We start from the raw sequence: 116,622 nt of genomic DNA, 5'->3' as shown, positions 1-116,622 counted from the left end.
AACCTCCGGTTTCACAGGTTAACTACCTTACCACACCACCGAAGAGAAAATGGCAACATGACCAGGATTCTTAATATTCAATCTATATCTATCTATATCTATATCTATACTCTCATATTAAACCTCACCATTTTTAACAAATTTATAATATTAAAATAATATTTACCATTCTTAAAATTTATGCTTCAAAATTTGTTAATTTAATATTCACTTCCTATTTTTTTGTCCAAATATTTGATACTAGCTAGCTTTTGAACCTGTGTATTACACGGGATTTATCAAACGATAAAAATAAAAAAAGGTCTTTTATTTTAATTGTGATTCTCAAAATACTTTTGAATTAATTTAATGTAGACTTAAAGGAAAAACAAATGAGTTAACGAAAATTACTAAAATAACATGGTTTTGGAAACGTCGGGTGTGGATTTGCAAGAAATTTAAAAATTGTGCTAAAGTTGCGTAGTTGGTCAAACTTCAAGTATGAAAATATACTATGTTATAAAATCCACACTATATTATAACCCGATTGACAAAATGATTTTGACCCATGACCCATGGATAGCTAGAATGAATGAGATGAGAGATTAGAAATTATAAGAAATATAGAATTGGCACGGAATGACACCTAAGCTTCAACATTTTCTTTTATTAGTGTTGTAAGATTTATAACAATCTTTTACTTTAAAATTATTTTAAAGACTATTGTACAACTAATGTGTAATTAGTTGTACAATAGTCTTTTACTTTAAAATTATTTTAAAGACTATTGTACAATGAGTCCCGATGTTTTTTAGTGCAAAAGTGAAATTGCACTAATTTTGACGTTATTTTACTAATCTCGTGAAAATAACATTAAAAGTGACGGACGGTTAATCAGGCATCATGTAGTGGCGTTGATAGCCGAAAGACAAGGGTACATGCACCGATCAGCCGGTGTCCCGATGATTGAGTGCTATGTGCCTTATGTCCAAGGCTTGATGCAAAACTACTATCGAGCCGGGGGTCTCACCGAAAGCAACCTCTCTATCCTTATAGGGTAGAGGTAAGGCTGTCTACATCTTACCCTCCTCATACCCTACCATAGCTTTGCTATTGGTGGGATATACTGAGTACGATGATGATGATAATATAGCTAATTTACAATTTAATTTAACCATAGTTATTAAATGAATCCTCCCCCCCCCCTCCCCCGGCGGGGGTCGTACAGCGCTTTGGCTGTACTACACATGATCTTATGGATGTCACTCTATACATAACTTACTAATTTTTTCTTAATTTTATAGATAATTAAATAAATTAAAACATGTGTTGTAAATATGATAAATTGATAATTCCTTGTTCTTAAAACTCTTTTGTATTGTCGGCAAAATAACTAGTTAGTCTATTGGGTCCACAATGATATAACCGCGGACACGTGGAGCACACTAACTGAGCAAACACAAGACATACCAACGTGGCAGGGAGAGATTTGTTGCGGGTCCAACAGCTTCCAACGTTGACGTTAACGTCGTAACAGTTAACACGTCGAAGTTGACAACGTGGACCAAACAAATAATATTTAAATTTTCAAATAAATTTTATTTAGGAAAAACAAAATGATAAATTATTAGTTAAATGACAATATGACATATTTATTGTTTTGAGTTATTTTTACGCGTACCGCATTTTAAAATTATAAATACATTATTTTGTGTTTTCTGCATCATTCTAATCTAATTTTTTTGAAAACAAAACTGCATTCAAAACAAAAAAAATAAAGTACTTTACTGGTATCGTAAACGCGTGTATGAATCAGTAACTTTAACGAAATGCATTAACGTACTTCGATTACACATTAATAATACGTAATTGCCTTTAAATTGCGAATAGGTACAGTGAAAAGTATTGGTTACTGATTAGTATTTCGATAGAGGGAAGTATATTTTTTAACCGAGTACTATACCGGACGGGCACCAACCAATAAACATCACCACTTCTCAATAATTTGTTAGAGTTATAAGACCGTGTGTTGTGGTTTGACTAAATCTTGCTTGTTATCGTGCCACATCACTGTCTTATGGGCAATGAAATAATAACTGGTCCACCCTTCAATTTAAACGTTACGGTTTAACTAGCTCTAATCATTGTTTTATGTTTTTTTTTCTAATATAATTCAACAACTCTCCACTATGATTATTAAAGTATTTAAACTAAAATTATATAAAAAGAAATGTCATTCAAATACAAAAAATCCTACAAACTAAATTAAAATGAATAAATAAATAAAAATACAAATCAAAGTTCAAATAAATAAACCCTACGAATTAAATAAATAAAAAAAGATAAAAGCCAGTGTTTTTGCGGTAGATGTGAGAAGTCTTTCGCGAGGAATTTCAAATATCTCTTCGTTTAACGTTCCTTTTCTCGTGCCAATGGTAGTGCTTGTCTCTCATCATGCATTTTTTTCTTTTCGCTCGTAATTTTTTTTAACCAAGACTCCGAGAGTAGTTATTAAAGTTTATAGTCACTTCAAGATCCATTGCAATTGTACTTTTACTCGAGGATCCTCCTTAGCTTCTCTGCTTTTATGTTTGCTGGTCGGACGAGGTGGTTCTACATTAACTGGGACAGTAATATCCACCGGTACACCAACTCCTGCGTGCATGGTTGAAATTATAAGGGTTATTTGGATCAACCATTTGGGGGGTTGTTCGGTTGCAATGTGAAATTTGTTTAGAAAATAAAAGAATGTTTGGAGAAGTATAAAATATTGACAGTGAAATTGGTGTAGTGTAGAATATAAAGTGTATGGTATACCGTATACATGATGTTTTAAAAACTAATTACCTTTTTTTTTAAATAATAACTGTCGGCAACGGCTAAATGAAAGAGTACCCCCCACAACTTTCACCTTTTAGAGCTATTATTCGGATGGTGCCGGACACTATAGAGCCTCCACGACAGTCTATTGTGTAAAGATGTCGTCTTCATATACACATTTGTTGTATGTGATATATGCTTTTGTATCATATTTCATATGGGACAATCTTATGTAGTATTACAAATTAATGAACTTGAAAGTCCATAAAAGTTTGTTTTCTTGTAATTTCATATATTTTGAAAAGATTTTAAATAAAATTTATAAACTACAAATTGAACTTGTCAAGATTCATACGAAAAGATATTTTACAAACAAAATACCGAAAAGGACACAACATGACACTTAATTACCATCTCAACTTTGGATGTTTTTCTTCAATAAATAAATAAATAAATAAAAATCATGAAATTTCATTTGCATATGTATCTTCAATCTATGAATAAGATTTTTTTAAATTACGAACTAATGATTAATATTCAAATAATTGTTTCAATAATGTGGGGCTAATCCACTTGTTAGAGACACTTGCCTCTCAGATAGAAGGTCCCAGGTTTAGTTTAAATCTAAACAAAGACGTAGTTTAATATTATTTGCGTAGAATGGAATAGGTGTAACATTTATCGTTTAAACAAAAAGTTAAAATGACATTTTATAATCAAAATTTAAAATAAATATTTATTGAATTAATGAAAAAGCTTAGAGAAAGGATTGGAATTTGATGGGAGTGCTTTAATTGTTTATTAAGGTGGAATAATGATGTGTTTCCCCTATTTTAACAGTTCTATTGATTGTGACATTAGTTTATTTTTGCAATTTCATATGCCATTGTCCTTATTTTCACTAATAAAAAAATGGTAATAATTAAAGGATACTAACATGAACTGATATAACATTTTTATAGCACTTTTGCACTATACTATAAATCATTGCTCTTGTTTATATATCTGGACGGTTGTCTGTCATAGTTATGTAACAAACTATTATGGGACGGATGAAAATGCTACTAAAAATTGTAAAGAGCTTGTTAGAGACACATGTTAACTTTCGGTTTCATTGTATCGAAAATTATGATTTATCTACACAAGCACATATAATATCACAAGAGATCATTTTATATAAACTAAGGCCACGTCTTTGATTGTAATATAATAACAAAAAATATATGTGTAAAAGAAGGTAATATTGGTGAAAAGAAATAATAAATAAATAACAGGAAAATATCACAAATGATAAGTTTCATTTACTTGTTGATTCTACACTCCATTTGAAAATAATGTAGGACCCCTAAACACCATAATGTAACACAAATGATAAGGTTCATTTACTTGTTTATTTGTATAAATTAGCTTATCCTTTTGTTTAATATATATACTTAAGCAAAAGTGACCCTTCTTATAAGTTCTTAATAAATTACTTTTGCTTTCTCCAAATAAGTTTCAAGTGTCAAGATACTTGTCCTATATGCTCAAGTTTATTTAGTTGTAGACCCTTTAACATCATATTTAAATTATATAACATCCTAGTGTTGAGGGACATCTTACCAACTTATATGTTTCACTTAGTGGTGTTATGTTGGCCACTATGTTATTTTAAAGTAAATAAAAATGCTTTAAAATTATTCAATATGCTTCTTAGATGAAAACGAGCATGTTAACCGGTTATTCTTAAAACTATATTACATATGATCCAAACATCGATGAAATTTTACTCTTGACAATCTTAAAATGTACTTTTAGACGTGAAGGAACCATATTTATAAATAGTACGCGAGACTTTCATCTCATTTAGGGGATGTAATATATGCTCATAGCTAATAAGATGGGTTCGCTTGAAGTTTGAACTGAGTTGTGTTTAAACGAATTAGAGCCCAAACTCAACAATAGATTAAAGAGCATTTGATAAATGAGATAGGGCATCATATATTGAGTTGGCAGACTCACGAGTGTAGATGAACATATCACTTATTAATATGCTAGGTATCGTATAATGCAATCTGTAAAAATAAGTAACAATATGTTATTTTTTGACAATAAAATTCCTTATTCCAAGTGACAGATATACTAAAACAGAATTCCTTACTCCAAGTGTCAGGTATATAAAGAGAAAAAGGTAATTGCACTAGCCAGGAATCGAACCCGGATCTATATCGTAGCAGGGTACTATTCTACTACTAGACCACTGGTTCTTGTTATACTCTCAGGTAATATCTTTATAAGACACTGATTGGGTTGACTGTGATCTGAATGTAAGTTTACAATAAAAATTTTAATTCGACAAACGTGGTTCATGGATAATTGGATTTTGTTGTTTTTGTTTACATGTCTGCCTTCAACGTCTAAATTGTCGGCCTAATCGTTAAATCCGACGTCTAAATTGTATAAATCTTAAAGCATTTAAACTAATTGATTTGCTTCATTTTAGTTAGTTTGGTATAGGGATGAAAATTTCCTATACGATAAGAAAAACAAGGTTTTGGGTTTTTGTAATTAACCCGCTTGATAATTGGGTCGTGTTTACCTGCTAACACATTTAGTTAAACATGTCGACCTACGACCTATTTATCTTTTTTAAACAACTTAAATTCCACAATTTATTTCATCACTCACATGATGTGAACATTCACCACATGGAAAGACAAAACATAATTCAATACCTTGATACCGCTAGGCAAAAAAACCCTTTGGTACATGTTTAATTAATCATGTCGACCCTCGAATCCGTCTAATCCATTTATTACAGCCATTCTATCAATTTAACACGCCATGCTTATACCTCGATTATCACTTGTCAGCCTGTCTAGATAAACGAGTTAAACGAGTTGTGTTCGGGTGACACTTTTAAGTGTCTCCTGATAATAGTTGGTGCATTTGACAAATAAGACAAGGGTTGTTCGGGTTGAACGAGTCGATCCCCAACAACTCAACCTTACACTTATTACTTATGAGAAAACCTAAAAAAGAAACTAAAGAATTTTCCAGCCCATATCATACAGTGGTTCCTTAGAGCCCAGCCCATGACCCATCTTCAAGCCTTTCATTTTCATTCCAACTTATCTCAACTTTCTTCCTTACCTCTTATATCCATCACTCCATATACATTACTAATTAATATTATTACTCCAATTCCATAACACCATATTAACACTTGATTACTATCCAACAACATGTTTGACACGCTTAGACATTTGAGTTTAGCAGGTTGTTTTCAGACTAGACGTTTTTAAGTATTTTCATGTTACAACTAACTTTACTTGAAACAAATAAAATGCATGTCATGTTTAGGCTAAACATTCCAACCCAACCCGACATGATCCGAAAAGTAACAATAATATAAAGAAAAGGCAAAAAGTTTCCACCCCATATCACATAATGGTAGCCCAATAAATTCCAACCCACCAAACTGTTTAATATACCAGATTTACACTTTGATCAGCACTATCACCCAGGTAAATAAGCTAACGAGCCGCGCTCATGCTACACGCCTTCAGTGTCTCCGAATTACAACCAATGTTTTTAACACAGATAAAAATACAGGTCCGGCTCACGTTAAACAATTTGATCCGACACGATTAATAACCCGAAAAAGTGAAAAACCCATCTTCCCATGTTGATTCAAACCATACATTTCCTTTCCAACTTATCTCTACTATCCTCATTACCTCTTGTATCAGCATCCAATAATATTATTATTATTCCATTCCATACTCCATTTTGCTCCCTCTGTGTTCATAGAGTCTTCTTCTGTGAACTGAGGGATGCAATCAATGGCTACTGGAATCCCCAATTCACTCACTCCAACACTAAACCCTAATAATAATCAAACCACCTTCTCGTTTTCTTCACCTTTTATCAAAACCCAATTCGCTGTTAATCGAACCTTATCTTCTTATTCGTTTCCCATCATCAAGTCTCCATCTTTTTTGAATTCAAGAAGAAACCCAAATGCTATTAAGTGCTCTGTTTCTGCCACTGAAATTGCTACTGGTATGACTTCATTGTTTCAGTATGTTGTAATTTCATTACCTGTCTTTCATGGGCGTTTAAACCCGGTTGCAATTTTGTATATTTTCGGGTTTAGTATTTAGTGCACGCCAAGTGTTCGATCAAATGTCTTTAACACAAATGCCTTAGTTTTGGGGTGTGCTTTGTTAAGCGAGCTCGGGCCTAAATATAAGTTTGTTTAATAAAAGAACCCAAGCCCGAGCTCCACTTGTCGAGCTCAAGTCTGCTCGCAAGCCTATTGTTTACATAACTTGTATCTATTATAAACATATACTTTTATGATAATTATTAATATAATAAATAGATATATGTGGTTTTTTTTCTTAGTTGGTTTTAATTGTTGTAATTATATATCATGGGCGCTTAAATCCGGGTGTAATTTTGTATATTTCAGGGTTGTTTATAAGGTTTAGTATTTAGTGCACTGTAGGTGTTCGATCAAATGTTTGACACAAAAAACACAAGTGTTGAAACTTGAAACTAGTCTTCAGTCGGCCCCTTTTAGTTTCAGTAACAGTCTTTCATCAGTTCATGGGCGCAGGGTGCTTAAAGCCGGTTTTAATTTTTGTATATTTTGGGGGTTATATAACCTTTAGTATTTAGTGAACTCTAGATGTTCGATCAAATGTCTTAACACAATGTCTTAGTTTTTGGTAGGGGTGCCCAAGCTCAGCTTGTTAGTTTTAAGCTCTAGCTCAGCAGGTTTCGAGCTTTATTTCAAAAGCTCAAGCTTGGCTGGTGGGTGGTTTTCCGAGCTTTATTCATTAATTATGTTACTTATATTAATACTTAATTTTTATTTTTTATTTTTTTATATAACATAATATTTATTTTCTTATTTTTATCATATTTTTACATATATTAATAATTATTGTAATTTTTCATACACTAATAGTTATTATGAAAAAATATTTAATATGCTAAATTAAAAATTATATAAATAATAGACTTGTTTAGGCTCATGAGCGAGCTCAAGCTCGACAACTAGAGCTCGGGCTTGAGCTCTTTTATTGAGAAAGCTTATTTTTAGGAAGGGTCTTGCTAGGGACATCCCATTTTTTACTAAAACACCCATCAATACGTCCCATATAGCCCTATATGGGGGCGTATTGGTTGGTTTTTATAGAAAAAATCATCAAATTTGTCTTATTATGTTTTTTGTCTTATTATCAGAAGGGGCGTATAGCCCTATACGCCGCCTCTGATATTTTTTTTTTTAATTTATTATTTGTTATTATTATTTATTATTATTATTGTTATTATTATTACTGTTATAATTCCGATGAGGGTGCTGTAACATATCGAATTTTTTGTATTTGTATTCATTAAACCGATTGGGGATCGTAATTCGGATCTTTCGAACTATTTAAAACTTGTATTTATTGGTATTAAACTTGGTTTAACTTATTTTATAACTTCATAACTTTCAATTATGCCAAATGTCCCTTAGAAATCTTTAAAATCGCTTAAAAAGGCTAAAAATCGCATTTTCAGGAACTAGAGGCTAAAGTCAAACATCTTTGACTAGTCAATTTCTCATACTTCTGGTCGGAACCGACTTTCGGTCTAAAAAACTTTTATTTTTGTAACAAAATTTTAAGGCTACTGACCAAAACCCGACTTCCGACTCGATGTTTAGATTCTGGTCAGTACCAGCTCGCTTAAACATTTAATTTAACATAACCGGAGTTCTAAACATCCGTTTGGATCGATTCCAGTGACATTTTAGAACCTGAAACTTTGAGATATGATTATATAAGTAAAAACGAACTTAATGCCGCTGGATCGATCCAAACGGATGTTTAGAACCCCGGTTATGTTAATAACAACAATAAATAATAATAATAATAATAACAACAACAATAATAATAACAAATAATAAATTAAAAAAATATGTATCAGAGGCGGCGTATAGGGCTATACGCCCCTAATGATAATAAGACAAAAAACATAATAAGACAAAATTGGTGGTTTTTTCTAGAAAAAGCAACCAATAACGTCTCGTATAGAGCTATACTAGACGTATTAGTGGGTGTTTTAGCAAAGAGTGGGGGAAACCCCTTTAGCAAACGACTCGAAATAGCTGTTGATTAGTGGTCTTGTATCATAATAACTCGGGATATTATTATTTGGTCAGTTCACTCGTTGTCGGTGGACATCTCTCCGAGAGTTACTTCTGTCTGTGTTGTATATACATACATAAACATATACTCAATCTATTCATCCTTTATTATTCGTAACCCTAATTACTAATTTTCAAGCAGGTGATGGCCGGAAACACAGGATCGAGTAAAACCCAAGACTTCGTTTACCGAATCAGTACAGCCGACGAGTGGTCGGAACTGCAAACGAATAAATCACATTCGGTCAACAACTTGATAAACATTCCGGCTTTATCCACCTCAGCAACCTCACTCAGGTTCCTTTTCGATTCAATATTTTAATACCCAATTGGATTTAGGCATGATCTGAATTTGTCAACACTAGTTCTCTGTTTTTACAAGTTTAGGCTACACTGGCTGTTTGATTTTGGTTAATTAGTAGTTACATAATCACTTTCAAGGGTTAAGAATGGTTGATTTGTGCATTCTGAAACCGAGATTTGAAATGCTAAGGTATGGTTAATTTGGTCGGCTAGCTCGGCAACGGTTCGGTTTGGGCATTCGGGTAGTAGAAACCGATGTTGGTGGTGAACGTGTCTAACGGTCATGAGACCGTTTTATGTAATAATTCAAAATCAAAATGGATAAATTAATATATATATATATGCTTCTTTTTGTAATAGATAACCTTTTTATTGTAGGTGAAATCGACCTTAGAAAGATTTTACTCGAATACTACAGACGATCTTTTCCTGCTCCAGATCGACTGTGAAAAGGTACTATGTTTGATTATTCTCACTTGAAGATTACAAACGATCAAATCGCGATAATAAGTTTCGAACGATTGCATATTAGATTCTGCTTCTAGTTATTTGATTAGGCCAAAGTGAACATTATTTTACGTGATTTGGATTTGTTTTTGCAGCTTGGAGAAGGATTAATATATGAAAATGTGGATGGTGTAAATGTTTTCCCTCATTTTCTATGGCCCGTCTAAAAGCTTTGTTCCTCTCACCCTTGACATGGTTGTGAAAGAGGAAAAAATAACTTCATCGAATGGCCAATTTGATTGTAGCCTGTTGAATTAGTTAATAATATGTAGCTCATGCTTCGTTCTCTTCCTGCATGAACATATACTACTGGTTTTGTATAAGTTGATGTTTAATTTGGTATGTCTTTGCGTATCGTGTTATCGAGTTTGAAATTGTTTTGGGTGATGAAGTCTACTTGTGGAAACTTGGCATCATGTTAGGTGTTTGATTTTAAATTGAAACCAATGAGTCTTTTGTGCTTCTAGTTGATCAGTTGATCTTTGACTTGTGGTGATGGTGGGTGATGATGGCGACACGAATAATGATGTAGGCAGTGATTGACGACGGTCAAGTGGTGGATGGAGGTGGCGTTGGGTCGCTGGAGCTGGTGGTTGGATGATCAACCAATAATTAGATTGTATTTTAATAATTTCATCTGAAAATATTTTTGACATCGGTTCCTTAGAAAAAAAAAATCCTTTAAATTTTATCCGAATTTTAAACTAATGTTTTAAGACTTTTCGATAGGAGTGACGATACGAATCAAATGATGTAAAACTTACATCGAAAAGGTGCTTCAAACAACGATTAATGTATAAACTTCCAATTAATCAAACCTCTATAAGATTTGAAACCAGTTTAATTATTAATATTTAATAGCAGCTTTAATTTTCATAACAATCTTTCCTCGAGTTGGAAGAAACTTAATAATATTAATTCAATACTTACAATGCTTGTAGAAAACTTCCATCTTTTCTAAAAGAAATGAGTGCATCAAATGAATATTGCAAAGTAGTTTTCACACCTGATAAATAATTGGCGTTAGAAAAAATGTAAGATTCGGAACCGGTTCTATTAGTAGTTAATGGTAGCTTTAATTTTCAAAACATTCTTTCCCCAAGTTGTAAGTAACGTAATGTAGTTTGTGTGATTAGCATCTAATATCTTATTTTCTCTTGCTATAAATAATACTAGGAGTCCTACAAAGTACAGTCTATACAAATTTTGTCTCCCACCCCCATCAATTCTATTTGAAAGAGAAATATATACCTATGGAGAAGGTATTTGAACACGAGCATCCTTTGAAGCTAATTGATTTGCAGGTGAACGATGAAGATGCTGAAGAAGCCGAGGAGGAGGAGATGTGAGTTGCAACTTTGCCCTCATGAGTGGTGTACTCGACTACCAACAAAAGTAGACAACCACCTGGGTCACCCACAACATACCCTCATGCTAATGTTAGATGTCCCAGATATGTTTTGCAACATATTTTGTTGTAGGATTTGTCGCTTACTATGCAATGGATATGCTTATTTTATGGTTGTGCCAAATGTCGCTACTACGTGGATGTCACTTGTGGGTTTATACCTGAAAATTCACACATAAATCTCATCCTGATCATCTTTTTTCACTGGTTAAGGACATTCCCTTTGAATATAAGTGTTTTATGTGTCGTTTACAGGTCAATTCTAGTGTGTCACCTCTATTGGGTTTCAGTTGCTGCAGTTGTGATGTATACATACATCCGCGTTGTGCTTTATTGTTGCCTGAGACAATTACACACTCTTATGACAAGCATCCCGTGAACTTGAGTTACCTCCCAATTGAAAACCACAAGAGTTACTACATTTGTGAAATTTGTGAGTACAGTTTAAATCCCCATTCTAGTTTCTATCGTTGTAATGAATGTGCTCAATTGGTACATTCTTCTTGTGCTCCTTTAATACTTCGCTGTGAAACTGAAACCCATTCCTCAAATGCAAGTTACAACATCTATAAGTTTTTAAATGTGAAGTTTGGGAGCATTCATAACGTTCATGGCCACCCGCATCCTCTCTTGTTTGTTCAAGGGATTAAGAGTGATGGTAAATGTAGCATGTGTTCTAAGAATCTGCAGTGCAAGATGATATTTAAGTGTTGTAATTGTAAGTTTGCGATTGATTACATATGTTGTCGGAACTTGATGAAGAACTCATAAATTTTGTGGTCACATGCTTGAAAAACAAGAGGTCATTGTCTCTATGTTCAATTTCACTTAATTTATTCCTATGTACTTCTTTCTTTCTTTCGTGTGTAACAAATAATTGAATATGACACATCTAAGTATTCTATTTGTTATCCAAAGTGATGCAAAGGTATATTGCTTCTTTCGCTATTATGATTATGAATGCGTGAAGATCACTAAATAGTAATTAGTAATTATAAAAATTTTTTGATCTAAATCAAAGATCTATTCTGTTCAGGTGCAAACAATTTCTTTTTCTTTTTTCTTTCCTCCTTTTTTATTTTGATAAAATGATACTGTTTAGGTGAAAAAACTATGGTACAAGTCAACAAAAAGGTTTTAATACTTTTAAAACTGAATTGCATTTTTCGTTCATCATCTGTTATTTGTATCAATTAGATGTTTATAAATGGATATATGAGATATCAAAGGCTCCCGTAAGGTAAAATAAAATTTATTAAAGAGTCGGGCATATAAAAAGTCACGGCAAAATGTTTTTAGTGTAATTTATTATTTTAATCAGCTTTTGAGGAGGGGTAAAGGTGTTAGGCTGAGGGGTGTGGGGGGCTCTAACGGGGGCGCGAGTGAGGGCTCCAACCAATAATATTGTGACGTGTGGCAGAGAGAGAAACTGGATAAGATGGGTGTTGGAGCCTCCGCTGGAGCCCCTGGCCCTGGTGTGGAGGGGCTCCAGCGGATTTTTTTTTTATTTTTTTATAAATATATTCAAAAAACGTATTATTAAAAAAACTCATAAATTATTAAAAAAAACACACATTAATTGTTTTAGGTGATATTGGGTTTATATATAGGGTTTTTTTGGGTTGATTTTGGTGATGGGTTGATATTGGGTGATATTAAAAAAAACACACATTAATTGTTTTAGGTGATGGGTTGATTTTGGGTTTTTTTTTGAAGTTGTGGTAATTGTTTTATGTGATTTTGGGTGTGGTAATTGTTTTAGGTGATATTGGGTTTATATATATGAAGAATACTTTTTTTTTATTAAATTAAAGAGCCCAACGGCTCATTTCTGTACTCCCAACGGCTATTTCACGTCTCCCAATGTCCCTTTACGCCCTACAGGTCCCGCGAACCACCTTGCGCCTGCTTTGAATTCCGTGCTCGCGCCCCTCTCGCGCCCCTCTCGCGCCCCGGTGGTGTGGTGCTCGCGCCTGGGGGCGCGAGCGGAGGGGCTCTCGCGCCCCCGCTGAAGCCTCACACCCCTCAGCCTTAGGCTGAGGGGTGTGGAGGGCTTTAATGGGGGCTCCAACCAATAATATTATGACGTGTGGCAGCGAGAGAAACTGGATAAGGGGGGTGTTGGAACCCCCGTTGGAGCCCCTGGCCCTGGTGTGGAGGGCTTTAATGGGGTATAATTATATAGGAAATTTTTTTTTTTAATTAGATAAGAGCCCAACGGCTCTTTGTATAAAACCAAGAACACTTTACTCTCTCTTCTCCCGCTAACAGGCTCACGCCTGCATGGATTTTCGCGTTAGCGCCCCCGCTAGCGCCCCGGTGGTGTGGTGTTAGCGCCTGGGGGCGTGAGCGGAGGGGCTCTAGCGCCCCCGTTGAAGCCCCACACCCCTTAGCCTTAAATGTAGCAAAAATAATGTGGATTGCTAGTTATTACTCAATTGTAGAAATTAATTACTTTGTCGTATTAACTTTTGGACGATTGCAAATTTGCAATAAATGGTCAAGTACTCACCCACGACACCTATTATTAACGACGTAAACGTTGTCTCACGTTGTTTGTTGGTTTTTTTTATTTGATTTTTGATTTTAAATTCGTGTTGGCTTGCTGCCGTAAAATACGGGATTTTTTTACCGTTGATACCGTCAAATTGTTCCCGCCAAATTTGCGTCAGGTCGCTATCGCAACCTAAGGTTTTTTTTCCCACGGGTTTTTTTGTCCATCAATTCTAGATGAATTCGCGTCAGGTCACGGCCACAACGCGCATATATTTTTGGTTTTCGCCACGATCTTTTTTATGTAATATTTTAATTTGTTGTATTTTAAGTGTTGACGAATTAACTTATTGCTTTAATTTCGGTGTTGTAACCTGATACCAACCGAACTCGTGTGTTCACCACCACAACACATGGTTCTCTGCGTACGATTTAGTGTTGACAACTTCGATTCCGACTGAATTCACGTTAGTTCGCAAACGCAACGTGCAGGTTTTTTTATCATTTTTTTTTGTCCCTCGATTTCAGAGTCAACGAATTCATATTAGTTCGCAACTACAACGCTCGTGTTTTTTTGTTTGCCACATTTTTAATATATTTTAAATATGTTAATTGTTGTATTTGGATGTGGACGTATTTATGGTTTGTTTTATTTTTGGCTTCGTAACTAGATACCAACCAAAGTGTTATCGGTTCGTAACCGCAACGCATGTTTTGTTTTGTTATGTTAATTTGTTGGATTTTTGCGTTAACAAAGTTAAATTTTTTATTTTTTTCCGGGTGGATGGGGGGTGGGGTTTATTACTAGTTTCGTAACCCGATACCGATCGAATTCACCTCGACTCGCAGACGCACTACACGATTTGATAAGTTGTACGGGTATGACTGTTAATACATCAACCCGGCGTAACGCGCCGGGAATCTTCCTACTTAATTATATATTTCAATTCACTCAAAACAATTTTACCAACGACCTTCTATATCTCCCTTCAAATTCATTTATATTGCATTCTTAAGTTTTTTATTTAAGGGTTTAAAAAAAAATAAGAAAATTTTTCTTGTTTCATTCTTGAGTTTTTTTATTAAAAGAAAAGAAAGAGAATGGAAAGAAAAGTTAAGCCTTTTTTCCTTCAAAACTTTCCTGTCAAATATGGCCGGATTGTGAAGGAAAAATTTATTTATTACTAATTTGCTCATCTTTTCCTTCCTATTTAACTCAAGAATTATGGCATAATTGTAAAGTTATAAATTTTTTTCTTATATTTTTCTTCTTATCCAACTCAATAATGTAAGTAACACTTTTTTTTATTTTATTTTATTTTAACTTGAAAATGTTTTTTAAGTATATAATTTCTTTTCTTTTATTTTCTTATCCAATCTTATCATTTCTTTTAAACCTGAGAATGCAGTGTTAACTTTTTTCCCTTTCTTTTTTTTGGGGGGGGGGGTGTTTAGTGTGTGACTTAGGTGGCGTTGAACCACGTTGTCGAACGCTATATAAACACTTCCATATAATGTTATAAAGATACAATAATAGAGAAATATATAAGGTTATGTACTCGTCACAAATTGATATTAAACGTTGTTACTAGAACGAACCATGGCAATTGATCTAAGCCAAAGTTTTTATGTTTATTAATTTTTTTTTTGTTTGTGCATTCTCAAATATATAAATAATGTAACTTATTTTAATCATATGGTTGCATTGACAAATAAAACAAAATGTTTAAACATTTAAGTTTTGGAATAGGAGGTAGTGAGTTCAAATTTAGAGACGCCAATGATTAAAAAAATGTCATTTGAAATAGAAGGTGTTGTTTAAATCGTATTTAATTTATTACTTAATGAATATATTATGCATTCAATTTTAAGCCTATGAATGACTAATGACAGGTAAGCCTATAATTAGTTTAGGTTATTCATATTTAAGTGATGCAATATTAAAGGTCATTCAATTTTAAGTGATACATTAAAGGGCGAATGATTCTTTTAAGTTCTTCTGTTAATTGTACCTAGTTTATAGGAAAAATAATAAATGTCTAGTATTTCTTGGTTTTTATGGACGTTGTTTCTCAAATATTTGTAATTGTTTCTTTTGTCTAGCTTTTTATTTGTTTTTTTTATATATATATTATTCGTCTTCATTAGAAAAAACTCTACTAACACATCTAAAATTATAATAATATAAGATTAGTATATTGATCTTCAAGTCATAGTGCGAAAGTTATTAATGAATACAGCATTAAAACACAATAGAAACTATTTATGTAAAACAAGTAATGATAAAAATTAAAATCATATATTTTTTCTTCACAGGATAATTTGCAATAAAAAAATTTACAAATAATGTTATTGTTTATAATAAAAATAGTAAATAATTCATTAATAAGTGATTATCAAGATTCAAAGGGACACAAGTTTATTATAAAATTAGTAAACAAATTTAATACGTAATGATACCAATATTTAAAGCATTAATTTCACTTTTCAAAAACCAAAACACAAAATACCAAAATAACAGAACCATATAAACATTCAATTAAAATTAAAATTAAAATATAAAAAGTCGAAAATCGGAAAATGACATGCAAAAGATAATCCAAATCCACGTCACATCGTCAAAATCGGCGAAAACTCATCAAACTATCAAATCACGCCACGTCACAACAATCCCACCACTAGCCAATCTCAACCGTCGATTAAACCAATTCTTTTACTATATAATTTTCCTTTCTTCAACAATATATATACACACACCAACAACAACTTCCAGTCAAAACTGTGTATATTAATTATTAATTAATTTCTGATGGAACCAAACGGCGTCGTTCCGTACAGTCACCGGCGATCACCGTCCGACCGATTTCTCGGCGTTTTCTCTCCGGCGGATGAATCCTCCGCCGCCGGCGAAGACTTCAGTGAAGATGACGTGTTCTGGACCGGCGATTTCGCCGTGAACAAGCTCCGGTCAGACGATTCATCGAAAGGTATAACTCGAAACCCTAGCTATCAGTTTAGTAACATTAAGTCCGGCGTCCTCGCCGCATTGCCGGACCGGAAACCTAACAGTCCGGTGCATAACCGTCGTATCGGTTCTCCGGCAACTGCGCGGTTGATTCTGGCGATTCCTAGACCTAGTAATAAGCTAGAAGTATCGAAGTCTATGCCGGTGAAGTTGCAGCAATCGGCGCCGGTTAATGTGCCGGTGTTGGCGGTGAAGGTACGGAATGAAGGTGAGCTTGCTGACGTGGACATTGAGGAGGAGGATGATGAAGAGATGCTTCCGCCGCATGAGCTTGTGGCGAGAGCATCGTCGCCGCACACGACGTTTTCGGTTCTTGAAGGCGCGGGGAGGACGTTGAAAGGGAGGGATCTTCGGTTGGTTCGCAATGCGGTGTGGCGGAAAACCGGCTTTCTCGATTGAGTTTTGATTGGTTTGGTTATGTAATTATGCTTGTTTTGAATGTGCATAGAGTTTGCAGTTGATGTTTAGTAGAAGAATTTGTTGATTGTGGAAGTAGTTTTTGTTCAATTTGGGGTTCTATTTCATTAGTAGATGATTTGGTTCGGTGATTAGTCTCAACTGAAATTGAAACTGGAGTCATCGGTTAATCTATTTTACCAGGTTTTCGGTCAATTGGTTTGGTTTATTTGGTTATTTTGTTGGTTTTCCGTTTGGTTCGGTTAAAAGATACGAACAAAACTTAAGCTAAAAATTTTTGTTTGGGAGTACATGAAATGAGGTGCTACAGCTTGAACTATATGAAAATATGAATGCTTCAGTTTGATTAAGTTAATTTTGGTTAACTAAGGGTAAAAAAAAAGCGATAACTGGTTTTCGGTTAATTCAACCATGCTGTGTCGGCCTCTGTTAATGGACAAGTGGTTAGTATTATGAAAAAAGTTTGATTTGAGATTGTTGAATTTAACCACGCTAAACTAAATTACATTGAAATTAAGCAGCAAGCAAGAGCTAAAAGGTTATGAAGATGAGAAAAAAGCAATCGCATTTGGTATCAAGTTTGTGTACGTAGTTTTGGTGAGGACAATGTTTTAAGTCTTAGGTAGCTTATGTTAATCTTACTAATGACTTAGGGTATGTTTGGGATTGAGTTAAAAAAAATTTTATTGGCTTTTCAAAAATCCATTTTCAAAAAGTCAGGATTTGAGGATTTTAGAAAAATGCTTTTCAATCATTTCAAAAATCTAAAAGAAGAAAGTTTTTGTAATTGCCAAACACATTTTAATTTATTGGCTTTTTGAAAATACCAATAAACCAATAAGCATTTTTCAAATTCAATTCCAACTGTGATCTCTTAGAGCACTGTCTATGCATTACACACAAACCGATTCTTAACTAAAGCTAATTAGCGAGTACTGTTATATTGGGCATGGTCGGGTGATGTAAATTGTTTGTCGAATCAACAAAGGACTAGAACCAATTGCACCGAAACAAACACCAATCAATGCATGAGTAACATACATACGTTTAAAACGTAATTATCCTTCAACTAAGTAGGATTAAGTTGATGTGATACAAGCATTTTATTATTCATATAAATATAGCCTATATTGATTGATTAACTTAGGTCACGGGAGATGTGAACTCATGACTCGCTTTCCCTCCCCCCCCCCCCCCAATTACGCTAGTTATGTTAAAAAGTAACAATTGTATAATAGACTATGAACTCGAATGCCACAATTCAATTGCCAAATTGCATATTACGCAAAAAATTACATAAACAATAACTAAGTCGTAAAATATCCCTCGTTGCCGAGCCCAACTTTCTTTGTGGGGCTGTCCATAATCAGCTTCAAAGAATTAAGTATTAGCCCACACAAATTAATTCAAACCCAGAATTTACTCCTTCCGTGCCTTCTAGGCTTTAGCCGTTTCTTTTTAATTGTCCAAAGGAGCTAGCGCTGTTTAAAAATCTCGTGGCTCGAAGCTCAGTCTCGTGACTTGTTCGATAAAAGTTTGAATAAAACTAATTAAAAAAACTTGATTTGAAACAAGCTGAACTGAGTTGGGTTTTGTAACCGAGCCAAAATCTATCGTGGCTCGGCTCAGCTCATTGGCTCAATCTTAGCTCGTTTAGTTTCAAAATCGAGCTCAAGCCTAGCTGAGTTATATTTTTTAATTTCGAGCTCGAGCTCAAAACCACCCTGGCTCGACTCGAGCTCGATTCGTGAACAACCCTAATAGGAGTCCATGCAATTTTTTACTTTAGATCATTCTCATCCCTTCCTCTATTTCTAAATCCAAAATTACATGAAAAATCATTGCATTTTCTCTCTCATTTTCAATCAAATAATATTTTTTATATCTTTATAATTATTTTTTCTTTCTCCTACACTTACAATCACTTTTAAAAAATATTAAAAAATTTAAAAAGTGTTACAGGAATACTTCAAATATACAGAAAAATCAAAACATTTTTTTCTCTTTTTCACTCAAAAGTCAAAAACCATATACCATCCACTATATTATAAAAACCTCATTCACATTATTTAATGGATAGGATGTAAATGCTTTACTAATCAAATGTTATGATGGTTCACCCTAGCAATGTGATGGCTCGACTCTTAAATAAAGTAAATTACTTGTTTTATTATAAACGTGAAAACAATCAATACTTTTTTTTTTCACATAAAAGAACATCTCGTTTTTCATAGAGTACAATGTTTCATCCGATTATGGACTTCGTACACCCATGAAATACTTTAACTCGAAAGTGAATATTCAAATATAAACACAAAATTAACTCAAAATTAAAATTAAGCAAACCTGTAAACACGATCTTTAAATCATCAATTCACCATTATCTATATCTATACTATATATAAAGTATAAGTAAGGGACCTTTTAATTTTTAAGAGATAACAAATTTGTTGTTTTAAGTGCAAACAATAATGTATAAGATTAAGACATTTTGAGAGCAATTTTGTCATTTGACAATTTTGTCTTTTAACAAAATCATGGTTGATTTTAATTTATTAAAAAATGATTACAAATTTGGTCCTTCAACTATAATAACATTTTATTAATTTATAGAATAGTTACATATACACCCTTTATTTTAAACCAACTACCTCAATGACGTTTAAACGTATCTAACTTTTTTACACGTTAATGTTTTTTAAAAAAACGTTAAAGAATAAAAACGAGTATTTTATTCTCTTTAATTTGAGTATGGTATTGATATACTTTTTCAATTTTAAAAACTTAACATGTTGCGTGATTACCATTAAGGACCAGCAGGCAGGTTCGACCGTTCAAGTCATGGGTCTAGAAGGTTAAGGATGGAATGGGTTGATACAAAAAAGGTTAATTGGGTTTGATTCAGGATGGGTTCGGGTCGAAAGGGGTTAAGTCATAACGGATTTCAGGTTAGAACAATGTCAGGTGGAATGGGTTGCGGGTCAAGACACGCTCAATGTAGCGTTACGTGCTCACCGACACCTGATTGCGCTCGTACAGTCGTCATGTGACGTACTTATAACACCGGTTAAGCTTCCAACGCCGCAGTACGTGCATACTATCATTTGGGGTTGCGCGCATACGATTGTAAAGTCATGCATATACAGAAATAATAACATCGGTTACGCGTTCAATGTTATGTTTGCGTGCACATCCTACTGCATCACGGGAGTCTAGTTATGATCAGCGGGAGTCTAGTTATGATCAGCAACTCGGTATTCTTCAATCAAAAGTCAATGTATCGGTAATTTTTCTACAATTAATAATAGAATAACTATTAGTAATGGAAGTAATGGAATAAAAGTAACATGCAAGAAATATTACAGTCAAAAGAATAATATCAATAGTTTACTGGAAGACTACTTTTATTCACAACTCAACCCAATTTAACTTTTTAATAAAAAATTAATTTCTCTCTTTTCCACCTATACAACCTAACCCAACTTTTCACTTTTATTCACAACCCAACTTAATCCAAACCAATTAGTTTAATACATATATCTTATTAGCTTTTAATTTATTCTATAAAATTTAGTAAAATTAATAAAAATATTTATTTTTTAAACAATATTATTTGAAGTATAAAAATCATTAGAAAAGATAATATCGTAATTCTATTAAAAAAACCTTGAATTTTTATAACTATTGAAAAAACAAAATTTTAAATATAATAATATTAAAAAATAAGTATTTTTAAAATTCATCCATTTCTAATAAAATTGATATCGAAATATTTATAAAAATAAACTAAACACAACTATGCTTTTAGATTTTTGAAATAAGTCAAATAATATAAATTATTAAATAAAACTCAAATTATATAAACAATAAATTGTTTGAAAGAAAAAAAAAACAAAAGAATATGTAATTAAAAAGTGGGTTGTGACCTAGGTTTGGGTTGCAACCCGGGTTGTAGTGTGAAAAGAATTTAATTTTTTTATTTATTTTTTAAATAGTGTCATGACCTCATAAGAGGTCACCAATAAAGGTAGTCTAATGGAATGGTCGGTGGTCTTTTTTTCTATTTTTTTTGTGGTTTTGTTGTGGTTGACTTCTTGCCTTAAATAACAACCATTAAAAAAACATACAAATACAAAGAACTAGTTTTGCTATTTTGTTATTATTTAAATCCCAAACAATTTGTTTGAACTAAATGTGCTAAGAAGTTTGAACAAATGGCCTGGAAAAATCAGATTTTTAAAAATGGGTTTGATTAAACAAAGTTATAAAATAATCACATATTTTTCCCTATATAAATTAATCAAATATGTTTTAAAATAATATTAGTAACAAATAAATTAATGATTATATAACGAACGTAAATGAACAAGCATTAACAAATGTATTTGAGAGACATGAAAAAAAGGTTACAAATGAACGAACATAAATGAACATCCATATATAAAATAAACAAATGTAAACGAACAAACATAAAAACATTCACAAACATACATGAACGAGTTATGCAACTATAAATTTCATATAATGCTGTTAATTACAAATGGGTAGTAATAAAATTATCATCATAAATTATTTAGTTTAATTTTAATTATATACTTTAGCAGAAAAGATATTTTTCATATAAAATAATAATAAATAAATAAATTTGTGGCCCACATATTCCTTAAGTATCAAGTGGCGACAAAGCTCAAAGCCCCCACCTCAAGCAGGTTAACCCCGTTTGACAAGCAATTAATTATAACTTTTAAAATGTTTCATATGTCTAATAATTAATTTGACATATTATTCCAACGGTTTAAAACCTTTTTAATTTTGTCAACATTATATGCATAAAAAAATGTTCAGTTTTTCATTTGATAGAAGACTAAAGAGCATTAGAGGGTTTAGCATTGGATTCCGCCAAACAACTTTCAAATTTTTGTTGGTTTAATGCATAAAACTTATTTTAACAATTCTGTACTTGTCACGTGTTATTTTAGAGTAATATACTCTCTCTTTTTTTACTTCGTGCATCCTTTGTAGTTTGTATCACTAATAATGCGTTTTGCCAAACAAGTAAAATGCATTATAGCACCAACGTTGGAGGTTATAGATTGGCGTGGCACCTTGTCAATAATAAGACTTTGCGATGCACTCACCGTTCCACGCTCACTGCCTTTGCCGAATCCCTCTCACCACTGCATAGGTCTAGATTCCGCTCGCATAGCCCTCGCCCCTCGCCGCTCTCTTCTTCTTCTTCTTCGCGGCATGATCAGTATGGAGGTCGCCACGCATCCCTCTCGGCCCACACAAATCTGGTATGGCATCATCTTTGGCGGCAAGGTATGTCGGATCGCTAGCACTGAAACATTTAGGTGAGCAAACTGCACAACCTAAATGTTTCACTGCTACTGATCTGATATACATTTATGGAGGTTTTCGGCCTTACCTATGGACATCAGTCGAAAAACTTTGAGGGGACTAACAATTTCCCCATTAAAATGCGTGCTATTGTCCTGGGATTGGTGACCCGGTGGCAAAGACAAGGTCTTTTAAACATCTAAAGTTCCAGGGTTCAAGTCTTGGGAGCTAAAATAAATTTTCCTTTAAAAAAATGGATGATATTTTCTAAATACATTTTGGTATAAAAAGTACTGATAGATCATGAATATCTAAAACATCATGTCTCATACCCTTATTATATGATGATCCTGTAAAACTATGCATGTATTGTGATTTATGGTTAGTTAATCAAAAGAGATGTTACATCACTAACAAGGTACACGGAGGAACATTCACGGACTAAAGCATCAAAAATATGTGATGGTTTAACTAAGTTTTTAATAATTATTTAATAATTTTTAATTAAAAAAATGAGAGTGGGTAGTTTGTTTGGTTGAAATTGAACGAGACTTCACTTCTTACCCCTTTGACGTCGTTACCAATGTAGCTCCTCTAACACACACACATTTGGATGAAATGGTTTTAAACCCAAAATGAAAGTGAGGTGGTAGGGAGTAGCGTCACCACCTCATCGTAACACTTGATCTAAACAAAACACCAGCTAATATATATATATATGTGAAAAAGTTAACGTACAAATAAAATTAACGTGCTAAACATGAGAATCAAGTAGAGTAATTATATACACAAGTAGAGTTATTATGTGATTACATCATAGAGTAATTACGTAATTACTCTATGATGTAATTACATAATAACTCTACTTGATTCTCATGTTTAGCACGTTAATTTCATTTGTATTTGATCCAGACCCTCTCTCTCTTTCCCTCTCTCTCTCTCTCTCTCTCTCTATATATATATATATATATATATATATATATATATATATATATATATCAATTGAATGGATAGAATAAATTTGGAATTATAGAAGAAGTTAACTGTAACATGAATTGTGGCAGACATTTCCATATATTTTCTGGGAAAATGACATGATCGAGTAATGAAGAACACTAAGTCAAGATGTTACATTGAAGCCCATGTCCTACTCCCATTGACAATAAAAAAACAAGAATAAGACTCCCTTAATGAAGAGGTAGGTCCCAGCAGAGCCTAGTTGGACCCGCAAGACTCACCTCAAAAAGGGACGTCTACGCAGTTGAACCCGCAAGACTCACCTTCATGAAGGACGTCTGCGCAAAGACTAAACTCGCAAGACTCACCTTGAAGAGAGACGTCTGCGCAAAAACCAACTGGATCCGCAGGACCCACCATGCTCAGACGTGACGTCCTTACGCGCAGTACGCAAGCTGTTCCCGCAGGAAAAGCCTCCCAATGGTCGACGTACTCCGCCTGTTCCCGCAGCAACGGATACTAGCCATCAGGGAAGGCTACCCGCGCAGCAAGGCTACACGCACAAGGCACTAACTCTTAAATAATTCAGCAATGTCACCTGGAGAAGGAGTGAGCAAGCCGGGAATACTCCCGCCCAAAGCCGGGAAAACTCCCGCCCAAATGAGCCAGTCCGTACGCTACTGGAGGATCTTTTGTACTGTACCTGCCAAGGTATGGACAAAAGATCTGACCAAAGCTGCGACAGCTCACTGACAACAGTACGACGAGCAGCACGCTCTACTACTTAATGTCACTATCAGCCGCTGCCTACTCACCAACCTGTCGTAGCACGTGCATAGCCTGCAGTTGGTGGAAAAGGAATAGTACACAGCCGGCCTGGTCACTATCAGCCGCTGCCTACCCACCAACCACCAGCATGGCACGTGCGTAGCCCACAGTTGGTAGAACAGGAATACTATTCAGCCGGCTGTACCTGCTTGGAAACCTACATTCGGCTATAAATACTCCAACACCTTGGAACGGTATCATATCTTATTATCATATCTTCATATATTATCTGATATCTGCTCTAGCTATTTCTCTTAATATACACTTATATTCAAGAGCAATCTAGTCTGATTCTCACGCCGGAGGGTGGTCACAAGGAGGTACCCCCCCTTCTCAGTGACGAGCTCACGGTGTCTGTTTTGCAGGTCATCAGAAGAATAACCATCTTTGCCGGACCTAACCCTCGTGGGAAACATCTACTTAACCCCCAGATTATCCGTAGTCTGCCGGGGTCGATTAGTGTTTCTTCATTGGCGCCATCCGTGCATAAAAGCTAAAACTTATTCTTTTTCAGTTTTTTCAAAACTTCTGGAAAGATGGTTAAGGTTACTCCGTCGCCAAGGCCAACGAGTGACCAAGAAACCCTGGTAACCACAACCCCAGCTACTGGGGGGAACGCCGGCGAGTACACATATTTTACGAACACTACCCCGGTTACCCAAGTCGTGGCAAGTGCAATAAATTTTACGAACACTACCCCGGTCACCCGATCCGGGGCAAGTGCAGTAAACAATCATCCCTTGGGATTCATTGAAACCCAGGCGGAAAGACGACAGACGAGGTTCCCCCGCCAAACACTTGATCAAGTTAAAGCGTGGGCGGAAGCACGTCAGAAAGAATTCCAAGCTGAGTTGGACGAACGCTTACGTTCCATCCAACAAGCTGACGAATTCGGAAGCACTCACAACAGCTCAACATGAGCAATGAGTGCGAGTCCTCGGACGATGATCGGGAGGAATCCGACAGTGACGCAAACCCTCGCCATAGGGCGAAAGGGAAGCGTAACGAAACGGAATTCCAACCAACAAGGAATTTTGGAAAAACCTTCAAACAAAGGAACGCGGGGGGAAACCCACGTGACTTCTCCAAAACCTTTAGACCAACTCCTGCAAATGCAGGAACATCCAAATTTGCAAGGGACATTGTGGAAGCAATCGCCCCGAAGAGTGCCAAGCAGATGCCCAACATCGGCACTTATGATGGTATATCCGACCCAGACGATCACCTGAACAGATTCATAGCGGGGGCAACCGTCAGCAACTTGACGGAACCCACGTGGTGTTATATGTTCCAGATGACGCTGGTTGGAGCGGCTAGAGCGTGGTTTGACCGTCTACCGGTCCACCACATCTACGATTGGGCGGACTTCCAACACAAGTTCAGCCAACACTTCAGTCAACAGCGGAAATATACTGAAGAGCAGTGGACGATCCTCAACTGTGTTAGAGAGGAGGATGAATCTTTACTAGACTTCATCACTCGCTTCAACTCGAAAAAGCTGAGTCTGGATGCTATAAGCGAAGATCTTGTTCGCGCCGCTTTCATCCAGGGCGCCGAATACCCAGAGCTTATCCGCACGTTGACGGGTAAAGACGGCATGCCATCCACGTGGGATGCCATCATGACGGCGGCCAAGCGCTTTGCCGAAACAGAGAAGCAACTGGGTGGGGATCCGCCCCAGAGTACAAACCTCTACGCGCAGAGGACTAGAGAAAACAACGTCCGGACCGCCCGACAAAACAAAAAGAGGAAGCTAGGCATTTGGCAGTCAAGGGTAAACTTTGACACATCATCCAGCTCTCGCTCTTTAGTAGGCGGAAGGGATAACACGCACCCATCAAGCCGACACCCCCGGTGGACGCCGCTCACCAAAAGCGTCACGGAGATATTTGCTACTGAGAAACTCCCATGGCCAAAAGCTCCAACGGTCCGGCACCGACCTGACGCGGATCAGAGCAAATACTGTGACTTCCACGGGACAAAGGGTCACACCACTGAGAAGTGTACATCCTTGAGGGATATTGTTGAATCATTCGTCAAGGATGGAAAACTTACACACCTTGTGGCATCAATCAAGAATGGAAGGAAGAATGACAACCGATACAAAAGCAACGGACGAAAGCCCGTTGACATCAGCATCCACATGGTTCATAGTAACATCAGAGGAAGAAAAAGACGGACGACAGAACCATGCGCATGGAAGGAAGCTGAGGTGCGCTTCCCGCGAGTGCCAGGAGGACCCAGCAAAGAAGGCCCTATCGTCATCAAAAGCCAGTTGGGGCACTACATCACTTCCCGCACTCTTGTTGACAACGGCGCCTCGTCAACAGTTATGTACATGCAGTTCTTCGACAAGCTAGACGACGAAGACAAAGAACGCCTGGAAACGGTCTACGCCTCGATGGAAGGGTTTGACGGCAGCACAAACACCCCCTGGGTATCCTATCCTTCCCCGTCATTCTCACAGACGGGAAACACTCCCGCACAGAGGACGTGGACTTTGTCGTAATGAGGAAGCCACACCACACATACGACATTCTCTTCGGGAGAGACGGGATGGCAAGATTCAATGCCGTGGTATCTTCAGTCCACGGCATGATGGGATGGCCAACAGCTGAGGGCGTGGCGATGGTCACCGGTATTCCCCAGGTATGCATCGCATCTGTCTCATCAACACCCAAACCAAAGATGGCTAAACCGACCATCACCGAACCAGAAGAATGGGCCTTCAATGGCAAATACCCCGACCAGGCGGTTACCATTGGCCCAACAGTCACTGATCGTACGCGACCTTACTCAAACGCTTACTACAGAAAAACGCTGACATCTTCGCATGGAATCCAGCTGACATGACTGGGGTACCTCGAAGTAAGGCAGAGCATAAGCTCAAGTGTGACCCGGCTTTTACACCGGTCATACAAAAGCGCAGAGTAATGTGGGCGGAACAAGCTAACGCGTGTAGAACCCAAGTCAAGGAACTCCTTGACGCGGGCGTCGTACGCGTCAGCAGATATCAAACATGGGTTGCAAATCCCGTCATGGTACCGAAGTCTAACAAACAATGGCGCATGTGCATAGATTTCAAAGACTTGAACAAAGCATGCCCCAAAGATTGTTACCCGTTACCCGAAATTGATCTTAAGGTAGATTCGCTAGCACCGTTTCGCCTTAAATGCTTCCTTGATGCGTATAAAGGGTACCATCAAATCCACATGGCCGTTGACGATCAGGACAAAACCGCATTTCGGACGCCCGATGGCACATTTTGTTATCAAATGATGCCATTCGGACTTAAGAATGCCGGGTCCACATACCAACGCCTGATGGACAAAGAGTTTCATGCCCAAATTGGGAGGAACTTGGAAGTCTACATGGATGACCTGGTCATCAAAAGCCTTGACCCAGAAACGATGTTGAAAGACATCGAAGAAACATTCAACACACTCAGAAAGATAAACATGAAGCTCAACTCGAGCAAGTGTTCCTTTGGGATGGAAGAAGGGAAGTTCTTAGGAGTCATTGTTACTAAAGATGGCTTCAGAGTGAGCCCTGAAAAGGTCGAAGCCATTATCAAAATGGAATCACCTACCACCATCAAGCAAGCTCGGACACTGAATGGACGCCTAGTCGCACTTAACCGCTTTTTGGCAAACCATGCGGATAGGTCGTTCCCATTCGTGTCAACGCTGAGAAACTGTTTAAAGAAAACGCACTTCCGCTGGACACCAGAAGCGGAAGCAGCTTTTCAGGAAATTCGGTCACGTTTGATCGAACTCCCAACGCTCACAGCACCAGAAGCAGGAGAGGAATTAATCCTATACCTCTCCGCCACAGATAGAGCAACCGGGGCCGTCCTGTGACATCTGCCCCGATCCGACCCGACCCAGGTACCCGTTTCTCTGACCCGATCTCTTTCTTTTATGATTTAATATTTATACTTATATTTTACTTTTAATAATAATATATATTTTCCTTCCCGCCTCTCTCTCTTTTTCTTTCCGCCGTCCCGTCCCTCTTCTCTCTTTCCGCCTTCTTTTCCCTCTTGTCGCCGTCCCGCCCTTAAGCCTTGAACCTCTGTCCTTTGTTCCTTCCCGCCTAAGGTTGTCTGCGCAGCTCCACGTCCAGACTCTTTACAAGGAAGCCTGCGTGAAGACCACCTGTTACTGCGATACGCGAGACGAACTGTCCCCGCAGCGCGCTAAGGATTTTAGTTCTTCCCGCGGCGCGCTATGGATACTGTTCTTCCCGCGGCGCGCTATGGATACTGTTCTTCCCGCGACGCGCTAAGGAATATAGTTCTTCTCGCGACGCGCTTAGAATTGAAGTTCTTCCCGCGGCGCGCTTAGAAATATAATTCTTCCCGCGACGCGTTAAGGTTGGTTCTGTCTGCCTTCGCGCTCGCGCACTTTTGCCTTCGCGCTCGATGCCTTCTCGCGCTAACCCCTTGAGTTTTCTTCTGTTGAATCTAGCCGTTTGCTTTTGTGTTGTCTTATCTTTTGAGCTGTTGACCTAATCTGCTTTATGTCTGAAAAGTTACTTTCGGCGCAGCATGCGCACCAACCCCATTGGTTGGCAGAAAAAGTGACTGACATTATCTTTGGAGATCTGCTTTTTCCATGCTTGACCAGTACCTTTATCTGAACCGCCCATGCCTTTTTACTGTTCCCTGTCAGCTTTATCTTGCCCCCTGCAGCTGCCATATCTTTTGATATCTTTTGCTTTTGGAATCTTTTACTTTTTGAGATCTTTTCCCCTTTTTCTAGGGATTGTGTTCCCTAGGGTTTCTCTATAAATAATAGTATTATTTTTCCTAACACTACACACACAAACACTTAATTTAACCTCCTCCTTGCTCTCTCTGCCACCTTCCTCTCTGCCTCCGTCTTCCTTTCTATTCTGCCCTGCTTTCCGGTAATATATATATTATATATAATAATTTACTTATTAATTATGCTAACTTATAATCAAGACTTAAATCATTTCATTAAAACAATAATCTTATTTATAGGTTAACTTGTGCTTGTTTAAAGTTGGTTCTTGCTTTATCTTACGCCGCGTCGTTTATCAAGTGAGTAATCTCGTACCTAATCCCTTTTTGCTTTTAATGTTTTGGGATGTTCATGTGTTCATACAAACTTAGAGTCTTAAACTTGTTTATGAACTTTAGTCGCGCAGTATCCCATGTGTTGAGGACGTAGACTTGGCTGTTTATTTGTATGTGTGGATCATTAACCGTCTTGTCGGTCTATTCCGCAGTTCTCATGGTACCATTAGATGAACACGGGAGAACTATCGTTTATGATTTTCTCTTTTGTTTACACATGCACAGTTTGTCTTGTTTGTGAGCTCAATTGTGAGCACTGGCAGTCTATGAATCTTAGAGTTGGTCCCGATCAGATTACACCCCTGTTGAAAACCAGACATACACATGTTGCGCGCAGATTTATTGTTATCTATGTATTGTATTAAACTTGATTTCTCACCATCACGCAAGTGTTTGACGTTTATTTTAACACATGTTCAGGTTTGCTGTAGCTGTTCTGAAGCTTGTGGACACGTAGGACGTTTTTACTTTTGGACCTAGATTAAAATGTATCAAGACAAGTTATTGCTGTTCGAATATTATGATTTATAATATATTGATTTATGATGATTTATGTTATCTTGTGTCTACTTTGCGCGTGCGCGAATGAATGTATTTATTAAATATTGACACCCAATAGTGTCACGAGTAATGAAACAATATGTGGCGCCCCGATGTATAATCCGCCTTTGGTCGGGGTGTTACAGATTGGTATCAGAGCTCGTTGACTTTAGGATAGGTGGTTAGACGTAACGGCCTAGAATACCTAAGAGTCCCTTCTCGCGCATGAGAGAAATCTCATGTTTGCACGCTTATTGTTAATTACTCGTTATTTATGAATATGCTCGCGCTTGCGCAGTATATGATTTTATGATTTATTCCGCGATATTCCGATTTTTGTTAAATTTATATTTTTATTGATTTTACTTACATATTCGTTTGTTGGATTTGGAAATCCGAAAAGTCATGGTGATACATGAATAGTTGATTTTCAATTTCCATTTACGATTATGTTCTGAGGTTGGAGACTTGAAAAGTCAGGGTGATACATGAATTGTCAACCTCCAATACTCATTTTCTTGTATGTTTTATATTGAGGATTGAAAAGTCATGGTGATACATGAATCGTCAATCTCCAATACCCGTTTGCTCCTACATTTTAAATTGAGAATTTGGAAGGTCAGGGTGATACATGAATTGTCGATTCTCGATTCGGATTTGTTACCTTTATTAAGTCTGCATTTAAAGTCATTTAATTTACTTTAACTTTTGATAGTATCTAACTCTGCGAAACCAAGCTTTATAAAGTTATACTTTGCGATAAAACCAAGATATTAACTAAAATTAAAACTTTTATAGAATGCCTCCGCTATCTCGCCGATTTCAGAGAAGAGAAGCCTCGCGCATGCGTAGACAGCAACGTTCCCAGGAAATGGCCGCCGCAATAGCCCAAGCTTTGAGCCAAAACAATACCAACACCTCTGGTTACAACATTAAGTCCTTTAACGCGGGTAACCCTCCAAAGTTCACAGGTCTTGAAGGAGCCACCGTGATGCTCCAGTGGCTTGAGAAGATAGAAAACACTTTCCTCCACACCCAATGCCCCTCAGACAGACGAACCCTATATGCTTCCAGTGTCCTGGAATCTAGAGCGCTTACATGGTGGAATGGAGTAGCTCATGCGCGTGGCGCAGAAGCTGCTTCCAGCATACTCTGGGAGGAATTTAAGGATCTCTTGACGCGAGAATTCTGCCCTCCCAACGAAGTTATGCGCCTGGAGGAAGAATTTTGGAATCTTAAGCAGTACAGTGGCGAAGCGCGCGAGTACGCGACGCGCTTCCATGAACTAAGCCTGCTTGTCCCTCACCTTGTTACCCCTTCCCGCCGAGCCATAGAGAAATTCCTTGGGGGTCTCCCCATGGAAATTCAAGATTCTGTATGGGCCAGAAACCCAGTAACCCTCTCTGACGCCATCGAGTTGGCCGCTGTGCTCAGCGACAACCATGTCAGAGCAGGAACCCTGTTCCTGCGGGGAACAGAAAAGACCAAACTCACCAAGACTGCCCCTGAACCAACAGAAACCAAACCTGAACCCTCAAACCGTAACAACCTCAAGCGCAGGCGCAAGGCCTATGCGCTTACCAACCCGCCCATTGTCCAGCAACCCATCTACCAACCCCCAGTTTACGCGCCTAACCCTCTGTCAGCTTACCCAACACCTCCTATAGCCCACAACTATGCCTTAACCAATCCAGCACTCCCTGCCCCGCCAACTAAGAAACCTTACACAGGAAACCACCCCTTTTGCCCAACCTGTAGACTCCACCACCCACCTCAAGTCCCATGTCGACTTTGTACCCGATGTGGCCGCGCTGGTCACCTTGCAGAAAACTGTAGAGTCCTTCCCGCCAATCCAATTGCGCCAACACCACCAGTCTACCCGCAGAACCCACAACCAACCTACCAAAACCCACGACCCAGATCGTGCTTTAACTGCGGTGATCCCAGTCATTTCCGGAACGCGTGCCCGAGACTACAAGTGCAAATCACACAAGCGAATCCGGTGAACCAGATTTCAAACCAAGTGACGCGTGGACGAGCTTTTAACATAACCGCGCACCAAGCGCAAGCGAATAATGACGTAGTTAATGGTACATTTTTGCTTAACGGATTTTATGCTTCTGTACTTTTTGATACTGGCGCCGATCGAAGTTTTATCTCTCGCGCCCTCGAGCAGAAGCTTGCGCGACCGCGCGATAACTTAAAAGAAGATTTTTCAGTTGAATTGGCTAATGGTGAAACTGTTTTAATTAACTCGGTGATTAAAGATTGCACGCTTAACCTTAATGAAAACGATTTTCTAATCGACCTCATCCCCGTGCCTCTTGGAAGTTTCGATGTTATTATTGGCATGGACTGGCTCTCGAATAATCGCGCCGAAGTTATTTGCGCCAAGAAGATGGTTCGCATACCTCGAGAAAATGGTGATCTTCATATCTACGGCGAGAAACCCTCCCGCGGTCTTAAACTTATGTCTTGCGCCGAAGCCCGAAGGCTCATGCGGAAAAGGTGTATTGCATTCTTAGCCCATGTGGTTAAACCTGCTGAAGAAAAGAAGAAGCTTCGCGATATCCCTGTTGTGCGTGATTTCCCTGAAGTTTTTCCTGATGATCTTCCTGGTATCCCTCCCGCTCGTGAAGTCGAGTTTCGTGTTGATCTTGTCCCTGGTGCTTCCCCCGTAGCTAAATCTCCTTATCGTCTTGCACCCGCTGAGATGCAAGAATTGGCCAGCCAACTTCAAGAGTTGACTGCTAAAGGATTCATTCGCCCTAGCTCTTCGCCCTGGGGTGCTCCGGTGTTGTTCGTTAAAAAGAAAGATGGATCGTTTCGCATGTGTATTGATTACCGCGAGTTGAACAAACTCACCATTAAAAACCGGTATCCCTTACCGCGTATTGACGACCTCTTTGATCAACTCCAAGGTGCCTCTTGTTTCTCGAAGATTGATCTCCGCTCTGGCTATCACCAGTTGCGCATCCGCGATGAAGATGTTCCGAAGGCAGCTTTTCGAACTCGTTATGGCCATTTTGAATTCTTGGTCATGTCCTTCGGTCTAACCAACGCACCCGCCGTTTTCATGGATCTAATGAATCGGGTGTGTAGGCCCTTCTTGGATAAATTCGTGATCGTGTTTATCGATGATGTTCTGGTGTATTCTAAGACCAAGGCCGAGCATGAGCAACATCTTCGGTTGGTGTTGCAAAAGCTTAGAGCTGAGCAGCTCTTTGCCAAGCTTTCCAAGTGTGAATTCTGGTCTGATGAAGTACAGTTTCTTGGTCATGTTGTAAACAAGATGGGTATTCATGTCGACCCATCCAAGATTGAAGCAATCAATAACTGGTTGACGCCATCCTCTCCTTCTGAGATCCGTTCCTTTCTGGGCTTAGCTGGTTACTACCGGCGATTTATTTCGAACTTCTCAAAGATCGCTTTGCCTTTAACAGCTCTAACGCACAAAGGTAAACCGTATATTTGGGGCTCGAAGCAAGAAGAAGCCTTTCTGACGCTCAAGCGATTGTTGTGTGAAGCTCCTGTTCTTGCGCTACCTGAGGGTAATGAAGATTTTGTCGTGTATTGCGATGCATCCAACCAAGGTCTCGGTTGTGTTCTTATGCAACGAGGCAAGGTTATCGCTTACGCATCAAGGCAACTCAAGGTTCATGAAAAGAATTATACAACTCACGACCTCGAACTAGGCGCAGTTGTTTTTGCCTTGAAGATCTGGAGACACTACCTTTATGGTACTAAGTGTATCCTCTACACTGACCATAAAAGCCTTCAGCATATCTTTGATCAGAAGGAACTTAACATGAGGCAACGCCGATGGAACGAACTCATCAGCGATTACGATTGTGAGATCCGGTATCATCCTGGTAAGGCTAATGTGGTAGCCGATGCGCTCAGCCGAAAACCCTGCCAACTTAACTGTATCTTGCCGCGCACCCAGCTTCACTTCGCGCCGATTCAAAGCAACCTTGAATCGCGTATTCGTGACGCGCAGCGCGCATCCATCAGTAATGGTAACCTTCGCGCCGAGTTAGCGTGTGGCGCGGAAGCACTCTTTGTCCCTAATCTGAGTGGAATTCTCTGCTATCTTAATCGCATCTGGATTCCCTTTGATGAGAATCTTCGCGCTGATATCCTGAGTGAAGCACACAAATCTCGATATTCCGTTCATCCTGGCGCTGATAAGATGTACAAGGATTTGCGCATTACTTATTGGTGGCCCGGTATGAAAAAGGATATTGCTGTGTTCGTAGCTAGATGCCTGACTTGTTCTAAAGTAAAAGCTGAACACCAACGCCCATCTGGTTTGCTCGAACAACCAGAAATTCCTACATGGAAATGGGAATGTGTAGCGATGGACTTTATTACCAAGTTACCTTTGACAGCAAGCAAACATGATAGCATTTGGGTAATAGTGGATCGTTTGACTAAGTCTGCTCACTTTCTGCCCATTCGTGAAAACTACCGTGTTGAGCAACTCGCGCAGCTTTATGTCAAGGAAACTGTCTGCCGCCATGGTACTCCTTTGAGCATCATATCCGATCGCGATGGCCGTTTAATATCTCGCTTTTGGAAATCTCTCCAATCTGCGCTAAGAACTCGCTTGGATATGAGTACGGCATATCATCCCCAGACTGACGGACAGTCTGAGCGAACTATTCAAACTCTTGAGGATATGCTCCGATCTAGTGTTCTTGATTTTGGAGGTAATTGGGATTCACACCTCCCTTTGATTGAGTTCTCTTATAATAACAGCTATCATTCCAGTATCGGTATGGCCCCATTTGAAGCACTTTACGGTCGTAAGTGCCGCTCCCCGATTTGTTGGAGCGAAGTGGGAGAAGCTCAAATCACAGGACCCGAACTTGTTCAAGAGACAACCGATAAAATCGCCAAGATCCGTGATCATCTGCTGACTGCCAGAAGCCGACAGAAGAGTTACGCAGATCGCAGGCGAAAGCCTCTCGAATTTCAAGTTGATGATCTTGTTCTCCTCAAAGTGTCGCCCTGGAAGGGTGTTGTCCGCTTTGGGAAGAAAGGTAAGCTTGCTCCTCGATATGTTGGACCATTTAAGATTCTCGCGCGTGTAGGAAAAGTTGCCTACAGACTTGACCTGCCGCCCGCGCTCAGTAATGTGCATCCAACGTTCCATGTATCCAATCTCAAGAAGTGTTTAGCTGACGAGAACCTTCACATTCCACTTGATGAAGTTCAAGTTGATGAAACTATGCATTTCGTTGAGAAGCCTGTTGAGATTATGGATCGCGAGGTAAAGCAAACCAAGCGCAGTCGTATCCCTATTGTTAAAGTTCGCTGGGAGTCCAAGCGCGGAGCCGAGTTTACATGGGAAAGGGAAGATCAAATGAAGATCAAGTACCCGCACCTGTTCTCTGCGCAACCTACTTCGAGATAAATTTCGGGACGAAATTTCTTAAAGTAGGGGAGACTGTGACATCTGCCTCGATCCGACCCGACCCAGGTACCCGTTTCTCTGACCCGATCTCTTTCTTTTATGATTTAATATTTATACTTATATTTTACTTTTAATAATAATATATATTTTCCTTCCCGCCTCTCTCTCTTTTTCTTTCCGCCGTCCCGTCCCTCTTCTCTCTTTCCGCCTTCTTTTCCCTCTTGTCGCCGTCCCGCCCTTAAGCCTTGAACCTCTGTCCTTTGTTCCTTCCCGCCTAAGGTTGTCTGCGCAGCTCCACGCGCCAGACTCTTTACAAGGAAGCCTGCGTGAAGACCACCTGTTACTGCGATACGCGAGACGAACTGTCCCCGCAGCGCGCTAAGGATTTTAGTTCTTCCCGCGGCGCGCTATGGATACTGTTCTTCCCGCGGCGCGCTATGGATACTGTTCTTCCCGCGACGCGCTAAGGAATATAGTTCTTCTCGCGACGCGCTTAGAATTGAAGTTCTTCCCGCGGCGCGCTTAGAAATATAATTCTTCCCGCGACGCGTTAAGGTTGGTTCTGTCTGCCTTCGCGCTCGCGCACTTTTGCCTTCGCGCTCGATGCCTTCTCGCGCTAACCCCTTGAGTTTTCTTCTGTTGAATCTAGCCGTTTGCTTTTGTGTTGTCTTATCTTTTGAGCTGTTGACCTAATCTGCTTTATGTCTGAAAAGTTACTTTCGGCGCAGCATGCGCACCAACCCCATTGGTTGGCAGAAAAAGTGACTGACATTATCTTTGGAGATCTGCTTTTTCCATGCTTGACCAGTACCTTTATCTGAACCGCCCATGCCTTTTTACTGTTCCCTGTCAGCTTTATCTTGCCCCCTGCAGCTGCCATATCTTTTGATATCTTTTGCTTTTGGAATCTTTTACTTTTTGAGATCTTTTCCCCTTTTTCTAGGGATTGTGTTCCCTAGGGTTTCTCTATAAATAATAGTATTATTTTTCCTAACACTACACACACAAACACTTAATTTAACCTCCTCCTTGCTCTCTCTGCCGACTTCCTCTCTGCCTCCGTCTTCCTTTCTATTCTGCCCTGCTTTCCGGTAATATATATATTATATATAATAATTTACTTATTAATTATGCTAACTTATAATCAAGACTTAAATCAATTCATTAAAACAATAATCTTATTTATAGGTTAACTTGTGCTTGTTTAAAGTTGGTTCTTGCTTTATCTTACGCCGCGTCGTTTATCAAGTGAGTAATCTCGTACCTAATCCCTTTTTGCTTTTAATGTTTTGGGATGTTCATGTGTTCATACAAACTTAGAGTCTTAAACTTGTTTATGAACTTTAGTCGCGCAGTATCCCATGTGTTGAGGACGTAGACTTGGCTGTTTATTTGTATGTGTGGATCATTAACCGTCTTGTCGGTCTATTCCGCAGTTCTCATGGTACCATTAGATGAACACGGGAGAACTATCGTTTATGATTTTCTCTTTTGTTTACACATGCACAGTTTGTCTTGTTTGTGAGCTCAATTGTGAGCACTGGCAGTCTATGAATCTTAGAGTTGGTCCCGATCAGATTACACCCCTGTTGAAAACCAGACATACACATGTTGCGCGCAGATTTATTGTTATCTATGTATTGTATTAAACTTGATTTCTCACCATCACGCAAGTGTTTGACGTTTATTTTAACACATGTTCAGGTTTGCTGTAGCTGTTCTGAAGCTTGTGGACACGTAGGACGTTTTTACTTTTGGACCTAGATTAAAATGTATCAAGACAAGTTATTGCTGTTCGAATATTATGATTTATAATATATTGATTTATGATGATTTATGTTATCTTGTGTCTACTTTGCGCGTGCGCGAATGAATGTATTTATTAAATATTGACACCCAATAGTGTCACGAGTAATGAAACAATATGTGGCGCCCCGATGTATAATCCGCCTTTGGTCGGGGTGTTACACGTCCTGCTAGTCGAGCGAAAAGGCATCCAGATGCCAATCTACTATGTTAGCCGTCTCCTAACAGACGTCGAAACCCGGTACTCTACCTTGGAAAAATTAGTCTTAGCACTTGTACAGGCTTCACGCAGGCTAAGACGATATTTCCAAGGTCACCCAATCACCATTCTCACCACTTCAAACTTGCAAACGTTTTAGGCAAACCCGAACTGTCGGGACTCCTAGCCAAATGGGCAATAGAATTGGGAGAATACGCGATAAAGTATAAGCCGAGGCCAGCCATAAAAGGCCAGGTCTTGGCCGACTTTATTGCAGAAGTCCCCGCCTCGCGGGAGAAAGAGTGCCAGGACGAGGCTCAACCCTCTCCAGCACAGGACATCGATGATGTCTGGTGACTCTACACTGATGGAGCAGCCAGCAACGAGGGCTCAGGCGTAGGGTTAAAACTAACCAACCCAGCGGGCCAAGAATACACTTACGCTATTCGACTGGATTTTCCAAGTACAAATAACGAAGCGGAGTATGAAACATTCTTGGCCGGGCTGAGGATTGCTCGTAAGATGGGAGTAAAGAACTTGGAAGCCCACGTGGATTCCATGTTAGTAGCCAATCAGATAAACGGGACGTACACGGCCGTGAACGACACAATGGCCCTGTACCTCGCTCAAGCAAAAACCCTCATGCGCGATTTTAACGATTGTAAAGTCATACACGTCAAGCGTAGCGAAAACAAATCTGCGGATGCGTTAAGCAAGCTTGCGTCATTGGCTTTCACCCACTTGGGAAAGGACATCCGCATTGAACTCCTTGGAGCACCATTAGTCCCACACAAGGAAGTCTGTGTCATCCAAACCGGCACGAAAACGTGGATGACACCAATAATAAATTACCTTGCGGCGGGTATACTACCAGAGTCGAAAAAACAGGCAAGAAAACTACGCTGTAAAGCACTGAACTATCAACTCATCGATGACATCTTTTACAGACGTAACTTTCTTGGTCCACTCCTCAGATGCGTCGACGACCAAGATGCCGACTACCTCCTAAGGGAAGTACACGAAGGCATCTGTGGGATACACGCAGGTCCACGCGCAGTTGTAGCTAAGCTAAACAACGCGGGATACTTTTGGCCGGGGATGCATACGGATGCACTGGCATACATCAGAAAGTGTAGGTCTTGCCAACTCTACGCACCCAACACGCATCGCCCGAAGAATGAACTTGTTCCAGTCACCTCTTCATGGCCATTTTAGAAGTGGGCCATCGATGTGACAGGCCCATTTCCCACAGCAGCAGGGAACGTCCAGTTTCTAATGGTTGCCATCGACTACTTCACCAAGTGGATAGAAGCAAAACCCTTAGCCCAAACAACCGCAAAACATATCAAAAAATTTATTTGGGAATTTATTATTTGTCGTTTCGGGCTTCCACAGAGTTTGGTGAGCGATAACGGCACCAACTTTTCCGACAAGAAGCTACAACAGTGGGTGAAAGAACTTCAAATCACCCACACCTTTACCTCAGTGGCGCACCCACAGGGTAATGGTGAGGTGGAAAGAGCAAATAGGAGCATCGTCGACGGCATAAAGAAAAGACTATTGGAACACAGATCCGGCTGGGTGGACGAACTTCCACACGTCCTTTGGGCACACAGAACGATGAAAAAGGCAAGTACGGGAGAAACCCCGTTCAGCCTCACTTATGGCACTGAAGCCATGGTCCCGGTCGAAATTGGTCTACCCTCACCAAGGGTCTTGATTCATCCAGAGGACAATGATGCGGAAAGACGGTTAGACCTTATGCTAACCGAATAACGCAGAGACTTAGCCACAGTGCGTGAAGAGAACTACAAACGACAAATGCAAAAGTACTACAACACGCGGGTAAAACTCTGCAACTTCAATGTCGGAGACTACATACTGCGTAACAACGAGGCTTCGAACCAAGAACGCCCAGGAAAGCTGGCCCCCGTCTGGGAAGGGCCATACATTATCAAAGAAGTTTTGGGAAAGGGCGCATACCGGCTCGAAAGGCTAGATGGCACCCCCATCCCAAGAACATGGAATTGAGCTCAATTACGCAAATGTTACATGTAGATCAATTCCAAACTTATAAAGAAACAGCCTGGGGCCACTTCTAATGGAAATGATTCTCCTTTATCACATTGTGTTGATCGCTTTACATTTATACTTATAAACTTTCCGGACGGTATGCCGGTATTCACCGCATAAATATGGAAAGAAGTCGTTGCGTGTGGACGGCGGCAAAACCCGCATAAACACAAAAAACGACAAACCTCCACAAAGGTCAGTTATAGGTGAAGATTGGTCATCCCACTAAATGAAAGTGACGGTCCTACCCGCACAATCATGATAGAGGAAACTGAACACTAACCAATTGACAACCGCGCGTCGAACGGTTAACTTATTCAAAACACTGGGAAAATTGCTAAAATAAACTAAAATATGCATGCGCAAGTCATGTAACGTTTATAACGCAAGTCACAAAGATTCAAAAGTAAGCGGGACTATACCCCTTACCTTGGCAACCAAGTAACTATAAGACAGGTGCGGGTACAGTGTCAACCCTTCACATACTTAGCACCTGCAGGGAATTGAAGCCAAGAATACCTCGGCAACCAAGTAACTATAAGACGGGTGCGGGTACAGTGTCAAGGCAAAACCCTTCACATACTTAGCACCCGCAGGGAATTGAAGCCAGGAATGCCTTGGAAGTAAAGTAACTATAAGGCGAGTGCGGGTACAGTGTCAAGGCGAAACCCTTCACATACTTAGCACTCCGCAGGGAATTGAAACCAAGAAGGATCTTCTGGGCCATGCTTGCGGAAAGGGATATAACACCCCCGCATAGCGGGAACATTAAGAACTATATTGTTGGAAGCTCAAAGATGGAATTGGTTGTTTAACATAATTGATCACTATGTTTAAAACTACCAAAACCCCGTGGAGAATCTACACAAGTGAAACTCAACACTCCCGACTTGCGAGGAGGTTACACACCTACCCGCATCATACCCAAAGATCAAGCAGAACAGTGGGAAATTCTGCACGTGACATTAGGAAACCCGCGGGAAGAATCCCCGCGGAGAACCTTAAAACTAAACCCTTTTCAAAACCCCTTGCTTAAGTCCAAAATTTCACCTCACTTATTAACAATTCATGAGAAGAACATTGGACTGGGGGGACTTGAAGAGGTAGGTCCCAGCAGAGCCCAGTTGGACCCGCAAGACTCACCTCAAAGAGGGACGTCTACGCAGTTGAACCCGCAAGACCCACCTTCAAGAGGGACGTCTGCGCAAAGACTAAACTCGCAAGACTCACCTTGAAGAGAGACGTCTGCGCAAAAACCAACTGGATCCGCAGGACCCACCATGCTCAGACGTGACGTCCTTACGCGCAGTACGCAAGCTGTTCCCGCAGGAAAAGCCTCCCAATGGTCGACGTACTCCGCCTGTTCCCGCAGCAACGGATACTAGCCATCAGGGAAGGCTACCCGCGCAGCAAGGCTACACGCACAAGGCACTAACTCTTAAATAATTCAGCAATGTCACCTGAAGAAGGAGTGAGCAAGCCGGGAACACTCCCACCCAAAGCCGGGAAAACTCCCGCCCAATTGAGCCAGTCCGTACGCTACTGGAGGATCTTTTGTACTGTACCTGCCAAGGTATGGACAAAAGATCTGACCAAAGCTGCGACAGCTCACTGACAACAGTACGACGAGCAACACGCTCTACTACTTAATGTCACTATCAGCCGCTGCCTACTCACCAACCTGTCGTAGCACGTGCATAGCCTGCAGTTGGTGGAAAAGGAATAGTACACAGCCGCCCTGGTCACTATCAGCCGCTGCCTACCCACCAACCACCAGCATGGCACGTGCGTAGCCCACAGTTGGTAGAATAGGAATACTATTCAGCCGGCTGTACCTGCTTGGAAACCTACCTTCGGCTATAAATACTCCAACACCTTGGAACGGTATCATATCTTATTATCATATCTTCATATATTATCTGATATATGCTCTAGCTATTTCTCTTAATATACACTTATATTCAAGAGCAATCTAGTCTGATTCTCACGCCGGAGGGTGGTCACAAGGAGGTACCCCCCCCCTTCTCAGTGACGAGCTCACGGTGTCTGTTTTGCAGGTCATCAGAAGAATAACCATCTTTGCCGGACCTAACCCTCGTGGGAAACATCTACTTAACCCCCAGATTATCCGTAGTCTGCCGGGGTCGATTAGTGTTTCTTCACTTAATTATAGAACACCCCGTCTCCGTATTATGGCTATCTATACATGAGTTATACTATCTTTTTTCTCATAACGTATCCCTATAATTCTACTATATTATATATAGAATGGTTTAAATAAGAATAAGGAGTTTCCTAGGAATGATAGGAACTAACAATTTTTTGACATGTGACATTACAAATTATGGTGAAAGAACAATTCTAGGAAACTATGTCGGTTATAAAGGTGAAAGAGTAATTGTAGGAAACTATGTCGGTTTTTGATAATTTTAAATCTCAACCATTGATTAACATGATCCAATGGCTATGATTTATCCCTAGTATTCCTAGGAAACTACTACTTTTTACTATAACCCTCACCTATATATATATATATATATATATATATATATATATATATATATATATATATATATATATAGGAGATGAATCAAATACAAATAAAAAAATCATACTAATCTTACGAATCAAAGAATTAAACAGTGACAATTTTGTAATTAAAGGAATCTTTCATCCTTCATTTGCAACTCATCGTTCTGACGTTTCTTCTGCAAAATTTGTACTAACAGACATTTCCTTCTCTAATTTCTCCATCGCTTCCACATGTCTTCTTTGTATGATCCACTGGAAACCCGTTGATTGATGAAATCAATTGAAATATATGATTCAATTAAAATATAATTTGATATTAAAAAACAGAGCATGAATCTTTTAAAGGATTTATGTGAAATCAACTAAATCAATCAATTGAAATAACATATGTTGATCAATTTTTAAATAACAGAGCTCGATTTCAACAGAAATAACCCGTTTGTTTTTGTTTGATTCATATTCATCGGTTCTTCCATTGTAGAGTATAATTGATTTGCCTGAATAGACAAAAAGCTACAGGAAGTAGAGTAATTATATTCATAACTAGAGTAATTATGTATCTGGATATTATGATTAAACATATAACTAGAGTAATTATTTTCATAAGTAGAGTAATTGTGTACTAAATATTGAGATTAAATATATAACTAGAGTAATTGTTTTTATAATATATAAACACGTACTCAAAACTTCATCAGATTCAAAATATGTGATTTAATAATTACTCTAGTTATGATTAAAAAATTACTCTATAGTAGTTACGTTGTTATGACTAAACAGATAACTAGAGTAATTATTTTTATAAGCAGAGTAATTATATACTAAATATTGAGACTAAATATATAACTAGAGTAATTGCTTTTATAAGTAGAGTGATTACGTAAATACGTACTCAAAACTTCATCAGATTCAAAATATGTGATTTCATAATTACTCTAGTTAAATAAATAATTACTCTAGTTATGATTAAACAATTATTACTCTAGAGTAGTTACGTAACTACTATAGAGTAATTATCCGATCTTCTAATTCTGTGTGATTATTTTAGTAGCTTCAATTGATTGATTAGTGTGATTCGCAGGTTCAATTAAGCAATCAATGATTCACAAAAACTTTGATTTCATTAGCAAGTTATCTTTGATTGATCACAACATGACGCAACACCCATGAACGATCACCGAGTCACTTTTTTGTTTCTTTAGATTTGATATAAATTACAAAATTGCCACAACCACTTTTTTCGTATTTTCTTCCGTTCGCATGTTTAGTACAATAATTCTATTTGTATGATAACTTTCCCTTATATATATATATATATATATATATATATATATAAAGGGTTTGAATCAAATACATATTAAATAAACTTGCTAACTACGCGAATCAAGTAGTGTAATTATACATACAACATAATGTAATTATAGTGTAGTGTAATTGCATTACGATGTAATTACATAATTACACTACTTGATTCGCACAGTTAACACGTTTTTTTAGTTTGTACGTTAACTTTCCATTATATATATATATAGAGAGAGAGAGAGAGAGAGAGAGTGTGGTGAGTTAATGTATGAATGATTCTTATTTGCAAAGCGTATGAAGCTATTCTGACGCGACAGGCAACCTTGGACGAGGGGTAATTCCGTCCATAGTTACGCATAAATATCACAAAAACATTCATATTATGCACACTACGGATAATTATGCAGTTATGTGTAACTAAATTCCCACAAATATACCAAACATGTTACATAGCGTACAGTTACAAAAATAAACCTATGTAAGTAATAAAACAAAGACATAATTACGCATCTTATAAGCACAATAGTGCAATACATCAACCTTTTTTAAGTAAGTTAAACAAAGTATATTAATACTATAATCTATATCTAAACTAATAAGTATAAATATTTGATTTTGTGGTATAACTTTTTTAAGTAATAAAGTACAAAAAGTAGTTATACGCGTCTGTTAAAAAAATGATAAAACTAAATAAAAAAAAATCAACAATTGTGATGTTTCTCATCTTATCATTTCAACCATTTACGTGCCTTAACTCATTTTAAGTGTCCTAACTAATTTCATGTGACACTCCATATTACAAATCACACAGAAGAACATAACTCAAAAGATTAGTCTGATGGATGTTATGAAAACTTGTTTGGCTTATAAACCCTACATCAGCTGCTCATGCATACAACCAATGTGAAACAAGTCCTATACCTTGCAATGGTTTCAAACCATAACATCCAACCATGTTAACCAACAAATTTCTTGTTTAAGGGTTCAACACATTAAAAATAAACTTGTGAGTTGTGAATTTTTTGTGAGCCAAACAGACCTATTGGTTGATATGAGATAATTAACATATGTTACATGTGATTTGTAATCATTCACTGTAACAATCAAAGTTGCACACTTGCACCTTCACTTATGCTGATTATACAACTGTACAAGATAGCTTCACCAATAGATTTAATTAAAAATAAAGACTTGCTCAAGCTGAAACACTCGCATATACCTGTTCCCAAAATATTAAGTTCAGAATACTTACATGATCAAATATTTAGACTTCATACCAACAATAACAAGCAAATCTAAAACATAACATGTGATGTCAAGAATGTTTATCTAGAATCCGAGTTGCTAATACACATGTGACTTATCTAACATGTCATCTCCACTCCCGTTAAACAAAATTATTATTAGTGTGAGCAAATGATCTCGCTGACTCCAAAAATATTGTCGGTTTACATTTATGATACAAGAAAATTTTGTAATTACAGTTTTTCATTAATTTCGATTTTTGAAATTATGAAAACATTATTTGTGTTTAAATTTTGATTTATCTCTTTAGTAAAGTGTAGTTTTTATCCCTGTGGTTTATTCAAATTTACTATTTTGGTCCAAAAGTTTAAAATTGCTATTTTCATCCATAGAGTTCCATTTTCATTGTAACTTTCATCTCTATGGTTTGTTAAATTATGGTACTTAAATACAAAACATGTTAATGAGATGGACGGAAACTGCAATGAAATTGAAACTCTAGAGACGGAAGTAACAAATTTTAAACTTTTGAATTGATATATCAAATTTGAACAAACCACGGTTTAGTCCTTATTTTTTAAAATTTTTTGAACTCTAAATACGTAATATTTTTATTTTTGCATCATGAATTGTATGTGTGAAAATACCTTTGTTTCAAATTATAGATTATTACATCTTGTTATGAATATTATTTTTTTCATAGTCACAAACAAGAACCAATAGTATATATCCAACTCAATTGATTGTTAATTGGTGGTCTATTTAAAAGACTTTGAATGCTGTTAGGTTTAGAGTCGATGAAAGTAAGTTATGGGCTCCGTGTGAACTCCAATCAATAGGTCAAGGAGAGAGTCAACATTGACTTTTAAAATCAATGTAGATGCAATTAAAATTTGTATAAAAAAATTATGAAATTAATAACATTAATAATGAGAACATGTTTTCGTTGCCTATAGGAAGGTGATGTGACACATTAACTAACACTTATTAGTTAGCTCACGACACATACTTCTTATATATTTAGTAGGCATGCACCTAACATTGCATATATGTAGGGGTGACAATATAAATGGGTTGAGTTGGAATTGGATGATGGTTTATAATGGGTTTGGGTCATGATAGATTTTTATAATAGAGGGTTAGAGCATTCTCATCCCACCCCTCATTTTATGTGAGGGGTGTTTTTATAATTTAGAGAGTGATTCAGGGTGTTGTGAGTGAAGAGTTTTTATATTTTAGAGAAAGTAGTGATTTTTCTGTATATTTGAAAAGTTACTGTTTATCCCCTATAATTTTTTCATATATTTTGAGAGTGGTTGTGAGTGAAGGAAAGAGAAAATGTAATGATAAAATGTATAAAAGGTATTATTTAATTGAAATAGAGAGAGAAAATATAGTGAGTTTTAGTGTAATTTTTGGTTTAGGGATAGAGGGTGGGATGAAAATGCTCTTAGGATGGGTATGGGTCAAAATGGGTAAAGTTAACCCATTTTGACCCAAGTGAAGGTTAAAATACAAAGGGTTTCAAAACCACTCAGAAAAAAAATTCAAAAAAAAAATAATAATTCAAAATATAAATAAAAAACGCAAAATGTAAAATAACTAAAATGTTTCCCCCGCCGTCCTCGTTCATTAAAAAAAAGGTTTTGTATCGGTTCAGGTTCGATTTTTTTCGGATTTTTTCCTGTTCAGTTTTGTATATATTTTTTTCATTTTGAACGATTTCAGTATCCGTATCGGATTCAATGGGTTTTGTTTGAAATAAAATTGAATGGAGCTTGTTTTAGTCTATTCTAACCCAAAAACAAACTATTCTAACTCATAACCAAAAGTCACTAACATTTTCCTAACCCATCTTAACCTCCTTTGAAAATTCTATTGATATATCCTAGTCCATTCCAATTTTAAAAGTTATCCATATTACCCAAAACAATCCATTTGGATTTCTTTTGTCATCCCTACATACATGTATATAATCATCATCGTACTCAGTAAATTCCACCAATAGCAAAGCTATGGTAGGGTCTGAGAAGGGTAAGATATAGATAACCTTATCTCTACCCCGTAGAAATAGAGAGGCTGCTTTCGGACATACATGTATATAATGACATAATTTTATTGCTTTTGGCATTCTTAAAAGTTAAGCTAAGTTCAAAATTCAATATCCTTATCTAGAAACCATCGTAACTATTTTGAAATTTGGAACTCAAATAAATACTTTTTGAGATATTACAAAATTTACAATATGCAATTGTGTGTTTGAACTAGTTAATCATCGATATGCACAAAAAAAATATTACATCTCCATACCTTTTTCATTTTTTTTGTTATTAGTTTTACGACTCATATAGTGACAAAAATATCATTAATCAACATTAAAGAATGGAAAAGTTAAAATGTAAAGAGAAACAAAAATGAGAAATGCAAGAAGAATTCGTAGTAAAAAAATATCCTAAAAATCGAAAATCATAACTCAAAATATCAATATATAACGAAAAATAAAAAAACTAAAAATGTTTTTCCTATCCTTCTCAATCCAAAAAAAAAAAAACAACGAAAAGACATAGCGTCGAGAAAAAGACAGAATGACGAAAATAAAAAAAAACATAATGATAAATAAAAATGACATAATAGATTGCAAAATATATAAAACAATGTTGAACAAATATAACACAATATAAAAAAAGACGTAATGTTAAGGAAAAAAAACACAATCAATAACGAAAATAAACACAAAACACAATGATAAATATAAAGGCACAGCGATCTTTTTCCTTAACATTGTGTTTTTCTTTACTTTGTTTAGTTTTTTTTAGAATGAGAAATACGATGAAAATATTTTTGTGTTTTTACTTTTTTCGTTTTTTTTTTTTTAATTTTGAGTTAAGATTTTTTTATTTTTTATTATTTTTCTTACTACAATTACTTCTTATCCTTCTTATTTTTTTCCTCTTTATATAATAATTTGACACTAAGAAACCCATTAATTGAAATGCAAAAGGTAACTAGTGTTTTATTGTTAATCGAATGCAATACAAAACATGAATACATGATATATATAGTCTAAAACTAAGATAGCATAATTAGTAAAGTGACTATAAGTCTATATTACCCCTAGACTAATTAATCTCTTACAAACATGGAATCTTCGACTTATATAGTGACAGAAATATCATGAATCAAAATTGAAAAACATTTGAAATGCAAAAGGTGACATGTATTTCATTGCTAATTGAAGACACTACAAAATATGATATATATATACAGTCTGAAACAAAGAAACCACTATTAGTAAATTGACTAAAATACCCCTAGAGTAATACTATTTCAAACAATCATGGAATCTAAGAATAGTTATATGACTCTAGCTTATTACTTCAATTTTTTCTAACTCAATACACACATACTAAAATTTTATCTTTGGGTTGTTTTACATTATTTGTTTATAATATTTATGTATATTTTTGGATTTTAATTTTATTTATTATAAAAAAGTTAATGATTAATATATTTGAGGTTTAATGATGAAATGGTTTCATAAATAAATAAGATGTTATAATACGGTTTAAATGTTATCTAGGTTTGGTGAGACCCATGACCCGTTTTTGTATTATAAAATTGTTTTTTAATTATAAATAGTATCTTTTAAAAAATCGGATATTAATTTTTAGTATATTCCTATTTTATAGGATTTTCACATCAAATATTTTATTAGATTAATTTTTAATATAATGAGATGTTCGTCTAAGAGCTATCTGGGTTTGGTGAGACCCATGACCCGCTTATTTTTTTATTATTATAAATTGTTTCTTAATTATAAATAATATCTCTTTTTAAAAAAATTGGATATTAACTTTTAGTATATTCCTATTTTATAGAATTTTCATATCAAATATTTATTTGATGGGATTAATTTTTAATATAATGAGATACTATAACCCCGTTTAAGAGCTATTTAGGTTTGGTGAGACCCATACCCGTGAATTCAGGTCAAATGCAGGAGAAGCCTTCATTTACAAATAAAACAATCTGATGGCTTGAGAGAATTTAGGGAGCAAACAAAGAGCTTTTAAAGCTTTCGTTATATATATATATATATATATATATATATATATATATATATATATAGGAGGGTTATCTTAAAAATAAGTAGTTTCCTAGAAAGAGTAAGAAAAAATTATAGCTATTGGATCATATTAATCAATTGTTGAGATTTAAAATTACCAAAAACCGACATAGTTTCCTAGAATTACTCTTTCATTATCATAACCGACATATTTTCCTAGAATTATTCTTTTACCACAGGTTTTTAATGCTAAATGTCAAAAATTTATTGGTTCTTACTATTTTTAGGAAACTCTTTATTCTTATTTGAACCATTATATATATATATATATATAGGGAGAGGTTCAAGAGAAAACTCACATTTAGAGAGAAAACTTAAAAACTTCTAAAGAATTATTTTTAATTAAAAATAAAAAAATATTTTCAAAATCCTGTTTTAGCCATTATTCTTATATTTTCTTATATTTCACTCTAAAAAAACAAAACAAAAAACCGTTGTAATGCACATACGTATTACTGTGTGATACCGTTGTATTACACATGTATATTACTATGTATTTTTGAGTTTAATAGTGTTTTATTTCATATATTCAATATTTGTGTATTGTATATGTGTAGTAGTGTTGTATTATATGAAAAAAAATAATAATAAAATAAAAGTCGATGTGGTGCACATGTGCGTTAATGTTGTATTACACATACGCACTAATGTGTATTCGATGTGTGTATTAGTCTTATATTGCATATATACAATAGTGTGTATCAAATATGTGCAATAGTGTTGTATTCTATGCAATACAAACACTTTTGCATATATGCAATGCACACTATTACACATACGCACCATACCGACGAGGTTACCGACGAGGTTTTTTTTGAACCAATAACAACATATAAGAATAATGGAAAAAAAAGAAACTTAAAAATTTTTTTTTTAAAAAAGTTAAAAATAGTTTTTTAGAATTTTTTTGGAGTTTTTAAGTTTCTCTTTAAGAAAAGTTTTCACTAGAACCCACCCCTATATATATATGTATATATATATAAAATGCAAGGATCGAACACAAATGACATTTACCGTGTGAAGTATACGAGCTGATATAATAAAGGTTTGCGTGGCGGCATTTTCAATTTACTCTGAATAAAGTAATTGCGCTAAAACAACGTACAAGCAAACTAATAACAAGTATGCCACATTTTACAAGTAGCGTAATCATAAGTACTCTGCTTATTATTTCTTGTATCTTAATTAATTACTCCATTCAAAGTAATCACCAAATTGCCACCAGACTGACTCTCTCTCTCTCTCTCTACATTGTACCATTCTCTTTGCTTCAACCCCCATATATATTGATGAACACGTTATATAGCTAAAACATAACCTAATCAGTAAACTCATTTTCATGTTTGAATTGGGAAGCAGCATTATTCATAATTAATTCAATTGCCGAAGGTCACTAAATGCATTAAAATATTAAGACGGTTCCACCCACATGCATGGAAATTTCTCATGTACGTTTTTTTCTCCTTTCACTCGGCTTTGATCTTAGTCCCACACATATGTCAATTCTCTCTCTCTATATATATAACTATATATATATATATATATAGACACACCACACATATTTGTAATTTGTACGCGTTTAAGAACCAAAACGAACCTTGTATGTTAAGTTTGCTCGTTCGAGCAACAGTTAGTTATCCATCAGACCCATGGAAGGAGAAGAAGTGGTGATACCAGGATTCAGATTCTACCCGACCGAAGAAGAGTTGATAACGTTCTACTTAAAGAACAAGATACAAGGCACGTCACACGAATTACTGCAAGATATCGATCGAGACATCCCACAACTTCATGTTTATGATTTCTATCCATGGGATCTCCCTCGTTAGTACCTCATTTTACGCCTCTAACTTTATTTCTATTATTCCCTAAACCATTAAGAATTTTATGATAAAATTTTTATCTATTATAAGCTTTTAGTTTGCAAGCAAAAACTTGCTACAAATAAAAGTTAAAGCTACAATAATTCTTCAAAGTTACTATATGATATCAATGATCATGTTACAGAATTATTTTACGTTATTGACATTGAAAGTTTATAAGAATAAACCATAAAATATAGAAAATTTTGCTTTATATATGTGTTATGTATATTAAGTGTATGTATACATGTATAGTAACCAGAGCTTAATATGTGCTTAAGACATAAAATTAAGATTCATTGTTGGTCTTAACTCTTAACTATATATAATACCTTGAATGCAGAATACGCAGGAGAGCGTTGTCAGGGAGACCCCGAGCAATGGTTCTTTTTTATTCCTAGACAGGAAAAAGAGACACGAGGGGTCGACCATCGCGCCTCACGAGTTCTGGCTACTGGAAAGCCACTGGCTCCCCGAGTATTGTTTATTCGTTGAGTAACCGAGCCATCGGGGTCAAGAGAACCATGGTTTTCTACAACGGTAGAGCTCCCACCGGGACAAAGACCAAATGGAAGATGAACGAATATAAGGCTTTTCAAGAAGAATCATCCTCAAATACTAACAGAAAACCTGAGGTATTTTCTTTATTTTATTGTTCTTATTTAAGTTGTGAAATGGTGTTGTTCAAGTTAAGTTTGTCATCTGCTTCTGTTTTCTGGAAGTTTGTGAATCAATTCAAATTAAGAACTTCAAAGCAGTAATTATTGAATGTTGTTAAAAAAAGAAGTTATTGTAGAATGCTTTTTTAAAAAGTTAATTACATCTTATAAATAAGAAAATCACTTTATTTGGTGACTATGGTACGAAAAAAAAGTGCATTTATATATAATTTATCTAATCATATTACCAAATAGATCTAGGGGTAAACAAGCCGAACTCAGCCGAGCCCAAGCTCAGTTAAGCTTTATTGAGCTCAAACTCTACTCATTACGAACTTTTTGTTTAAACTTCAAGTTCAGATCGATAAGTATAATTAAAGCTCGCGCCTCATTTATATTAGTAATTATTTAATTATATTATTTATATAAGTATTTAAATATTTTTTAGAACTATACTTTGTAATAACACTAATTTATAGTGTTTGAATCAAATACAAATAAAATTAACATGCTAACTGTGAGAATCAAATAGTACAATTATATATACAACATAGTGTAAGTATAGTGTAGTGTAATTCAAATTACACTACGATGTAATTACATAATTACATTACTTCTAAATATAATTACTCTACTTGATTCTCACAATTAGCATGTTAATTTAATTTGCACGTTAACTTTCCCCTACTTTTATATGTTGTTATTATAATATAAAAATAACTATATTTTAATAAATAATAAGCTCATTTAGATTAGCGAGCTTATCTAACCTTAATATGTAAATTTCAATATCATCTCGTTTATTAAATGAGCTTGAATTTAAGCTAGAAATTTTTTATTGAGAGATTCAATTTACTCTTAGCTTGTTTAAACTCAACATAATTCAAACTTTTAGCGAAAAAGTTTCGAGTAGCTAGTAAAATGCATAAGCTTATTTACACCATGGTATGCGCCATTTGCACACTTTTACACTAATATAAATACGTAAAAACTACAAGGAAACTAATGCAATTTCTTATAACATGCAGCTGATGGAAGAGTTAAGTTTGTGCCGAGTGTATGTGAAATCAAACTGTTTGAGAGCATTTGATAGAAGGCCATCAGGAGTGACCATAAACGAGCAACCGCCAGTTCCACAACCCTATCACAATAAGGAACATCATGCAACCACATCGTCCACCCATCCCAGCCGTCCATCGATATTAGAGAGAACAACGAGCTTATCCGATCATAGTCATTACTCATCGGATGAGCAAAGTGTTAATCATCCTAACTCTATGATGGAAGGTGATGATCAACATTTGTGGGGCTGGGAAGACCTTAAAAATTGGTTCTAGGTTTTTATTGTGAGTTAATTATAAGCGTAGTTTGAAAAAAGAAAACGAACTGAGTGTTATTTGGATATCTGTTTTTATACATTTGTGTAATGTTTTGATTAATTGAGGAAGTGGTATAATTATGTGTAATAAAAAGTCATGCTTGCAGCTAATACTGGAAGTGTGTGGGATGTTAACGATTTTGGTTTTAATGGTTTCTAGGTTAAATCGTTAGCGGAATGATTTTTATTCCCTTTAATCCAAAACCAAACCGATAAAAACGAGATACATAAAATAATAATAAAAAAAACATTTCTACGGTTTGAGGTTGTTTAGACTTTAGATCATGTAACTTTTAAAACGGGGCGTTGGGATAATTCAAAACTTCTAGGACTATGTGACATATAAGATATTAGTTGACGTGTATTAACGTTAGAGAAAAGAAAAGATATATGTAATATTACATCATTTAGTTGGTTTTATTATATAAGTAGAATCAAGTCGATTGGGCATTGAATAGTTTTCAAACCATCCAGAAAACATCAAGATTGATATGAGATAATTAACGAAGAACACACAATATATAATAAACAGACTTTTATGATAACCGGGAAAATATACCTAAAAATCTCAATTATAATAACTCTTATAATACATAATTATAATACGGTTGACGTATTTATATTGCTAACTCGACTTGGTTAATAAGTTAACTAGCTAATAAAATTCTAAAGCGCCTTAGCCCCAAGTGAGGTCCGGACCCGTGGTCCCACTCACTAATTAATTAACCCCATACAAACTTAATGAAAAGGTTTCCTTTGAAGAAGACGTATTGACTTCAAGAGTCAAGACCACTTCGTATTTTTCAATGTCATACTTTGTTATGAATTTCTTTTTCTCCTTATTTCCAAGTATAAATGTATAATCGCCCTTTAAAATTAATCATTTTGATATTTTAATTTCAAGTAATGTATTCTTTACAAGAAAATTTAAGAAATACAAGTCAAAGTTTGAATGTTGAGATACTATATCCAAATTGAATTAGAACTCTTATTCATAACATATATAAATTATATCATTTGTTGATAAATCCAATGGATCAATACAATGCATAAATTACAAAAAGGAAAAAAAAAAGTAGTGTTATGTTGGATTTGCATTTCCATTCTTGTATCATGCCCAGTGAGCAACCGCTAGTTCCGCAGCCCTATCACAATAACGAACATCATGGATCCACACTGACTCATCCTAGCCGTCGATTAATATTGGAAAGAACAACATGCATATCTGATCATTGTCATTACTTTGTCAAGTGATCAACCACTTAATCATCCTAACTCTATGAGGAAAGTGATGATCAACGTTTGTGAGACTGTGAAGACCTTAAAAATTAGGTCTAGGTTTTATAATAGTGAGTTAATTAAGTCATGCTTGTAGAAGTTGAACTGTTTGTAACAAAAGTCATGCTTGTAGCTAATACTGGAAAGTGCTGATCAACATTTATGAAACCATTTAACACTAGACCTCATATCATAGAGATAATAGTAATAGTGTAATACCATATCAAAATTGTCATAATCGTAAATAGATAAATAAGAATGGTGATATTGGTAATGGATAAAAAGATAATACAATAGTAATTTAATATATATATGAGTAAAAAAATTACAATAATATATCCTATAGCACTAAAAATAAGATAAATGAAACCCATAGGACACATTTCTAACCAAACTCTACATAAAAGAAAAATGAACCATTAATACAGTGAGAGTGTTTAGACATTAAAACATGTGACTTTTATGAACGGGTTGGGATGATACCTAACATTTAGGACCATGTGACGTTATAACATGTTAGTTGACTTGACATGTCTTGAGTTTAGAGAAATGAAAACATAAGAGAGGGAAAAAGAAAATATAATTTTACACAATTTCCAGAACTATATATGTAAAATTACATCATGTAGTTGGTTTTATTATATAACTAGAACTAAGTCCGGCTTAGTATTGAACAGTTTTCAAACCACCCATAAAACATCAAGATCGATAAGGAATAAAACGAAGAACACACAACATAAAATGAACTAATTTTTTATTATAATCAGAAAAATATAACTTAAGAAATCCAAATACAATAACTCTTATGATATATAACCCTAACTCGGTTGATGTACTTATATTGTTAACTTGACTTGGTCAACAAGTTAACTAATAAAACCCTGAAGCCCGTAATCCCATACAAACTTAACGAGGTACTTGAGCCCGGACCCCGTTGGGTATACCCAAATCTGAAACATATGGGAGATACCTGAAACCCGATAGGAATTGGACAGAGTATGGGATTTGTATTAAAAAGTTTTGCGGGTATGCGACAAGTATAAGGTTCGGCGATACCTGATCCGATTACTTGAAACTGCATACTGAAGAGGTAGGTCCCAGCAGAGCCCAGTTGGACCCGCAGGACTCACCTTGAAGAGAGACGTCTGCGCAGAAACCAACTGGGTCCTGCGCGCAGGACCCACCATGCTCAGAGACGTGACGTCCTTACGCGCAGTACGCAAGCTGTTCCCGCAGGGAAAGCCTCCCAATGGTGAAGTACCCCGCTTGTTCCCGCAGTTGCGGATACAAGCCATCAGGGAAGGCTACCCGCACTGATAGCAAGGCTACACGCACAAGGCACTAACTCTTGCTACTTCAGTAGTCACCTGAAGGAATGAGCAAGGCGGGAATACTCCCGCCCAAATGAGCCAGTCCGTATGCTTCTGGAAGATCTTTTGTACTATACCTGTCAAGGTATGGGCAAAACAGACGATCTGACCAAAACAGCCCATGAACCAATCACAGGGTGACAGCTCACCGACAACAGTACGAGGAGGAGCACCCTCTAGTACTGTTTGTCACTATTAGCCGATGCCTACTCACCAACCCTTACTATGGGACGTGCGCAGCCTACAGTTGGTGGAACAGTGCATAGCCGGCAGTAAAGGAACAGTATACAGCCGACCTTGTCACTATCGGCCGCAGCCTATCCACCAACCAGCATGGCTTGTGCGTATCCCACTGTTGGTAAAACAGGAATACTATTCAGCCGGCTGTACCTTCTAGGAAACCTACCTTCGGCTATAAATACTCCAACACCTTGGAGTGGTAAGCACATCATCTGATATATCATTATCTTATCTTCTCTAGCAATCTCTTAATATACACTTATATTCAGAGCAATCTAGTCTGATTCTCACGCCGGAGGGTGGTCACTAGGAGGAACCCCCCCTTCTCAGTGACGAGCTTACGGTGTCTGTTTTGCAGGTCACCTGAAGAACAACCTTCTTTGCTGGACCTCATCCTCGTGGGAAACATTACTTAACCCCCAGATTATCCGTAATCTGCCCAGGGTCACTTAGTGTTTCTTCACATACCCTTTACCGAACCATACCCAATTCATATACATGAACTAAAAAAATATATTATTTTTCGTTAATCCTTGTCTATCATTTTTCATTTTTTGGACGTTCATTACATTAAACATTAGTTTTTCTCATAAAATATGCATTTATTGATATTATTTATAGTTTGCATGTTGTGAAATAACTATATAAAATTAAAATGATGTTATTTATATATGATAACGCTTATATGTATGTGATGCATCATATTTTAATTTGCAATAGTTGCTCGAGAAATAAAAATTATACAACAATTATAGTTATAAAAATGAAATGTACTTAGAAATCCGAACAAGTATTTATGACAAACTAACAGGTATACATGATACTTATGGATATGCCTGATACTTAGATTACCTGACGAGTAATGGGCCATGTCTGGGACACGACTTTACAACCATGCATATAATCAGGATTATCAATTCCCGATCTAAACTCGATCCATTGCCATCCCTACTCCGAGTATACTCTATACCAACAAAAGGTCTTTTCCTTTTCAATATGAATGGAAAGGTTTCCCTGTAAAGAAGAGTACCGCTTGTCCCTTATTGACTTCAATAGTCATGACCACTTCACATTTTTCAATTTCATACTTGTTATGAATTTGCTTTTCTCCATTATCATTTTATAATCGTTCTCTAAAAATAATCATTTTGATATTTTTCAATTTCACACGTGTATTTTGACAAGAAAGTTATAGAAAAACAAGTCAAATTTTGATTGTTGAGATACTACATCCAAATTGAATTAGAACTCCCATTCACAACATATCAAATAATATTACATGTTGACAAACTAAATGGATTAATCATTAAATACCAGGCGCTATTCACCCCCCCCCCCTCCCCTTCCAAAAAAAAAAAAACACACACACACTTTTTGTATTATGTTGGATTTTCATTTTTAGTTTGTGAATCACTATCCAAAATAAGCACTATCCTATAAAAAGAAATAGGTATATGACTTTGACCTTGTATATGAGAAAAAAAAGTTATCAAGAAAAGTTATTTAACTCTTACAGCCCTGCTTGCGGTGCGCACATATAATGTATATATGTGTGAACCCTTGGGTGGGCAAAAGTAAAATTGCACTAATTTTGACGTTATTTTACTAATCACGTGAAAAAAACGTTAAAAGTGGCGGAAGGTTAATCAGGCATCATGTGGTGGCGTTGATAGCCGAAAGACAAGGGCACATGCACCAATCAGCCGGTGTCCCGATGATTGAGTGTTATGTGTCTTATGTCCAAGGCTTGATTCAAACTACTATCGAGCCGGGGGTCTCACCGAAAGCAGCCTCTCTATCCCTATGGGATAGAGGTAAGGCTGTCTACATCTTACCCTCCTCAGACCCTACCATAGCATTGCTATTGGTAGGATATACTGAGTACGATGATTATTTAACTCTTACAATCTTTTCTGTTACCCACTGAATTTCCATTCACACGTCATTCTTAATTTATAGAAACAAATAATATTTTTTTATGTTTTAACAATTCGTAAAGGAAAAATAAAAAACTAAATGTAACTTAAATATTCAAAAACAAAAAGGTTGCAATTGTGAAAAATGCAACCATAAAATACCCAAAAAAAAAAAGAAGTAAAAGGTAAACTGTCAAAGTGCGTATATATGTTTCACGAAAGCTATCTAGACACGTACTTGCCAAAACAGCTTACGGATCAAAAATATTTTATTTTGAAACTAACTTGGTTTCCGGTGTTCAAAAAGAAAAACTAAACAACACGATGTATTTGAGTTTTTTTTTACTAAAAAGTTAACGGAAACAACTTATAAAGAAATCCAAATTTATTAGTAAATAAAGAATATTTTTTATAAAACTAAAATTATATTTAATTAATAAAGAAAGTCCAATGCTTGGTTTCTTATGTGGATAAATTTCATGGCTCTCCACCACGTACATGAACCATGAGGGAGGGGCTCCGTCACATCACTTTCACGCTTGGCTTTCGCTCTCCCACACCCGTGGTCTAAGATTTCAATTTCCCCAACGGTATGATAATTTTTCCATTTCAAAAGTTTATGGTCTAACCAAATTAGGGATGGGCACATAACCAAATTAGCTGAACCATAACCGAATGAACCAAATCATAACTGAATTAACTGACTTAGTCAAACCGAGTTAGGGTGTGTTTGGGATTGCTTGTTTAAGAGAAAAAGGATTTTTTGTTAAAAGGACTTATTAACTTATGAATATTTTAAAAGAAGTTTTGAAAAAAATGTTTGGATTAGCTTATGTGTTGGGGAAAGCCAAAATGACTAAAAAATACACTCTTTTTTAAAAGGAGTATAATGAGTTTGAGGGTTAAAGGGGTGTAATAGGTAAATCAAACCCATTAAGTTAATAAGTTACAAATTCCTAACTTTTCAAAACCCCTTTATTTTGCCTTCTCCACAAGTTAAAATCCATAAGGCCTTATGATTTGCCAAACACCTTATACACCTTATTAACTTTTCAAAAAGTTTATAAGTTATAAGTTGATGAAAATAAGAAATCCCAAACACCCCCTTAATTGACACAAACAATTAACTTCTATTACACGATAAATGATTAACCAGAGATTATGGTTTAGTTATGGTTTCAGAGATTATGGGCCGCCCCCAATGGGCTGTAAAATAACGGATCGATTAGGGCTCATAATTTTTGGGGGACCATTTAATAAAAATGAGTTTATTTATGTTTTTTTTTTACTATTATTATTTTTTTTAATGTCTAGGCTAACTGCAGTAACTTCCGTTTAATGCTAGCGAGGTAATTGAAAATTGTTTTTTTAAAGGCCTCGATTTTAGAATTTGCTTTATGCCTCCGAAATAATTGAGCCGTTCATGCTTAATAATTATTCATGTTCGAAGTTTAGCATGTGAATTTTGTTTGTGTAATTGGTTATTGGTATAAATAAGGAAAGTGGCTTTCTTTAAACTCTTTGCTAGTTTGCATTTGAAAGAAAATTCCACAACTAAAAGAGAGAACCAAATTATTCGCACATAAAACCTACCATGCTCTTTTAACCGAATTAACCAAAACAAAACGGTTTAGGTTTCTAGTTAACCAAAATTTTCGATTATGGGCTTGGTTAAACGCCAAAACCGAACTGAGCCGATTCATGGGCACCCCCAAATCAAACTAAGCTATACGTTTGATTGCTTACGAAAATACATGATGATTGTATGGTAGTTAAATATTTTGTCAAACTTGAATTAAATTTTATTCTAGTTATATCTAACCCAAATTGATTCCAACGAAATGACATCTTCCATTCAGTTCTATTAATAGAAACTTATTATAAATTAGCATCCTATTTTAAAGTTGTTCTAATCTCATATTTAAACTTCACTTTAGTTCATTTTAGCCTTCTTCATGGACCAGGCATCTAGCCTCTCAACACTTACGCTTTCAGTACCATTGTTAAATACATACAAATGTGCTTTATCGCCAACCGCTAATGTTGGATAAACCCTAGATGTTATTACCGTCTTCCCTCCTGATGCAAAGCTTTCCACAACCGAATGGTCAATCAAACTCCTAAGTGAAATCTTGTTTTCAGCTAAATCCACATCCACAAACCCTCCAAATGATGACCTATACTCGTTGTTCAATGTTGACCTTATATAAAAAGAAAAACAAAATTAATGTATAGGTGAATGTGAGCTAGGATTCTATATATGAATCACTGGTATCCATTAATGTTAGTTATGGATTAAGGTGTGTGTGAGAGATCTTACGGCATAGCATCCGAACACATGAGAACTTTACGATTGGTGTTGGGAGTTTTGAAAACCCTAAAAAAGACCGGAGTGTATTCTTCAAAATTCTCCGAGGTCAATGTTAGAAGGCCTAATGGCCCTAGCCCGCCTTGTTTGGCTGTACTCATGACTTGACATATGTCATTCGCAAGATTTTCAGGTGGGAATCTTTTATCCCATTCATTATTGTACGCCTCTGCTTTATCTAAACTCGGGAACTTAAAGACCACATCCACGTCTGCCTGTGTTTAAATCATGTATAACTATAATCAAATTACATAAGCAAACCAAATATTAAGTAAAACGTTTGACGAGAAGTTCACTTGTGTTCAAGCATGCACAAAGGTTTTATTTCCTTGTCAAAAGAACGAACATATGTGAATACAAGTATGGTTCGATCATGAACATAAATATAGTTAGCATTCGCCTCTTAAGGTCAGTTTATGTCTAATCGTTTATGTTCATTTATATAATCATTGGAACATAAATATAGTTAGCATTCGCCTCTTAAGTTAGCCCAACTCATTTAAAACCATTATATGTGTCCAATCGATATTGTTATTAATGTTTAAAATGTTATTGATGGAATTGATTTAATTTGAATATTGTTGATTACTTTAATTGGTGTTCATTTCATTCCTTATAGGTTCATCTGTGTTCGTTTGTTTTCCTTTGTGTGTGTTTATCTTAGGTAGACTATTAACACACAAACACAACCGTGTTCACTTTCCTAACAAACAAACATCAACAAGAAAATTTGTTGGTTTAAGTGTGCGTGTTAATTCATTTGTTCACTTAATGTTTAAATAAAGAAAACACACAAGCTCGTTCATGTTCGTTAGAAGTAGTTAGTGAAAAGGAAAGCTAACAAAATTTCAAACCTGGGCAGAAGTAGTTCCTGCAATTTCAACTTTATCTCCCTTCTTGAGCTCCTTATTGGTTAGTTGTACTCTTTTACCTCTTAAGGTTTCTAGTTCCGCAATAGGCCATTGTAGCAATTGCTTCCTAGATGGATCTAACCAAACAGTTCGTGGAATCAACTATGCCATTGTCACAATTCAAATATAAATCATGGTTGGCATACTATTCGAATATGAATGTTAAGGTTAGATGAAGATTCATGAAATATAAATACAAGAAGTTATTTACCTGAATTCCAGCCCATCCTTTCTTGACGTTTTCGTCTTCAGTGCTGGACTCGTTAGCCCAACCCCAAATAACCCTGCGTTTCTTTGCAGGGTCGAAGAACGACTTAGAGGCATAAAAGTTTCCCCAATCGTATCTTAAACCAGCCCAACTATCGACCATTCCTTTGTCTGGGATATATTTATCTTGTTTTGTATCATATTTACCAATTGTGTAATAATCATATCTAGTAAGTTCAAGACTTACTTTAAAAACATGTTTGGAATCACCATCTATTACCGAAGTTTCTAACCCTCTTTCTCCCTTAGTAGATACCGGATAAAAGTCCGGGCATTCCCACATCCCGACATTCTCTTTTTGGTGGAGCGGAAATGGTCAACCAAAGTCCAATTAATGAAATCTTTGCTTCGGTACAAGTATGATATACCTAACATATTCTCATTGCTACCAATGGTCATTTCCCATTGACCGTTGACTTTCCAAGCCGTGGTGGGGTCACGAAATGCGGACACGTTTTCTTTTGTTGGTTTTATGATGGGATTGCTATCAGGTTTGATCCATTTTGTTAGGTACGGGTCAGAATAGTTTTCGGGTATTGCATAGTTTTGGACTTGATAACCTGGTTTCGGTTTCTCTTTGGTCACCCCAGTGTACAAAATGACTGGTTTGCCATCAGGAAGGATTGTGGCGGATCCAGACCAACAACCAAACTTATCAAATGGTTTTGTTGGTTCGATTGCCGGGTCCAGTGGGGTCCAGTTTATTAGGTCTTCTGATACCGAATGAGCCCACACAATGTTACCTCGCACGGAACCTTTTGGATTGTATTGGTAGAATCAATGATATAATCCCTTGTAATACATTGGTGCTGGAAAATATGACCAAATTTCAAATTATTGTTAATAACCTTTTGTTTTCGTATATTAGTAAATGAATGTTTTTAAAGATATAAACTCACCATCAGGATCTGTATCTCTTGTTCAGTTTCAGAACCAGAACATGCATATAATTTGCAAGAGAATCATCAGCTTGTAATATTAGAAAAAGAAACATATTAAGAAAAATCAATATTTAAACGCATACGATTATATGCATAGATATAAATAAATTACGAATGTTTTCATTGTTAAAATGCTATGTATACGTAGAACAACATAAAGATATACGTATGAGTCGTGATCTGTAAGCAACATTGATATATATCGCATGAACCAAAATAACGAAAAGTCGTGTGATAATTGTGTCACATTCTTCAACCAACAACCAATATTATGCATGTTTATAGATGAAGTAGAATTGCAAACATAATGGTCAATATCAATAACATCTACTTGTAGCTAAGACCGTCATGACATACCATTGAACCAATGTTGCTTGGGTTGAAAAAGATAGGCAGTTCTATGATCTTCTAAGACTTGATCAGCTTTAATGTGCAGAAAATGTTTAGAAACTTTGTGAAAGGCCATGACTCCTCTGAAGTCATTCAACATTGGGAAGCAATACACCAACGCTACCAAACCCCAAACAATCACATTGAAAGGCCCCATTATTCTTATTTTAAAAAATATAAACTAAAAGATTTAAAACTTGTAAAATAATCTTTCAATTGAAAATTTGTAAAGGGGAGGGAAAAAAGGGAGTTAAGAGGTGATGGCAATGAATATATTTAGGGAATTATGAGTTGACGGTAAAGAGAGTTTTATGGGGATTAACACATACGTAATATTGTATTAACTAAATGTCGCAAAATAGGTGTAAATGCCATTTTGCGTTTGGTTTCAACGATCGGTTAAACTCTGGCTAGCGATATTTAATTACGGCCATTTAATTTGTGATAAAATGTATCAACCAAAATTTTCATATCAAAATTAGCGATTGATTTGACGGTTGTACCTTTTAATAACCAATTTTGTGGCTTCTCCTTCAACCAATTTTTTTATATTAAAGATGGTTTCATTCCTAACTTTTTCTATTAAAATACGTAAACATGAATAAGAGCGAGCATTCTCAACTTATTCCCTAAATATACGTGAGAGAAATTTGTAAATTATATAGTATGACTATAAGTGGTTGTAAATAGAGAAGAGAGAAATGTTATACAGGAAAGTTAAATTTGAGGTTTCATTGTTCACACTACATAATATTTTAATATTTTCTGAAAGTGGTTGTAAGCGAATGAGAAATAAATGATAATGATAAAAGTATAAAAGTGTATTATTTAATTAAAAAATATAAAAAATGTAGTGATTTTTAGTGTAATTATATAATATATATGAATATAGAGACCTGAATACGAATGCTCTAAGGGAATTTATATATAGTTTATTGGAAATTTCCAAGGCATAACTAGTTATGCAAATAATAGTCACACAAAGATTACATACTTATTGAAAATACATATTAAGACATTAGAACTAATACCATCTCAAACTTATTTCTATCTATATGATTCAATGTTATGAAACATGGCTTAGTTCATAATAGGTTTAGTGATAGACCAAGCATTCAGTCTTTGAACCGTTATGCTCTCGGTACCATTGTTAAATACATGCAAATGTGCATCACCATACACTGCGAGTTCTGGATAAACCCTGGATGTGATGACCGTTTTCCCTCCCTCCCCGAAGCTTTCCACAACCGAATGATCGATCAAGCTCCTAAGCGAGAGCGTCCTGTTAGCTAAATTTGCATCCACAAACCCTCCAAATGACGGCTTGTACTCATTCTTATTAGTCGAGGAACTGTATTCATAAAAAAAGATCTCAGTGATATTTTAGGATTCTTAAAACGGTTATCCTATGTTTGTTATGACCAGATATCTTACGGGGTAGCATCAGAACACATGAGAACTTTATAATTCTTGTCACTAGTCTTGAAAACCCGAAAGAAAACCGGAGTGTGTTCTTCAAGATTCTTGGAGGCCAGTGCTAAAATTCCGAATGGTCCAAGACCACCTTGTACGGTTGCACCCTTGATCCCACATAGATCTTGTGTTGGAAATTTATCCCACTTTTTATCATATGCCTCGGCTTTACTCAAACTCGAAAAGCTAAATTGAACATCCACATCGGCCTGTATGAAATCATTCGAAATAGTATGAATCTTTTATCTTTAAGAGACAAACTTAAAAATCTGATCAGTTATTGTTTTCCTTGTGAATTCAAGTTACTAGCTACAACTAGTATTAAAAGATAAACCTGTGCCGCAGTAATTCCTTTTATTTCCTTGATGTCTCCTTTGTTAAGCTTCACATTCTTTAGCTTCTTCTTCTTGCCCCTTAATGTTTCTAGTTCTTGAATTGGCCATTGTAGCAATTGCTTTCCACTAGGGTCCAACCAAACCATACGCGGAATCAACTGCAAGTTTACAAAATTTTAAATCAGCTAAAATTTAAATTTAAATCATGTTTAGTGACCTTTCTCTAAAACATGCTTGTTGATACCTGAATTCCTGCCCATCCCTTAGCAACATCTTCATCTTTTGTACTCGACTCGTTAGCCCAACCCCATAAAATCCTCCGCTTCTTGATAGGATCAAAGAACGTTTTGGAGGCATAAAAGTTTCCATAATCATAACTTAACCCTATGTCCCAACCAGATGCATTATCCGGGTGATACCGGTCTTGTGCCACATCATATGACCCAATCGTGTAGCATTCGTTTCTTGTCTCGTCGAGGCTTACCTTAAAAACATATTTAGTGTTACTACCCAATGTTGATGTGTCCAACCCATTTTTTTGGCCTTGAGATGATAATGGATAGAAGTCCGGGCATTCCCACATACCCGTACCCAATTTTTCAGTAAACGGGTGTCTGGCACGGGTCCACCTAACAAAATCTTTGCTTCGATACAAGTAAGCAATCCCTCGACTGTAGTTTCTACTACCGATCAACATTTTCCAATGACCATTGTTGTACCAGGCAGTTGAAGGGTCACGAAAAGACGAAATGTTCTCCATAATTGGCTTAAGGATCGGATTGTTTTCGGGTTTGACCCATTCTTCGAGGTATGGATCTGAATAGTTAGCAGGTATCGCGTAGTTTTGAACTTGGTGACCCGGTTCTGGCGTCTCTTTTATCACTCCAGTATACAAAATGACCGGTTTTTCACCTGGAAGGATTGTAGCTGATCCTGACCAACAACCGTACTTATCAAACCATTTTGATGGCACAAGTGCGGGTTTTAATGATTTCCAGTTAATCATGTCCGTTGATACCGAGTGAGCCCACACAATGTTGCCCCATACCGCACCTTTGGGATTGTATTGACAAAAGAAGTGGTAAAGTCCCTTATAATACATTGGTGCTGTTTCATAACATCAAAGCCATAAACCAAATGTTATGTCGATGGTTATAAACTTATAATAGCTTGTCTAGCTCTTATTAATCTTTTTAGAACTTACCATTTGGATCTATAAATACTCGTCGTGTTTGAGCAGCACATCATGCAAAGAGGATGAAGGAGGAAACGTATTAGCTCGGTCAGGACAAGAACATATGAATAAGCAAAAGTATATTCACTAACTATACACAAAGATTTAACCTTTTCTTATTCTAATTGTTAATTTTTAAAGCTCAAAGCTACTAAACTTTTGGATCATATTATATAATAAAGACTGGACATAAAAATTAGAATAAGCGATCATTTCCACAATCAAAGTCGTATACATCATCTAAAGTCATTATATGTGTGGGAGCGGTTTTGGTTTGACGGCGTCAAACATCCTAGCTAAAGGTTAATTGGTGACAAATTCATTGACATATTTCTCACTTAACTCATCATTAGTTTATTATTTTATAATAGTCACCTAAGATATTAAATTCTACCTCGCATTCGTTCTTTAATTTTCTCCAAGAAAAATTAAACCAATTATATAAATGCAATTTAATTTCGTTACTTTATTGGCAGAAGTAATGTATTTATGACCCATAACAGCCATACAGTAATGTATTTATTGGCAGAAGTAGTCTGCATGCAAATTAATCGGGCACAACATCAATAGAGATATTCAATGATATGCAATTTAATAAAAAAAAACATTAATATTAATAAAATTTAAAGATAAATATAAATATAAATGTAAATTATTATTTTTTTGTAAAGACTATTTCATAACACATCTTAATTTACTGTTAAAAAAAACGAAGCTAGACCCCGCAACCAAAAGCAGTTACAATTGAAAAACAACACCAAAAGGACGAAATACAAACAAATGAAACTATATATTGATAAATAAAAATACATCATTTGACGCACTCTAGCTAGGTATTGTAGCCTCCGTCAATTTTTAACCCGTACATATACAAATGTAACTACCAGCTAAGTTTTGCGTTATTAGTTATCTTAGTTGTGAGTAGTAGGCAATGCCAAGTTCTAGATAAATACATAATTCACGTTAAGTAGATAACTATGAAGATAGCGTAAGCATTTGATAAAAAAAAATTGTGAAATAGAGAAAGAGACGGTTATATACATTGTTAAATAGCTCGTTTTATGTCAACGTGTACTTGTATTTATATGATTTTTATTTATTTAAAATTGGTTGTGCATTAAATAGCCTTCTATTTATGTAAAAAAAGATTGGCTGTGTATTAAATAACCTTCTATTCACATTCCATTTAACAGATAATTTAAAAAAAAAAAAACTTTTGTTCTCAATATTTTTGTAAGTCTGGCTTGAACATAAGTTTAACATAGGTTGGCATAAAAAGGGTAGAGAATCGTGAGAAATTCTAATATATATGTTAAGTCATATGTAAATATATATCATTGGTGGCTGAATCGAAAATAAAATTTGCAAAATAAGATGTGATGCATGTAGGTTGATGTAACATATTGAACATATTAAATAACATGCAAATTAATACGCGCAAGGCACATGCATACAAGTGCAAAGTTTTTCAGTCCCACAGTTAAAGAAATAATAATAAGATCAGGAAGAGTCGGTACCATTGATCCAGTGTTGTTTAGGTTGAAAATGGAAGACAGTTTTATGAACCTGCTTGACTTTGGCAGCACCTATAGACTGGTGATGTGGATAAACCTTGTGGAAAGCCATGACTACACCAATATTACCATTGAAAGTAGTATTTAAGATTATTGGGATGCAACATAGCAAAACCCTAATTACTTTAATGCAAATATTTATCATTTCCATGACGTTATTAATTGTTCTTAATTAAGTATGTAATTTGGTCTTAACGGGGTTTGGAAGAAAGATGAAGGTGATGAAGAAGAAATGAGAGGTTATGGGAAGTTAGGAGGTGAAGGGTGGTTTAAACTTTAAACTTACAAGGGTATTTATAGAGAGAAGGTTGGCAGCATCAAGATCAAGTTAACTTTATGGACAAAAGTTTTTTTCTTTTTATTCTGAATATATTCAGATCAGTTTTAGGTGAAACGTGTGAACACGTCTAGCTATACGGACAGTACTTTGTTTGCGTCGACCGGCGGGTTTGTTGTTTGACTTGTTACCACTTTATTTTTTAAGAGGTTAAGAAAATACTTTATGTCATCAACTAAAATATTTGGTTGATTTTTTAGACCAAAATTTAGCATCTAATTATTTTATATGCATTTCAAATTCCGGTTGTAAGTTTGTAATTTGTGCTAAAATGCAACAAAAAATAAAATAGAATGGTTTCTTGTTAATTAAACACGTAGGTCGTATTCGTATCAACCAATCATCTTTAAAATAGTATTTTAATGAAATCGCCCCTTATTTTAATATTTTTAACGGAAAACCCATGCAACTAGCTACTACATAAATATTTTGGATTAAAATAAAAAAAAAGTGTCACATGTATGATATTTTCAATGTTTGTAAGAGTATAAATATGAAATTGTTACATACTATTAATTAGGTTAAAAATAATCAATCTCTTTTCCAAAACCCTATTTTTGGCTGCGTGAACAACTTTTTTTTTCCTTTTTTACCGAATTAACTAAGGGGGATCGGATCATAAACTAAGAACCTAAACTAATTTTCGTGCCACCTAATTTTCGTGCCACCTAACCGATTTCACAAGCCAAGTGTACCACCCATAGATACTATGGAAGCAAGCCGATTCACTCACGCATCACACACTCACTATCGGTTTTACAAAACCAAAATTGGAAGCCAATGAAGAAAGCCAAGATGGTGGCAGCAGTGTTGCTAAGCAAACGGATGGGGGAAGCCACATAAGCCCCAAGCCCCAAAAGGCCTTTTCATTATAGTTCGCTATTCATATTATATTTGTTTATATTTTAGGGTGTTTACGATATTTAGGGGTGAGCAAGAAAAGGGTCGGACCCTTAAAACCCGGTTACCCGACCCGTAAAACCCTTAATTAGGCCCGAATATATAATAAGGGTCGGTTAAGGGTATTTAAATTTCACCTTAAAGAGTAAAAGAGTTTCAAGGGTCCGACCATTTTCTATGTGGTCGATATCGCCGATATATCAGGGATACATCGGTTATCGGTCCCTTGGCGATATATAAGTCATAATGTCGGTACCAATAATATCAAAGATATTGACTGATATTTGACTAATATTTGACCGATATATCATCAATATTCCCGATATCAGTGTTTTAAGTCTTAATTAACAACTTTTCGTGTTTAATGTTATTGTTTTAAGTCTTAATCAATTCTTACTTGCTACGACTGTTAGTGTTGTGCAATTTGTAAAAGGTAATTTGTTAATGGTAGTAGATTATACTAATTTATTAGTGTTAAATTGTTATATATATGAATTTTATATGATATTAAAATTACCGATATCCCACCGACATCTCACTTCGATAACCGATATCTCAGATATCGGTCCTTGACCACTATTAGATATTTTTCCTCATTAATTGCTTGGCCCTTTTTTAAACCCTTGACCCATTTAATAGTTTTTAGATAGATATACATGGAAATCACTGAATTATTCTCTACATGTAATTTGTGAATGTGAATATTATTTGTATAAGTTCAAATGGTTGATAAACTTTCGAAGTTAGACTTTACTATGTTATTAAATGAAAGTATAATTGTATTAGGATTCATATATTAAAGTCATATATGAGATATGCAACTAGTAAATGCAGAAAGGGAGATGCGATTACTGCCTTAATGGGTAAAGGGTTGAACCCTTGAAACCCTTATTTATACCCGACCCTTTTATTGTTTAGAGGGTAGGGTTTCGGGTCCACATTTCTTCATAAAAGGGTAAGAGGTTCGGGTACGGTATTAAGTAAAAGGATAGGATCTTACCCTTTGAACAGTCCTAAGACATTAGTCAGGAAGGTTGTTTCGGTATTTCAAGTACGTCACCGCCAATGGGGTTTAATTGGGTATGAGTGAGGTGGTTTTGTTTATTTTATTGATCGTCCATTTTATGTCAATCGGGTTGCTTGGTGAGTGCCCCGGATACCCTAAGTGGATGTTTTATTATTTTTAATTGGGAGAAAGTGAAAACCAAACTTGAGAGTAAGGAATCAAATAGTTCATAATTTTGGCAGAAAGCTTTTTATCGAATTTGGTAGAGGGCAGATAATTTTGGAAAACAACAATTTTGGTACCAGAAAAGATAAATCGAGATAATGAAATGATGGTGTTCATGCCACGGCACGATAGGGTTTGGGGAAAAGATTGAACCTCTTTTTTCAATAAACCAATCATTATTTTTTTATTATTATCTTTTTAATTGTAAAAACCATGTCATTATGCAAAATGTTTTTTAATTAATAAAGTAAATATGAAAAAGTTGTATTGTAAAATGAAGAAACTAACATCAATCCAAACCGGAGTTAAAGATAAATACTTCAAGGGGGGTGGGAGTAATTTGAAAGCCTTGAATCCATGTGAACCCTGAATATGCAAAACTAACTACGGCGCTAGCTCGTTACAGGAAGGTGGCTTTTTGAAGCCACCCACCGGCGTAAAAATAAATATCGGTATTGGAGATTGTAATGAGTATGAATATGAGTGAGCTTAAAATAGAGGAATCAGAATCCTTACCTGTGCCTTTGCTTTCTCTGTTTATTATTAGTATATGAGGTGTGGTTGGTTCGAGTGTCACTGGGATATTTGTTTGGTTGCGGGTGAGTAGAGATAGTGATAGGTAATTTAGCGAGTCCCACTCTGCAATGAGATATTTTCCTGTGCGTAACATTCTCGTACAACGATTTGTGGTCCATGCGTGTTTCGTGCAACCATGTGGCGCTGGACGCGTGTTGTGTCCTTAGGTGGCCAATTTCAAATTGATTGTTTTGTGCCCGGTGCAATATTTGACCTAGATTACGGGTTGATCAAGATCCATATCTCTTCATAAAACCTTAAGAAACTTAAAAATATATAAGATTTCTGTAAAATACAGGAGATTAATTTCAAATCGAAATCATAATATGTTGGTTGTAATTTATTTAAAGGAGATGTATTTTAAATGGAAAAATAAATTCGTGTTTTGTACAATAAGATGGACAAAGATGATAGTAAAAATGAAAAAATATTTTTGAAAATTGGAAAAGATATCAAGTTGTAAAACTTACTGAGATCCTTTTTCATACAAGACTATGCGTTTATGTGATATGTGAATTCGACACGTAGGTGACACGTGAGCCGTGTGGCTTTCATATTTATCACCAAGTTGAGTATGTTATGATAGGATGAAATATGAAATGTGATTGTGGGATGAAATATAACCATTTATTAATTAACAATTAAAAACACTGAAGTTTCCCTAGCTCTGGTTGTTTGGCTCACGCTTCCGCCAACACGCAGCCACACCCAATTTGACGTCGTTGTGTGGTGGACTAGCGGTATATCAGGCCAAGGTGGCATGAGTCATACCCTCCTTCCGCTAATCATAGCACATTGCCTAAAAGGTATAATGAGTGTAGAAAGCCAAAACCTACTTAATTAATAATCTAGCGACATATGTCATGTCAAAAAATATAACTATAATTCACAAAAAGTCATGTCCTTACAATTAGTGAAAGTTTGGTTTTTAGCTATTAGTAGTGAAACTTCAATTTACAAAAATTTAACATTGAAATTCGCAAAACAGGTAACCACATGTCATGAATTTAGCTCCTTGTATCTTGTAGTAAAAAATTATAAATAAATAAACCACCTAAGTTTAAAATCATAAATTTTTTAAAATTCAAATGTTGAATTTTCATTCTTTTCAATGAGAAAACAAGATTTCTTTTTCAACCCTAAAATTTAATGTTACATTTCTTTAAAACTTTTCAAGTGTGTGATCAATGTCTAGTGATTTTACCACCACTCAATAAGTTGCACATAAACAAATTCCCAATTTGCACCATCTCATTTGGCATACATCATATCTAAAAATAAAATGTTATGTTTCATCATTCTTATGTGACATATGTTTGGCCACCTTTCAAAAATTGTATATATTAATGATAATCATGTATCAAAATTGATCTTCTTCTTTTGTTTTTGGTAGAATCATGGTTTAAGCCAACCATTGCTTTGTGTGTACACTATGCACCTAGCTAAAACTATTTGCATTCAAGGTAAAAGACATAACATTTCATTCGATATGTTAAAACTTAAAAGTAAGTTCAATTTTGGTAGGAATCGATCATTGTCGACGTAAAGTCATGGACGAGAATAATGGTCTTAAACACGTTTTGTTGGAATACACTTTGATCAAACAGAAAGGAAGAAGAAAAATACAGAAATTTTGAAGTGAACAACTTCGACTCTTTTCTTATTAATACAGCTCGACGAAAAGTCGAAAACAAAAGACTCGCCTAGGCCTGTATTAATACTATACTCCATAACTCAAACTCAAACTCAAACTCAATCATAGTCTAATACAAAATTAAACAAACCAAACTGGCTAACATAAACAAACTATTAAACACTAATTTTAAACAATTATGTAAAACCTATAATCTAGGTGATAAATCTTCTTGGATAATTTTGATCTTCTTGATAATTATCACTCTCTTTAATATTTCATATTCTTCGTTTTCTTTTCAAAGTTATCATCATAGGATGCTAATTCAAAGCGCTGAATAGTAGAAATTTGCATGTGTGACAAAAACAATATCCAATAAAATGGACAGAAGAATTTATATACATGAGTAACTATCAATATTGCATCCATAACCTAATGGTCTAATTAATATAGCAATTGTGAATAATAAGAATCACTAAAATGTAAATTTCAAAACAGAACACTAAAAATAAGGAATTCTTCTCATAAAATAGTTATGAAAAGCCGAAGTATGGATTAGTGGATTACTTATCTTTAACAACAGAAATATCATAAACTCTAGTCAAGACCCTCGATTACGCCGTGATTGTAGACTTTGGCATGAAACCAGGTTCCACACTTGACCCGGTGAATCTCATCCATAGATACGAACCAGGTTTCAGTTTCTTAAGAAAACTGTATCCGGACCTGGAACCGAACTGAACCCACGGGAACTGGTTCCACCTCAACCTGGTCAAAACCCAGACCTGACTCGGCCAAAACCTGATAAAAACCTGGCAAAACCGGTAAAAAAACCCGACCATACCTAGAACCAGTTCCTATCCAACCAAGTTCTTGACTTTGTTGACCAAACCTGGAAGTTTATGTATCTCTAGTTGATTGCTTGTCATTAGGTTGGTGGCCTAGATACATAGATAAAGTCTATTAAACACTAAGGATCCTAGATTCCTAGGGTCCGTTCTTGTGACAACACATTCACGGCGTAAACTTTTGTGGAACAAAAGTGCGAGATCAAATTATTTTTCTATGCCTGGTTGTAAATATCATAGAAGAAAGCCCAAAAAACCAAAAAGTAAAAAGCCCAAATTACCACTACCTAAAAGGCCCAAACCAGTTAGTTTTCACTTTTCACTCGGTAGTCTTGTTTTAGGGTCAACATTTAACTAGCATGATGCACAAAAAACCCGAACCTGAAAAAAATACCCGGAACCGATTTTTGTTATACCCGGGTTTTTAATACCCGAACCCGTACCCGACCCTACCCGTAGGGTACGGATAGGGTATGCATTTCAGTACCAAAACCTGTACCCGGAACCGGACCCGATTTATACCCGAAAACCGGAACCGGTTCCATACCCGGAACCGGGTTTTTCCAATACCCGAAACTTGGATTTTCAAATACCCGAAATTACCCGAAAAATACATGAAAAATACCCGAAAATACCCCTAAAATTGTAACCCCTTAAAAAAATTCAATCTTTACCCGAAAAAACCCGGAAAAAAACCCAAAAAAAAAACGTAGGGTTTTTAAATACCAGGAAATAAGGTATTCAAATACTCGGTTTTATACCGGACCCGAACCCGATGCATAGGGTACGGTTTTTAGAGACAATACCCGGACCTGAACCCGACTCGGGTATTACAAATACCCGATTTTTCAATACCCGGTCATACCCGATCCCGATTCCATACCCAAACCCAGGTATTTAAAAAACCTGATTTGTGCACCTCTAATGTACACAACCTCAACTAAAATTGCACACATATATATCATCACAAGATAATTACAAATTCAATAATTCAAATTACCACAATACCACGTAAGTTAACGTTACTAAACAAAAAAATGAACTAGATTGAACCATCAAAGTTACACAAGAAAATCGTATGACGCAAGAGTTTTGTTTTTTATGCAACACTTACATAATTACTGTAAGATAACAATTGTTTACATGTGACGTTGTCTAAGATATACAATATCACACAAAAAATTACATAGTTCGATGTAAAATCGTTCTTAAACTTAATAAGTCAACCAACATCTTAACGGTGAGATTATTCATTCATCATCTCATAGTTATATGGTGTCTATGACCCTTTGGGTGTGCCAGATTCAGATATGCCCAAATGACTCTTTCAAAGTCAACTTGTTAAGAGTTTTGACTTTGTAACATGTGCAACTGCATATGCATAATGCACAAGTTGTCACTAACTTCATAATTTCTTAAAATAATCGTGCATACATTTTCATCTTATTAAATCAATAATAAAGGCTCGATATTCCTATCGTTTACTCCATAGAATAGCATAAAGTGACCAATACAAAAACAAAACTATAACATTAATATAAGGGAAAATGCCAAAATGTCTTGAACTTTCAATTTTGATCAATTTGACTAACGAATTCTTAAAATGTCCATCTAAAAACATGTCAAGCCGATCACTTTTAATCATTATTCGATAGGATTTATAACCAACCGGATTATATCATTTGGCTAAAAAATCTCACCGGACGACTTAATAATCCCGTCGGCTTCGACGATTTTCTTAAAATATCTAGTGACCCAACGGTTTTATTATGCGAAGCAGAATCTAGTTGGTTAAAAACTTGTCAAGTAATAATAAGTATAAAGCAATCACTACATTTCGGTTTTATAAAGCATTTTATCGACATTGACCGGTCAAACTACGTTTTGGTCATTATCTCTCAATATAAACTTTCCATTATTATCATCTTCCACCCAAAAAAAATGCATCTAACTCTTTATAATCCTCTATCTTTCCAACCTCCCTTTCTCTCCGGCAGCCACCACCACCGTCGTCAACAACCTTACACTCCCCGGCTGCCCGAGTACATGCGGCAACCTCACCGTACCCTACCCGTTCGGCATAGGCTCAGGGTCCGGTTGCTCTATAGGCCCATGGTTCGACATAACATGCAACACTTCCTTCAATCCCCCTAAAGCCTTCTTGCCAAGGGACTTATTTGCATACAGAGGAAACCGAACTTTGGACCGAGTGGAAGTGGTGAGTATCTCGGATGAACATGTGTGGGTTAAGACCGCGGTGGCTTATAAGTGTTATGATCAAACTGGTAATGTGACTACGTTTAAACCTGCTGGGATTACTGTGGCGAACTCATACTTCACATTCTTGAAACTGAATAAATTGATCGCGGTCGGATGTGATGACTACGCGGTTATTTCTCCCGTGGCAGGGATTGAATATAAGAATTTTACGGTTGGGTGTGTGTCTATATGCTCTGGTGTTCAAGATGTTCCGGTTGGTTCATGTTCAGGTATTGATTATTATTCATCTAAACAAATATAAAAGTTTAGTCAATGAAGTATTTTACGAGAAAATAATGTAAATAGTTATTTTTATCAGTAAACGCAATTTAGTTCAATGGTATCTTAGTGTGTTAAATGATGCATTAGATGAGTGTTTGAGTTGGTATTAAAAAACATATATTTTTCTTATTCTTTTCACCGATTTTATTGCCACATGTAGCAATGGGCGAAAATATCACTAGTGGCGTGGCGCCTCATTGTGGCACGCCACAGAAGTTCAAAGAACATAAAGTTGGTGGTTTCGAGCCAATGACAGCACAACATGTGGCATGCTAGTGAAATTTTTCTAGGCTATCAAGTGTTGTCATGTTCAAGCGAATGGTTGTCATGATGCAAATGTTTCGCCTTTTGGTTTCGGCTTTTGCCACCAATAAAATCGTGATACTTAGACAACTTTTTGAGCGAATTATAATTGCTTGATTTCATCCAAAGGTGAGATTATACGATGTGTGTCATGTTGTTATTGGTCCGAGAATGTCAACTTTATTCCTTTTGAATGAGTGTGCTGGCTTGGCCGGATCCCTGTCACGGTCGAACCTTTCACCTTCTTCCTCGTATATGCCTATGTGTCTTAATATGATTGGTAAGAAGTGAATGCCCATGAGTTAAAATGGTTAAAAATCAATCTTTTGAAACCCAAACCAGTAAGGCGAACACTTTGTTATCTGGTCCGGTTATAAAAACATTCATTAAAGTTTATTTTCATAAAAGAATTTGATCAAAATGTCCCTTTTAAAGTTAACCTCCATAAGTAAAAAATGGCTGAGCCAATGTTCATTTTCATAAAAGAATTTGCATTCTCAATTATTATGATTATATATACGAGTCAGCCATTCAAATATTTTATCCCTAATGAATATTTAGCTGTGAATCAAATCATAAACAAACAAACTTGTGTTACTTGTCAACATAAAAACAAACAAACTTGTGTTTTATAACTTTTATTTGTGTTTGAATAAACATTCTGAATCATATTATTCACAATATCTGTTTTGTGCAACAGGTATAGGGTGTTGCACAACAAGCTTGCCCAAAGGTTTATCAACTTACTTGGCACAAGTATTCTCAATTTATAATCACGAACAAGTATGGTCTTTCGACAAATGTGGTTACACTTTCTTAGGTGAACATAGCGCCTTTACATTTTCTGGGGCGTCAGATTTCACAGATCCCAATTATATCGATCAGATAGTTAATACCGTTCCAGTGGTGCTTGATTGGGCTGTTGGGAGTAGGAGTTGTGACGATTATATAAACACAAGTGATTATTATTGTCAAATAATAGTGTTTGTATAGATTCTAAGAGCGGAAATGGAGGGTATAGATGCTCTTGCAAAAATGGTTATGATGGCAATCCTTCTCTTTCTCCTGGTTGTCATGGTAAGTAAAATTTTTCGCTACTTGGTGTGGATAGAATGGGATTCCTACCCGGTTTTGTTGGCGTGGGGTGATACAGTGACCCGGTTCAATGGTTAGACCGGTTTTAAATAACTTTTTTTTTCTTTACTTAAAAATATTTCTTTTTAGATTATAAATTTGAACTTGTAAGAGTTAAGTTATTCTACAAATGAGGACAAAATAAGAATGAAGAGAAGAATTTATAGCTATAAAAAAAACTTTTAAAAGAAATAATAAAATAAGTCAATAAAAAAAACCATAACTCAAAATTTAATAAAAAAACGAAAAAGTAAAAACACAAAAATGTTTCCACCGTATTTCTCGTTCTAATATATATATATATATATATAAGATCAGGATCATGTGAGAATTTTTTAAGAATTGAGAACTATGAGAACCATTTTGGACCACAAAAAAACCCAAAAATAAAAAAAAATCATAAAACAAAAAAAACACAAAAATAAAAAAAAGTAAAAAAAACCAAAGTTCTTATTTATGATCCAAGTTTCTAAAAAAACATAAAAAAAAATTCTCGGTTTAGCTAAATTATACATATATGTATAATATGTACATATATGTACACACATATTTTTTTCTATACACATATGCATAATTAAGGTAAATGATAATGTATATATGTGTACATTACGTAAATAGAGATTAAATGAAAGTATACATATATGTGTAGGTATAATACGAATTAAAAAGAAAAAAATCGGTTTTTTATTATATATATATGTATAATATGTGCACACATGTTTTTTCCTATACACATATGTATAATTTAAGGTAAATGATAATGTACATATGTGTACATTACATAAATAAAGACCAAATGAAAGTATACATATGTGTATAGGTATAACACGAATTAAAAAGAAAAAAAATCGGTTTTTTTAATTAAACCGGAATGAAATATAAGAATTTTAGTTTTTTTACCTTTTTAAAATTTTCGTTTTTTTTTTTGTTTTATAAATTTTTACATATTTTTTTAGAGGTTTTTTTTAGTGGTCCAAAATGGTTCTCAATTTGCCAATGGTTCTCTTAGGATCCCTACCCTATATATATATATCCCCTATATATATATATATAAGGGACGGTTCAGTGGAGAAATCATATTAGTGTGAGAAGTGTAAGAAATGAATTATGACCGTTGATTAGATTTGATCTGTGGACTACATTGATTATGGATTTATTGTAAATACTAGGTTTCTAATTTTAATGTTGTTTAATGAAATAGGGTAATCTTGTAATTTGTCATAGTCATCTAATTAATGATAATCCCCCCATTTATAGCTACCTTCATCATCCACTAGTTTTCAATTTTAATGTTAGCGAAAGTTAATACTAACATATTAATACATTATTTATTTTATCCATTTATTCTATATTCATCATCACTGATCACTTGGTATTCACAATTAGCTTTTTTATTTTATATTTTACGTAACCTTTTTACTTGATTTATTATAAGTGGCAATTAACAAAAATTAATCGCTATTTATGTCCTACATATAATGTTTATATCCTACACAACATATTTACGCACTTTAAAATTACACAACATTTAACCCTACACAGCCTACATAATATATTAATATCATGCACAACATATTTACGCACAATATATCCATATAACATTTAATCCTACACGACCTACACAATATATTTACATCCTACACAAGATTTGAAAAGTTTTGTAGGATTGAATGGTGTGTGAATACAAAGTTTGTACATATGTTGTGCATGATGTAAATTTTATTGTGTAGACTGTGTAAGGTTAAATGTTGTGTAAATATATAATATGTAAATATATTGTTTAGAATATAAATATATGGTTTCATAATATTCTGACATTTGAAAAGTTATTGAAATTTGTATAATAATATAGATACAATGTGTAGTTGACCTCAAATATGTGCATGCCAAACAGTTTCTTTGGTAATTCTGTTTACGTTGTAGGATAATTTTGGTTATTATGTAGGGTGCATAGGATTGTGTGCAGGACAAATATGTTTATTGTGTAGGGTCTATTGAATAAATATGTTTACTTTGCTAGGTAAATTACTTTTCTACAAGTTTTGGGTGTGTAGGATAAATAAGTTCACATGTGTAGGGTGCGCAGGATAAATATATTGTAGTTTTTAGATATATGTTGTCGAGTTCTAACGATAAGAATGCAGACCAATCCCCTGTTAAGAAAAAAAAAAATTAGAGAGAATTGTTATAAATTTGATCTCTTATATGCGATATATCCTAAACGCTATGTAGTAATTATAATGTACGTTAAAATTTATGACTGTAATATTCAAAATAATTATTGTGAATTAAGAATGATTTTATTTTGGTTATCGAAATCATACGGGATGTAAAGATAGTTATGTTTACTTTGGAATTTTTTGTTTTGTATATTATAACTTTTGTTTCGGAAAATCGAGAAGATTGAGAGTAATTATACTGGTTGAATCAACCTTACTTAATTTGCTAACAAAATAATCATCTTTGAATCAAATAACAATATTTTTCTCGATCTTCCAATGTTTATAGGAATTAATAAAAGAAATTTGATTGTTTTAAAATTTAATTAAAACATAAATAATTAAAAAGTAAATTACTGTTTGAAACTTTCAAATTTAAATAGTTACCAAATAAAACAATTTAAAGTTTTACCATTATACCCTTATAATTAATTAAAAGAAAAATTAAAAAGGAAAATTTTGGTTGTTTGAAGTGACTTCTCACATTTCTTACACTAAGACCATTTCTCACATGAACTTAAGCGCATATATATATATATATATATATATATATATATATATATATATATATATATAGAGTGAAAAACAACATTGTGTTTTTTGTTTATCATTGTGTTTTGCGTCTATTTTCGTCATTGATTGTGTCTTTTTTCCTTGGCATTGTGTCTTTTTTTCCTTGATATTGTGTTATATTACTCAATATTGTGTTATATATTGTTCGACATTGTATTATATTTTGCGATCTATTGCATCTTTTTTTAGTTATAATTGTGTCTTTTGTTCATTTTCGTCATTGTGTCTTTGATTTCGGCATTTTGTCTTTTCGTCAGTTTTTTTTAAACGGGAATGACGGAGGAAACATTTTAGTTTTTAAATTTTTTTTATTTATATTTTGGGTTATGATTTTTTTTATTAATTTTTTTGAATTTATTTTTAAGGGGTTTTTTGTGTGGTCATAAATCTTTCTCACTCTTTTATTTTTGTCTTCCTTTGCATTTTAACTTTAACCCGTATGAAAATACTTTACTTATCTTGCTTTTTCCTATTTGAAAGTTACATTTATTTCTATTAATTTTATATATAATCATCATAACAATATATTAATTAGGTTTTATATAATATATCTATAAAATTATTACCATGCTATCAATTTTTGAGTCCGTTTCAACAAGGGTGGTTGGTTTGATTACTAGTTTGGTTTTTAAAACATTAATGTTCAGTTTCATTTCAGATTTAGATTTCTTAGGTTTTTACTTTTGAGATTTTAGGAATATCTTCTGTTTCATTTTGTAGATATTGACGAATGCGCAGATCCTAACAAAAATCCTTGTAACGGGACGTGTACTAATCTTCCGGGAAGTTATAATTGCTCGTGCCCTCACGGGTATGAAGGAGACGGGAGAAAGGATGGGAGAGGTTGCATTGCCAAGAATTCGAGCAATTCTGGCGTCCTCAAGTTGTCTCTTGGTGAGTAAATAAATGCTCTTGTCACAAATCACTACTACAAAAATCGGTATTTGTTATAACAAAATCCTATCGCAATTTTTCTACGAGCTAGCTACAAGCAACATTTTATATGGTTTTGATAATTATGACTTATGGATATTCCGTTGCAAATGAAATCCGTTACAAAATCGAGAAATATATAGTTAAAGGATAACTAAAAGTGGTTTAATAAAATCCAAAGCAATATAATAAATTAAACATTTAAAATGTCAATTAGAAGTAATTTAACAAAATCTTAAATTTAGAAAGTATAACCTTGTATTCCATGTAACACTAACAAATTGTGACATTCGTTAATTTCGGGTCTTGTTTATATTCGTTTTTGTATTTGTTTATTATGTAAACCGACCCGATTTGTAAACCGAAGCTTATGTTATAATCAAAATGATGGATTTATGTTACAATATTGTTTCATACTTGTTTGTTGGGTCTTGAAAACATCCTACCTTTATTTTTATTTTTATTTATTTATTTATTTTATTATTATTTTTTTGTTGTTTTGTGTTTTTGTCTTGATCCATTTTGCATGAAAACTCTTGTGTCTCACACCCATATTTGACCACCAACATTACCCTATATATACACCACCTTTCCTCTTCATTTTCCCTTGCTACAACTCCAAAAAAAAAACTCTCTCAAACGTCAAAGATTCAAGGTTATCTTCTTAAGTGTTCTTGAAGGATTTTGGTCTTTCATCTTAATTAGTTTATGTAGCCTTATTAATACTTGTTTATGGTTGTGCAACATATATATAATATACACCCCTTGTTTACCTTTGGTAGTTACTTCTCCGATTCCGGTCGGTGAGGTTTCGGACCCCATAAGGCAAGGCTTCATGGAGGACTTCGTGTCCTTGATATATATACATCTATATAACTTGTTCATACATATTAATCTTGCTTATTTTAGTTTGTTGGTCATGTTTACAAGTTCCATGGTTATGGGTTTTTAAGAGTCTATGCTTCGGTTTAACCGTAAATAGCTCTAAACCGTAAACCGAACTTTGTTACTAGTTTTGTTTGTTTAAACATACTTAGTGTTAGATCTAAGTTTCTAAAATCATTTTTACAAATTCTATGGTTATGGGTTTGTAGAATCTTACCTCGGTCTTAACCCGAAACACGATCCGAACCGAAAACCGAACTTTTGTTTAAAGACTATATTGTTAACTTTTGGTATTTTTTTTATTTGTACATTATTATAGAAGTTATTTAGTATTTGGACATGTGGAAACCATCTATGAACTTGTTGTAAGATGGAAACCGAACCAAACCGATTCTTGCTCGCTTAAGACACACAAGTGTGTTTTTTTAGCCATCAAGACTTGTATATTTCTTTAAAAATAGTTACAAATTGATTTTTAAATATTTTCTTAAGTACTTGGAAATGTTGGATCCAACTTGATCTCATAACAAATTTTGGACCGACAAAATCGAACACTCGCTTAACGTGCGTTGTTAGTTCTAAAACAATGGAACTACATACTTGGTTAAGTCTTATTAAATTTTATTGAGTTATCTCATAACATTCAATATTTTGGAAAGTTGACTTTGGGTTTGACCAATTATCAAGACCCGAACCGACAACCCGAACACTCGATAAAAAAAGACCCGTTTTAGTATCTTTATTCCAAAGGGATTTGCATTCTTGCATTTTACCCACCTTATTACTTAACATAGGTTGAGTAAATATTAAGGTTAGTTACTTTAACCCGGTTTCGAGCAAACTTACATTTTTAAAGGGTTATTATTATAAATTCTTAAATAGTCACATTTTAAATGTGACATCTGCCCCGATCCGACCCGACCCAGGTACCCGTTTTCTGACCCGATCTCTTTCTGTTATGATTTAATATTTATTTATACTTATATTTTACTTTTATTAATGATAATATATTTTCCTTCCCGCCTCTTTCTCTCTTTTCCTTCCCGCCTAAGGTTGTCTGCGCAGCTCCACGCGCCAGACTCCTTACAAGGAAGCCTGCGTGAAGACCACCTGTTACTGCGATACGCGAGACGAACTGTCCCCGCAGCGCGCTAAGGATTTTAGTTCTTCCCGCGGCGCGCTATGGATACCGTTCTTCCCGCGACGCGCTAAGGAATATAGTTCTTCTCGCGACGCGCTTAGAATTGAAGTTCTTCCCGCGGCGCGCTTAGAAATATAATTCTTCCCGCGACGCGTTAAGGTTGGTTCTGTCTGCCTTCGCGCTCGCGCACTTTTGCCTTCGCGCTCGATGCCTTCTCGCGTTTAACCCTTGTCTTTTCTCCTGTTTAATCTAGCCGTTTGCTTTTGTGATGTCTTATCTTCTGTGCTGTTGACCTAACCTGTCTTATGTCTGAAAAGTTACTTTCGGCGCAGCATGCGCACCAACCCCATTGGTTGGCAGAAAAAGCGACTGACATTATCTTTTGGAGATCTGCTTTTTCCATGCTTGACCAGTACCTTTATCTGACCCTCCCATGCCTTTTTACTGTTCCCTGTCAGCTTTTTCTCTTTTTCCCTGCTGCCATATCTTTTGATATATTTTGCTTTTTGGAATCTTTTACTTTTTGGAGATCTTTTCCCCTTTTCTAGGGATTGTGTTCCCTAGGGTTTCTCTATAAATAATAATGTTAATTTCCTAACACTACACACACAAAGCACTTAATTTAATCTCTCTCTCCTTGCCTTCGTCTTCCTCCCTGTTCTGCCCTGCTTTTCCGGTAATATATATATATATATATAATAAATTGTTTAAGTTACTTATTAATTATGCTAACTTATAATCAAGACATTAAATCAAATCATTAAAACAATAATCTTTAATTATAGGTTAACTTTGCTTGTTTGGTTCTTGCTTTACCTATCTTCACACCGATTATCATGTGAGTAATCTCGTACCTAATCCCTTTTATTTTTTTTATGTTTTGGGATGTTCATGTGTTCATACAAACTTAGAGTCTTAAACTGTTTATGAACTTTAGTCGCGCAGTATCCCATGTGTTGAGGACGTAGACTTGGCTGTTTATTTGTATGTGTGGATCATTAACCGTCTTGTCGGTCTATTCCGCAGTTCTCATGGTACCATTAGATGAACACGGGAGAACTATCGTTTATGATTTTCTCTTTTGTTTACACATGCACAGTTTGTCTTGTTTGTGAGCTCAATTGTGAGCACTGGCAATCTATGAATCTTAGAGTTGGTCCCGATCAGATTACACCCCTGTTGAAAACCAGACATACACATGTTGCGCGCAGATTTATTGTTATCTATGTATTAACTATTAAACTTGATTTCTCACCAACACGCAAGTGTTTGACGTTTATTTTAACACATGTTCAGGTTTGCAGTAGCTGTTTTGGAGCTCGAGAAAACGTAGGAAGTTCTTTATTTTGGACCTAGATTAAAATGTATCAAGACACGTTATTGCGGTTATTGAATATTTTGAGTTATAATATATTGATTTATGTTATCTTATGTTTACCTTGCGCGTGCGCGAATGAATGTATTTATTAAATATTGACACCCAATAGTGTCACGAGTAATGAAACAATATGTGGCGCCCCGATGTATAATCCGCCTTTGGTCGGGGTGTTACAGATTGGTATCAGAGCTCGTTGACTTTAGGATAGGTGGTTAGACGTAACGGCCTAGAATACCTAAGAGTCCCTTCTCGCGCATGAGAGAAATCTCATGTTTGCGCGCTTATTGTTAATTACTCGTTATTTATGAATATGCTCGCGCCTGCGCAGTATATGATTTTATGTTTTATTCCGCGATATTTCGATTTTTATTGATTTTACTTACATATTCGTTTGTTGGGATTGAAAATCTGAAAAGTCATGGTGATACATGAATAGTTGATTTTCAATTTTCAATTACGATTATGTTCTGAGGTTGGAGACTTGAAAAGTCATGGTGATACATGAATTGTCAACCTCCAATACTCATTTTCTTGTATATTTTATATTGAGGATTGAAAAATCATGGTGATACATGAATCGTCAATCTCCAATACCCGTTTGCTCGTACATTTTAAATTGAGAATTTGGAAGGTCATGGTGATACATGAATTGTCGATTCTCGATTCGGATTTGTTACCTTTATTAAGTCTGCATTTAAAGTCATTTCTTTTACTTTAACTTTTGATAGTATCTAACTCTGCGAAACCAAGCTTTATAAAGTTATACTTTGCGATAAAACCAAGATATTAACTAAAATTAACACTTTTATAGAATGCCTCCACTATCTCGCCGCCATCAGAGGAGAGAAGCCTCGCGCAGACGTTCGCTGCAACGTTCCCAGGAAATGGCCACCGCAATAGCCCAAGCTTTGAGCCAAAACAATACCAACACCTCTGGTTACAACATTAAGTCCTTTAACGCGGGTAACCCTCCAAAGTTCACAGGTCTTGAAGGAGCCACCGTGATGCTCCAATGGCTCGAAAAGATTGAAAACACTTTCCTCCATACCCAATGCCCTCATGACAGACGAACCCTATATGTCTCCAGTGTCCTGGAATCCAGAGCGCTTACATGGTGGAATGGAGTAGCCCATGCGCGTGGCGCAGAAGCTGCTTCCAGCATACTCTGGGAGGAATTTAAGGATCTCTTGACGCGAGAATTCTGCCCTCCCAACGAAGTAAAGCGCCTGGAGGAAGAATTTTGGAACCTGAAGCAATACAGTGGAGAAGCGCGCGAGTACGCGACGCGCTTCCACGAGCTAAGCTTACTGGTCCCTCACCTTGTTACCCCTTCACGCCGAGCCATAGAGAAATTCCTTGGGGGTCTCCCCATGGAAATTCAAGATTCTGTATGGGCCAGAAACCCAGTGACCCTCCCTGACGCCATTGAGTTGGCCGCTGTGCTCAGCGACAACCATGTCAGAGCAGGAACCCTGTTCCTGCGGGGAACTGAGAAGACCAAACCCACCAAGACTGCCCCTGAACCAACAGAAACCAAACCAGAACCCTCAAACCATAACCAGAAACGTAGACGCAGACAAGCTTACGCGCTTACCAACCCGCCTGTTGCCCAGCAATCCACCTACCAACCTCCAGTCTACGCGCCTATCCCACTGTCAGCCTACCCAACCCCTGTAGTCCACAACTATGCCTTAATCAATCCAGCACTCCCTGCCCCGCCAACTAAGAAACCCTACACAGGAAACCACCCTTTTTGCCCAACCTGTAGACTTCACCACCCACCTCAAGTCCCATGTCGACTTTGTAACCGATGTGGCCGCGCTGGTCACCTTGCAGAAAACTGTAGAGTCCTTCCCTCCAATCCAATTGCGCCAACACCACCAGTCTACCCGCAGAACCCACAACCAACCTACCAAAACCCACGACCCAGATCGTGCTTTAACTGCGGTGATCTCAGTCATTTCCGGAACGCGTGCCCGAGGCTACAAGTGCAAATCACACAAGCGAATCCGGTGAACCAGATTTCAAACCAAGTGACGCGTGGACGAGCTTTTAACATAACCGCGCACCAAGCGCAAGCGAATAATGACGTAGTTAATGGTACATTTTTGCTTAACGGATTTTATGCTTCTGTACTTTTTGATACTGGCGCCGATCGAAGTTTTATTTCTCGCACGTTTGAGCAGAAGCTTGCGCGACCGCGCGATAACTTAAAAGAAGATTTTTCAGTTGAATTGGCTAATGGTGAAACTATTTTAATTAACTCAGTGATTAAAGATTGCACGCTTAACCTTAACGAAAACGATTTTCTAATCGACCTCGTCCCCATGCCTCTTGGAAGTTTCGATGTTATCATTGGTATGGACTGGCTCTCGAATAATCGCGCCGAAGTTATTTGCGCCAAGAAGTTGATTCGCATTCCTCGAGAAAATGGTGATCTTCACATCTATGGCGAGAAACCCTCCAGTGGTCTTAAGCTTATGTCTTGCGCCGAAGCCCAAAGACTCATGCGGAAGAAGTGTATTGCATTTCTAGCCCATGTGGTTAAACCTGCTGAAAAGAAGAAGCTTCGCGATGTCCCTGTTGTGCGTGATTTCCCTGAAGTATTTCCTGATGATCTTCCTGGTATCCCTCCCGCTCGTGAAGTCGAGTTTCGTATTGATCTTGTCCCTGGTGCTTCCCCCGTAGCCAAATCTCCTTATCGTCTTGCACCCGCTGAAATGCAAGAATTGGCAAGTCAACTTCAAGAGTTGACCGCTAAAGGATTCATCCGCCCTAGCTCTTCGCCCTGGGGTGCTCCGGTGTTGTTCGTTAAAAAGAAAGATGGATCGTTTCGCATGTGTATCGATTACCGCGAGTTGAACAAACTCACCATTAAGAACCGGTATCCCTTACCGCGTATTGACGACCTCTTTGATCAGCTCCAAGGTGCCTCTTGTTTCTCCAAGATTGATCTCCGCTCTGGCTATCACCAGTTGCGCATCCGCGATGAAGATGTTCCGAAGACTGCTTTTCGAACTCGTTATGGCCATTTTAAATTCTTGGTCATGTCCTTCGGTTTAACCAACGCACCCGCCGTTTTCATGGATCTAATGAATCGGGTGTGTAGGCCTTTCTTGGATAAATTCGTGATTGTGTTTATCGACGACGTTCTGATTTATTCTAAAACCAAGGCTGAGCATGAGCAACATCTTCGATTGGTGTTGCAAAAGCTTCGAACCGAGCAGCTCTTTGCCAAGCTCTCCAAGTGTGAATTCTGGTCTAATGAAGTACAGTTTCTTGGCCATGTTGTGAACAAGATGGGTATTCATGTCGACCCATCCAAAATTGAAGCAATCAAGAACTGGTTAACGCCGACCACTCCTACCGAGATCCGTTCCTTTCTGGGCTTAGCTGGTTACTACCGGCGATTTATTTCGAACTTCTCAAAGATCGCTTTGCCTTTAACAGCTCTAACGCACAAAGGTAAACCGTATATTTGGGGCTCGAAGCAAGAAGAAGCCTTTCTGACGCTCAAGCGGTTGTTGTGTGAAGCTCCTGTTCTTGCGCTACCTGAGGGTAATGAAGATTTTGTCGTGTATTGCGATGCATCCAACCAAGGTCTCGGTTGTGTTCTTATGCAACGAGGCAAGGTTATCGCTTACGCATCAAGGCAACTCAAGATTCATGAAAAGAATTATACAACTCACGACCTCGAACTTGGTGCAGTTGTATTTGCCTTGAAGATCTGGAGACACTACCTCTATGGTACTAAGTGTATCCTCTACACTGACCATAAAAGCCTTCAGCATATCTTTGATCAGAAGGAACTTAACATGAGACAACGCCGATGGAACGAACTCATCAGCGATTACGATTGTGAGATCCGGTATCATCCTGGTAAGGCTAATGTGGTAGCTGATGCGCTCAGCCGTAAACTCTGCCAGCTTAACTGTATCTTGCCGCGCACGCAGCTTCACTTCGCGCCGATCCAAAGCAACCTTGAATCGCGCATTCGTGACGCGCAGCGCGCATCCATCAGTAATGGTAACCTTCGCGCCGAGTTAGCGTGTGGCGCGGAAGCGCACTTTGTCCCTAACCTGAGTGGAATTCTCTGCTATCTTAATCGCATCTGGATTCCCTTTGATGAGGATCTTCGCGCTGATATCCTGAGTGAAGCACATAAATCTCGGTATTCTATTCATCCCGGCGCTGATAAAATGTACAAGGATTTGCGCATTACTTATTGGTGGCCCGGTATGAAGAAGGATATTGCTGTGTTCGTAGCTAAATGCCTGACTTGTTCTAAGGTAAAAGCTGAACACCAACGCCCATCTGGTTTGCTCGAACAACCAGAAATTCCTACATGGAAATGGGAATGTGTAGCGATGGACTTTATTACCAAGTTACCTTTGACAGCAAGCAAACATGATAGCATTTGGGTAATAGTGGATCGTTTGACTAAGTCTGCTCACTTTCTGCCCATTCGTGAAAACTACCGTGTTGAGCAACTCGCGCAGCTTTATGTCAAGGAAATTGTCTGCCGCCATGGTACTCCTTTGAGCATCATATCCGATCGCGATGGCCGTTTTATATCCCGCTTTTGGAAATCTCTCCAATCTGCGTTAGGAACTCGCTTGGACATGAGTACGGCATATCATCCTCAGACTGACGGACAGTCTGAGCGAACTATTCAAACTCTTGAGGATATGCTCCGATCTTGTGTTCTTGATTTTGGAGGTAATTGGGATTCGCACCTGCCTTTGATCGAGTTCTCTTATAATAACAGCTATCATTCCAGTATTGGTATGGCCCCATTTGAAGCACTTTACGGTCGTAAGTGCCGCTCCCCGATTTGTTGGAGCGAAGTGGGTGAAACTCAAATCACAGGACCCGAACTTGTTCAAGAGACAACCGATAAAATCGCCAAGATCCGTGATCATCTGCTGACTGCCAGAAGCCGACAGAAGAGTTACGCAGATCGCAGGCGAAAGCCTCTCGAATTTCAAGTTGGTGATCTTGTTCTCCTCAAAGTGTCGCTCTGGAAGGGTGTTGTCCGCTTTGGGAAGAAGGGTAAGCTTGCTCCTCGTTATGTTGGTCCATTCAAGATTCTCGCGCGTGTAGGAAAAGTTGCCTACAGACTTGACCTGCCGCCCGCGCTCAGTAATGTGCATCCAACGTTCCATGTATCCAATCTCAAGAAGTGTTTAGCCGACGAGAACCTTCACATTCCACTTGATGAAGTTCAAGTTGATGAATCCATGCATTTCGTTGAGAAGCCTGTTGAGATTATGGATCGCGAGGTTAAGCAAACCAAGCGCAGTCGTATCCCTATCGTGAAAGTTCGCTGGGAGTCCAAGCGCGGAGCCGAGTTTACATGGGAAAGGGAAGATCAAATGAAGATCAAGTACCCGTACCTGTTCTCTGCGCAACCTACTTCGAGATAAATTTCGGGACGAAATTTCTTAAAGTAGGGGAGACTGTGACATCTGCCCCGATCCGACCCGACCCAGGTACCCGTTTTCTGACCCGATCTCTTTCTGTTATGATTTAATATTTATTTATACTTATATTTTACTTTTATTAATGATAATATATTTTCCTTCCCGCCTCTTTCTCTCTTTTTCTTCCCGCCTAAGGTTGTCTGCGCAGCTCCACGCGCCAGACTCCTTACAAGGAAGCCTGCGTGAAGACCACCTGTTACTGCGATACGCGAGACGAACTGTCCCCGCAGCGCGCTAAGGATTTTAGTTCTTCCCGCGGCGCGCTATGGATACCGTTCTTCCCGCGACGCGCTAAGGAATATAGTTCTTCTCGCGACGCGCTTAGAATTGAAGTTCTTCCCGCGGCGCGCTTAGAAATATAATTCTTCCCGCGACGCGTTAAGGTTGGTTCTGTCTGCCTTCGCGCTCGCGCACTTTTGCCTTCGCGCTCGATGCCTTCTCGCGTTTAACCCTTGTCTTTTCTCCTGTTTAATCTAGCCGTTTGCTTTTGTGATGTCTTATCTTCTGTGCTGTTGACCTAACCTGTCTTATGTCTGAAAAGTTACTTTCGGCGCAGCATGCGCACCAACCCCATTGGTTGGCAGAAAAAGCGACTGACATTATCTTTTGGAGATCTGCTTTTTCCATGCTTGACCAGTACCTTTATCTGACCCTCCCATGCCTTTTTACTGTTCCCTGTCAGCTTTTTCTCTTTTTCCCTGCTGCCATATCTTTTGATATATTTTGCTTTTTGGAATCTTTTACTTTTTGGAGATCTTTTCCCCTTTTCTAGGGATTGTGTTCCCTAGGGTTTCTCTATAAATAATAATGTTAATTTCCTAACACTACACACACAAAGCACTTAATTTAATCTCTCTCTCCTTGCCTTCGTCTTCCTCCCTGTTCTGCCCTGCTTTTCCGGTAATATATATATATATATATATAATAAATTGTTTAAGTTACTTATTAATTATGCTAACTTATAATCAAGACATTAAATCAAATCATTAAAACAATAATCTTTAATTATAGGTTAACTTTGCTTGTTTGGTTCTTGCTTTACCTATCTTCACACCGATTATCATGTGAGTAATCTCGTACCTAATCCCTTTTATTTTTTTTATGTTTTGGGATGTTCATGTGTTCATACAAACTTAGAGTCTTAAACTGTTTATGAACTTTAGTCGCGCAGTATCCCATGTGTTGAGGACGTAGACTTGGCTGTTTATTTGTATGTGCGGATCATTAACCGTCTTGTCGGTCTATTCCGCAGTTCTCATGGTACCATTAGATGAACACGGGAGAACTATCGTTTATGATTTTGTCTTTTGTTTACACGTGCACAGTTTGTCTTGTTTGTGAGCTCAATTGTGAGCACTGGCAGTCTATGAATCTTAGAGTTGGTCCCGATCAGATTACACCCCTGTTGAAAACCAGACATACACATGTTGCGCGCAGATTTATTGTTATCTATGTATTAACTATTAAACTTGATTTCTCACCAACACGCAAGTGTTTGACGTTTATTTTAACACATGTTCAGGTTTGCAGTAGCTGTTTTGGAGCTCGAGAAAACGTAGGAAGTTCTTTATTTTGGACCTAGATTAAAATGTATCAAGACAAGTTATTGCGGTTATTGAATATTTTGAGTTATAATATATTGATTTATGTGATTTATGTTATCTTATGTTTACCTTGCGCGTGCGCGAATGAATGTATTTATTAAATATTGACACCCAATAGTGTCACGAGTAATGAAACAATATGTGGCGCCCCGATGTATAATCCGCCTTTGGTCGGGGTGTTACATTAAACCTTGAACTTTAATTATTTACATTTCTCAACATTTATTTTGTTTAAAGACCTTCAAGACAACCTTTTTAAATTCAAGACTTCTTTTCTTTTTAGGCATTGTGCGTTAAACTCGTCGTTTCGACAAATCTCCAAATTATCATCTTTCAAGTTTACTACTTGAAGGTGAGTACTTCATACCCCATTTTCCATCTTTTATTTTGGGGATGACATTTCATACTTATTCAACAAAATGTTTTATATTTGAATCTTAAACCACAAACGTAGTTGTATACTTTACCTAAATAATTGCTCGATTTGGTGTTCTATGCTTATATGCCTATGTGTTTATCGCTTTTGGTTGGTGGAACTATAAAATCCTAGACTATTTGGCATCCCCTTATAGCAAGGTGTCGTTAACGTAATGCAATTAACGATAACTATAAAATCCTAGACTATTTGGCATCCCCTTATAGCTAGGTGTCGCTAATGTGTTTAGCGAAATCTATTTATCCAAATTACCACTTTTATTTATCGGTTCGTATGCAAGTTTTGTGGCTATCTTTATTATATACTAATATGATTAAACTAATGAATTGCTCACCGACCTTTGTGTTGACAAACTTTATTTTATGAAATGTTGCAGGTTTGCATCTTGGTTGATTTATGATTGTGAAGAAAATGACATCAAAGACCTTAGGATATTAGTAAAAATGAACAATATCAATTTGCCATATTTTGTGATATCTTGTTTATGGTTATTTTATGGATAATTGTTATGTGACATTTTCGATGTTGTGAAATGAAATAAGTTTATTAAATACTGTCACTTTAATTAGTGTAATGTGCTTATGGACAATCGTTACACCTCGGCATGTTCCGCCGCCCTTGGTCGGGGTGTGACACAAATGAAGTATAATGCCTTGTGTTTTATGAAGGAATGGGGTTTGGATTCATATCTATACTTATGGGAATTGGGTGGTTGTATTTCAGCCACCAGAGAAGAAAGATTATCAAAATGAGGGAGAAGTTCTTCGTGAAGAATGGTGGCATGTTATTGAAACAACAACTTGATTCAAACACGGGTGGCGGTTTCAACCAATCGACTAAAATTTTCACACCCGAAGAGCTTGAAAAGGCAACTAAAAACTTTTCCAACAATATGATTCTTGGTCGAGGTGGTTATGGGATTGTGTATAAAGGGATCTTGCCTAATGGAAATATAGTTGCGATAAAGAAATCACGAGTTATGGATGAGAGTCAGATCGAGCAGTTTATCAATGAGGTGGTTATTCTTACTCAAATCAATCATCGAAATGTGGTAAAGCTTTTAGGTTGTTGCTTGGAGAGTGAAGTCCCGTTGCTAGTTTACGAATGCGTTTCTAATGGTACTCTCTTCCATCATATCCACACTGATGGTGGACTGGCGTGGTTATCTTGGGACAATCGTTTAAGAATAGCTATTGAGTCTGCTGGTGCACTTGCGTATCTTCACTCTGCCGCGTCAAAGCCTATTATCCACCGTGATGTTAAATCTGCCAACATATTATTAGACGATAACCTAGTCACCAAAATTTCAGACTTCGGGGCTTCAAGATTGATACCATTGGATAAAGAACAAGTGACTACATTGGTTCAAGGGACATTAGGGTATCTAGATCCTGAATACTTTCACACAAATCAGCTAACAGATAAGAGTGATGTTTATAGCTTTGGAGTCGTGCTCCTAGAGCTTTTAACGGGTAAGAAGCCGATTTGCATGGAGCGAACTCAAGTTGAAAGAAACTTAACGTCCTATTTCCTTAACGCTTTGAGTTCAGGAAACCTATTTCAAATTCTTGACCCTCGGGTTATTAGAGAGGGTTCGTTCGAGCAACTCCAATCAATTGCTTCACTTGTGAAGCGATGCCTCATTATAAACGGCTTTAACAGACCAACGATGAAGGAAGTAGCTATTGAACTAGAGCGATTAAGAAGATTCACGAGGCAACCATGGGTTGAACATCAAGGTAGCGAAGTTGGTTTTGTTAGAACAAGTGAGGGAGAACCTTCGGACCTTTATGGTGACTCAATAAATTCATATATGGACTCGATAGAGCTGTCAAGTCACTCTACTTTATACCCTGCCAATGAACCTAGATAATCTACCAAGTTGGTTTATGAATACAAGTGTAAGCGTTACACTTTGGGGGTTTTCATATTTGTTATAAGCACATGAAAGTGCACACTTTGCTTTGCGTTTCTGAATTTGATTACAATAATAAATCTAATTTCTTAATCTGGTTTGTTAGTGGATATTGCGATATTATAATAATTTTGAATATATTAACACAGGGTTGAAGCACAAAAGAATAAAGAGAATTCTCAAAGAATATATAGCTAGCATTTATTATTTAATGAATAAAGAATTATTCAAGGAACATGGCGTGGGGTGGTAAGATTTTACCCCTCCATCCTAGAGATGGAGGGTTTGAATTATACAACCTGCAGGTATTAGTGATTAATAGGAGTATATTAGGAGTATGTTAGTTTACCGTTAGGGAAAAAAAAGTTTATTTTTATAGAAAAATTCTAAATATTAAATCCTTGAAAGTGACAACTGAGAATTACATATCAAAATTAAAAACATAAGTAAACATGTAAATTTAAGGCAGTCAATTACTTATGTGCGTTTCTACACTAGAAGTGAAATGATTTCAAATTGTAAAATTTGGGGTAAAATTTTCATTGATGAAATCGAAGCCATAAAGACCCAAAAGATAGAATTCGGGTCCGACAGACCTAATCATTTATGTAACTCTACTCATAGCCCAAAGCTTTTTTCCATAATGCCATGTTTATATCTCTCTAACTAATTTAAACAAAAGTCTGTTAACTTTTGTATCAACCCGTATGAAGTACCATTTACTCATAGATCTGTATGACGAACTGTCATACAGTCAAAATATTATTATAATTTCCTGGTCCATGTTTGTACCCACATTCTATTATTTGTAAGTTTCTTTAACAAAACTTTTCACTTTTATTGCATGTGAACTTTGTGTGCTAAAAGACGACTATAGATAGATTATAGTCATCGACCCTAGCATTTAATCATGTGAACCGTGGCCTAAGTCCTAACTACACCCTTATCTCCACAACTCCTAAAGTCCACATGTTATTAATCTTCTTCACTTGGTGTTTGACTTTGTATCTTGTTTGATTGGATTGTTTAGTCTTTAGTTTGTGATAATATGAAGATTTGTCTTGTATCTTAGGTGGTTGCTTGATTCAATAAAAGTGAAGTTCAGTTTTTGACATAAACGAACCGAACAGCATAATCATCTTTGTTCAGTTAATTTTAAATAAACAAACGATCGAACATAGACATTTAAACAAACGGGGTTTTCTTGTTTGTGTCCGCTTGAAAAGAAAATGAGCATGTCCGTGTTGGTTTATATTCATTCGTTAATACTATAAATGAATGGTTCACGTAAACAGACGAACTTAACTATACATAGATGAACGAATATAGCTGAGCTAAAACGATAGGGGTGATTTGTCTTGTATCTTAGGTGGTTGCTTGATTCAATAAAAGTGAAGTTCAGTTTTTGACATAAACGAACCGAACAGCATAATCATCTTTGTTCAGTTAATTTTAAATAAACAAACGATCGAACATAGACATTTAAACAAACGTTTCTTGTTTGTGTCCGCTTGAAAAGAAAATGAGCATGTCCGTGTTGGTTTATATTCATTCGTTAATACTATAAATGAATGGTTCACGTAAACAGACGAACTTAACTATACATAGATGAACGAATATAGCTGAGCTAAAACGATAGGGGTGTAAAATGAGTCGAGACGTGCCCAAGCTCGGCTCGTGAGTTGTTTAGTTGGTTTTTCAAATTCGGGCTGGACTTGTTAATTATTTATATAAGTTTTTAGTTTTTTTTTGTAAAATGAGAAAAATTTTAAACGAGTCAAAGCTCAGCTCGAACTCGTTTAGCACCTTAAACAAGCCAAATGTCAACTCAAGCTCGGCTATGTGGTGTTAAATTACTACAAGTTCAAAATAGGTAAAATTTAAAAATGCACAAGTCTCGAGCCTGAACAAGATAATTAAGTGAGATTTATTTGAGGCTTGGCCTCGGTTATTATCGATCCGAGTCCAAATAGCTCGCAAGTAGCAGGCTTGTTTGCATGCCTATAAAACCAGTTAAAAATAATGTGAAAAAACAATCTGTTTGGCTTAAAAAAATTATTAAACTAACGAAACAAACGAACGTAAATGAACGAATGAGGCATGTGTAGTGGCATATGCTCACATTCGTTCGTCTAACTACGGTTCAAAAATTATTCGTTGAAAGTTCGGTCCTTTTATGTAATCAAATAATAATATAATGTTATTTATCCCCAAGTAACTACTCCTAGCCCAAAGAGTCCAAGCAATATCGATCACTCATCTTCTTCAAACTAACTCCGGCAGCATGTCCGGCGAATCTCCGGCGGACATCGCCACCCGCCCTGTCGGCGGCACCGAATATAGCTGGTGCCGAGCGGTCCCGGGCGGCACCGGAGTCACTGTATCCGCCTTACTCTTATCCAAACCCCCAAATCTAACCCAACTTCAATCCCACGTCATCAAAATCCAATCTTTTCATCCAATTCTCCGGTCAAAACTCCGGTTTGATCCGGCCACCAACCAGTTCTCCTTCTTCACCACTTCCGATCCACCTGCCCCGCTAATTGAAGCTTCTGATGGCATACAATCGTTTGAATTAGTAATTGAACATGAGATGATTACAAACCCTTGGGTGAACATGAATACGAATCTGAATCTGAATCAGGTGACCGAAGCTGACGTCATGTTTATTAGTGTCTAGTGTTTACTGTTTACACGTCACTAGTTTTTATTTTATTTTATTTTATCATATTTTATTATATTTTAGAACGGCCTATGTGTCCACGCTAGCTTATGAGCTGCTTGGGCTCCCCGGGAAACAATACTGCCACTGCGGCCCCAAGATCAGAACTCTTTGGCGTAGCCCACGGTAGGACAGAAACCGGGTGCGCTCGGGATTCGAACTGAAGACCTTTGGTGTACACAAGAGCAGAATTCTTTGGCGTACATGTCACTAGTTCACTTACAGTATCAAATTTCTAATATTTATATATGTTTTGTTTATTAAGATATGTAGTTTATGCAATCTTATTTAAGTGATGAGATCGGTACGGCAAACCGAATTTCTACTAGAAACGTGAGTATCGAATCTATGGGTACCAAATGCTTAATGTGGTAAAAGAACCGAACTTTTGGTGAACTGCCCTTGAACTGTTCAGCGGAAAGTTTGTTTATGTTCGTTTAATGAATGAACGAACTGTGAACAAGGAATTTCGTTCGATTAGCTAAATGAACGAACACGAACAAAGACCATGTTCGTTCAATTGTGTTCATGAACGTTTGATAATGTGTTCATTTACGCCTGCTTATGTTCGTTAATGTTTGTTCATTAAAAGTTTTTGATACTTTTTAATGAGTTTAGTTATCTTATCATATAAATTTAAGCAAAATTATTAACTACAACACAAACTTGGTAACCGGGCGAACGGTTGACATTTACCATTCTCGGTTAGTCAACCATTGTTTGTCTTCATTCTTGTTTGTCTGTTTATGTTTGTGAACCTTTCACGAACAAGTTCATTTTCTTAATGAACGACTTAGCTGTTTGTGAACATTCCGCTTGTCAAAAGCTTAACAAGTGAACATTAACAAGGCCTTGTTCGGTTCGGTTCATTTACCGTTCCTTGTTAAATCTGAATCCTCATAATATCAATCAGGTGACTGAGGCTGACGTCATGTTCGTTACCGTTTATACTTTACCGGAGGAAAAATGGGCGGTGGTGCTGCGGCTGCACACGGCGGTGTGTGATCGGGCTGCGGCGAGATTTCTGGTTAGGGAACTGATATGGTTAATCAGCGGTGCTGGTGAAATTGAAAGTGTGAAAGAAGAGGGGATGGGGTTTGCAATTGAGGATTGTATACCGGCCGGGAAAGCTAATAAACCGTTTTGGGCGCGTGGTGCTGACATGATCGGATACTCAGTGAATGCATTTCGGTTTTCGAATTTGGAGTTTAAGGAAGTCGGGTTCCCGAATTCGACTCAGTTAGTGAGGTTGAAGATTGGGTTGGAGGATACTAATAGGATTCTTTCTGTAAGTGTTCATATTATTATTGTTATTAACATTCATCATTATAATCATATTAGTGGTGTGCATGAAACCGGAAAAACCAAACCTTCACTTATGTTGAGAGTTGAGACGCTGCTTCGCAAGTGAATAAACGAGTCTAGAAATAAGCTTGTTTAACAAACGAGCTTGAGCCCGACCTTCACTTGCCAAGCTCGAGCCGGCTCGCAAGCTTAAACAAGCCTAATTATTTATATAACTATTTAATGTTTGTTAATTTAATACTTTTCACTATATGTGTAGTTATGATAAAAATATATTATATTATATATAAATTTATAAGTAAACAACTATATAAATTAATTTTAAACAAGCCAAGCTCGAGTTTTAGAAATGGAGCTCGAAGCAAGCCGAGCTTGAGCTCTTTGTAAGTTAAATGAGCCGAGCTAGCCCGGCCTCGGCTCAGCTCGTTGTGGTTTTGCAGAATTTCGGTTCGGTTTTGGTTTTGCGTTTTAAAAAATATATTATATTTACATCTTTTTTGCCTTTTAAGTAATTTATAATAATTTAATATAGAGTTTAACCAAATTATTTTAGCTCAAATGTATAATAATCAAACTAATTATTAACTAGCAAAACAATTTAGGCCTAAATTCATTATTTTTGGTCAAGTTTTTTTTTTTCAGTCCAAAATTTTCAAACCTAAATGTCAAAACTGAAACCGAGCCGACACCAAACGGCTTTCAAAAACTCAAAAACCAAAATTTTGGTTTTTGGTTAAGTTTTAGCTTAAAACCAAACCGAACCCAACTAAAAACGAAAAAACCGACATCTAGCGGTTTTTAAACTCAAAAACCGAAATTTTGGTTTTTGTTCGATTTTAGCTCAAAACTGGACTGGACCCATCCATACCCCTATTATAACTGTTAACATTCATACTTTGATGCTAATTAATATGTTGTACTTGCATTGTGACATTTAATATTCAGGTATGTAAATCAAAAGGGGTTAAACTATTTGGAGTGTTAGCTGCAGCTGGATTCATTGCTGCTCGGGTTTCTAAAAACCTTCCAGACGAACAATGGGAAAAATATTCGGTTGCGACTCTCATTGATTGCCGTTCGGCTCTTGATCCCGTTCTTAATGATCATAATATTGGTAAGATTAATTTTCACTTATGCTATTTCAATAATCATCTTTTATCTGTAGAGTTGAGTGATTTTACCCTTTTATTAAACAGGATTTTACCATTCTGCTGTCTTAAACTCACACGACATTAAGGGAGGTGAAGATTTATGGGATCTAGCACACAAAATCTATACATCGTTCACGACTGCGAAAGACAAGAACAAACATTTTACAGACATGGTGGATTTAAACTTTTTAATGTGCAAAGCGATAGAAAACCCCGGGTTAACCCCTTCTTCTACGTTGAGGACTTCGCTCATTTCTGTTTTTGAAGAGCCTATAAACGAAAATGCTAACGAATTTTATAAAGAAGCTGGTTTGTTGGATCATGTTGGTTGTGCTTCGGTTCATGGTGTGAGTCCTTCACTAGCCATCTTTGATTCGATTCGTGATGGGGAGTTGGACTGTGCGTGTGTGTATCCGTCTCCGACACATTCCAGGGAACAAATGCAAGATTTTGTGGATCATATGAAGAAGATTATTGTTGAATGTTAGTGTGGCTCAATGAAAATTGTTTGAGTCTAGCTTGTGTGTAAAACTTTTATAGTGTTTTTGCTGTCTTCACATGTTATGCTTTGAAATTTGAATTTACATTTTTATAAAAAAAAAAAGTAAATTTATGTAAATTAATTATAATTTGCTTATAAAATCCGATGTTAATTTTAGTTCTAAAATTTGGCATAAAGATACGCAACTAATTTAATTTTTGTTATGCAAAAGAAAAATTAATGGGTTAAAAGGGTCAACCTGTAAACCTGTCAGGTTGACCCGAACCCGACTTGTTTATATCAAACTCAAACCCACAAATTTTGTATTAGGTCTGTCGTGTTTATACACATAGTTATGGTGCTATAAAAAATAATTTAAATGCTATATTATAAAAATAAATTATAACAAAAAGAAAAACAATTCAAAAATAGAAAACATAAAAAATCTCCTACAAAAGCTTCCCCCCTCACATTAAACAATTTTAACGGTTTTAACTACCTAAACATGTTCCTCATTCTCCCAAACAACAATCTTAAAACCATCATCTCTAAATGTCCGAACAACCTCCGGCCAATGCCACCTCCCGCCCCGTCGGCGGCACCGAATACAGCTGGTGCAAGGCCGTCCCGGGCGGCACCGGCATCAGCCTCTTAGCCTTCTTATTCTCCAAACAACCTGATCTCTCCCACCTCCAAACTTGCATCCACAAACTCCAAACTTCTCACCCCATCCTCCGATCCAAACTCCGGTTCAATCCCGCCACCAATGGGTACTCCTTCTCCACCCCGGCCGACTCGGGTCCTCCCCAAATCCAACCCTCGGATCTCCCCAAATCGTTCGAATTAACAATCGAGCATGAAATGAATACAAACCCGTGGTTGAGTACTAATAAGGCGAATCAGGTGACGGAAACCGACATCATGTTTGTTAGCATGTACAATTTGCCGGACCAGCAGTGGGCGGTGGTGCTGCGGTTGCATACTGCGGCTTGTGATCGGGCTGCAGCGGCTTTTTTGTTTAGGGAGTTGTTGGGGTTGCTTGGTGGAGGGGCAGAAAAGGAGAATGCGAAAGAAGAAGGGGTCGGGTTGGCGATTGAGGATTGTATACCCGCCGGGAAAGCAAATAAACCGTTTTGGGCCCGTGGGGCCGATATGCTCAGGTACTCGGTGAATTCGTTTCGGTTTTCGAATTTGGATTTTAAGGAAACAGGGTTTCCGACCTCGACTCAGTTGGTGAGGATGAAGATTGGGTCAGAGGATACCGAAAAGATTCTTTCGGTTAGTGTTCTTATTTGGATTAATTTTATTCATTTCATATCATATCATATTATTTATATTATTGTTGTTACAACATTTTAAATTTATTATCTTCTAATCTCTTAATATCGTTGGACCAAAATGATCATTTGATGTAAAAATATGTGAAAACTTGTAACATCTATAACCCTGGTACCAACTAGTAGTGTCACACATTATGGAATTACATTATGTGACGCTCTCTTTTAATCCACAACGAATGCGTCCAAAACGCGTTGCTGGTATTTGAGGTCAGGTTTCTTTCTTGTGGATGGAATGATGCGGGATTTGTCTACAGTGCTGTAAAACGTGTCGTTGCAAGCTAATCTTGGTTGTGTTAAATGTAAGAAGGGCTACCTTGAACACAACTACCTATTTTGGACATAAATCTCCAAGAACGATTGCCGCCTTTGTTAAGAATGCTTATTCTTGCGTGTCTTCGTAACATTTTGTGTGAAAAGTTTGATACTTTGGAACAAGAGAAGCTAAGTATGATTGTTCCAAGGAAGGTATAGTTTTGACTTTTTGAGGTCAAACGGGCTATATTTCTGACTCATTTATCATTGAATTTTTAACAATTTTGTAAACAGTTGAAAATTTTCTTCCATAAACATGAAGGTTTAACATCAGTTTTGATGGTTAATAGTAAGGTTGACCTCAATAGTCAAAGGATGCCTTTTTTCATACAGATTGAAATCCTGATTAATCTGCTGTACTTGCAATGTGGGATTAAATTTTCAGGGCCGCAAATCAAAAGGAATCAAACTATTTGTGCTCTTAGCAGCTGCTGGAATTGTTGCTGCGCGTGCTTCTAAAAACCTCGCGAATGATAAATCGGAAAAATATTCGCTTACGACTCTCATGGACTGTCGCTCGCTTCTTGACCCAGTTCTTAGTGATCATCATATTGGTAAGATTAGTTTTTGCATACACTGCTTAGATATCATGTCAGGTGTGTTTGTGCATATACATCCACACATACATACATTATATTTAAATTGTTTTACTTAAAACAGGATTTTATCATTCTGCCATCCTAAATAACCATGATGTAAAAGGAGAGGAAGATGTATGGGAACTAGCCCAAAAAATCTACACATCATTAACAACAGCTAAAAGTAGCGATAAACATTTCACAGACATGGCCGACTTAAACTTACTTATGTGCAAAGTCGTTGACAACCCGAGTTTAACACCTTCCTCTTCATTGAGAACACTCACTCATTTCTTTATTTGACGAAACCCTAGTCGAAAATACAAACCAGTGTCACAAAGACATTGGTTTGTTGGACTATGTTGGTTGTGCTTCGGTTCACGGCGCGAGTCCTTCACTTGCGATCTTTGATACGATTCGCGATGGGGAGCTAGATTGCGCTTGTGTGTATTCATCCCCAACCCACTCAAGGGAACAAATGCAAGCTTTTGTGGATCATATGAAGGAAATTCTTATAAAAGCTAGTGCACCTCAATGAAGATTGTTGTAATTCTAACTTACTGTTTTGTTGATCATACATTTGGTCCTTGATTTTTATTTTAAGTTGCATACTATCAAATAACTTTGTAACCGATTATACGTATATACAAGCTTTATTGTCTCCGTATTTAATCATGTAGTTTCAAACAGTGGCAGACCCAAGAATTTTTCTCATAGACGTCGGAAATTTTCTCAAACAAGGGTCGGTCGGAAATTTTATGCTATTATAGCACTAAAGAAATTCACCACCGGGAGCGACCGACCCCTATACCACAAGGGTAGGTCAGCCCCTGGTTTCAAAACAAAACGTGCATTCTAATCACTTTGCTTTAGTTTAACAACCAATTGCATGAATAATTAGAACTAGATTATTAACTAATGTACCTATTACATAAATCACTATCTACTGGTAATTTAGCTTAATATCCTAAAATACACATTATTTTCACAATATATTTGACATTTATTAAATCTAAAGTCTAAAGCATGCCAAACCCAAACTTCTGGTGGTTTTATTCAGAACCACTACACTCTCATGATTCTCCTAAAAACCTAAAAAAAATCAGTTTTAGTAACAAACCGCAAAGCGAATATTTCATAAAACAAAAACAAAAATGGTATTTGTAAAAATTACCTGTTACATGAATCAATCTTCCCAGCTGAATGTCTCAATATCTTCAGGCGGTTCGACCCATATGCTCTCAAACGGATCTTGTTCGCCCCAATCATGACACTGCTTTCGTGGATAATATCTACAATGATCTAACGAGTATGAAATACACCGTTTCCCATAAAACCGAACTTTAGAAAAATAAACACTATTCCTCATCACTCCCGAAAGATCAGTTCGCGCATGCGATGACAAGAAACTAGCAAACAATGTCACACCTTCAAGCGTTTTCATCTCAACCCATTCTTTATTAACCTGGTCGAGTTTATAGACGATCGGGTTTTCACTGTAACACGTGTAGATAACAAAAATATCACCTTTATGTTCAGCCATAAACTTCCCCTTCCACCAGTTTTTAACAAAGAAATTATCGGGACAACGAGGCGGAGGTACAACACGGATGGTCCACGTCAGCTCAATTGGGTCATAAACGCCAAGCCAGCCTGTTAAACTTAAACAATAGAAAAGCCCGCTACAGAAAACGAGCTTGTTCCATATACTGCTAACAAATGGCAACCGGTTATGGTAGTTAACTGTAGTCCAAACTGCTGCTCCTGGATAACACGTGCTAATCGCAACGACAGTTGGACTAACGTGTTTAACTGTAAACACTATACAGTTAGGCGATTTTGGAGAGCTTGAAAACGCGACTATTTGGTAAGTCATTTCGAATCGCGGTAGTTTAATCATTTCACGTGTGAATGGGTTGAAAAATAGGACCCGTTGGGTTCGTGGTTTGTAAAGAAGTAACCAACCCTCTTTGTTGTAACAGATTCTGCATCCGTGTAACTCGGGTAGTTCTAAAGAATATGTTTTGCGTTTTGACGGGTCGTAAAACTCGAAACGGTTGCCAAGTTTTGGGAAGTACATGAGCCATGGTGGTTTGTTGACCACTCTGACCGATAAAGCAACTGAAAACCATGTTTTGCATACTGCAGATGTGCGAATGTTGTCTTTTAATGTTAGTTGTGAAATTATGAATTCAAGGAGTTCGGTTGGAAGGAATGACCATGCTTCTTGTTCTTCGTTCTCGGTATCTTCTGGTTTTGATATTCTTGTATCGTCTTTATAGGTTACTGTTAACCTATCAAACACAAATATATAAAACAGTCATAACTGACAACAAAATTCAAGATTTCATAAGTTTGAAGCATAATCACCTTATCTATAATTCATTCATCTGCATTAAAGAAAACAAAAGGCCTAATAATCCCCATATACAGCATGAAAAAATGTTAATCGGAAAGGAAAACCAAACATGAAAAAATCGATTGTATTTCATAGACATTAAACCCTAAATCCTAAAAGTAGGTGAATTTCATATAATTAGGATGAAATGCATCAAATTACAGATGAAACGTATGTATCGAATCGAACAAATAAGATATGAAATGCATCAAACAAACAACGAACAATTCAATACGTAAAACTATCAATTACGCACATGTGAAACGAATCTCAAAATTCAGGTTAATTTTGCCCAAATTCACCTCAAAACATAACTGACTTTGTAAGCATAAACATTGATCTCACTGATCTCAATCTCTCATCTCTACAACCGCATATATATCCTAATTTCATGACATTCCACAATCATATACGAAACCCAAAACATGAAAAATTCTATCATACTTCATAGTCATTAAACAATCATAACTCCTAAAATTAGGCGAATTTCATAAATTTCAGATGAAATGCTTCAAATTACACTACATCAAATCAAACAAATTATACATATGAAACGCATCAATCAAACAACGAACAAATTCACTACATTAAACGATCAATTACATACACGCAACACAAATTCCAAACTTCAGGTATTGTAACCGAATTTATAAGCCTAAACACTGATCTCATATCTACAACATCATGTATATCCAAATTTCATCACACTCACAGTACGATCAGAAAGGAAACCCAAAACATGATAAATTCGATTCTACTTCATAGGCATTAAACCCAAAATCCTAAAATTAGGCAAATTTCATAAACTTCAGATGAAATGCATCAAATTACAGATGAAACATATACATCAAATCAAACAAATTACAGATGAAACGCATCCAGCAAACAACGAACAAATTCATCACGTTAAACCATCTATTACGTACAATTTCGCCCAAATTCACCTCAAAACCTAAAACGTGATCAATTCGTAGACGAAACTTATAATTTGAGTCAGTGAACCCTAACTCTACAATCAGATAGAAAACCTAAAGCATGATCAATTTGATTGTTCTTCAGAGACTAACTCCTAAAATTGGGCGAATTACACAAATTTCAGACGAAATGCATCAAATTATACATAAAATGCATACATCAAATCGAACAAATTATACGACAAACAAATCCATTTCCTAAAACCTTCAATTGCATACGCACAACATGAATTCCAAAATTCCAATCAATTCTGATCAATTTCGCTCAAATTCACCTCAAACACAGAAACTATAACCGAATTTGTTAACAAAAGCATCGATCTCTCATCTCTAATCTCTACAATCGCATATATATCAAAATTTCATGACAGGAAACCTAAAACATGATCAATTTGATTATACTTCATAGACATTAAACCCTAAATCCTAAAACTAGGCAAATTTCATAAATATCAGATGAAATGCATACATCAAACCGAACAAATTCCAAATTAAACGCATCTATCAAACAACGAGCAAATTCATTACGTTAAACCTTCAAGTACGTACACACAACACGAATTCCAAAATTCCGAGTCAATTTCGTTCAAACACACCTCAAAACACACACATAGTAACCGAATTTGCGAATATAAACATCGATCTAATCATATATAACCGAATTTCATAACACTGAGAGTACGATCACAAACAAAACCTAAAACATGATCAATTCGTTGAGTAAACTTACAATTTGAGCCTCCGTCTCTTCCGTCCGGCCATAACCGCCACCAGATTAAGCTTTCTCTCACTAGAACAACCACAACCACAACACTGTGTGTATGTGTGTGTGAGAGAGAGAGAAAGAAAGAAAGTAAGTGTTGATTGAAATGATAAAGAGAAAGACGGTTGTCTCAACGTGACCGCACCTCGTTGTGCCAGCGTTACACGTGTTAATAACCGACTGATCTGGTGCGGTGAGGTATACTGTAAGTGTGTGGGGAAACTAATAAGATGTTAGAAAGGTGGATTTGGTGTGACGTGGCGGGGTTTGAGTGGTTGGGTGTATGGTAAGTGGGTGGACGCGCGGAGGGGATAGGGTGTGGGAAGGAATGGGCCTTTTCGGTGGTCGTATTTAGGGTGTGGTTTTGATTAGGTGAGTGGGTCACTTTATTTAAGGATAGGAATTAAATAAAGGTTACTTTTGTTAGTAAAGTTGTATTGTAGATATGATGTTTAACCGTTTAAACCGCTTTTTTATAACTAAAAGTAGTCTTCCCACTCTCAGAGCTACTGGCGTAAGGTTATGTGTTGTTATACCTGTCACCACGTTATTTTACCGTCGGATAATTCATCACTTATCACTCGTTTGAGACAATTATATAAGATGTGTAATTTTTCATTAGAAATTTACAACCACGAGTAGCAAATGGCCAAAGAAAGTGATGAACCAGATGGTGATCATGCTTGCCACGCAAAAGTGAGTGATTCCCTGATCCTTGCCCGCCCGCTGACCCTCTCCCTGTGAGTATAACACATGGCCTAATGGTTACTCAGAATCTTACACACTACGTCACCCAAGCTTGGAGATGAGAATCAGTGAAAGAATGAGCTAACAAGAGAAATGGGTGATCAACATAAATCTCATGATGATACTGTGTATAATATATGCATATATGTCTTACAAAATCCTCGACTGGGGATAGCGACCTGATAGGTGGTCCCCTTCATAACGAATATTTTTATAAAGTTGTTCACGGGTTGTTATAGTATGATGAAACTCAACGATCCCTTGTAATTGTCCCACTGTTTGTTACTGAACGATCCCTTTTAATTATATCTTTGCTTTAGAGTAATGTCGAATAATGTTCATAAAGACTGGTCCGTTTATTAATTATCTTAACCTTTTTGAGTGTTACCCTTTCAATTATCCAGGAACGCATCTAGCATTAGGTTGAGGGGTAGCCGCGCTACATCGCAACTTTCTTTGCGAAGTATATTTTTAGTGCCAAAAAAAAAAAATCTTTCTTGTTTTATATATCGACTACCTCTGAAAAAAAAAATTAACATGTACTACCACTCATATTTCCTTCTAGATCCCCACTGCCAAGTACCCCCATTCCGTTGGTGACGGATCATCGTACTCAAAGCAATAATTTTCTTGGACTTGTGTTTGTGGAGTACAATAGTCATTGCACTCAAATTTGATATTTTCTCCAACGACCATTGATTATCCCTTGATTACCGCTTGATGGCCCACGATGTTTGTGATAGCTTTGTATTTATTGTTTACGATGAGGCCCAAAACTTTACCAATTGAGCCCAAAACTTGTTCTTAAGCCCAGTTATTTAATATTTTTCTCTTGAACCATTTGGATTTTAAATGTCTTCCATTGTTATTTTTTTGAAAAACTTTTTTACAAATACTTTATATCCACCACAGGATTTACACTCTTACTACATTAGAAAGGACACCTTCATCCAATTTATTGTACCAGTAGAGTGGCTTCGGTTAATTTTGTTAACAAAAACGATTTAGAAAAGTTGCATGAGTTTTGATCGTTAGTTCACTTACTCGTTTTTAGTTCTTTTTCATTCAATTTAATTTATGTCGTTTTGGTTTGTTTTGACCTTTAACCTATGTGATAATAAAATCACATCAAATTTCATATATATAGCTATAAAAGAAGTTAGAATAATATATTTTTTTGTTGTGTATATAAAATTATAGCTATAAACTGAATACATATATATTTATATACAAAAAAAAATTAACTATTTAATAAAGGAAATGTAGTTGATCCCAAGTTTGAAACCTCTTTTAGCAAGTGAAGCTCGAGTTTAGCCATAGAAATTGAAATGAGCCGAGCTTGAGCTCTTTTAAATTAAACGAGTTAAGCTCAAGCTTAAACGAACTTTGATGAGTCTAGAACTGACGCAACTCAACTAACTTGTGCTATAATGACAAATAAACATATACCGTGCTTTTAAAATGGTTAATGTATGAAAATTGTTTGTTTTGGACATCTTATTTTATTTCTTCATTAAAGAGCTCATGTAATTATAAAAACTTTACTCCCAAAATAGTAATACATTCAATAACCTAGATTAAGGTTATATGAATCTAGATATAACATTTGGTACCTTGTTTGTGTACCTTCATTTTAATGGTTTGTGAATTAATTATGTATAATTATCAGTTTACTTGTGTACTTTCATTTTAATTGTTATGATGAATCCATTCCAAATGAATCTTGATGTCAAATAGCCTACAAATTCATAAGACAAAATAACATGTACGCCAATTCATAAAAGACAAAACATGTTGATTTGAAACCCTATTGCTTGTCACATTAAGACAAAATATCCTTGTTTTTATGTTTTTGGCAACATTATTAATAACCAGTCACCAGGACATATAAACAGGAATAAAGTAATACTCTGTAACTTGTCATCAGACATGGTTGGTCACCAATTTCAAAATAACTTGTGAACACAACTAAAATTAATACTTAACAATTGAAGGCACGGCTGGAAATTGTATAACCTTCTCAATTAGTTTTGATTCCATCACTTATCACTAGGCCTCTAAATCATAACCGCTTGTTGGTAAGTTCATTTATTTAATTAACAAATGAGCATGAACAAATTCTTTTGTTCATTTAGCTAAACAAACATGAACACACATTTTGTTCACTCAATTATGTTTGTGAATATCCGACTATGTTTGTCTGTTTATGCTCATTTACTTGAAAACAAAAATTGATGAGTTTTATGATGAATTGTGATGCATTAGATATTTAGACTTGTTCACCTGTGTTCTTTAGGTTTAAACGAACACGAACATGCCAATTTTCTTAATGAACGAATATGAACAAAAAATTTGAACGAATATAAGTTCATGTTCATGTTCAGTTAAAGTTAAATGCATGAACACGAACATACACCCGTTCATTTATTCGTGTTTGTTCGGTTCGTAATCATATGATGTTGAAAATGCATAACCTTAATGATATATTACAAATTAATGAAAATATAATATGTGGAGCCAAGCAAACTACGTAGTCTCACCCATGTATAATATCCAGATAGAATTAAAATTTATAGCAGATTCGATCGTTTACCAATCAAAATAAAAGGCAGGACCACTTTTCTTTTTCCACGAAAAGGGTCATATTATTTTCTAGTTCAATTTTGTAAAATTGTTTGTGCTATCCGGTTAATAAAATAAAAAAAACATCTAATTTAGATTAGGGTCTACATTAGATTTTTTTATCAACCAGCTAACCAAATAATATATTTTTTTATTATGTTAGATACAAAGAAAAAGAAGCGTCATAATATTTTAATCGTTCATAATTTTAATCAAAAACCATTTCTTCTTGAGAATTCATTCTCTTTTTGTTTTATTGCTTCCGCTCGATAAATTTTGAAATTTCAAATTAATGCGAGCATATAAATTAAGTTCTCTTGTTTTTGCATTCTAGCTTCTTACTAGTACATTTTGCTGTGAATAAAATATCAATGTTCAAAGAAAATGTGAGCATATAAATATTTTAAGGAGATGTTATAAAAATTTGGTTGAAACAAGAAAAAAAATACTTTAAAATAATTAGGGGATGGGGTAAATTATTGATTCGTTCACGCATGCTAATTACATGCCATAACTTAAGTTAAAAAGACTAATAAAGTCGGCTATAAAATATGAAAGGTGAAACAAAAATTAAAGTTAGCCATAAAATATGAAAGATGAAACAAAAATGAAACTAAAAAGATATGAACGTAATGATATTTAAACGTTATAGGTAAAATCTACAAGTTGATACAAAATACAAACTATAAACCTGTAGTGATCTTTAAACATTTAAAACACTCACGTAGGGCCCACACATCACCACTCTTGCATGCCGCTCTATACGAACAGAATTTCTTAAAAAGAATCCCTTCATTCCTCTAATGCAAGCCCTTCAGACGGGCACCTCTACAAGTGTCGGACATCCTCAAATGCGTCCATTAAGGATCGTGTTAGTACTTTCTATAAACTATGTGAAAGACGTTCATGATCATAAAACTCTTTACTATGTATGTATGTATAATGATAACAGACACTTCATTTATGAAAATTAAATAGTGACAGAAAAATAAACACATTATCCTTTGATGGACATATAATCAAACCTTTTCAATATTATGAGTATATTTCAAAATAAAAAGGTCAAAACAATAATTGAAATAAGAAAATAAAAATCATTTAAAAAGGTATTTTCTATTTGTTATTTTGTTGTTACAATGACAGTTATATTATTCAATATAAGATATTATCAAATCAAAATTTCCTATCTTGCCTTCATTCAGTAAAACAAAATTTTAATAGTTCGAGGGTCTGTTTGGTATGAATTAATGGAATGGATGATATAATGGAATGGACGTGGTAATGGAATGTACAAAAGATTGAAATGAGTTATTATCTTTCCAATGAGATGTTTGATTACTATATGGGAATGCAATGAATGATTACTTTGTGTTGTTTGATAAGTAGGAAAAAAAGAAAAATAAAACCAAAATGATAGTGAGTGGCGGTGGTGGTGGGCGGTAGGTGGCGGTCGAGGCACTGGTGGGTGGTGATGGTGATTGGTGGTGGCGGGTGGTGGTGGGCGACGGGAGATAATAGTGGTTGGAAGTGAATGGTGGTGGTGTTGGGGGTGGGTGGTGGCGGTAACAGTGGAGGTGGCAGTGGCGGTGGTGGGCATCGGTGACGGTGAGCGGCGGGTGGTGGTGAGGGGCGGGGGTGATAATTGATGGTGGCGACAGACAGGTGGCGGTGGAGGGTGGCTGGCACTGATGGCAGCGGTTGGTGGCCGTAACATCGGCGGCGGATGGCAATGGTAGTGGTTGGTGGTGGCGACGGTGGTGGTTGGTGGTGGTGGTGGGAGGGTGGTGGAGGTGATGTATGGTGAAAGAGGGAATGAAATGAGAAAAAAACATGGGGTATGGATGTAATGAAATTGAGGTATTTTAGAATAAATTGAATGAACTAGGTAATGGGTCATTCAATTCCTTTGATCAACCAAACACACTTTTCTTTATTTCCCCACAATGAGTCACTCTATTCCGGCTTCCGTCCTCCATTTCTGCATACCAAACGTTACTCTAGGCTTATAGCTAATAATACATACATAATTTTGTTTTATTATTATGGGAATCAAGATGTATTATTAAATGGTTAATAATGTTTTAGATTTTTTGGATTAATCTTAGTATAAAGCTCAGATATAAAACTCCTCAAACTAGTGGGTTAACATAACTTATAAATGGGATGATGGCATGACTCTCCTTGCAAATACAAATTTAATATTTAAATTAAGTAAAATAATATTTCTATAGGTTTTATATTTTCTCTTTCAATTTATACTACTCAACAATTCTATTTACAAGTATTTTTAACATTGTTTGAAACTATTCTCAATACTTGAGGATGTCTTCCTGAAACGGAATGCTAACCGTTTATAATAATTTTGACGCTTAGTGTTTGACTCACACAGTAACACTATCAAGGAGGAGACCCACACTATAGGAATACCTTTGAGTTAGGTTTTGAACGAAAGGCTCCAAAGATCTCAAATTGAACCAAAACATCAATTGCAATTATATTTACAAAATAAATATCATCTTAACTCTTAAGTAACAACGTGAAATTGAAAAGAGTAGTTGGGGTTGGTTAGCTTTCGAACTATTTTTTCTTTTCTTTTTTTTTGGCGTTTAATGCATCATAAAATCATATAATGAAAGTTCTTTATCATTAAATAAATAAATAAACTACTATATGACAAATATAAATATATAAAAAACTATTAACTTTTACCATCACACAGTACACGATAAACTAAAAGAAGTATACACAATTAAAACAAAAACTTTACATTAAAACAAAACTATTTTAAATAGCTTATATTAAAAAGATTACAAGTTTTAAGATGATACAACTTCTCACCAAACACATAAACATAAGTCACATCAAACAACTCATATTTCTAACTGAAGAGGTATGTACCCGCCTCAACATCGAGGGAGGCGGGTCAACCCACAAGATATAGACAAGAGGCTTGAAATCAAGATATTATGAAGGCACAAAGCCAAAACCTATGCGCATGGCGCATATCACATATGCTCACGCGTATCACATGCTCACGCACCATATATGCTCACGCATATTGTGACATTTGCCCTGATCCGACCCGACCCAGGTACCCGTTTCTCTGACCCGATCTTTTTCTTTTATGATTTAATATTTATTTATACTTATATTTTACTTTTAATAATAAAAATATATTTTCCTTCCCGCCTCTTTCTCTCTCTTTCTTTCCGCCGTCCCGTCCCTCTTCTCTCTTTCCGCCTTCTTTTCCCTCTTGTCGCCGTCCCGCCCTTAAGCCTTGTTTCCCTCTTTTTTTTCTTCTAACTCTTTGCTTGTCCTTTGGTTCTTCCCGCCTAAGGTTGTCTGCGCAGCTCCACGCGCCAGACTCCTTACAAGGAATCCTGCGTGAAGACCATCTGTTCCAGCGATACGCGAGACGAACTCTTCTCGCAGCGCGCTAAGAATTTTAATTCTTCTCGCAGCGCGCGAAGAACGGTAGTTCTTCCCGCGACGCGCTAAGGATTTGTAGTTCTTCTCGCAGCGCGCTAAGAATCGTAGTTCATCCCTCGACGCGCGAAGAGTTATAGTTCTTCCCGCGGCGCGCTAGGAATTCTAGTTCCTCCCGCGGCGCGCTAAGAAATGTGATTCTTCCCGCGGCGCGCTAAGAAATGTGATTCTTCCCGCGGCGCGCCTTAGCCTTCTCGCGCTAAACCCTTTGAGTTTTCTTCTGTTTAATCTAGCCGTTTGCTTTTGTGATGTCTTATCTTTTGAGCTGTTGACCTAATCTGCTTTATGTCTGAAAAGTTACTTTCGGCGCAGCATGCGCACCAACCCCATTGGTTGGCAGAAAAAGTGACTGACATTATCTTTAGAGATCTGCTTTTCCATGCTTGACCAGTACCTTTATCTGACCCTCCCATGCCTTTTTACTGTTCCCTGTCAGCCTTTTTCTCTTTTTCCCTGCTGCCATATCTTTTGATATCTTTTACTTTTCTGAACTTGCTTTTGATATCTTTTGTTATCTTTTGTTTTGTCTTGTTCTGTTTGTCTTGGAATCTTTTCCCTTTTTTTTTCTGGATTCATGTCTCCTAGGGTTTCTCTATAAATAATAATGTTATTTTCCTAACACTACACACACAAAACACTTAATCTCTCCTGTTCTCTCTTGCTCCTTGCTCTCTCTGCCGCCTCCTCTCTGCCTCCGTCTTCCTCCCTGTTCTGCCCTGCTTTTCCGGTAATATATTATATATAATAATTTACTTATTAATTATGCTAACTTATAATCAAGACTTAAAACAAATCATTAAAACAATAATCTTATTATAGGTTAACTTGTGCTTGTTTAAAGTTGGTTCTTGCTTTATCTTACACCGCATCGTTTATCAAGTGAGTTATCTCGTATCTAATCCCTTTTTATTTTAAATGCTTTGGGATGTTCATGTGTTCATACAAAACTTGAGTCTTAAACTGTTTATGAACTTTAGTCGCGCAGTATCCCATGTGTTGAGGACGTAGACTTGGCTGTTTATTTGTATGTGTGGATCATTAACCGTATGGACGGTCTATTCCGCAGTTTTCATGGTACCATTAGATGAACACGGGAGAACATTCGTTTATGATTTTCTCTTTTGTTTACACATGCACAGTTAGTCTTGTTTGTGAGCTCAATTGTGAGCACTGGCAGTCTTGTCTCTTAGAGTTGGTCCCGATCAGATTGCACCCTTGTTGAAAACCAGACATACACATGTTGCGCGCAGATTTTATTGTTATCTATGTATTGTATTAAACTTGATCTCTCACCAACACGCAAGTGTTTGACGTTTATTTTAACACATGTTCAGGTTTGCAGTAGCTGTTTTGGAGCTTGTGGACACATAGGACGTTTTTACTTTTGGACCTAGAATTAAAATGTAACAAGACAAGTTAATGTTTGAATGTTATAATTTATAATATATTGATTTATGTTTGATTTATGTTCCTTATTTTCCCCGCTGCGCGTGCGCGATAAAATGTGTATTAATAAATATTGACACCAATAGTGTCACGAGTAATGAAACAATATGTGGCGCCCCGATGTATAATCCGCCTTTGGTCGGGGTGTTACAGATTGGTATCAGAGCTCGTTGACTTTAGGATAGGTGGTTAGACGTAACGGCCTAGAATACCTAAGAGTCCCTTCTCGCGCATGAGAGAAATCTCATGTTTGCGCGCTTATTGTTAATTACTCGTTATTTATGAATATGCTCGCACTTGCGCAGTATATGATTTTATGTTCTATTTCGCGATATTTCGATTTTTGTTGAATTTCGATTTTTATTGATTTTTCTTACATATTCGTTTGTTGGGATTGAAAATCCGAAAAGTCATGGTGATACATGAATAGTTGATTTTCAATTTCCATTTACGATTATGTTCTGAGGTTGGAGACTTGAAAAGTCATGGTGATACATGAATTGTCAACCTCCAATACTCATTTTCTTGTATATTTTATATTGAAGATTGGAAAGTCATGGTGATACATGAATCGTCAATCTCCAATACTCGTTTACTCGTATATTTTAAATTGGGAATTCGGAAAGTCATGGTGATGCATGAATTGTCGATTTCTGATTCGAATTTGTTACCTTTATTAAGTCTGCATATTGGGTCATTTATTTTACTTTAACTTTTGATAGCATCTAACTCCGTGAAACCAAGCTTTATAAAGTTAAAACTTTGCGATAAAAACCAAGATATTAACTAAAATTAAAATTTTTATAGAATGCCTCCGCTATCTCGCCGATTTCAGAGAAGAGAAGCCTCGCGCATGCGTAGACAGCAACGTTCCCAGGAAATGGCCGCCGCAATAGCCCAAGCTTTGAGCCAAAACAATACCAACACCTCGAGTTATAACATTAAGTCCTTTAATGCGGGTAACCCTCCGAAGTTCACAGGTCTTGAAGGAGCCACCGTGATGCTCCAATGGCTTGAGAAGATTGAAAACACTTTCCTTCACACCCAATGCCCCTCAGACAGACGAACCCTATATGCTTCCAGTGTCCTGGAATCCAGAGCGCTTACATGGTGGAATGGAGTAGCTCATGCGCGTGGCGCAGAGGCTGCTTCTAGCATGACATGGGAGGAATTCAAGGAAATTCTTACGCGAGAATTCTGCCCTCCCAACGAAGTTAAGCGCCTGGAGGAAGAATTCTGGAACTTGAAGCAATACAGCGGTGAAGCGCGCGAGTACGCGACGCGCTTCCACGAGCTAAGCTTACTGGTTCCTCACCTTGTTACCCCTTCCCGCCGAGCCATCGAGAAATTCCTTGGGGGTCTCCCCATGGAAATTCAAGATTCTGTATGGGCCAGAAACCCAGTTACCCTCTCTGACGCCATTGAGTTGGCCGCTGTGCTCAGCGACAACCATGTCAGAGCAGGAACTCTGTTCCTGCGGGGAACTGAGAAGACCAAACCCACCAAAACTGCCCCTGAACCCGCAGAAACCAAACCTGAACCCTCAAACCATAACCAGAAACGTAGGCGCAGACAAGCTTACGCGCTTACCAACACGCCCATTGTCCAGCAACCCGTTTACCAACCCCCAGTTTACGCGCCTAACCCACTGTCAACCTACCCAACACCTCCTGTAGTCCATAACTATGCCTTAACCAATCCAGCACTCCCTGCCCCGCCAACTAAGAAACCTTACACAGGAAACCATCCCTTTTGCCCAACCTGTAGATTTCACCACCCAACCCAAACCCCGTGTCGACTTTGTAACCGATGTGGCCGTACTGGTCACACTGCTGAGAACTGTAGAGTCCTCGCCAATCCAATTGCGCCAACACCACCAGTCTACCCGCAGAATCCACAACCAACCTACCAAAACCCACGACCCAGATCGTGCTTTAACTGCGGTGATCCCAGTCATTTCCGGAACGCGTGCCCGAGACTGCAAGTGCAAATCACACAAGCGAATCCGGTGAACCAGATTTCGAACCAAGTGACGCGTGGACGAGCTTTTAACATAACCGCGCACCAAGCGCAAGCGAATAATGACGTAGTTAATGGTACATTTTTGCTTAACGGATTTTATGCTTCTATACTTTTTGATACTGGCGCCGATCGAAGTTTTATCTCTCGCGCCTTCGAGCAGAAGCTTGCGCGACCGCGCAGCGATTTAAAAGAGGATTTTTCAGTTGAATTGGCTAACGGTGAAACTATATTAATTAACTCTGTGATTAAAGATTGTACGCTTAACCTTAACGAAAACGATTTTCTAATCGACCTCATCCCCATGCCTCTTGGAAGTTTTGATGTTATCATTGGTATGGACTGGCTTTCGAAGAATCGCGCCGAAGTTATTTGCGCGAAGAAGATGATTCGCATACCTCGAGAAAATGGTGATCTTCACATCTACGGCGAAAAACCCTCCCGCGGTCTTAAGCTTATGTCTTGCGCTGAAGCCCGAAGACTCATGCGGAAGAAGTGTATTGCATTTCTAGCCCATGTGGTTAAGCCTGCTGAAGAGAAGAAGCTTCGCGATATCCCTGTTGTGCGTGATTTCCCTGAAGTTTTTCCTGATGATCTTCCTGGTATCCCTCCCGCTCGTGAAGTCGAGTTCCGTATTGATCTTGTCCCTGGTGCTTCCCCCGTAGCTAAATCTCCTTACCGTCTTGCACCCGCTGAGATGCAAGAATTGGCCAGCCAACTTCAAGAGTTGACTGCTAAAGGATTCATTCGCCCTAGCTCTTCGCCCTGGGGTGCTCCGGTGTTGTTCGTTAAAAAGAAAGATGGATCGTTTCGCATGTGTATTGATTACCGCGAGTTGAACAAACTCACCATTAAAAACCGGTATCCCTTACCGCGTATTGACGACCTCTTTGATCAACTCCAAGGTGCCTCTTGTTTCTCGAAGATTGATCTCCGCTCTGGCTATCACCAGTTGCGCATCCGCGATGAAGATGTTCCGAAGACTGCTTTTCGAACTCGTTATGGCCATTTTGAATTCTTGGTCATGTCCTTCGGTCTAACCAACGCACCCGCCGTTTTCATGGATCTAATGAATCGGGTGTGTAGGCCTTTCTTGGATAAATTCGTGATCGTGTTTATCGATGATGTTCTGGTGTATTCTAAGACCAAGGCCAAGCATGAGCAACATCTCCGATTGGTATTGCAAAAGCTTAAAGCTGATCAACTCTATGCTAAGCTTTCCAAGTGTGAATTCTGGTCTGATGAAGTACAGTTTCTTGGCCATATTGTCAACAAGATGGGTATTCATGTCGACCCATCCAAAATTGAAGCAATCAAGAACTGGATTACGCCATCCTCTCCTTCTGAGATCCGTTCCTTTCTGGGCTTAGCTGGTTATTACCGGCGCTTTATTTCGAACTTCTCG

At 36.5% G+C, this 116,622-nt stretch overlaps 5 protein-coding genes, 1 long non-coding RNA gene and 3 pseudogenes across 9 annotated transcripts; 6 read left to right on the top strand and 3 right to left on the bottom strand.

Annotated features, from left to right (window-relative positions):
- Window positions 1–9,123: 9,123 nt before the first annotated feature.
- On the top strand, window positions 9,124–10,107 carry LOC143537986 (uncharacterized). The gene is made up of 3 exons (XR_013136174.1): window positions 9,124–9,280; window positions 9,665–9,739; window positions 9,889–10,107. It is a non-coding gene; the product is annotated as an uncharacterized LOC143537986 (long non-coding RNA).
- Window positions 10,108–16,498: 6,391 nt separating this feature from the next.
- On the top strand, window positions 16,499–17,126 carry LOC143537985 (protein S40-7-like). Its single transcript, XM_077031633.1, has one exon. The coding sequence runs from the start codon at window positions 16,504–16,506 to the stop codon at window positions 17,116–17,118; it is 615 nt and encodes a 204-aa protein (XP_076887748.1). The 5' UTR covers window positions 16,499–16,503; the 3' UTR covers window positions 17,119–17,126.
- Window positions 17,127–50,256: 33,130 nt separating this feature from the next.
- Window positions 50,257–52,498, top strand: LOC143537984 (NAC domain-containing protein 90-like; annotated as a pseudogene). The gene is made up of 3 exons (XR_013136173.1): window positions 50,257–50,431; window positions 50,813–51,104; window positions 52,157–52,498. The product of XR_013136173.1 is annotated as an NAC domain-containing protein 90-like (transcript).
- Window positions 52,499–59,178: 6,680 nt separating this feature from the next.
- On the bottom strand, window positions 59,179–62,344 carry LOC143537983 (beta-fructofuranosidase, insoluble isoenzyme 1-like; annotated as a pseudogene).
- Window positions 62,345–63,267: 923 nt separating this feature from the next.
- LOC143537982 (beta-fructofuranosidase, insoluble isoenzyme 1-like) lies at window positions 63,268–67,288 on the bottom strand. 2 transcript variants are annotated; one of them, XM_077031631.1, is made up of 6 exons: window positions 66,747–67,288; window positions 66,114–66,116; window positions 64,240–65,102; window positions 63,995–64,153; window positions 63,622–63,869; window positions 63,268–63,538 (listed from the first exon to the last, which is right to left on the bottom strand). In XM_077031631.1, exons 1-6 carry the CDS (start codon window positions 66,952–66,954, stop codon window positions 63,268–63,270), a joined length of 1,752 nt encoding a protein of 583 aa, XP_076887746.1. In that variant the 5' UTR covers window positions 66,955–67,288. The 2 variants fall into 2 exon arrangements, with proteins under 2 accessions (XP_076887746.1, XP_076887745.1); XM_077031630.1 differs by lacking the exon at window positions 66,114–66,116 and adding an exon at window positions 65,200–65,208.
- Window positions 67,289–74,285: 6,997 nt separating this feature from the next.
- LOC143538005 (wall-associated receptor kinase 2-like) lies at window positions 74,286–92,831 on the top strand (annotated as a pseudogene).
- A 2,269-nt stretch (window positions 92,832–95,100) lies between these two features.
- LOC143537979 (uncharacterized) lies at window positions 95,101–98,552 on the top strand. The gene is made up of 4 exons (XM_077031629.1): window positions 95,101–95,517; window positions 96,509–96,883; window positions 97,846–98,014; window positions 98,097–98,552. The coding sequence occupies exons 1-4, from the start codon at window positions 95,158–95,160 to the stop codon at window positions 98,537–98,539; spliced, it is 1,347 nt and encodes a 448-aa protein (XP_076887744.1). The 5' UTR covers window positions 95,101–95,157; the 3' UTR covers window positions 98,540–98,552.
- A 532-nt stretch (window positions 98,553–99,084) lies between these two features.
- LOC143538004 (uncharacterized) lies at window positions 99,085–101,065 on the top strand. The gene is made up of 3 exons (XM_077031647.1): window positions 99,085–99,810; window positions 100,570–100,738; window positions 100,845–101,065. The coding sequence occupies exons 1-3, from the start codon at window positions 99,085–99,087 to the stop codon at window positions 101,063–101,065; spliced, it is 1,116 nt and encodes a 371-aa protein (XP_076887762.1).
- A 566-nt stretch (window positions 101,066–101,631) lies between these two features.
- Window positions 101,632–104,972, bottom strand: LOC143537995 (F-box/kelch-repeat protein At1g57790-like). 2 transcript variants are annotated; one of them, XM_077031640.1, is made up of 3 exons: window positions 104,865–104,972; window positions 101,937–103,056; window positions 101,632–101,846 (listed from the first exon to the last, which is right to left on the bottom strand). In XM_077031640.1, exons 1-2 carry the CDS (start codon window positions 104,894–104,896, stop codon window positions 101,949–101,951), a joined length of 1,140 nt encoding a protein of 379 aa, XP_076887755.1. In that variant the 5' UTR covers window positions 104,897–104,972; the 3' UTR covers window positions 101,632–101,846; window positions 101,937–101,948. The 2 variants fall into 2 exon arrangements, with proteins under 2 accessions (XP_076887755.1, XP_076887754.1); XM_077031639.1 differs by having other exon boundaries at window positions 101,633–101,854.
- Window positions 104,973–116,622: the final 11,650 nt, after the last annotated feature.

The sequence above is a fragment of the Bidens hawaiensis genome, unplaced genomic scaffold (genome assembly GCF_021521415.1).
Source record: "Bidens hawaiensis isolate Kalapana, Puna unplaced genomic scaffold, B.hawaiensis_p1.1 tig00011464_1, whole genome shotgun sequence".
Classification (NCBI taxonomy): Eukaryota; Viridiplantae; Streptophyta; class Magnoliopsida; order Asterales; family Asteraceae; genus Bidens; species Bidens hawaiensis.
The sequence above is the reverse complement of the archived record's forward strand: the minus strand, read 5'-3'. Positions and strand labels throughout refer to the sequence as shown.

Bases quoted from the DNA above. Each gene is read 5' to 3' on its own strand.
- LOC143537982 (XM_077031630.1), bottom strand. From the start codon at position 66,954: ATGGAAATGATAAATATTTGCATTAAAGTAATTAGGGTTTTGCTATGT. The intron at 64,154-64,239 runs GTATCAACAAGC...GTAAACTTGCAG, and splicing joins AGGGATGGGCAGGAATTCAG to TTGATTCCGCGTATGGTTTG. The intron at 63,539-63,621 runs GTAAGATATCTG...TTATGAATACAG, and splicing joins ATGTGTTCTGATGCTACCCC to TTCCTCGACTAATAAGAATG.
- LOC143538004 (XM_077031647.1), top strand. From the start codon at position 99,085: ATGTCCGAACAACCTCCGGCCAATGCCACCTCCCGCCCCGTCGGCGGC. The intron at 99,811-100,569 runs GTTAGTGTTCTT...TTAAATTTTCAG, and splicing joins ATACCGAAAAGATTCTTTCG to GGCCGCAAATCAAAAGGAAT. The intron at 100,739-100,844 runs GTAAGATTAGTT...TACTTAAAACAG, and splicing joins TCTTAGTGATCATCATATTG to GATTTTATCATTCTGCCATC.
- LOC143537995 (XM_077031640.1), bottom strand. From the start codon at position 104,896: ATGGCCGGACGGAAGAGACGGAGGCTCAAATT. The intron at 103,057-104,864 runs GTAAGTTTACTC...TGTGTTTGATAG, and splicing joins AAGAGACGGAGGCTCAAATT to GTTAACAGTAACCTATAAAG.
- LOC143537979 (XM_077031629.1), top strand. From the start codon at position 95,158: ATGTCCGGCGAATCTCCGGCGGACATCGCCACCCGCCCTGTCGGCGGC. The intron at 96,884-97,845 runs GTAAGTGTTCAT...TTTAATATTCAG, and splicing joins ATACTAATAGGATTCTTTCT to GTATGTAAATCAAAAGGGGT. The intron at 98,015-98,096 runs GTAAGATTAATT...TTTATTAAACAG, and splicing joins TCTTAATGATCATAATATTG to GATTTTACCATTCTGCTGTC.
- LOC143537985 (XM_077031633.1), top strand. From the start codon at position 16,504: ATGGAACCAAACGGCGTCGTTCCGTACAGTCACCGGCGATCACCGTCC.